Raw genomic sequence first — 144,179 nt, forward strand, 5'->3', positions numbered from 1 at the left:
GGAAAACTCTACTGCAACTGCCAATATTCTGAGCAAGTCTGGCATCTTGTATTTGCATGTTATTTGATTACATCTTTTTACATATGTGCAACTCTTTCTTATCCCAGGAGCTTTGTACAGTACAGCCTTTCCCACTCCGTCTGAGGTCCTCAGTGGAGTATTCTTGTCAGTTTACATTCTCCTCAAAACCATGTCTCTCAGAGTGATGGAACAGGGCTCCCTTCAAAACCCAATTAGCTGATACTGCTATAAGACTGGCCACTGGCGTTGATACAGAAATGTGACACAATCCTTTAACCCAGAAACTGAGTGTGTGACCTCCAAAAACATTCTCTATCTCAGCTAATCTGGGAAGTGAAAAACTCAACCAAGTTCTCTCCTGTAGGAGTGCAAACTCCAGCCACAGGGCCATCAGGTCAGTTTTAATATTTTATTCTTTCATTTGGTCAATAATAAAATAACAAATGAGGTATGGACAGGCATACACCATCTGCAATACAAATGCTAATTTCTTAGTGCCAATACTTTTTGTGATGATTGTCAGAGATTTCTTTGTTTTCTGGACTTATTAACATTTTCCTTAATCATGACATATAACTTCTCCTTTATATTAGTTAAGTTGTGCATAATGGCATGTCTTCCATTGGGGAGATTATAGGCATATTTCAGCCTGAGCAGTGGATGAACAGATCTGTCAGTGTGTATAGAAATTTAAAAGTGCTGGCTACTCACCCAATGAGCTGTGCAGGTAAATATGATAATACTGGATGATTATGAACTTCCTTTTCAGAGGGTAAGCCATAAACATTACAGATGTACTATACACTTAGTCTCTTTTTTCCTCTTTAGGTTTATAATGACATTTCCCTACATGTGAAATAAAGAGTATACAACATGCACTAACAACCAGAAAATAAAGTCGGTTGTCCTGTGGCTGAAACACACTAACACAAAATAATAAGATTTAAAGTTAGAAGATATGAGCATAAAGGAAGTCATTGCAAGAAGAAAGTCTGAACTCAGGTGTGAAATGTATGTGAGAGGTTAGGTGGGGAAAGGGTCAGATTGCCTGGGCAGAAGATAATTGATGGACCAAAGGGTGTGAGGCCACATTCTAAAATAAGCAACTGATAATTATTCAAACAGCAAGAGGATGATAGAGAACCGGATAGTGATATGGGTTTGGGAAGAAATAAGATTGTTAAACAAAATGAAAAAGAAAATAGAAAAATAACAGGATCTACTTATTCTACTTTAATTTCCTTATTAAATTATTGCTCATGAAGAATTTCATGATAAAGAAATTTAGGTCAGTATTAAAGGAGATTCACAGAGTTATTTGTTGAAAGACACAGTAATGTGCATAGTACACTCATGATAGACCTTAGGTGTCAAGACATCACTTTTCCGAATTGTTTTCCAATCTGCCATACTTCTGTTTCAAAATATATAAGTGATGACTGTCAATTCAGGAGGAAATGAAGAGTATTCCTAAACATGCATTAGAAGTTTCATAGAATCAGAGAAACGTAGGACTGGAAGGGACTTTGATTGTTCATCTAGTCCAGTCCTCTGCACAGAGGCAGGACCAAATATTATCTAGGGCAGTGTTTCTCAACCTTTTTGATACCAGGGACTGGCTTGCTGCCTTCCTTGTTTAAACTGTTCTTAAAAACCTCTACTGACAGAAATTCCACAATCTCCCTAGGTAACTTGTTCCAGTGCTTAACCACCCTGACAGGAAGTTTTCTTCCTACTGTCTAACCTAAATCTCCCTTGCCAAAACTTAAGCCCATTGCTTCTTGTCCTGTCTGCAGTAGTTAAGGACAACAATGTATCACCCTCCTCCTTATAATGATCTTTTATGTACTTGAAAATGGTTATCATGTCCCCTCTCAGTCTTCTCTTCTCCAGACTAAACAAACCCATTTTTTCAATCTTTCCTTGGAGGTCATGTTTTCTAGATCTTTAATCATTGTTGTTGCTCTCCTCTGGACTTTCTCTAATTTGTCCACATCTTTCCCAAAGTGTGGTACCCAAAACTTGATACAGTACTCTAACTGAGGCCTTATCATTGTGAGTAGAGTGGAAGAATTATTTCTCCTGTCTTGCTTACAGCACTCCAGCTAATACATCACAGAGTGATATTCACTTTTTTTGCAACACTATTTCAACTATTTCATTGTTGATGCATATTTAGTTTGTGATCCACTGTAACCCCCAGATCCTTTTCTGCAGTGCTTCTTCCTAGGCAGTCATTTCCCTTGTGTGTGTGTAACTGATTATTCCTTCTGAAGTGAAGTACTTTGCATTTGTCCTTATTGAATTTCATCCTGTTTATATCAGACCATTTTCTCCAGTTTCTCAAGAACATTTTGAATTCTAATCCTGTCCTCCAAAGGACCTGCAACACCTCCCAGCTTGATATCATCCACAGACTTCATAAGTGTACTCTCTATGTCCTTATACAAATCATTGATGAAGCTATTGAATAGAAGCAGATGAAGGACAGATCCCTGCGGGACCGCACTCGATATGTCCTTCCAGCTTGATCATGAACCATTGATAACTACCTGAGTACAATAAATTTGTTACAGCCTGAAAGGGAACGACAACGTCACTTCACATGACCATCTTCTGGGGAACTAGATATGTGGAGCTTCCCATTTTAGGGCTTAATGCAAGAGCCATTGATGTCAAAGGGCTTTAGCTCTGGCCTTTATAGAATTGTGCAAACATGCTTGCAAAATATCGCTCTCTTTTTACTGGCAGTGTCTCTTACTGGAGAATCCTCATGGGCTCATTTAAGATACTCTCCCATCCTTTGAACGAGACTAGTCCTGAATGGGGATGTTTCTAGGATTCCTCTAACAATGATCAGATGTGACTCCATATTGGGTCATTGTTAGACCCTGATCATTGTTAGAGGAATCCTAGAAACATCCCCATTCAGGGCTGATATAGCTATATATCAACTGATACAGATATTGGAAAAGGAAGTAAAGTATATTGCTGGGGCACTTTTCTCCCAGATCTGTCATGTATATGAATATCATTTCATCACTGTTTACTCAGACATCATTTAAGAGAAAGATATATTGAAATACTTAAAAAAAAACAGACTCAGATAATTTGGCATTTCATCAAAATGCTCCAATTTTAGAACTAGGATTCCACAGAAGAGGAGAGCCAAATTCTGACACCATTACTCGGGCTGAGCATCACCTAACTGCACCAAAAGCCTCACTGAAGTGAATGGAACTTTTGGGAAGTGAAATCCATGCAATATGACTAAGGGTATGCTGATTATTTGGCACTCGCAACTCAGGCCCACAGCTTTAAAGAACTTAAAGTGACCCTTACATCTGACGTTAAGATCATAGAGGAGTACTTCCAAAAGTGGTGGCTGAGACCAAATCCCAGCATATTGGTAGCCTTTACTTTCCACCTTGATAACAGAATCGCACAAAAACACTGGCGAGTTTTTCTGTGAAACTGCATTCTGACCCAAACCAGCATATCTCGGTGTCATTCTTGACTGCACACTGACCTTTCATGATCAGCTCAAGGAAGTAGCCTCTAAATCCAACACTCATATCAACATTATTCAAAAGTTAGTAGGAACAAGCTGGGGATTAACTGCCTCAGTGCTACTAACATTGGCCTTGGCCCTTATGTACTCAGTTGCGGAGTACTGTGCATCGGTGTAGACAAGAAGCTATCGTACCCAACCTGTGGATAGACAGCTGAATCAGACCATGACCAGGGACAGTGCCAGCCTCTTCCTGGTGGGGGGCTGAGGTGACCTAGACAGAAATTTGGGAGGCTGTGCCTCCCCATCCATGAGGTACCGCCCCCTCCATGTCCCCACCCCTGCTCCTCCTAAATTCTGGCCCCACCTTCTCCTCAACCCCTTCCCCCCCGAAGTCTTGCCCCCTGGCCGTGGCTGCTCTTCAACTCCCCACTGCCCTTTGTCTGCTTGCCGTTGGTAACACCCACCAGGGCGGGGGGACCTGACTCTGGGGCCAGCAGAGCCCTTGGGGAGCAGCGACCGCCAGGGGCGGGGCCCAGAAGCCCAGGCCAGAGTAGGTCAGTGGGGAGCCCTGCACTCTCCACTGTCCTGAGCAGTGTATTCTGGCAGGCAAGGACGTGGGCTGGGGTGCTCTCGGGCCCTCTGGCCCCTTGCCCAGGCTTACTCCTGCACTGCTGCTGATGGCAGTGCTCCCACCTTCAGAGCTGGGTGTCTGGCCAGCAGCTGCCGCTTTCTCCACTCTGCCTTCAGAACTGGACAGCTGGACAGCAGTGGCAGCTATGGGGCGGGGGGGGGGGAGGAGGGCTAAGGCAAATTTTGGGTTTATTATAGCCCCTGCAAGCTCCCACTAGCGCCACCTCTGCACATGACCACCTCATGTCTCTGGATCTGGCCAGGGAATGGAAAAGTGTCTGGACCTCATCTACCATTCCAAACAAGAACATTATTACTGAGTCAACAAGCCACCCTCCTGGTTTCAACCTGCCATGCAGACTTTGGACCCCATTGAACCACATCCAAACAAACCATGGAAGATGCAGCTACTTGATGCTGAAGAGGAAAATTTTCATGCAACTATGATGAAAACATCCAAACCATCGAACACTTCATAATGCAGTGCCCCAAATATGGCTTCAAGGGTGAATTGGATGATATCCACAATATCTCAGAGGAGGCCTTGAAATAGCTTATGGACCTACCACGACATCTATAGAATGTTGCTCTGCAGATGCCATATGCACATGTGAGAGAGAGTAAGGGTATCAGAATCTGGTCCCTAGAAATTAAAGAAAGAGGAAATGCAAGTCAGAAAGTCAGTCCCTTGCTAGAAGAATTGTTTCCTTCGTTATAAGCCAAATTCTGATAGGTACGACCAAAAATGAGTAAACATAACTAAACAAATAGTCCTACTGACTACTCAGCGTAAGGTACGTCTAGTGAGAGTAAAGGAATCAGAATCTAGCCCTTTATTTGCTTGTGTTCGATGCACTCTAACTTTAGAGTTCTCAAGCAATGGAGCTTCTATTACTTTGCTTCAGAGATTATTTTTTATACACTAATAGCTCTCTCCCTCTCTGTTTGAGGTAGATTTTCTTGATATATTTCTCTCTCTTAAATCTTCTCCTTTACTTCTAGATATATCACCTTCTCCCACTCTGTAAGTAATCCTTCTCATTCCTTGCTGTTTACCCCTTAAGGCAATTCTCATGCCACCTCCATGTACTTAGCTGGTACACAGCCAAACTATATGTATTTAGCTGTTTTAATTTTACCTCGTAAATCAATCACTGGTTCTAAATCAGTTTGATTTTTTTAAAGCATCATTCAACATAAAAGCTGCATTAATTATGTGGTTTTAATGTATAAAAAATGTTACATAATTAATTTTACTTTGAAAATTGTACAACTATGATTTTCTATAGTAGTAGATACAAGACGACAGCATTAATCAAAGCGCTGTTACTCTGAATTGCCACCAGTAAAGCAATGGCCTCTTAAATGTGCAATTATTATAGAAAGAAACTGTATTCCTTGAGCAGATTTATTCTTTTATCAAATACTTTTTCAAAAGTTTTCACTTTGTTTTGCATTGCTTCACATTAATGGTAAAAAGCAAACTAAATTCATTCACTAAAATAATTAATGTAAAGGGACACCATAAAGCATTTTTAAAAATAATTTTTAATTTTTTTTTGTTTTTCACTGTAATAATCTTTACAAAGTTTCAAAATTAGTCTCTTTACTGATTTAGCCCTTTTTCTGTTGGCAAGACACCCTTCTTTTCTTCCTGGGATTGGTGCAGAAATGGAATTAGTAGCAGAACCTAGAAGAAAATGGAATTTTCTTGTTCTGCATCAATCCCATTTTCTTCTAGGTTCTGCTACTAATTCTATCTCTGCACCAATCCCAATCCCACTTTACTGTAGGCATATCTACACTTATCTCCAGAGGGATCAATCCAGTGAGGGTTGATTTATCGTGTCTAGTGAAGACGCGATAAATCGACCACCAAGCACTCTCCTGTCGATTCTGGAACTCCACCAGAGCGAGAAGCGTTGGCAGAGCCGATGTTATTTGTAATTCAAGTAGCTGAAGTTGCGTAATTTAGATCAATCCCTGCCCCCCTCAGGGTTAGACCAGGCCTGAGTCTAGAGGCAAGACAGAAAAAAAGGGAGAAGAAAAGGCTGAGGAAAAGTTCTCCTGAGTTCTAGTCCAATGCCTTACCTGCAAAACAATGCTTTTTCCCTAATCTGTTTTTATCCTCTTATCCATTTAATCTATCCACTCATATCTGTTTTTGAGAAAATTCAGCACTGCAAATTTTCTATTGTAAACATATACTATGTTTAACTAGGAGCACTATGCGTAAGTCAGTGAGTGGGATTTACTGAAAGTTAAAATAGTGAACATTACTATTAGGAATGCAACTATCATTTTATACAGTGGTGTTTGTAGCTGTGTCAGCCCCAGGATATTAGAGTGAAGTAATATCTTTTACTGGACCAACTTCTGTTGGTGAAAGAGTCAAGCTTTTTCAAGCTTACACTGAGTTCTTCTTCAGGTCTTCAAAACTTACTCAGAGTGTCACAGCTAAATACAAGAATGAACAGATTGTTTAGCATAAGTCATTAACACATATTTCAAGGGACTATTCAAGGTGAAATGGTTCATTAACACTAAGATACCGCAGAATATGCTCATAGGAGAAAGTCCTGGATATATACCTTAATATACTCGAAACCGCCTTTGCTAAAGAAGGACACTTCACCAAAGAAGTTGATCATATCATGGTACAGGCCACCCAAATACCTTAAGTGAATCTGCTTCAATACAGAAATAAACCCCCCTCTGACTTCATACCTCTAGTTGTTACCTACCATCCCACACTGGAACACATATGGGCCATTATCCAACAACTAACCCTATACTCAATGGGGACCTCAACCTGAAAAAAATATTTTCTGAACCCCTCTTCTGGCCTTCAGACAACCCCTCCCACCCAACCTCTCCAAGCTCATCATCAGAAGCAAGCTCCCCACAGACCAGGACACACCATAGGCACCAACTTTCTAATGTGCCTGGGGTGCTCCCCCTAGCTCTGTCCCAGGTCCCGCTCCTACTGCACCCCTTCCCCCAAGGCCCCACCGCTGCCTCTTCCTACCTCGTTCCACCCCCTTTTCCCCCAGTGTCTTCTGCATGTCGCAGAACAGCTGATCCACAGCAAGTGGCAGGTGCTCGGGGGGGAGGGGGAGGCACTGATGGGGGGCTGTCAGTGGGTGCTAAGCATTTTTTTTCCATGGGTGCAGATGCAAAACTTGCTGGCATATTTCCACTGCTACAGTGATCAACACCCCCTATTACACAACTTTCAAGGTCCCTGGGTCCTACACATGCCTATCACAATACGTGAACTAATTGCCCCAATAGCAACTATGTGGTGAAACCAGACAATCATTACACCCTCAGATGAACTCAACACAGCTTCTGCTGCTAGCAGAGATGGTTTTATTATACTGGTGGGAGAGCTCTCTCCAAACGGCATAGAGTGTCTTCACTACGTGTGCTGCAATGGCACAGCTTCTTGGGTGCGGCTGTGCTGCTCTAAATGTAGCCATGCCCTTAGGTCTACTTAATTTTTTAGTGTAGACTTGCCCTAAAAGATATTACCTCACCCACCTTGTCTATCATTTTAAACAGAGAACAAGGATCAACTAGGCACTCACTACTGTCCTTTTATCATTCATCATGGGTGGCAGCCCTCATTGTTACATAATAGTGCATACGTAGAGCCAGATAACCCACTCCTGCTGAAAAACCCTGGGAGGGGAACTAAACGGGGAGGAAAACTCCCCAAATTCCCTCATGGAGTTTTCCCCACATCACTCTGTCAGGATGGGGAAGCTAATCCCCTGCGTGTGAAATAGGGCCCGTACTCTGTGTGTCTTGTCTGTGTGTAGGGAGACTGCTAGGGAAGAGGATCTGGTGACCTAGAGCCAATACAGTCTCTGGGCCACTAACACCCCTCCATAGCTTCCTGTCAGTGTAGCTCCTACTGAACCATATTACCAGCTCTTTCTCATCAGCCTGCTAAATGGGATGTTCCCCACTACAGAAAAGTATTTGGGCCAGTGGTTCTATTCCTTTTTTTCCCCTGTTAGACTAACTGCTAAGGACTGGTAGGAGGGATGGTGTGCATCTCCTTTCCTGAACCTGCCATCCCCTTTCCTGGCCTGTTCAATTCCTGTCCCTTCCATTCACCCCAATGTGGTTCGCTCTAAAGGGTCTAGGTGGAGGCAATGACACCTCTTTGGAGTGATTAATTTCCATCACCTTCTTTCTTCCACCTGAGGAGGTGGAGAATCACATGTAGACCAGGGAGTCAAGCTCATAACTCTACATCTTACCCCAGCCAGAAGTTTTACTATACAAAAGATTAAACCCATGGATTTTATTCAGTTGCTTTTGGTCACAGTATGCATATACATTAAAATTAAAACACTCACATAATTCACTGGTTTAGTAAAAGGTAATCCCCTTTAATGTAAAATACAACCACTAAATGTTCTAATATAGCATACCTGCTATTTCACTGTGTATTTGTTTTAACTGAGGCTTACAACACAGTTGAATTTTACAGTACATGAAATTCAAAATCTGCTGCAGTTCCAAATTTATAAAATAAAACTTTTTACAGAATGTAGGCCTATTAATTTTACAGCCTAATTTCTGATTAGGTTTAACAGCACCTCTGACGAACTGCATAGAATCTACTCATTAAAAATGATGACTATTCAATTTCATCATTTTAAGTGTAATTAAACCCAGTATTGCCAAGTATGATAATATCCTAGAAAAAAAATGAACCAACATTACAAAAACAACCCACTTACGTATTTCTGTGTGGGAATATTGCACTTGCCATTTGTGGCGCTGATCACAATATCTTAATGCATTAAAGATTCCGTGGGCCTGATCCAAAGCAATTGAAGTAAGTGGAAAGATCCCCTTTGACTTTGGATCAGGCTGACACAGGGATAACAGAAATCATTTTTATAGAACTATATAAAATCAATATTTTCACTGGCAACTATCAAATTTATAGAACTGGTTGGAAAAGTTTTGACAGAACCGTTTTCCATTGGAAAATACAGCTCTGTTGAAAGAGCTTTGCGAAATTGCGCTGATTTGTGCCAAAATTTTATTTTGGAGAAAAACTGGGGGCAGGGGGAGGGTTTGACATTCTGTTTTGATATTTTCAGAATAAAATGTTTCCATTTTTCATTTTGAAATGAGTTTTCATTTCAATGTTTTTCATTTTCTATTTTATATATTATAACATTTATAAAGTCATAATGGAAAAAAACATGCAGATTGATCTGAAATGAAATTCAGAATTTTCCATCCCAGAGATTTTTGAAATTTTCAAGTTTAATTCCAATTCGAGAGAAAGACACATTTTGAAATCTCAAAATCCTTCACATAAAATTACTGTCCTCCACACAGTTCTGTACATTTATGAGTGTGCATATATATATAAGGCCTGATTATGAAGCCGTTGCTTGCCTGAATATTCCAGTCAACTTAACTTTAATAAGAATGGCAGGATTGCCACAGACTTTAGAGACAGGATCAGACCTTTATGCAGTACCTTAGTTATTCTCGTGTCATGGCAGCAGCAAAATTTGTTGCCAGTGGACTGTCTCAAGGGAGAAAATTGCCAGTAACTTCTCCCTGAGAATTAATCTAAAAATGCATTTCTGGCTGTCCAGCCGTTGGGATAATAATCTGGTGTGTTTCTGAAGAAAGGGGTCTGACTGAACTGTGTTGGTGGCACCAGAAGTCCCTGATGCCTGGTTCACTAAACAGAACTGGCAACTGACTCTGAAGATAAAAGTTCTTGACCTCTTTCCACGCTGGAGGAATGGAACTGAATTCCACTTATAAAAATATAAGGGAGGGAATAGCGTGATCTTGAATAACAGAGAAGCTTCCATGAAAGGCTTGCATGGAGGACAGGTCAGATGTGATACACCAGGGCTGAGTCTGGGGAATTTGTTGCGATTGGATAACATGTACATTTTCTACCACTAGGATGAAACAAAGTTTATCTGAAACTCCAGAGAAAAAACACATTATTCCCACTTAAGTGGTTAAAAACAAAGAATACAGATGTTTATTTTCACTCTTATAATTGACCTCCAAATAATGGCTACTGTTATTGATTTTCAAAGAGATTGGCACTCTGTCCTTTCTGGGGAAATGTATTTCATACAAGACATTTGTCATTTCTCTGTTATTTTAATTCACGATCTTATCCTTCATTCTTTTCCTTGTGCAAGCAAATAGTAACTGTACTTTTAACCTGAGACTTCAAAGGTAAAAATGTTGTAAAAGGGTCCACATTTCTTTCTGCTCTCAGATCTCAGCCAAAGTCTTTGATCACCAAAGATGCTCAAAGATTGGGGCAACTTCTTAAGAATTGGGTTACTACACAGAAGTCTATTGAATATCCATGTTCATATTCAACATGGACCAGAATGAATCTTAACATTCATAAGTACTTTAATTTAATCACTAATAATATTTAAAGTGATAGTCACTGCTTAAACTTTTTGCTTAGTACAATAAGACTCCTTCTCTCCCTCCATACTGTAGTTAATATTGTGTCGCTAAGAAAAATTCTAGATTTTAGTGATTTTGAACTTTGCTGTAAAAAATTGTTCTTTTCAATCCAGAAATTAAAAGACAACAAAAGAAATATGCCATTTAAGTTACAGTATCAAAATACAACAAAATAGTTTTATATTTCAAAAATGAATTTTGTATGTTCTTATTACTTAAAAGTAGCTTTCATTTTTTTAAGTGAAATTTTGTAGGGCACGATGTAAATTAGATACTTTTGATCTCTATCAATCTCTCTATGTGTACTTATAGTGTGGAAATCACTGGAATCAAAATGTGTTAATTTTCAGCATAACCCTGTCACGGGGTCCACAGACTAGTGCACTAGGGGCACCTCCTCCTGGCTGCTCAGGGTTTTAGCTCCACTCACATCCAATGCCCCTTTCTGTCACTCATTCATGCAGCTTGGTGCCTCTCTCTCTCTGTAACTCTGGGTGCTCTCTCTTTGTGATTTGGCCCTCTGGCCAGGTCACTAAAGTCCTTTCCTTCTGGGGTAGGCAAGTCCTACTAGAATATCATCTTAGGCAGTCTGCTGCTCCACAGTCTGGTCTGTACAATTTTTCCAGTGGCTGGTAAGGGAACTCCAGGGCCACTCACTCTTCTGGGTTCAAGCCCAAGAACCCTACAACCACCAGCCAAGATCTGCACTGTCCCAAATCTTGCTACTGTTTCCCTGGGCTGCTCCTACTTTGCCTTTATCTGGATCTTTTCCCACCCTCCTCTGGATACACCCTTCCCTCAGGGCCAGAACCACAGGGCCTCTAATCTCCCCATAGTTTCTTCCTTTTCCATCTAAGCCTAGAAAGTGACTGCAGCCCCTTTCTATTGCCAGCTTTGATTTTATCATAGCCCTACCTGTTCCTTCTCAGCTGGGCTCTATTCCCAATCAGGAGTTGCTTATCCAGTCTAATTTCCCTCTGAGGTGGCCTATCAAGTTAATTGGCCCTCTTCTCAGCCTCATTAACCCTTTTGAGGCTGATGTAGGGTAAACACCCTATCATAGCCCCCGTAGGACCATATTCTAAACTTCAACTCCAGTGGGTTGTCGTTTCATAGTTTGTGTTTTTCTTCAGGAGTTTAAAGGAGCAGGAGGATTTGCTAGCCAGAGAAGTGCCATCTTTTAAAGAAAGGCCTACAGCAAACAGATTCTGAAAAGAGAGGAGTCTTGCAGAGTGTTCTGAATGAGACGAGACAGGAATTCATCTTGATTACCGGTGACTAAGGGTTCCCCAGCAGGGTGCCTCTCCATGAGAACCATCCTATGTATTGTCAGTTGTATCATATCTGTTGATTGCAATAGTGCCGCAGTTTTACAGAGAGAAAGATGGTCTTTTAGGTAGGTGGGGCCTATCCCATTAAAGCTTCTGAAGATGAAGACCAGGACCATGAACTGGACCATTACAAAATAGAGTCACAATTGTAAGCAGAGTACAGATGTGATGTGTTCTCATACACCTGTTCTGCATAGGAGATATGTGTAACTGTGTGGTAGACCATCTGGACCTTCTCTGTGGCTTCTTCCATCAGCCTCAGGGAGTGAGCATTGCAGTAGTCCACCCTTGAAGAGGCAAAGACCTAGCTCTCTCTGATCTGGTCTTGGTGCATGAGAAATGGGTTTAGTCTTTTAACCAGCTGGAGATGGAACTGTTGTTTCTAGCCACTGCTATAACCTGAGCATCTGTGTGCATCTGAGAATCAAGCTGACTGCATAAGCCTGACTCACCATCATGCAACTTTGTCATAAGACTGATGTAATAAAATGGTTAACCAGGGATAAGACCACACACCTTCCAAGCTATCAGTTGCCTTGGATTCTATAAGATATTAAAAATACTTCCCCCTAGCCACCAGCATCGTGTCTGTCTTACTTGGGCTAAGCTTGAGCCAGTGCTTATTTCTTTCAGAGACTGAGATAACTGGGTAATGTCATGATCTGCTTCAAATGAGAATTCTGTGTATGGATGTGTATAGCTGATATTTGAAAAAATAAACACTAATTGAGTGAATGTTTGAAAATAGAGTCTTAGTGGTGTCTCCCAGGAGTCTGTACTGGGACCAGTCCTATTCAACATATTCATAAATGATCTGGGAAAAGTGTAAGCAGTGAGGTGGCAAAATTTGCAGATGACACAAAACAACTCAAGACAGTTAAGTCGCAGGCAGACTGCAAAGAGGTACAAAAGGATCTCTCAAAACTGGGTAACTGGGCAACAAAATGGCAGATGAAATTAAATGTTGATAAATGCAAAGTAATGCACATTAGAAAACATAATCCATAATATAAAATGATGGGGTCTAAATTAGCTGTTACCACTCAAGAAAGAAATCTTGGAGTCTGTGGATAGTTCTCTGAAAACATCCACTCAATGTGCAGCGGCTGTCAAAACATCAAACAGAACGTTGGGAATCATTAAGGAAGTGATAGATAATAAGACAGAAAATATCATACTGCCTCTATAAAAATCCAAGGGCACCATTTCTTGAATATTGCTTGCAGATGTGGTCGCCCCATCTCAAAAAAGATATATTGGAATTGGAAAAGTTTCAGAAAAGGGCAACCAAAATTATTAGGGGTTTGGAACAGCTTCGGAATGAGGAGAGCTTAATAAGACTGGGACTTTCCAGCTTGGAAAAGAGATGACTAAGGGATGGATATGACTGGTGTGGAGAAAGTAAATAAGGAAGTGTTATTTACTCCTTCTCATAACACAAGACCTAGGGGTCACCAAATGAAATCAATAGGCAGTAGGTTTAAAACAAACAAAAGGAAGTATTTTTTCACACAAAGCACAGTCAGTCGGTGGAACTCTTTGCCAGAAGATGTTGTGAAGGCCAAGACCATAATAGGGTTAAAAAAAGAACTAGATACGTTCATGGAGCATCAGTCCATCAATGGCTATTAGCCAGGATGGCCAGGGATGGTGTCCCTAGCCTTTGTTTGCCAGAAGCTGGGAATAGGTGACAGGGGATGGATCACTTGATGATTACCTGTTCTGTTCATTCCCTCTGGGGCACCTGGCATTGGCCACTGTCTGAAGACAGGATACTAGGCCAGATGGACCTTTGTCCGCTGACCCAGTATGGCCGCAGTTATGTTCTTATTTATGTGGAGTACTTTTCTCCAGAGGTTTTGACACACAGACCAGTTAATTTTCCCATTTTCCACAGAGACTCCTGATTTTGGGTGCCCTCTGGTATAATCCTGGGCAATTGCCTGGATATCCAAAGAAAATGGTAAATTCAAAAGGAATTGGATGAGACACTCTAATCCCACCGTCTCCCCCAAAACAACTAACAAATAAACATTCCTGATCCCTAAGATCTCAGGTAGGTTGCTATTGTCTGTTTCTTTTCACATTTATTTAGGTACTTAAATACGAATTTGGGAGCCTTAAATTTTAATTTAAATTAATTAAATTAAATTAAAGCCTTTAGGCACTTAAATTTTGGTCTACTTTATTTTCATAGAAAAGAAATGTTAAATATATTATTTAAACCAACAAAATGAAGGAAAGTCAGTGCTGAGGGTGGAACACTCCTCAGCTCCATGCAACTGTAACTTAACACACCTTTTTGTAACTATATATTACAAACTTCATCAATCAATCAACAAGTCACGTGCCCTGTCTGGTGACACAACAAGGTGGACTGACAACTCTGTCACATATGGTAGTTTCTTTCATTCCATATGGTGTTAAATCACTTTGGCCCAGATTCTGATACCCTTACTCGCCTTGAATAGTACCTTACTTGGGAAGATTTCCCACTGATTTGAGTAGGACTATCTAAAAGGTAAGGTGATAGGCAAGAGGAATTAGGGTATTGGAGAAACTGCCTATTTAAATCATTTATTTATTAATTTATTTATTTAGATTTATAATAGAGAGGCATGTTTACCCAAGGCTCTAGGTGCCCCTGCCATAAATTAAAAGAATCAAAATAAAATTAAACAGCAGCTTACCCCTGTCAGCCAACAGAACCCAAACCCTGACAAAACATACAACTCCACGCAAAGACGCAGATCTAACCCCACTTTCTTCAACAGCTAGCACAAATGAGATGTATCTTGCAGTGCATCCTTAGGGTCAAAGTGTGAAAAATGTACACAAAATATAGACTGCAGCGGAGAAAAAAATTGCGTAAAATAACAACTAATTTACCATATACAGAGCAAGAACTTATTCTGCAGTCATAGGGCATAAGAGCAGAAAGGTGCCTCCCACTGTTCATATCATAGCTTTAAGAACTTAGAACAACGGTCATATAGGGCATAAGCCTGTTTTCATTGAAGTTAGTAGCAAAGTTCTCATTGACTTCAGTGGTGGCAGAATCTGACCCCTAATGAGTCTATCTTAATATAAAATCCAAGATACAACCGGCGCCCTCTCATGAAAGACTTTGTAGGTCAACAGCAATTATAGCTAACGTAGATCCCATGGGTAACAGATAACCAGTGTGTCGATGCCAAGATGTATAATGTATTTGTTTCTCTGCACAATATAGTGCCCTGGAAGCAGAATTGGGTATACAAGATGAAATATGATAAACAGTCTCATTGGCAGATCAGCAAGGCAGGCATTACAGTAATCTAGTCTAGGGAAGATAAAAGCGTGAATGAGCAATATACAAAGCAAAATACATTTATTTCAACTAATAAGAGGCCTTAATCTTCTGAATGCAACACTAAAGGAGAGCTTGCAATCAAAAACCAAAACAAGGTTTTAACCAATGAACCTAAGTTGAATTTCACAGATGGGTTAAAAGTTCAAATGCCAGTCATAAACAACTCTGCTTTGTTTGATTTTAACAAAAGAAAATTGATGCTCATATAGGCTTTTATAGTCACCAACTTGTCAATATGGTAATAGCATAGTTTGAAATTGCACACATAGTTGACACATAGATCTATGCCTTGTCGGCATAGAAATGAAAACCAGTATCATACCAATGAATAATCCTGCATAAAGGCAGTTTACGAATGCTGAATAAGAGCAGGGCCAAAGTGGAACCCCGCGGAGCACAAGAAATAAGTGCACCAGCAAAAGGCCACAAATTACCTTTGGAAATATACTGCAGATAACTGTTGGATAAATATGATTCAAGCCAATTTAGGACTGTGGCAAACAGAAAGTCCCTCAGGCATTCAAGAAGAACATTGAGATCTAGCAAAATGAGAATGGATGGAGAATGAAAATCTGCCTTTAGGAATAAATTATTTCATTTATATTTGATTACGAATTTTAAACATACAAAGACAGAGCATATGGGATTTGATGCTACGCCCACTAAAATCAATGGCTGCTGTGATATGAGATTAGGCCCATGCAGACTAAAATATCGTTCATTTAGGGACATCTATTTTTTCCACTATAATTATAGATAAAATTATGTGCATGATTCGTCTCTTACTTATTATGGCGCCAGCTCAGAGATAACACTTCTATTTACCACTGCTCCTCTACCTGCTGATATTCTGGTCTTTATCATGGGGCAAATTTGAAGAGTATTGTAGTGAGGGCACAGGAGGAAAGTAAAGAGAAAAATCAGTCCCAACCCAAATTCAATGTGTCAAGTTTTTGATCTAATAGATTGTACCTGAATCCATAGACAAGATTATTTTCTGATCACTGAAAGCATATGTCTTTGGCAGGATCCTTTTCTTCTACCCAGTGTAAAGCTATAGGATGGTGTTTCTGCCCCAAAACAAAAGCAGGTGTGTTTAGAGTATCATGGTCATTAACAGAAATCTCTGAGGCCCACCACAATCAACAGCAGAGATAGGCTGAATTTTTTTGCAATTAGAGTTTTCATAAAAATTTTGAATTTTGACAAAAAAAAAATCACAAAATATTTTCATGAAAATTTCCCCTTCAACCACCCATTTTTCAACCAGGAAAGGATCTAGTCGAAATTCTAAAGTTTTGATGATTTTTTGGTTCATATTTCAGTTAATTAAAAAAGAGGAAGGGGAATTTGCTATCTAGGAAGAACTCTTGTATGATCCAATGCGTAATTCTTCCCCTCCTTGCATCTGGGTGGTGCAAAATCTGGCCCTGGGGGAAGACAGGAGAATTTTCAGTGAGAGTGAGAATAGAAACAAAAAAGTATAAATTGTAGATAACAGAAGTCTTTGTGTTTCAGATAGTAATTTGTACAGTCTTTTAATCATGTGAATGTAAGAAGAATTCACTCGTTGAATCATGTTGGAGCCTCTGCTTCTGAAAAAAGAGTGTAGTCCAGTGTAATGAAGACCAATTAGCATGAAATTATAATTAATATTTACCTTGTCTCTTTCTTGTAAGAAATGAAGGAAACCTCCTAACAACTGGGGAGATTGTTCAGAAAACCATAAATATTTGTTGCAATAAAAACTGTGAATTTGCTTCAGTGGCATTTATGGACTCTTTCCCCAGCTTTCCTCAAACATTCATATGAGCAACTTTCTGTTTGTGGACCTAGAGACTGGTGGGAATACTCCTGCAGATTTTTTTGTACACCAAAAGTGTTCATTTGGTGATTTTGAAGTTTTTTGCAGGCCTGGAAATCATCCAGTCAGGGAGAAGAAATAATATCATGTGATTTAAGTGATCAGTCAAACAGAATCTATAATTAATTACAAATGGCAAATAAGTGAAAAAATAGTTTGGGTGAATAGGTCATGAGCCGTCCCTGAGCTGAAACATGTTAATTTAGGGACTGAAGCTAATTGTGGTGAAGTCAATCAGCTCACAAATCATTTGTCAAATAATTCTGAACAATGAACATATTAATAAGAGTTGGTCTTTTCATAAATAAATCACAAATAAAAAATAAATAATTATTTGTTGCAAAAATATCATTAAATTCTAAACTCTTCTATATCTCTTTGGCAACTAGACAGAGTCACCTGCCAAAGAAACAGAAGAAAGGTACTACTACTCTATGGGTATGTCTACACTATCTTTTTAAGTATGGAGGCATGGTTTGGGAGAATGATCCAAATCTTGCCGTCCTACAAAAGGAAGTTAGCTATAGCCCATACTGGAATAAAACCAAATTTTGAAATCTCAAAATCCTCTGTGAAATGGAATTACCATATTCTGCCCAACTCTACAGTTAAACAACGCTCACCCTGCCACTGAGGCTTCTGTGTAGTGGATGCCATTTGGGCAGCAATGTGTGTATTTAGGAGTATGTTTGAAGAACTTTGACAGGAGGACTGTGTGCTGTGAATCCAAAACCCTGACTGTCTACTGAAAATGTTCTCAAGTGTGTTTTGTTTTATTTCATTGTACATCAGACAGAAAAAAGCTGCAATCTTTACAAAATTAAAGCCTGCAACAGTTGAAGTTTATATTTGGAAATAAGTCACGTGCTTACTAAAGGATTTTTAAAGCAAGAGTAATCTTGTGAAAGCAGTTCTTTGATAAGACAAACAGTACGAAAAATAGCAAGAGAAATTTCCCCACTCCTGTCAGAGGGACACACCCTGTATGAACATAACTGTTGCCTTCTGGTGAGTCAGACTACTATCCTGGTCCTGCCAGATTTACGTGATGTGCAAAATCACAGTCTTATGATCAACAATATCAAAGTCTGATTTGTCATGTATCTAACATTTACTAAGGCTATCTTCTCCTAATATAACTTGAATATTGCATGTTAATAAACCCACTGAGGGGTATTCCATTGGATCTGCTATCTATACCATGAATGTGATTATAAAATAAAAATAAATAAAATAACAAACGGGCAAACAAAAAAGCCACACATGGCCTATGTTGTCAGAAGTGCCTAGTGATAGTGGGTGCTTCAGTTTTTGGGTGTCTAATTTAAGGCAACTTAAAGTGTTCTGTGCTTCTGATTTTCAAAATGTTGAGTGCCCGACAATCTAAGGTAGCCAAAATCACTAGTTTTATGTATGTAGGGCCAGGTTTTCTTAAGTATTCTGCACCCACAATTGGGACGATATTTCAGAAGAGCTCAGCTCTCATTTAGGTATCCAAACGCTATGTCCAGATTTTCAAAAGTACTCTGTGCAGTCAGTGCATACAGGGTTTATGGGAGGTGTCAGCATTATTCAGGTAATACTGCATCTTATCTTCACTTCTAGTCTGTTTTCCTGCATTTGTCAAAGTTATTAATTGTAGGCTTTTGGAAACAAAATTATCTGTCGTCATCCCCATTCATCACTGGACAGGAAAACCTTATAGGTCTTAGCTTCAGCGCTCAGCAGGCTCTGAGGTTTTGACTCCCACAAAATCCTTGGGAGAGAGGATCTCTTACTTTTCCACTCACTAGTTCTTTTTTTAAGGTCACAAGGCCTGGTCCTACAGACAGAGATATTTTACCACTAATTATTATGGCCCAGTATTCTGAGATTGCTAGTGCACTCATTCTCAGTTATTCAATGAAACTGGGAGTGTTCTGCACACACATGAACAGGCCCTACTTACTTTTTCTCAGGTATTCTTGGATCCTCACACTTAATAATTCTCAATTCTTTTTTTGAGGAAAAACAAGCAGGGATATTAAAACACCAAAACTTTAGTTACTTTAATCTTAAATTTACGAATATAAGTGTTCAAAGGTCAGTAGAGAGAAAATGATTGTCCATGCAGGGATCGGCAACCTTTGGCACATGGCCCGCTAGGGTAAGCACCCTGGCGGGCCAGGCCAGTTTGTTTACCCGGGAAGTGGCCCGGGCTGAGGGATGTGCTGGCCACCGCTTCCCGCAGCCCCCATTGGTCTGGAGTGGCGAACCGTGGCCAGTGGGAGCTGCGATCGGCTGAACCTGCGGATGCGGCAGGTAAGCAAACAGGCCCCGCCCACCAGGGAGCTTAGCCTGGCGGGCCGCGGGCCAAAGATTGCCGATCCCCGGTACATAGTAATAACTTGGCTGCATTGCACATATGTTACATTTTCTATTTCTGTTATTCCTTTAAAGGTGAACTGTCATATATATATATATATGTGTAGTTGAAGATATAACATAAAATATACAGGATATGCAGCACAGCTGAGTAAACAGTATCATAACATCCTCATTTCCTGAGTCAGAGCACTTAAATTAGGAACATTTATATTCATGTATTTTCTTGATTTAATATGTAATTAACATAGGTATATGTTATGAAATATTTACTTTCGGCATAGTTTATTTTCAAAGTTGAACACAGAGAACAACACTTAGTTTGTCCTTTCAATTAATTCCTAATGTTAATGTCTCAAACTTTATTCTTTTTATCGTTGGGCACTGGCTCCCAGCTTTCCTTATGTATAATTTGTACATAGTGTTCATTTTATTTTAGAACATACAGTTTCAACAACATGGTTTGTCTCACTTAAGGATCAATGCAAAGGGTTATCCAGATCAGATGATAGCCAGCCACCAAACTGATACTGTGAAACAATGGTGTTGTACTCTGATAACCACTAACTGTTTAGTCTGACAGAGGGCCAAATCCTTAGATTATTACTCAGTTTGTTCTCACTGATGTGAGTGACATCTTTGCCTGAGTAAACACTGAGGAAGACTAGGGTAAGGACAAAGTCCAACAAAGAATATGCATAGACTAAAGATGTTGCAGATGCAGTCATAAAAAACTGGAACATCTCCATATGTAGCAATACCATTAACCCGTGGATACCATGGTTTTTTTCACCCAGACTTTTATACCTGCTATACTAGTGCTCTCTGATGTCATCCCTGGAAGTAATAACTCCAGACTATTTTGCTTCTGGGCATCACTTCACACTATCAATAATGGTGATATGTCAGTGTATTATAACATCATTCTTGGAAATACAACATTTTTCAGGAATTTTTCGGAGAGTGACTGCAGTAGTTTTACAAGTACTGGATGTATTCCCATGGGTAAAGACAGAAAGCAAGTATTTACTACCCGGATATGTTGAAATTATTTAAGCTTATTCTAAGGGATAATTATTTAAGCTTAATCAAGTAATGTTTGTCCAGCTCTTTGTGATTCTTACATGAAAGGTGTTACAGGGGCACGAAGTGTTATTATTTATTAATAAGGCTATGATTTAGTCATGGGTATTTTTAGTAAAAGTTATGGACAGGTCACAGTCAATAAACAAAAATTTATGGCCTGTGACCTGTCCATGACTTATACTATAAACATCCCTGACTAAAATTTGGACGGGGGGCACCCTGGGAGATCTCTGCTTGTGAGGGAGCTGGGGCCTGCTGCTGGGGACGTCTGGAGGACCCACTGCTGGGGGGCTGCTAATGAGGGGGAGCAGCTGAGGGCCGCTGAGCAGTGGCTGCTCTGGCTGGGACCACTGCTGGGGTCCACCGAGAGCGGCTGCTCTGGCCGTCCCCGGGACAGCTGCTCTGGCAGTCCCCGGGGCCAGCTGCCCAGGGCTGTCCCAGCAGCAGCCGGTGTGGCTGGCCCTGGGGCTGCTCCAGTAGCAGCTGGTGCAGCTCGCTGCAGGGCTGCCGGGGCTGGCTGCGGAGCTGCTCCAGCAGCGGCCGCTGTGGCTGTCCCTGGGGCCACCTGAGCAGCTGGCCCTGGAGCCAGTTACTTGGGCGGCCCTGGGGTCAGCCACACTGGCTGCTGCAGAAGTACCTGGAGGTCATGGAAGTAACGGATTCCAAGACTTCCTTGACCTCTGTGACAAACACAGAGTCCTATTAATTATTTCGTGACACAAAATATAAGGACGAAATGGTAGTTCCTACTTAGGATGTAGGCATGCACACACATGCTCGTGCGCGTGCACACACGCACACACACACATACACAAACATGCAAATAAACACAAACAAGTCTTAGTGTGTGAATCAAAACAGATACAGGCCTGGACAAAACCAACCACATGTTGCAAGGCACATGATGCCTCCATGAGTTTATAGGGTACAGCTGGCTTCACATGTTTTTGTAATTGAAAAGGCTGTAACATTTAGGTCCTTGGGTTATTACTCTTAGATCAAAGAGTCATGATATGAAGTCTACTTTTTAATCATCCAGAGATTTCTGATAATGAAATAGTGAGAAATATTTTTTTAGAATAGCCCATCCAGCTGAAAGAGAAATTCCAGAAACATGGAAGACTATGAAAACAAAAGAAAGAAGAAAGAAGAGAGTAAATATTGGCAGGAACTTGAGGTGCTGAGGGTACCTCTTGTGGAATGACTTTTCTAGATAATGTTTGTAAAAAGGATTTGGTCTGAAAAGCAATGCCAATACAAATGTTAAAAGAATTCACAGAACTTCTGTAAATACACAAAGAGTTTTATAATTTTTCGGAAATATAACTTGGTTCACTTTTTGAAGACATTTTGAAGTTCATTTTTTGAAGTGGTCTATAATGGCACACACTTTTGATATTTTTTATTTAGGTTTGGTGACTCCCCTTTGCAAATACCCTTATATAAAGATCCAATTACTTTTCATTTACAATTATTATAGACTTACTACTCACATGTACAAGGCAGTGTATGAACAATGGTATGTCTACACAGAAATTATCTCTCTGAACCAAATTCAGCCCCCAATTACACCAGTGCAAATCCCACAGATTTAAGTTAATTATAGATATTACTACTGATTAGAAGATAGATTCTGATCTCCTTATTTGAGATATACGGATGACAAGCACTAGATAAGCGTCATGTGTTGTTATTATTATTATGTATTATTATTTAGGCAAAATATAAATATAAATCACTCATTATGTCAGTGATCCAATATATAAGATGTGTCAGGGTGATTTTCACCTGTGTACAGGCTGCAGTATTGGGTGATCTGATTTTCTAAGGGACCTTCCCAAAAGTGGATAATCTGACATATTGTATGAATTGAACTGGGCTGAATCAAGGATGGAATTTAATCATTTGTCCATGAACCTAACAAACTATTTTAGAATAAGAATTTTTGTGTAAATATATTTCTGTGAAGCCATCTAACTTCTCAAGCATGCCACAAGCACGGTTTAAAGCTAGGCTAGCCTAATCCTGCTCCAGTTGAAGCTCATGGGAGTTTGGAAGTTTTGTAAGATTGCTTTTACAAATATACGGTCCATGTGGGAAAAGATGTTATCCATTTATGTATTTTATTTCAACATCAGACAGACAATCTTTTTCTAGTTGGAATTGTATTGTAGATTTGTTAACCATTTATGAAAGTAATTTTCCTAAGCATAAAGGTGATCAAATAGAAAGTTATGTATAAGTCAACAATTTTTAAACTGTTTTCACATAGCTAAATAGAAAGATCAAATTTGTACTTCAAGAATGTAAAAAATGCAATTACATTTTGATTTTCAAGGGGTTAGTAATACAGAGGCATGTTTGCTTTTGATCTCTTTTGAAATTTCTGGTGAGAAATGTAATATGTAAGTAGAAATGGCTCACTGGCTTTGGCAAATATGAGTTTACACTTCACAAATGTTAAGCACAGTACCAACAACTTTCCAGTAAGTGCTTGTAATTCTGGGAAGCAATTCAATAGTAACTTCTGTAAATATATATTTCTTTCAAGAGCAATTCAAAAGTAGTCTGCTTTCTAGCTGTCATAAAAAGTCTTGGACTTGTAGATGATTTGACAATGAAGAAGCTCCCTAAAGCAAAAATTGAAAAAGTAGCCCTCTATCCTTCACATTGTCTGTAATGAAAAAAATTTACTTAGATTATCTACTGCATGTGTACATCACACATGCACACATGTACACTGTCTATGTTGGGGAAATGAACACGTATTTGACTTTAGTTGAAGACAAGCTATAGAAAGAACCAATAAATATATACCAATAGCTTGATAAAATCTGGCAGACTGATTCATTTTTTCATTATGGGCTAGATTCTTCCACCTTTATGCATATGGTGCAGTACCTTATTTGGCAGCGTCATTTGAACTGCCCAATGAGAACTCAGTGTGAGTAAGGGTGTCAGTATCTAGCCATGTATAAATATGATTTAAAATACTCAAATAAACTGGTTTGTAAATGACAACACTGCTTAATACAATCTCTGCTGATTGCGCCACATAAAAAGATGCTTTCCAAGCCCTGTTCATTTTATATTTTGCTAAAAGTCCTATTACAGAATATTTCAGATAAGCATTCTTACTATTGCTTGTTCACAATTCCTCATTTTGTAGGTTCCTTCTCTATGCAAGACATTCCCTAAGGTTAAGAATGAAAAGGTAGCTACTACAGACATACTTGATTGAAATAGCTGCTAAATTGCTGCAGTAATGAGAAAATTCCCTTTCCTCTGGATAGTCCAACTGCTTAGCACTGAAGCATTTTTCAGATAAAAAATTTTACAGAAATTAAAAATTAAAGAGAATTTCTTTAAAATCACAAAGGGTCTGCACCCATGGAAATTAGTGGCAAAACTCTCTTGCAATGTTAGGCAAGATCAAGCCATAACATTAGTTTATGCTTCATAATACAGAGACTGATTTTACAGGCATTCTGATGTGCAAATGCAATGATGCTTTAGAAAATACTGGTGCGTCTTAAAAAATGTGGTTAAAAACACAAGATGATGAAGTTCGCCAAATCTCTCATTGGCTTAAAAAAATAGGTCAATTAATACATTATTAGTTCTGCTAGTACACAATTCCTACATTCCAAAGTACAAGAGATTTTGCTTAATATTTCAACATCCTGTTTCATTCATTAGTCTGTAGATTGAAATATTTGGCTTTAGCCAGGTGCACCTCTCTTTTGTTTTTTAAACTGGAATCCAGACGCTATTGGTATAGTTATATTATTAGATATGTCTGTTTATTTAAAAAAAAAAGTTTGAATATAGTCATTTGTTAGTTTCTTTGTGGTTTTTTTTTAAATGTGTATTTTTGGGTCTGTTTTATCTCTAGAATGTTTGCCTGTGTTTTTGATGGTTATTTGCTTGTATGTAGTTGTGAATGTATTGTTTTCTTTCCTCCTTTAATACTTTGTTTTTAAAAAGGCAAACATTGTGTTGATTAGGAAAGGCAAGGATTACCATGTTTTTTGCTGTGTGCATAAAAATCTTAAAGTGTGCTGCAAAGTACTTATAAAACCATTTGTTATGTTTGCAGACTCTAAGCACAAGCACTCTGTTTGTATAGATAGGATGTGACCAAGGTCAGACATTTTGTGGTTTTGCACATATATAAAACAAATAAAGCAGCAGCATATCCCATATCTATCTTCAACTTTTTTCCAAGAACGGCACTAGAATACCTGCAGCAAGAGAAATTAGACATTAGATTGTAATTCCTTGAGGGGCAGGGAAAGTGTCTTCTTCACATAGGTTTGGACAGCACTTCGCAAAATATTTGGTAGCCCTGAATAAGTTAAACACAAAGCTTTGCTCAACCTTAGCGATGAGCGTTACTACCACAGTACCCCTTCACTGAAATATCTGAACTAAAGGCAAAGATTCAAGGCCAATAACAAGAGTTTCGTCTAGCAGTGAAAATGCTGGTTCAGTGGGCAGGACTTGGGAAAGGAAGGACGCAGTTCTAATCTCCTGCGCTCCCTTCATCACTATTGTCAACTCTGGAGAACTTATAGAGCAACTCACCATATTTGTTTTCTTTCCTTCAATCCCAGCTTCTGAAGCCATGTGACTGGGGAACCCCAAAGTCTCAAAACCAAGAAGGCAACGAGAAAGAACCCCAAGTTTATTATTTTCTAAAAACTCATTTGTTTTAACCAATCTGAGGGAGTTTGGGGGCCCTGGCTCCATGATTTTGGAGTGCTGGGGGTTGGCAGGACTGGCCCTTTCCAGTCTCACTTCCAGGGACGCCTTTCCTCTCTTTGGATGCTCGATTTCAGGCAAGATTTATTCCCTGGGAGCCATTTACCACCGTGTCCTATCATCTCCCTTACGCAAACGGAGCCAGCTTGCGTGGCAGCCCTGCTGAGCAGGAGGCAGGGGAAGTTCCCTTCCTCCGCCCCTCCCTCGCGGTGGCGGGAGGGGCCAGGAAAGGGTTAAGCAGAAACTTGGCAGAGGAGCTGAGCGGCATGGAGAGGGGAGGGACTGGGCTGCGCTCAGCTGGGTGGAGAGGGAGGGGAGGATGAAAGTCAGCCTCCCAGCCATTGCAGCAGAGCGAGCCAGGGCGGAGGGCGGGCAGCGAGCTGTGTGTGTGTGGATGCGCGCTGCCTGGCAGGGGAGGCTGCCCCGCTTGCCGTGCAGCCCAGGGAGGAGGCTCGCCCCCGGCCCCCACCCAGCAGCCCCCTGCCCTGGAAACGCTGCCCGGAGCCCGGCCCCAGCGAACGCGGCTCCGCGGGCGCCAGAGGGACGCGCAGGGCGCCTGCGGGCCGGAGCAGCGCCGGGCTGGCGGCAGGGTGAGTGTCGGCGCCGGCCCGCGGGGAGGGGGGCTGGCCCGGGGCTGGGGGTGGCCCCGCCGCGCGGGGAGGGAGGCGGCTGGGAACAATGCCGGGGTGGCCGCGGAGCGGGCGCTGCTGCTGGCTGGGCGGGGAGGGATTGTTTCCGGTGACACCTTCCTCCCCCTTCCCCCCCTTTCTAGCTGCCTGCCCAAGCCTCGGGCGGGCGAGGAAGGCGAAAAGTTTGGCCCCAAATTGCGGCTTTGGGGGCAGCTGGGAGTGTGGCAAAGTTTATGGCCGCCGCCCCGCTTTTTCCTGCAACCTCCCCCCCCCTTCCCCCCTCCGGCCTCTGCCAGGGTGCAGGGCTCCGGCAGCGCGAACTCCGTGCGCGGGGGCTGCACGTCCAGCACCTCCCCGGGGCTGCGTGTCTGGGGGGCGGGGAAACAAACCCTGGGACCTAGGAGCGTTAGACCAGGCTCCCCCAACCCCGCTGTCTCCCCCCCCCGCCCCCCCATCCATCGCCGCCTCTTGCTGCTTGCACGGCAGTAGGCAAGGCCATGCTTCCTTCTGCTTGCCCCTCTTGTTGTTCATTTCCCTCTCCCCGCCCCTTCCAAAGGCGCCCACAGTTTACTGTGGGTTAGGAGTTCCCGCCCCGCCGACCCCATCTGCTGTGTATGATACACAACTCTTCTCCCACCCCCGGCGCAAAAAGCTGCCTTCTCGCCATTTACCTTCCATAACGTGCAGCCCCTGGGGGCATCTCTTCTTTGCTTTTTAAGCTGAAGGTTTGTATTTCAGGACTTGCCACATATTTGGTGTCCCCAAAGCCCTTCAAGGTTGCCTTTTGTCCCCTACAAAATTATTTTGATTGAGGGTTTTCCTTACTTCTCTCAAATAGTAACAAAATGAAACGTACAGAAATGTACTTTTGGGTCATAGGATAATAAATTAGGATTACACAATCAAACTTTCCTGATGTGCACTGTACTGTGTTGCAAAAAGAAAAGGAGGACTTGTGGCACCTTAGAGACTGGTGAGCTACGAAAGCTTATGCTCAAATAAATGTGTTAGTCTCTAAGGTGCCACAAGTCCTCCTTTTCTTTTTGCGAATACAGACTAACAGGGATGCTACTCTGAAACCTGTACTATGTTGTGTGGCTGTGTGGGGTACTCTTTGTCTCCCTTGAGTGTGGTGGTGTGCATTATTATTATTTATTATTATTCTTTTTTAATTGAAAGCACCAGGGTGGTACTGGAAATCCTCAACACATGGAGATGATGTTCTAAGAACTGTGGAGTTTCTGACTTTGGGAATGATTCAGCGTTAGGGCAGCTGGTATGCAGTTGACTCATTCTACTTATTACTCCTTTCACTCTTCTTGTGGCAAGATACCTTTTTCAAAAGAAAGTTCTATTTGAATTGTTTGATTCTGGGAATATTTTGTGGGTATTTGGGTGCTGTAGTCAGTTGCTGACACACTGGCCAGTTAATTTATACTGCCATGACTCAGTTAAATTCTATCAGATATATACATTTATGGAGTTTGTTCACAAAGAATCGTAATACAGCACACAGAACTTGGTAAGGAAAAATGCAGTCACTTCCGAAAAGGGAGTGATCTGTCCTTGAATTTATGATACAAAGCCTACTTTTTTTTTAAAAATGTGCTCGAGTCAATTGCTGTCTTAAATGGTTGTTGAACTAGAGACTGGAATGTGACACATCAGTAAGCCATCTCACAAACAAAAGTTGTCAGAGGTGAGAATGTTTTGTGGTTAATCATCTGATTTAATGGCATTCAAGGGAAAACTTGCTGTAAAGTGAATTTTACAAACTTATTAAAACTACAAATTTGCCAGAACTAGAGTTGACATCTCATGCAGTGAGCTCTCATGCAGGACACCTAAATTCAAAGCAAATACAAGAGTTTGCTGCCTGGCCCATTGCTGTGCTCTCAAACTTCTTGTTAACTTCTCAGCGTTCTCTTGTACAGCCTGAGAGACAGAATTGAAATTGACATTTAACTGACAGGAGCGCTTGACTATAAGTTCAGTACACATACTTATGTGCAAGTTTTGGTTGTGCAAGAGATAAATAGTGAACAGGCATTCAATAGTGAATGGGAACTCCTGCCTTTCTCTTGGACTGGCCTGCAATCCTTTATTATTATCATTATCTAATGAGGTCGAGATCCCCTGGTACATGTTTTTTTAGAGCATGAGTGCACTAAATACAAAGTGAAGTCAAATGCACAATATAATTAAACTGGCAAACCCAGGTGAATTACTTTTCTAGTTGTCTGAAGGGTTACGTATAATTATGACACATACAATGTTTTCAGAGGGAAATTTCTGTGGGTTTTTTTTTTTTTGGTTGAAGGTGATTTTTTTTAAAAAAAAAATCAACATTTGGAGAGAAACAGATTTGATTTATTATGGTACTAAAAACAGTACTAGGTAAAGAAGTATTGGTGATGAGTGTCTTCATTTAGTTAGCTTGAATGACTTATTTAAATGTTGACTTTGTTGACTGTTTTATGTTGTATCTATCATTCTGCAAATGACACCAAGGCAAAAGTTGATGTAAAACGAGAGGTTTACTAAAGGTCATCAGAGTTCAAACCTGAGTGAACAGAAATACTGATCTTATTTCCCTTTAGTTTCTGCTTAATATGGGATCTGTTAAAACAAAGACACATGCCTGCTAGATAATGGCTTATCATATTGTCCTTGCAGAGAAAATTTGTTCTCTTTTTGCATAAGTAATGTAGTCTGACAAAAGAAGGCTTCTAGAAATCTTAATACCAGGCCAACATTGATACTGTCTTGCGTGACCTTCTCATAAACAACCTAAATGGAGCAACTGTAAGGTGGGTGCATAGCTTGGTTGGAAAGTCATCCCCAGAGAGTGGTTCACAGTCATGCTGGAAGGGCATACTGAGTGGGGTCCCGCAGGAATCCGTTCTGCATCTGGTTCTTTTTAATACCTTCATCAGTGATTTAGATAATGGCAGAGAGAGTACACATATAAAGTTTGTAGAGCATACGAAGCTAGGAGGGGTTGAAAATCTTTGGAGGATCGGATTAAACTTCAGAATGATCTGGACAAACTGGAGAAATGATCTGGTGTAAATAGGACGAAATTCAATAAGAACAAATGCAAAGTACTCCACTTAAGAAGGAACAGTCAGTTGCACGCATACAAAATGGGAAATGACTGTCTAGGAAGGAGCATTGCAGAAAGGGATCTGGGGGTTATAGTGGATCACAAGCTACCTGAGAGTCAATAGCGTAACACTGTTGCAAAAAAAGCAAACATAATTCTCAGATGTATTAGCAGGAATGTTGTAAGCAAGACACGGGAAGTAATTCTTCTGCTCTACTCTGCGCTGATGAGGCCTCAGCTGGAGTATTGTGTCCAGTTTTGGGTGCCACATTTTAGGAAGGATGTGGACAAACTGAAGAAAGTCCAGAGAATAGTAACACAAATGATTAAAGGTCTAGAAAACGTGTCCTATGAGGGAAGATTGGAAAAAAAATAGGTTTGTTTCTTCTGGACAAAAGAAGACCGAGAGGGGACATAACCTTTTATGTACTTGAAAACTGTTACAAGAAGGAGGGAGGAAAAATTGTTCTCCTTAACCTCTGAGGGTAGGAGAAGAAGCAAAGGTCTTCAATTGTGGCAAGGGTGGTTTACGTTGGACATTAGAAAAAGCTTTCTAACTGCCAGAGTGGTTATGTACTGGAATAAATTTCATAGGGAGGTTGTGGAATCTTCATAGTTTGAGCTCCATTTGTATTCATGTGTATATGAACATATGTCTAAATTTTCCCCAAGCAAGCCTATGGAACTGCATTTCACATAATAGCCCTGCCCAGGAAACGTGCAGTTGTGGTCACTCCAATCTCAAATAAAATATATTGGAAGTGGTGGTGGGGAAAGTATGGAGAAAGGCAACAAAAATGATTAGGGGGTATAGAACTGCTTCCATTTGAGGACAGATTAAAAAGACTGGGGCTTTTCAGCTCGGAAAAGAGACCGGTAAGGGGGAACATGATAGAGGTCTATAAAATCATGACTGGTGTAAAGACAGTAAATAAGGAAGGACTATCACTGGGAAGTCATCAGGATTACGCTCTGAGGCTGTTGACTTTGAACTACTGACCTACCCCTATGGAACAGTTATTTTTCTACAGCTGGCAGGGGAGGCTGAAGTATTCCAGTTGCACACATAAGGAGACAAGAGACTTTAAAAGCAGAGTACTGCTCTGTCCAGGTGGGCTGACCATTGCCATGTGTAATAGGGACATATTAGATAGAGAGCGAGAGATGCTGAAATGCTCATAGACCTCTGCCTCACAGAAGGGGCGAGACCAGACATGGGGAAAGTGCAACTCAGGACCTTTGATTGTTTTCAAAAATCTGTAAATCTCAAGTGCTTTAACAGTGAAGTTATGGTGGTTAAGATAGTCCTTTTGCTAAGCCTGTGTTACATGCTGTCCTCCCACATTTTTCCCAAATGAGTTAGAGTAGAAGCCCTGAAAGCTCTAGCCTGAGTGGAGCTCTGGGGGAGTGTGTGTAAGCAACTGGGGGGCTTGAGAGCTGTGAGACACTGGTTTTGGAGTCTAGGGTGGCTGGACTGTGGAGTTCCATGTTTCAAGGAAGGGCATCAGATCAGCTGTGAGCCTGGGGCTGTGCCTTACAGACCCAAAGCTGGGAATGTTGATCAGACTTTGGCCAGCTCCAGTTGGCCGAGAAGCATGCGAGAGGCCACTTGCAACTGACTGATGATAATACAGAGAGGTACTGGGCCAGGTTGTAACCCTATCAACCGCTAATATTTTACAATCCTGAGACCAAGTATCTAAATATAAATTAATCATTAATGACTGTGGGTTTAATAGGGAGTTATAGATGAGTAGGAAAAATTACCTCTACCAGTTTCTGAGGGAGCAGGTATAGTGTGAAGTTTGAACAGGAGGGATAGAATATAAACCAACCAGAATAACTAAACAGATAGGAAGACTTTAATCAAGAAGGAAAAAACAAACACAAAGTTTGAGGCTAGTGTATGAAATATTTAGGGTTATATGAAGCTTTTGGTTTTAAAAACAAAAATTTAAGGCCAAATTAAGACTTAGTTTCAGAAACTTTTTTTATTGTATGTAACACACATTTAATGATTACTTGATATTCCCTTAGTTTATTTGTTGTTGAAGGACATTTTGTTCTGTTTGAAAATACTGACTTTGAGAAAAACATCTTGAGATGGGGAGTCTGCGTTATGTGTGAGAAGGAAATAGTCCTTCCTTATATTCTCATATGTAGGAAGGTCCTTGCTACAAGAAGAAACTGAATGTAGCAACTGAAATTTCAAAGGAATGTCGTTGGTAGAGATGTATTTATTTATGGGAAGCCCCACAGAAATGTGGACAGAACTATGGTACTTGGATTCCAGGAAATTTGAGAGAATGATATGATTTGGTGTTTTGTTGCCCCTCTTTTGGGTACCAGGCATCTAGGCTTCCGGGTTAAGGAAGTAGGATGCAAGCTAAGGATTTGTAAACATGGCAAACTAGGAAGGAGAAAGAGGTCCTGTCTTGCAGTCTTGCCTCTGGCCAAAGAAAGAAACCTGTCTTCCGTTAGGTCCCAACAACAATTTACATTCCAACCTATTTCTTTTATAAGGAGGGTGTTATTTAATTAGTGTGACCTTGAGAAAGACGACATGTTCTCAATTTTTATATGTATATTTTATTTCTAAATGTGTCTGTGTCTACAACAGAGGAAAAAGGAAAGTTTTTGTTCTAGACATAATCAGAATAAAGCCAGAAGCTGCTGCCTGTTTGGAAGAATGCCTGTCTTCTGTCGGAGATCAGTTCTTTGAAGTTGATTTTCCTGAGCGCGCGCGCGCACACAATCTTTCCTTGTGTGAAGTACTGTAGCCTAGTTTTCCTTAAACGTATCTCAATTTCACTCCTGCTCAAACAAGTGAGATAAATGCATTTTATAAGCAAGTGTTTTGCTTTATATGTGGGTGTGTGTGTACATGAAACAAATAAGGGAAGATTTGGAAGGTTCCACAAAATATCTTATTGGATTTTTGTGTAAAAGTGTCTGGCCCATAGGAAGCACATAGTACTTCAGTTTCCTTTGACAACTGATTGGTACTAATGTTCTGTTTTTCATTGTCAATGTTAAGGTTTGTGGCTACTACCCTTTTTAATTTCAGAGCTGAAGAAGAAATTGGAATGAACTTCTTTTGTGGATGAAGTGGGCTCTGGTTCTCACAGAGATAGAAATGCATTTCTATCTGTGTTATCCCAAGTGGTTGCCATATTCAGATCTTTCATTTTTTCTTTTCAACCGCCCGTAATTTTAAAACAGTCAAATTTAGTATTCCTGCAGAAACTATACACAACCCATTTTCCAATTCAAGGAGTTGTTCTTCCTAAAGTTTTTAACAGAATTTTGGCAAGTGTAGGAATTTCTTCCGTCTTTCCAGAAGTATCAAAATTGGAATTGCTTGTGCTCTTCTCTCTAAACTTTTGTAAACTTGAAGCCTCTTGTACGTCCTTGAAAAAAATACAGCACAATCCTTAGCCACTGGCTTTTCTTGAAACCAGCAGTATGTTACGGCATCAAAACTGTTTGCAGTTACATAGAAAGCTTAGCTTCTTTTGCTAGTTTTGTTTTATTTTGGTATACAAGAAACTTTTGATGTGATGGTGATGGCAATACAGAAGACTGCTCAGATTTACAATAAAGAAAAAAAAACTATTCAAGAAAACACCTTGCTGAGTGCTAAGATGGTCTCAAAAGACAAACGTCCTCTAAAGAAGCATTGCTTCCGCCTCCTGTCTTACCCCCTTTCCTCAATTTGTGAGTCATAATAGTCTGTGAGAAATGTGGATGATGTTACTGTGACTACATTAATAAGACTTAGTATTTGATCAAATTTGTGCTCACTTGTCTGTCCTCCTTGCACTTTTAAGTTAAAATGAAGTGAAAAAGACTCAGACCCCCTGTTTTTAATGCTTTTTGGCAGCACAGGCTAAACCCACCATCTACTTATTAAATTATTTATTGTGACTCCAATGATAGCCTAATCTCTTCCTAATTAAAACAAAAAATGGAGACTCGCTTCTGTTTAGCGAGGCCAAATAACTTTTTGTTTGTTTGGAGAAGCATGGAAAAATATTACCTGCTTTTTGCCCAAAAGATTTACAGCATGCTGGTCCTAATAGATCCATCATTCCCTATGGATTTGGGTGGCAGCAGTGGTCCAGAGGGCATCCAGTTTATTTGTAGCTGGATGCTTTGACTGCTCTTCTCTTGGTCGACGACCCTTGTGGCATCGATCTGCAACTTTATTGCTCCTGGTTAGATAGCACTGTTACAGCCATCTTTAGAATTCCTTGGAAGTTCATCTGGAAGCGTGCTTCTGTTGGTGGACATTACAGCTGGGTCTCACTGCAATAGAAGGAACTACTGTGTACACACAGCACAAATGCTCTGGTCTCTACACTGGCTACTTGTTTGTTTCAGGGTGCATTGAAGGTGTAGGTGATAACCAGTTCCTATGGCTTTTAAAGGTAATCTCAGAGTAGTAGTTAAAATTGATTAAAACAGAAGATGCACACAGAGCCCTGTTGGTCTATTAAGGCATGTTGGTAGTGACAGTTGTGGTAGCAGCAGATTTAAAATTACCTATACTGTGTGTCACTTTTTAATCAAAATTCTTAGTTGCTCTAGTGACAAGCACTATAGAAGTTCTTTATTTAAAAAACCCCAAACCTAGTTTGGTCCACCTCTAAACTTGAGGGTTTTATCATGTGTCCATTTAAGGAATGGTAGTGAGGGAAGTAGTTACAAAAGTGCTTGAGGTGGATAGTGATCTCACTATCCACCAGCTTTTCATGCCCAAGGATTTGTTTTAAGTCAACAAATTTCTCCAAACAAAAAGTCTTTTGTGTGTGGTGGTTTTTTGCCTGGTCTTTAGAATTTTTTGGGTCATGCAATACGGTATATAAAGTAAAAGGTTCTGCTATGGACTGATATTTTCCTTGTTGCTATATTCATTTTAATAAGGGCCCTTTTAGAAAACATGACCTCTGGTTATTTGTACATATGAAATAAGTGTTAAGTCATAATCATAGTATAGCAAGTCCAAGTTTAAAAAAAAAAAAAAAATCAAAGAGCTATTGTCTCTGAATCCAAAGTTCACTGTTTTACATGAATATTATAGTTTTTTATGTTGAAGAAACACTGTTTGGGTAGTGGGGTAATACATTTTTTCTGTATTTAGTTCAAAAATGGTCCTGTCTGGGAGGTCTTACTTTCTGGAGTTCAAAGTTATGTTTATTGACATAAACCGTGCATTACTTGTAAATCTAACACACTCAGTGAAGCGTGTTAACTTTCCTAACAGTAAACCAATCCCTGGGTGCTGTGATAGAAGACTGTTATGCAGATACTCATGGCTCTTTGTTTTTTTTTTTTTTTTTTTTTTTTTTTTTTCTTCAGATCGAGCATGGAATTGTTCAGGAGAACTAATGTACCCCTGGGCTCCTGAAGGATAGGCTTTCCAGGTTGGAACATTCTGAAGGTAAATCTTTTCTTTGGGTTAACTATCTTTGACATCCGATGAAGTGAGCTGTAGCTCACGAAAGCTTATGCTCAAATAAATTTGTTAGTCTCTAAGGTGCCACAAGTCCTCCTTTTCTTTTTATCTTGACAGTATCATTATTTAATTAAAAAAAAAAAAAAGTGTCCGTTGGATGACTCTCTACCATAGAATTATACAGGATATTTTAAGATTAAAAGTATATCTATTTTTTGAAGTTAAAACTCGCCAAAGCAAGAAATGGAGAAGTTTTTATACAATGTATACCCAAGAGGCAGAAATCATACATTTTGGATAGTGTTGCATTTTTTTTGTGTGGAACTGGCTAGTGGGCCCTAAGATCTTCCAGACTTGTTTGGGAGGTCATTCTTGGATAGGGAGGGATCCTGTTTTCTCACATTATAAGACTGAGAGGGGAAATAAAATACAAATTTAAAAATGATTTTTTAACCTCCTATAAAATGAGCTCAACCCATAATATATGTAATACGAGACAGGTGAGCTTATATGGGAAGTGACTGGTATTTTAAAATGGTTAATGAATATTATCCTACTTATTGCAAATGGTTTGCAGACATTTAATACCACTATCAGTTTGTTGATATATGCTAACTTTGTCTCCATTTCTCAAATCCTGTTTCCCTTTGGTATACTGGAATCATCCCTTTGGGCTTGTCCAAAGATTGCCTGCTTTATGGCCCAATGCTGCAAACACTTAAGCATGTGAATAACTTTAACCACTTGAGTATTGAATTCAGTAGCACTATTTGCATGTGTATTTGCAGAATAAGGTCATTAATGAGCATGAAGAAAAATGAAATGATTGGGCAGGGAGTGGTTGCAGGGTAGTCTGTTTTATATTTAGTACTCTTAGGACTGGTTTACTTGGAAAGGACAATGTCAATGTCAAACCAACAAACAAAAAAGAAACGGTAACAGAGCTGTACTCAGATTTTAAGACCACACTGAAAACTCAAAAGTACCTGGCTTATCAACTTCATAATTGTAATCAGTGTGGTTATAATGGATTCTTATTCTGATAAACCAATCCATGTACCAGCTGACTGCAGCCCACATACTACCAGTAGTGGATGTACTACGGTTTGAGAACATCTGAACTAATACCGTATATTCAAGGATAATCACCAGAAAATCTGCATCATGTTGTTAAACTTGAGTTTCAGAATCCATCCAGTATCTTTGATTTTTGCAGTAGGTAGCACAAGTGAAATCAAAATGTGGCTATCAGTCAGGTTTTATCTTCGCTTAGAATACTGCTGCTGTAGCGCTTCAGTATAGACACTTGCTACAGCGACAGGAGGGGTTCTTCTGTTACTAGTTAATCCACCTGCCTGAGTGGTGATAGCTTGATTGAGAAGAATGCTTCCGTAGACCTAGCGCTGTCTATACTAGGGGTTAGTTTGGATTAACTGTCACCCAGGAGTGTGGATTTTTCACAACTCTAAGAGACATAGCTGGGTTGACCTGACTTCTTTGGTGTAGACCTGGTCTCAGTCCATGATTCTTTAGTTTGTTACATTTAACCACTCAGAAAAGGGTAGAGGATGATCTCTTGACTTCCTCTCGTATTTTTTGGTAATCTTGGCAACCCAAGGTTGTTGAAAAGTTAGTTATATGACTTTTGCTGATCTCAAAACCACCGAGTTATAAAATTTACTATTAAAATACATGGGTTTAAGTGGCCACTTTAAATTTATGAATTACTATGGTCAACAGCAGATGGTGGTTCTGTTCCTTATGCTGTATTGTGCTTAATAGAACTGTGGCTTTTGTGGAAATGAGTATTTGAATATATCACAAGTGGGTTGAAGGTTTTGTACAAAGAGCTGTGCTTATCTTTTCTTTTTTTTTAAGAAAGTGGTTGGTTGTGCAGCACAAAAATATATTTCCTTCATGGGTTCTAAAAGTCTGAATTGTAAATAAATGTTGTGCATTAAGTATATCAACTTGTCAAAAAAGGTAGCTATTTGATAAACTTGAGGGAATATTTATTACCTGTTTATGCACAGCAGATATCCTGATATATTTAAAATTGCTTTTTCTCTGCCCATCCAGACCAATACAAATCTTGAGTAGGTGACCACATTCTGTATTGTGGTACAAACAGTCTTGTTATGGATGTTTTTGTATTCAGCCTATTTCAATACACAAGCTTGCATTACAAGTTGTTACAAACAGTTGTGCTGTATTCTGCCCTGAAACTACCTCTTGCATTAGAACCAGACATTTGTTCTTGTCGTTGGAATTGGTTTTTTGGATATCAGAGTTCTAGATCATTAGGGCAATTCCCAGAAGATCTTCTGAGTTCTTAAGCAAAAGTAATTTGCGTGTGGTAGGGAAGTACCAATCATCCTGCATACCAGAACAGAATTATTCATTAAAGCAAGAGCTCTCAACCTGTAGGCCACAAGTTATGCTACTAAATGAGAAAGGAGTCTATTCCCCTATTGCTGAAAGAGGGGTAAGCCCCAGATACATCTCAACCCTCTTTCCCTTAACAGACCATCAAGGAACGTGACGTGGAAAAAGTTGAGAATCCCTACCTTAAAGATATTGCAAGTGAATCATTTAAGGCTAGAGTCTACCAGTTGGGGTGAGTAGTATCTTACTCTGCAAGTAGTACAACAGATATCACTGAGGCCATTGAAGGAGGAAAGTATTACCCAATGTGAGCAAGGACGGACAGAACATTTGCCGTCAGTGAGGAGAAATTGACATCTTAAAAATAAAATAGTGATTTGTTTTACAGGCTTCAGTGCTCAGTGATCATCCATACAATAATTTACCATCAGAGTGGATTATGCAATTTAAAAAAAAAAAAAAAAAAAAAGCATAGAATGGGCAGTTTGAGGAAGGTTGGAGGGCGAGAGCAAACATTGCAGTATTTTTTTTTTAAGTGATTTAGTGACACTTTTTTGTTCTAGGGAGCATACTGTACTTCATTACAGAAGAAAAAGAAACTGTATTTTTCTGTGAATGCGGGTTAGTGTTTTTATTAGTGATTATGCAGTACCTTCTAGGATTTAACCCTTACATCACTGCCATTTTCCATTTTGCCTGCTAAATGAATTTGATAATGTCTATAACCTTCGGGTTAAGAAAAATGACCCTTATGCTTTCAGTAGCTTGGCGTTTAATATTTTACAGCAAAGTTTTTAGTTTAACATATGTGAACTTGTACTGGATAGGGTTAATAGGCTAGAACAAAAGGTCAAAGCATAAGGCATTAGGCTTAATTAAGGGAGAGCAGGAGTGGCAGGAGTATGTGACAGTTAAATGGGTTTCCCACAGACTAATGTCGGTTACAGTGCAACCATGCCTCAATTTAAGTGGGTTATTTTGTGCAAAGGGCAACAGTGATTAGCAGTTTGACATGCCAGACATTTCTAGCCAATCCCATCTGTTTTAGAGGTTAAGAAAGCACACCTTTATGAGCTGATGGATTGAATTGTGTGCCTGTCTGGTAAAGATTAGAAGTCCAAGGCCAGTGCAGTAAATGTCAGTTGCTGAATATTGTACTTTCTTGGTGGTTCTTTGTTTTAACTGTAAAGTGTTTTGTAATAGGTATAACTGCTGTTATAGTGTTATAAACATTGACTATAGAACAAGAAAAAAACTGCAGAGATTCTGAAGCAGGTGTCTTGAATTGAAATAGGTCAGGGTGTGGGCACATTTGTTTTCAAGTTTTATTTTAAACCGTGAGCTGTAATGCTTGTTCATTGTGTAAAATCTTTTATATGAGTTACTTTGTTTCGACATGTGGTGCATGATTTTTCTTCACAACCGTCACTTTTTTTAAAATGTATTTGTCCAGTGGTTAATTGTCTCAGTAATAATCTTTCAGACACAAATTAAGCTGAATGTAAGGAGGTTCTCTATATTTAAAAATGTCTCTGACTTCACGCTTAACTTCATAATACTTCCCTAAACCTCTCCACTTTGTTACTTGACCAGAATATAGATAGATAGCATGTGTGTGTTGTCGGTTTTTTTTTTTGTTTTTTTTCTTTTTTTGCTATTACATTGCCTACTCCTGTGGATCGCTTTCCCAACTGTGTCATAAGTCTGCTTACGAGCCTAAAATAAAATGAATGGTACAATAAGTCTGACTGTTACTTGTCATCTTTATGACTTTCTGAAGTCAGGAAAGTAACATGACTATTGATATAAAACTATTAAATTGTTGAGGCAATAAAAGTATTTTTGATGTTCAGAGTTCATACATAGTGAAAAGTGGTTATTCTTCTTTAAAGTCATATCTTACAGCATAACCTGATCTCTGCGTGACATCAGCCCAAATGACATGTGGGTAGCTTCAAAACCAATGTAAAGCATGCTTTATACAAATAAGCACCCCACATTAAATCATTGACTATGAGAGTCACAGTAACTTGCTGGTAGCTTTAATAATTTCTTAAAGGCAAATAATACAATGAAATATCTTTCTCTGTTTGATTAAGACTACCCTGGCTTAAAGTAAATGAATACTTAAAGTTTTGAGTTTTTAACTGGTTCCGTTCCCTCAATTCCAGCTATGATAGTTACGGCTGAACAAGAAAGGGAAACTAAATCACAGTATACATCCATTAATGCTCTGACTCTATCTGTTACAAAATTAGTCCATTTCCTAAAATTTTAGTTTCTAGCATCCCACAAACTAGTATAATTTTCTTACGGTCGTTCAGGCGGGGGGAAAGGGGGTGAATAAAATATTACTGATACACACCAATCTCTATTAATCTTGTGGAACTGTGTTCAGAGTATCTTTGGGGCATTTATAACTGATATGTAAAATGAGTTTTGCTTTATCACATACAAGGTATCCTCATCTTAACTGAATTTGTGGTACCCCCTTCATTTTTTGAGAGAGAGAAATTTTCCTTTGACTTTTGGTTGAAAAACATGGAGCTTTTTTCACTGTCTTTTTTTAAGAGGGGTAAGACAGCATCATTATCTTGCAGTTAATTCAGTAACATGGAGCTGAAATGGGTGTATTCAGCATCTTGTTCTCCATGGAATATCTACTGAAATTATTTGGATCTCATACATATTTACATGGAAAAAGCATCTTGCCCTTCTCTGTGGGGAGAGAGAAGGTGAACAAGCATAAATTTTATAATACTCATTGCTTCACTTGCACTAAATCATTCTTAAATTGCAGAAGGTTGGCTTGAGAGTTGTGTAAAAGTGCTTGGCTAGTAAACTAAGGCTGCATGGAGACATCTAATTTACTACTAAAAACCATTGTCAGCTTCAGGGAATTGATGTGCGGTTGCTTGATCTCAAATGCAATACTTGAGATTTTTATATTCTCACATTTGTAAAATTTAAAATGCTTCTATAAAAGACAAAAATTATAATTGTGCTACATTTCAGGTAATTTTATTGCTATTGATCACACCTAACACATTATTCAGTGCAAATATGATTGATTGGGAATGGGATGGACTTGGTATCAGTCTTCTGCTGGTCCACAGAATAACATACTCTGTTCATACTACTTAGTGGTCACTGTTACAATCTTTACGATGCTGTTTGTATGTAATTTTGGTATTTCCTGTAGTAAGTGTAGCACAAATACTGTAGTAAATTGAATTAGGCAAAATAGTAAAGATTTTAATGACAACAGCTGTGCTGGATATTTTCTCTCCTTCTACCGCAGGGGTGACATATTGGGCCCCATTGAAGTCAATAGTAAAACTCCCTCTGATAAGATTTCACTCCTAAACCTAACATCACTTATGTGATCCATGAGCTACAATGGCATGAAGTTAATACAGTTCCTTTTCCTACTGCCTACATTACGAAATAAATCAGTGCAAAACATTCCCATTTCATATAACTGAAAATAGTGATGTGGTGTTGGTAACAATCACAGCACATTTGGCAACCAACATCACCTTGCTCTTAACATTCTCTGTGCTCTCAATTAGAACGTTATAAAATATTCATCTTGCTTACATTGGTCGTTACGCATTAAAAGCAATTTTAATTGTCCAGTGTCTTCCTTTTTGAATCCGATCCAAAAATTGGAAATACGGTGTTATACAGTTCAGCTTTTTAAAACATTGTTCCTTACATGTAATTGATGAAAAGGCAGGCACTTGTTGATATCATGGGCCCTTAATAATTGGTGAGAAGAGACTGCCACAGCCTGTTTGAGTAAACTGCCCCATGTGTGTATCTCTTCATTTTACTTTTTCCATACTCTGTGACCTTGCAGTAATTGACTTCAGTCTGGAACAATTTCAAAGTCATGTAAATGTAATTAAGGTATTGCTTATCATCTTGCAGAGTTCAGAGGGAAGCTTATTGGCTAGAAAGGTTTGTTTACTTAAAATGGAAGGTCAAGCTAAAGTTAAACTTTTTTTGCATAAAATGGTTTTGTAATATTTTTATTTAGCTGCTAGAGAACGTAATGTTTGGAAAAGCAAATAATAGTTTTATTTGACCTCAGGGTGTTTGCTGAAGCTTGCTTTATTGAAGAAATTTATTTCCATTCCACAGTGTTTGTGGTATGTTGTCTTCATCTCCCATCCTCCAAAGAACTCTCCATTAAAGCTAGTGTCTTATGTCTCCACCTATCAGTACTGAAGGAAGTTCAAAAACAGCCTGTCATAATTAGTATAAATAGTCTAGTTAGCCCACTCTCTTCATCTTTCTCTCCTCTCCTCCTGGTGCTTGGATGTCAGGTTTTGGTAATCAAATAACCTCTTTTTTTATGTCTTTTCCTCTGTCTAAGCAGAAAAGACAAAGAAAAATATAAAAACAGTTAAGTTACATAATTTAGTGACTATTAATTCCCTTTCTCTTTCAGTCAACCCTCTGTTTCTTGGTCAGAGTAAGAAAAATGGCAGCTTCTTAGGCTTATTTCCCTTTCTTTTCTAGTCTGTTTGGTTTAAATACACTCAGTTGTTTCATTTAGTCTTTTGGAATTGCTCATCAGTGCCACCCTAAGGATGAGTAGAGATTGCTTGAAGTCCTCTTGGCACTGGGGAAACTGATTTACTTTCCAGGAACCACTGCAGAGATGGATGCTGGCTTCCCCCTTAGCCATTCGTTCAGTTTGGACTCTGGGCCTAACTCTCCACTGCCTTGCACCCTGTGTAGTCATTTATACCCACACAGCATGAGTTCAAAAACATTACCAAATCAGGATGGCAGCATTTTACAGGCCCTTTGCATTCAGTAGGCACAGGTTAAAATGATAACGCAAGGTACGAGGCATTGGAGAATCAGGCCCGTTGTCTCTAGAACTCAAGTTATCCTTGGAGTATAATATCAAAAATGAAAGCTTGACATGACCTTTTTGGTAGAGCTCTTGAACACAGCTGCCATTATTTTCTTGCTCTCAAACCTTTCTATGAAGTAATTTCACAGGGTGTTATTTTGGAGAGCCCTGTTTCCATTTTTGAAGCCACCTTTCTAGGGACCCTTAGTGCCAAGAGATGTGATATGACCATTTCCCTCTTCTTCAAAGCAGCCTTATGAAGGCCTTGTCCTTGCATCTCCTTCTGTTCCATCCTCTAAATGTAGGACATGGCTTAACCGTTTCACAGAGGGGCATACTCTTGCTTTCTCAGACTTCAATGGATTAGTTTGTTTTGGCACTAAACTTGAGCCATAGAGCAGGAGCTAACATATATGATGACCCAAAAAGCTTAGTCTCAGGCTATAATAATGATAGGGGGCTGAACCAGATGTGTTACTCTGGTACTTGGCCCAAAAAACAGGGATGTCTTTTGATCCTGACTTCTGAATCATAAAATAATTGAATAACTTTATGGGGGGGGGGGGGGGAGGCTAGACTCTTATCTATTGCATTTATGCTTATGCTTTGTAAGTCTCAAAGTGCGTATCTGTATTTTCCCCATACGCCTGGGGCAAGGTCAATACCTATGATTAAGGTTAAGATTCTAGGTCATGGGCGATAACAAAAATTCACAGGAACCCGCAACCTGTCCCTGACTTTTACTAAAAATACCCTGGGGAGTGTGTGGATGAAAAACATAGCGCGGCCAGGGCTTGAAGCTGTTCTAGCCCCGCTGCTGCTCCTGGGGCTGACTGCTGCTGCTCCAGCCCCAGGGAGGCTGACCCAACCCCAGCTGTTGCTCCTGTGAGCTACAGGGCTGGCTGCCGGGCCGCTGCTCTAGGGCTGGCCGCTGCTCTAGGGCTGGCCGCTGCTCTGGCAGCCTCAGGACTGGCCCAGTAGATGTCATGGAGATCCTGGAAAGTTATGGAATGTGTGACAGAATCATGTCCTTAACTATGATTCACAATTCTGATAGTTTTCAGATCTGCCGGGTCTTCCCAAATCTCTAGCTTCAGGGCTCCATTTTTCACCACAACCCTTCTCTACTGAATCATCCTCATGTGATGAGGGACTGCTAATTGAGATGGAGTCACTCTTAATAGGAACGTGAGTGTTTCAGATAGTGGACAATTTCCTGACTGCTTAGGGCCATATTTTCAATGTGGTACGAAAGACAGAATTCCTAATCCTCTTCATGCTCCCTGTGGTATGTTTAGGATTTATAATTGAGACAATGTTTTGGGTTAGCAGACTGAAGTTTCACATGGGAAGAGTGCACTACTGCAGCCAACATATTCAGGGCCTTGACTATGCAAACACTGACTGTGTTTTGCCTTTATTGGAGTAAACTTCAGCATTAAAATAGCTGTGTGAGTCCAAGCTTCTTCAATCGCCCCTCATATGCCATTGGGAAAACTGTTGCTTTGGAGCTTAACTTTCCTGGAGAAATCGTCATGCACACATCACAATTAGATACCAAGAGCACTGAAACTCTTCGCATTTCAGCTACATGACTCTTTTTTTGGACATCAAAGGAAATTGTTGCTGTGCTTGTAAGAAGCGATAGAGAGACTTAAGGCTCTCTTACTTGTTGGATTAAGGATTGTGTGAATTTAACATACAAGCACCTTTGCCTGTCTGCTTCCTAAAGGTTATTTGTTGGCAAGGTGAAGTTGAGTCATAATATTGCCACTTCTAGGGCTGCTATTTTGAGCTAATCCTTGTTAGTTTATCAGTTATGCTAACTGGACCTGCTGTTGTCTGAGGTGTTTTGGCAGAAAAATGCTTCAAGAGGCTACAAGAAAGTAAGCCCATTTCTGTTACAGAGCCTGATCCAATTCCTATCAAAGTTTGTGGGAAACTTAAGTTAATTTTAGTGGGCTTTAGATCAAATCCTTAAAGAAGGACTCATCACAGCTACTTTTTCAAAATAAACTTCCTTTCTAGAAAAGCGGGGGGAGGGGAATATGGCAAGGAAGTATGACTTACCTGTAGTTTGTGTTGTCCCATTTTTCTCCTACCCCATTCTCCTGTGTATCTCCAAACATTAACCTCTCTTTTCAAATGTTAATCTGAATTTCTTTCAGTACTGAATGAGAAGGAAGTAGGTGGGGCTAATTCATATCCTCAGAGACCATTCTTGCTTCCTGGGAAGTGGAAAAACATCATAATAGCAGTGCTGCTTCCTTTAGAGGAGGAAGAACAGGACTCTCTGATCATTACAGTTACCACTAAGGAAATCTGTTTTAAGGTTGATACAGGTAAAACACTTCGGCGGAAATCAATGATCAAGCAAATAGAAGCATTTCTCTCTCTGCCTCTTGCTATTAAAGCAATGTTTCCAAACATGCGGGAGGAAGTGGATCTGCAGGACAGAGAAGAGGAATGTGGGGAAAAAACTGTGACTCTGGATTCACCTTTGTCCGACTTAAAAAGATGCTTGAAAGTCATCAATGTCCATTTTGCTGGCCTTTCTGTGACTGTTGTGAGAGTAGTTAGCACATGTGAGCTGCAAGCTCCTCTGTTTCTCCCACATGACTTAATTCAGCCATGAGATCCCGTCCTGCTATGGGTAGTGTGTCTAACTGTTCGAGACTGAGGAGAAACTAACAAGAAGAAAAAAAGCACCTCCCTCCCCCACCTCTCCTTAAAAGAGAACATGCTGTGGAGGAGTTAGTGAACTCTATTAAGCTGTGTTGAACTGTAGTAAGAGGCACCTTTGTTAGAGTGTTTCAGAAAAGAGACACACAATGCAGAAGTGCCACTGTATGGTAGTTGCTGTGTTCCAGTATGAATTTATAGAGTGGGGAGAAGCTAAGAGAAAGGAATGGGATAGTATATTTTACTGGTGATGGGACTGGTAATTTGAAATGCACTGACTATGTCTCCCTCAGCTTTAATGGATGAGGATTAATTTTTCAGTTCTTGGACAGCTATCCTGGTATCCCAGGGATGAAGATTCAAGCACATAACAATTTTTTCTCAAATCCTAATTTAGATTCTATATTTAAAACCTCTCTCAAATGACCACATGCATGCTCATTAGGGAGAATTAGGGCATACTGCCACCTCATCCCATATTTGAAACTGTAGAGATAGTAAAGCTGACTTTGTGGAAACTTCAGAAGAACTTAACCATGATGTTTGTCATTGCTCTTCATAGAGTATAAGGTATGATTATTTTTATGGCTTTCATATAGTTTTCTAACGAGTAAGAGTATAGACCTCTTCTGGATTACAGAGGTCATTTAGCATAGATAAACTACGTAGTGCTTGCCACTTTTGAAACAATTCTGCCAAAAGGAGTTTGTGTTTGAAGGCATTTCATGATTTGATGGATTAAATTAATTTTGTGTTCTTCAGAGATTCTTGAGGAACAAATACTTTACTTTCCAGGACAGTATTTTTTCAGAATGTACAGCTTGGTGTATCTGTTAAAATAAAGCTAGTTCCTCCCTCCCCACCTTTTTATCTAAAGATCTTGTCAGTTACTAATATATAGTTTCTATGAAACTATAATTTATGTAGCTAAGGGCCAGATTCTTGGTGGGTGTAAATTAGCATCGCTTCATTGACTTCAGTTGACCTATAAAGGCACTGTCTATGCCCTTATTAATGCAAGAGTATTCCTACATCATATTCTGGTGCGTGGTTTTTTTTGTTTGTTTGTTTGTTTGTTTGTTTGTTTTTAAATTTCCAAGTGAGGCATCTAAATGGGGAAGAACATTGTATTATCATGTCTGTCATTTTCAGGGTGTTTTTTTTTTTTTTTTCCCTGCTCACCTCATTTTTAAGAGGATTATGAGATTTTTTTTTTTTTTTTGGCATGTATGTATATGTATGTCAGCAGGTTTTTGAAAATCACTTGTATTTGCCAGATGTGCTGTTTACTCTTCAGAATTTGCTCATGTGTTTGGTTTGCATTAAGGAAAGGGTGGAGGGAAAATAAGTGAAAAATCAAGAACAATTTTAAATGCAGTTGTGTAATGGCTTTGTGGGGCTAGCATAGCAACCAGCAGGCAACTTGCCAGAAGGTAGCATGTGTTTTCATGCTGTTAGAACAGGGGTTTTCAAACTTCATTGCACTGTGACCCCCTTCTGACAACAAAAATTACTGAGTGACCCCAGGAGGGAGGACTGAAGCCTGAGCCTACCCAAGCCCTGCACGGGGGGAGGGGGCGGCTGATTCCAAAGCCTGGTGGGGCCAAAACTGAAGCCCAAGGGCTTCTGCCCCAGGTAGGGAGCCTGTAACTGAGCCCTGCCACGCATAGCTGAAGCCCTGGGGCTTGGGCTTTGGCCCCGGATGGTGGGGCTCGGGCTTTGGCCCCAGGCCACCGCAAGTCTAGTGCCAGCCCTGGTGTCCCACTTCGGGGTCCCAACCCACAGTTTGAGAACTGCTGTATTAGACTGATACTAAGGACTTTGACCATTCATGTGAGCTATGAGGTCCATTCCCTCAGTATAAGTCAGTATACTACACTATTTTCTAGAGCTGGATCTTCAAATGATGTAAATCTGCATAACACCCTTGAAGTCAGTGGAGCTTCATGATTTGCACCAGCTGATCATCTATCCCCTGTATTTAATTTGAAGTATTCTTTGTGTATTTTTTAATTTACTGAAACACATTGGTCTTGGTAGTGCTGACTTATAAAAAGGAATAACATAAACAACTGGTCTACTGAGGGGCACTTATTACTGCTGTCACAGGAACATAAATGTGGGAGAAAAGTAGTATTTTGGTTTTAGTATGTTCCTGTGAGAGCAAGTGTTTTATTAAGGCAAGAGATTATTTGTTTTGTTGAGCTGTTTCAGTGTATTATAAAATAGACAGGTGTTCCTGCCTAGTAGTGGAGTAATGAGGTTAGAAGTAATGCCTTGGGGTAAAATATGGCTCTCTCAAGTTGGGTGTACTTGGAGACAGAGTGGTTCAGTGTGTCCCTTCTGTCTCCTTTCCCACAAGCAGGAGTGAATCATAACACTGCTTTCTGTGCTGAGTGCTTGGGGAGCTGCTGCACTGAACACACACTACACATCCAGGATGTGAAAAGCTGGAATCGTCTGCCTGGGAATCTCTGTCTGAAATCAAAGGGACTCGACTTGCTCATGTTCTTACGCGCTTTATTGAATTGGGACAATCATGCTTCCTTGTATGCTGCAGATACTCCAATCTACACTCCAGTGGCAGTTCTAAGTTCTCCTGAGACATAATTTGCTCCTCTGCCATTTTTTGTGATTTGATTTTTTTTTTTTTTTTAAGGTGTAGATAAGTGTGTATATATGTTGTTCTGGTTCAGTAGTACCTTACAAGGTGGGACAATTTACAGATTATTCACTGTGAATAAGAGCGTCTGAATCTGTCACTTTTATATACATCTTAAGACACATTAGCAAAATTGAACATTCTAGCTACTTGTATGCCACTGTCATTATGGAGTGGATCAAATGGAGCTTGTTTGTGCCATCACTGAGTAGTCTCTTTTAATAAGATGTACAGTACTAACACAAATCTGCTTCTATAAATGCAGTGTAAAATGGATGTATGCAGCAACAATTTCTCTTCTGATTCATATGTACTCACCACAGGCTTTTAAGTACAGCACCTTTTTGTGATAAATTGAGGTGTGTGTTTAAAGATTATATACAGACAGGCTTTGATGTTTAAAACTGCCACCTTTTTGAGCTATATCAATTTTAAACATTTTTCAACACTGGTCAAAGCATCATAGGTTGAAGTATATTCACTAGGGAGAAAACTGGCACCAACTTTAGGTCCTTAATATCCTAAAGCCTACGGTATGTTTGTTCTGTTGCAAGGCTATTGTCAAGGCTGGTTAACCTAGCCTTAGACCTACTAGCTTATGGGTATAGACAGATATGTTCACAATTTCTCCTGTTTCTAAAATCTGCTTTAACAATACCTCTTTTTGTATGTGTGCGCAAGGTAGCTATATATACAGAATGGTGCCTTCTGTGACAGCAATCGTGTAGTGGCATGAATACGGTAGGAAGATATGGGTCTCAGCAAGCATGTACTGCTTGGGTCTTGTGCACATGGTTGACTTTCTTTCCTTGCTGGATTTGGCATCTATTTTAATGTAAAATAGTTGGATATGAACACTTTGGAAAAATTTGAGGCTGACTGACTTCATTTCTTCCTTGCTTTCATGAATGGTATCAACAGACACAATAGGAAAATCTGCAGCATGGGATTTGAGCTAGTTCCAGAAGACAATCTAAGGGAGAGACTTCAGAACATATCGGAGCACTTCTGTGTGTATACGTGTGTGTGTGTGTCGGGGGGGGGGGGGGGGGGGGGAGGAGATGAATCCTGGAAAGACTCACTTCATTTTGATCTCTGAAACAGAGAGGCAGGTATCCCTCTCAATTTGGGATGCAATATTGAATAAATGAGGGCCGGGGACACACTGTAATAATGAGGGATACACAGATTTATATATCTGAGGAAAATGGAGCACTCCTTTTTCTTTAAATTTAACAATACACTTCATATTTTAAATTATTATTTAGTATTATAGTAGTTTCAGGCCCGCCGACAACAATTCTGAGCCCCAGGGCCATCCCTTATGGGCTGCAGGTCCCGTGGCGGAAGTGACAAATTCATCACTTCTGGGACTGACCGCGTTGGCCAATCGCGCCAGCCCGTGGGGCCATGAGTGGTTGCTACCCCGCGTGTGCCTAGGAGCCCTGCAGCCTGCCTGGGCGGTTTAAAAGGGCCCAGGACTCCCAGTCACCACCACAGTGGCTGGGGGCTCTGGGCCCTTTTAAACTCCCCAGGCCCCTGGGCAATTTTTTCCCCCTTTGCCCCACCCTGTCAGCGGGTCTGAGTATGTGCTGTACAAACTCATAGTACAAAAGAGTCCCTGCTCTAAAGAGTGTATAGTCCAAACAAACAAGAAAGACAAAAGAGGAGGGAGTGTGTAGTAGTGGTATTCCTATTATACAGATGTGGAACTGAGGCGCAGAGAGCTATTAAGTGATTTGCCCATGGTCCAGTGGCAACACTGTGAATTGAACCCAGATCTCCAGAGTCCCAGTCAAGTATCTTGACCACAGGAACATATTTCCTCTTTATGTAGATTTCATGATTTGACAGCTTCACATGCTAACAACATGAAGGGTCAGAAGTTACTTAGTAGAGTACAGGGGAATAGAACCAGAGGAACTGGGTTGAAATTAGCAAAAAAGAATATTTAAGCATAAATATCAGTGTCTTCCTAACAGTGCACTCGATGATACTCTGGATTAGATGCCAAGGAAAAGTGGCTGAAGCCTTTCCCAAGGGGTAGTTAAGACTAGATGAGACCATATGTTAGTACACTCCAGGAATTTTCTTCATTAGAAAAGCAAAATACCCTTTATTCTATTTTGCATCTAATTTCCAAGAATATGAAGTGAACCAGGTAACCCTGGGTTTACATTAAGGAAACAAAGACATTTTCTCTAGTTGGTTTCTAAATATAGGGTTGTGTGCTACTTTAATTTACACTTGTCTATACCTTAGACTCCTTTACATGTAGGCAGAGCGGGCGTAAATAGGAGTCTAAAGTGGCATAAGCGGGGAGAGGTCTGATTTGTGCCAGTGTACTCGTCATTTCTGACTGACTCAAAATGTCACGCAAATTGAATAATGTGAAATTAAAACTTTTGCCTGTTTTGGCAGACTCTCTACATTTGCAGAGGAAAGTTTGAAAGCTATGACTGAGTCATTTTCTGAATTAGGAATGACCTCCCAGGAGGCACGAGAGGAGTGACTCCTTGGCTATAATCAGCTGGCTTTTTTTTTTTTTTTTTTTTTTTTTTTTTGGACCTTTGAAGGGTGAGCCTGCAGACCAGGTCACCGAGAGCAGCAGCAGGAGAAGAAAAGGCAGGTTCTTATAAATGAAGGAATACTGTTTTCTTACAAGAGAGCTGGCTACCTCAATGTTATAAACAGCTGTGTTTTTTCTTGCCCCTCGTTTGCTGCTGGGTTTTATTTCAGCTGCTTGCAGGGGACTAATCCATCCCAAAGGAGGGGGAGAGGGGAAATCCTCAAGAATTTAGGTGAAATGGGACCAGAGCCACCCGGAGAATATTTGCAGTTCATGCTCTTGTAAAAACCCTAATCTAGCCTATGGTTGTTCCTGTTGGAAGTTTAGTTCAGGAGCCAGGCGTGTAGAACTTGGGAAGCAGGACAAAATTTTATTTGTGGAAATTAAATCTGTATAGAAGTAGTCACTACAGTTAACACGTAGACCCAACTTTTAATTTAATTATTGTTGTATTAAAATGGAAATCTAAAACGCGTTGTAGCACTTAACGAAGGATTATTTTGAATTACATAAATTCTTAAAAAAAAAAAATAAATAAACATATACAGTAATATATACTAAGTTCCAAAACACTGGAAAAATGTTCTGAAATTAATAGCTATTTAAAAAAAGTAACTATCACAGCCATTTCATAACCTCTCCTCCCCTCCCCCCAGTATTAGAAGGCACCAATCCACGTTATAGACGGTAAGACCCGTTTTTTTTTAAAGCTCTCCTTGTTAGAATTTCTTTCTAGTATATTGAGTTTTTTTATAAACAAGCCTTGGCAAAAGCAAGCTTGTCCGCTGTTTGTTTTTTTTGTTTTTTGAGTAATTATTAAAATGCTCTGGACATAACTTAAAACTCTTCAGTCAATATAGTTTAATTTGCCTAGAAATACCAACATCAAGCTCTTTGACAAGTGGTTTGAAAGGTTGTCTAACTGTACTATAAGTACTGGAAATACTTTCATATTTTCTGCTGAAATGCCGCTTTGTAAATTGTTGCTGCAATACTCAGTGAATCTGAACAAAAATCCTTATTCCTCTTACAACAGTACAACATAAGAAATACTATTCCCCCCCCCCCCCCCCCCCCCACCCCTTCCTTTTGTGGTACAAGAACACCCATGACACACAAATTGGTGCTAAACAAGGGAACTGGCCATTTCATCAGAACCTTGGACTAAAGACCATTGCAGATTATTGTATTGTGTAAGTATATGAACAAATACACAACAAAACAGCAAAAAAAAAAAAAAAAAAAAAGACCACAGAATGTATATCGTAAACTTTATTTTGCAGATAGTTTTAACTAAAAACTTCAAAGTAAATTGTAAGGTAAATTTTATTTTTAAAAAAGGGAAATTATAGTTAAGAGGATCCATTACAGCATCTCCTATTGAAACTGCTCAGAGGTGGTAAAATTTACCCTACACTAGCTGTGAAAAGATTTAATATGGGCCTGAAGGCCCACACTCCAGGTGCAAGATGGCAAGTTAATTGGCCCAAGAATAATTAAAGATAAAGCCCCGCTGGGCGAGAGCAGGGTTTGTTTCCATAAAGAGCTGGGTGAGCTTTGTTGTGGGGAGGAAAACCTGAGGAGTGGAGGTTGGGAGTTCCTGCTCCCTGAAAAGCAGCCTAAAAGAAAGTTGAGAAGGAGAAAGGGGCAATGATGGGACAGGCTTCTCCAGGAAACTGCCTGAACCCCTCAGTGGGGGAGGAATGGGCCAGCCCCTGCATTGTGGGGTGGATTGAGGCATGGGACCGTCTGAAGGTGCGCCTCTGCTGCTTTGACGAGATGGCTGCCAACTGAGCCCAGCTGGACTAGAGGTTTGGTTTTTGTGTATTTTTGTTGGACTCTGATAAAAGACTGGCCCTGGAGGGGGAGTACTCTCTGAAGTTGTCTGGGTGGAGTAGGCCAGAGGACAGTGGTGGGGAACTGAGGCACAGCTGCCCCAATGCCACATCTGGCCACAAGGGTTCATATTAGGACATCAGCCTAGCACAAGTGGGTGGGTGGGGGGGGGAAGCCACCAGGGTTTTTTTATGCTAATTAGAAACTGTGAATTAGTAAGGTTATGCTATAGTTTACACAGCTTTCTTGTTAGAGAGAGAGAGACTGAGACTCACCTCCTTACTTACAATAATATCCTGAGAGCATATGAGTGAAAAGTGTGCATGTTTAAATTGAGGAATATGATGGAGTGTATTGCAGGTATGGTATTTTTGTGACCAGTTGTGGGTGACATACTATTTCTGTTTGAATACTTTATCTTGCATTACTTGGAAGCCAAGACAGTCTAAATGACAGTAGGGTTTTTGTTTTGTTTTGTTTTTTTCTTTTATGGAAACTGATGTTTTAGTTGCCTTCTGGTGTCTGTTAGCTTATTTAAAAAAGCAACATTTGACACCAGCAGGTATGGATTAAGTGTCAGATTGTAAATTAGTGTCTGTCTCTCCTATTTTTAATACTTGTTTAGTAGCTCAACCTTTTTTGATTATTTATATCAGATGCTAGACCTTAGGATCTCTGTATTGCATAAACAAATAATATTAAAACATGACAGATGTCTTTGGAATGAACATTGTACAGTGCTGCTGGTTTCACAGATGACCAAAATGGACATATCAACAGGCACCTTTATATCTGTTGAATTACTGCTCTTAAATATGATTCACTTTTCAAATTGACAAAAATAATCTGAATATTTTTGCTTAGTAGTTTTTCCAACTTTAAACGTGTTGACAAATGTACTTTTATTGAAATGTCCATTTCATGATTAAAATTGGTTTTAAAACTGTTATATTCAAAATTATATATCAACTGATTTTCAATAATGTTGTTTTGAGGCAAGTATAGCAATCAGTTTGTGTACTAGATATTAGTTCAGTGTTAGTTGCTCAGGCTAATATATAGAACCACTGCAAGAAAAAAAATTTGTTTTATAGTAATACAAATGGACCCTCAACAATAGTGGTGTTGCAAGGAACTTCTGATATTACATTTACACCATAATATAGCTATATGTAATATTGAAACTGATTTTCTGGCATTTGGACATGGGAAAAGCAGTAGGCTGCAACCATACTTAAATGTAAGGAAAAATACTGATTGTTTTGGAAACCTTCCTTTTGTTATTGAGTAATCTTTTACTCTTTAATTATTAATCCAATCAATCAATCTCTCTCTCTCTCTTTCTCTCTCTCTCACACACATTTAAAATGCTCTTTCATGCTGCGAAGTCTCAAGAGTTTGAAGCTTCCCAATATTTGTTCTGATATCATTGGGCAATTGATTGATAAGCAAGTATTCTTGGAATTCTGGCTGTATTTTCTTCACAAGAACACATTCCGTGGCTTGCCATTCTGCCGTGACTATTGGCAGGAGTTGCAGGGGAAGATGTAATTGTATGAATAAACTAGCTCTCAGGATTTTTCGAGGAGCTCTCTTGAGAGTGAATTTTGAGGCTTTCTTACAATTCTCTGTACTTAATTTGACCCAGATTCTGCCTGACTTATTCAGTGAGTGACCCCTTTTGGAATCACTGGGAATCATGGGAAAATAATCCAGTACAAACAGTGATATCGGAATCTGGCCCTCTGTCACTTATCAGCCTAAGTCTAGGAATGGGGTTTATTAACTTGAATTCTTTCATTTTTGCATTCGAAGAATGCTATTGTTTGTCTTACATAACCAATTTTCAATTTTTTTTATCTACGCTTTCCTTTCTGCACAAGATTAAGTTGTTCTGAGGTATCTCTGGTATTGTCTGGATATTTTGGGCTTCCTTCAACCCCTTTCATGCTGGTATTTGCTCAAACAATGATGACAGCCTTAAAATACCCATTTGTTGGTTTCTCCCTCAAGATCTTTGCACTTCCTTGTGTGCTGCCCAGCTCTTAAATAATCCATCAAGCCACTTCCTTCTCCTCTCAGATCCTCCTGCAAGACTTTTTGGTGTGGTGACACTAACAAAACAGCCTTGCAACAATGGTTAGCCTGTACAGCAGTCGGGGAGCGCTGATTTTATTTATTGAAAAATGAAATTAACTTGCAGGCTCAGGGTTTCAAATGATCTCATCCTTCTCTGGAGAGAAGGAATTGCCCCAAACCATTCTCTGTCAGACGGAGCTCCAGTGAGTGGGATTCTGAAACACTTTTAGTGATCTGTCTGGTGGAAGATTGAGGCAGTTTGGCTTGTTCTTCTGTCAATATGAAGGCAACCTGCAGCTCTAGGTCTCATTTGCTTCAGAGCCAGATACTGGGAAGGGTGAGTCCATGCACTATGTAGACAAAATTGGTATGTGGGTGAGAGCAAACTGGTGAAACTGAAGATGCAGGTACTACTAGGAGGTTGGAGGAAAGGCTGTTTGGAGTGTAGTAGGGTGGTTTCTGCACCTGTAACTGAGGGTGTTTCATTTCACCTTTTTGCCTTAAGACTTCTGCACTCTGGGATTTCTCTTGGACACCTTTCTGCTTCTGTAATTCCAGGAGTGTCCATGTCTAAGAATTTGCCTTATTCAATTTTCATCGGGCCAACTATTTTCTTTAGGATACGGACTTTACTACAGCCCTTTGTAACTTCCACATTGGACTACAGAAATGTGGTATTCTGAGAAGTCTTCAAGCTTAGCCTCGAAGTTTGACTAAGGGCTTGTCTATGCTTACTGTGCTGCAGCTGCAGGTCTTAGTGAAGATGCTACCTATGCCAGTTGGAGAGTTTCTCCCATTGTTGTAGGTACGTTGACAGGAGAAGCCCTCCTGTTGATGTTGCACTGTCTACTCAGGGTTAGATCTGTATAACTGTGTCTCAGGGTATGGATTTTCTACACCTCAGAGTGACATAGTTATACCGACATAAGTTTGTAGCATAGATCAGGGTTCATGAAGAATGCAGCTGCCTGCCTCTTAAGGGGAGTTGTGTGATGTAAACATACAACTGCGGTTCTTCAACTGCTGCACTGGCTTCCTATCTGGTTCTGGGTGCTATTGGCCTTGGTCACCGCAGCCCGACATGGCTTTGGCTCAGGCTGAAAGACTGGGCTGCCTTTTTGATCCAGCGTGAAAATTAATGTCGTTTGGGATGTTCGACCTGAATTGCCCTAGATTTTAATGTCAAGTAGCCTTTGGCAGGAAGTTCTCTGAAGGACTTTTGAATCTGGAAAGAGCTCCACAACTTGGCCTGACAGTCAGTTTGCTGACAGGGTGCAATGCCGGGCCCATCTCATTTCTTTGCCTAAAGAGATGAGGAATTGTTCTAGGGCTTGTTCATTTTGTCTTTTTGCCTCTGCGAAGAGGCAGGTTTGCATGGGTTTTTAGTTACTAAATTTTGGACCTGAGCCGTTTGGGACAACACATGGTGTGGTATTTTTCTTTAATGTACGTTTGTTAAAACGAAAGCGACTTTTCTTTGGATAGAAGGGTGAATTTTATTACTAGATGTATTTGGCTCATAGAGTTCAAAGTAAGAAGGGACCATCATGATCCTCTAGTCTGACCTCCTGCACATTGCAGCCCACAGAACGTCACCCACCCGCTGCTGTAGTGACCCTTTACACTCTGGCTGAGTTACTGAAGTCCTCACATCATGTTTCAGAAAATCCACCATTTACCCTAGTTTAAACCTGCAAGTGACCTGTGCTGCAGAGGAAGGCAACCCCCCTACCCCCCAGGGTTTCTGTCAATCTGACCCAGGGAATATTCCTTCCCAACCTCAAATATGGCAATCAGTTAGACCCTGCGCATATGGGCAAGATCCACCAGCCAGACACCTGGGAAAGAATTCTCTGTAGTAACTCAGAGCCGACCTCATCGAGTGTCCCATCTCTGGCTGTTAGAGATATTTGGTGCTGGCAGTCACAGATGGACTACATGCCACTGTAGCCACTTTCATTAGACCAGCAGTTCTCAAACTGTGGGTTGCGACCCTGTTTTAATGGGGTTGCCAGGGCTGGCTTAAACTTGCTGGGGTCTGGGGCCTAGCCCAAGCCCAAGGACTTGAGCCCTGGGTGGCGTGGCTTAGGTTGCAGGCCCCCTATCTGGGGTTGAAGCCCTTGGGCTTCAGCTTTGAGCCCCCCGCCAAGGGCGGTGGAATTTGGCTTTGGCCCCCCACCCAGGGCGGTGGGTCTTGGTTGAGGCTCAGGCTTCGGTCCCCCCTCCTGGGGTCATGTTGTAATTTTTGTCAGACGGAGATCACGGTGCAATGAAGTCTGAGAACCCCTGCATTATACCATTTTCTCAGTCTTGAAGCCAGTTCGTTTTTTTGCCTCCACTGCTCCTCTTGGAAAGCTGTTCCAGAACTTGACTCCTCTGATGGTTAGAAACCTTCATCTAATTTCAAGCCTAAACTTGTTGATGGCCAGTTTATATCCATTTGTTCTTATGTCCACGTTGGCATGTAGCTTAAATAACTCCTTTCCTTTCCTGGTATTTATCCCTCTGATGTATTTATAGAGAGCAAACGTATCTCTCCTCAGCCTTCTTTGGTTAGGCTAAACAAGCCAAGCTGTTTGTCTCTTCTCATAAGGTAGGTTTTCCATTCCTCTGATCATCCTCCTAGTCCTTCTCTGCACCTGTTCCAGTTTGAATTCATCTTTCTTAAACATGGGAGAGCAGAATTGCACACAGTATTCCAGATGAGGTCTCACCGTGCCTTGTATAATGGTACTAACACTACTTTTTCGAGTGATTGCTCATGTGTATTCCACAATAGGTCTGCGTGCTTGCCACGTGCATCGGTGTCGGAAGTTTTTCCTCTAGCAGTACCAATGGGGGGGAGCAGCCCCCACGACCCCTGGAGTGGCGCCTACCTGGTGCAGTATAAGGGAGAGCTGCATGCTTCCCCCCACCCTCAGTTCCTTCTTGCCGACAGTGAAGGTGCATTGGAACTGCTCTGCTCCAGCTTTGCTGTAGCTCATCCCCAGAATTGTTCGTTCGTTCGTTCGTTCGTTCAGCGTTAGTACCTGTAGTTAGTTAGCTTTTTAGTTAGTTCGTGAGCCCAGGCCAGGGCATGCCCTGCGCCCCGGCATTTGTCGTGCGGCTCTTGTAGACGTTCTATGCCAAGAAGTGACCCGCACGCAGACTGTTTGCGCTGCTTGGGAGAAACCCGTATCAGTGAAAGGTGCAAGATTTGCAAGTTGTTTAAGCCTCGGACCAAAAGAGAAAGGGACATTTAAGCTCTGGGCCATCCTGATGGAGTCGGCACTAACCCCGACCCCGGCACGCTGCTCCAAACTGGCACCGCAGCGTCAATACACGGTGACCCTCCCGTGCCATCGACTAGTTGGCACTGCTCCCCATCCAAGTCTGGGACGGAGGCTAGGTCCATGTTGGGCAGTCCTCGATCCCCATTGGGCCCCAGGCTTCTGACTCACGTTGAGCGGAGTAGCCCGGTCCCTTCGAAACAGGCCTCTCCGGATGTCCAGATGCCGTCCATGCCTGAAGCCCTCCAGGCAGCCCGGGACATTATGTCCATTCCGGTGCCTGGAGTGCCACTGATGTCGGCCCTGTGCTCCAGAGGTAAGCCGCCGCTGGGATCTCTGCAATCGCCTGTGGCCCAGTACTGGTCTCGGTCGAGGGAACGTTCCCGACGCCGATCACCGCCCAGCGATTGCTCGGGGCAGAGTCCAGGTGGATTGCTCTCAACGCCGACCAGAGTGTCTGGCTGGGTTCTGTCCGGCCGGGACTCGCGGCACCGCTTGTCCTCAAGGAGCAAATATTGGTGGGGCCACGGCAGGCGTCACCATCGGTCCTAGTCTCGGAGAGAGTACCACAGTCGGTCACAGCACGGTCATCGACGCCGTTCCTGCTCCAAGTCTCCGCCAAGACATCGCAGCCCCCGGGCGTCGATCGCCGGCGTCTTGCCCTCCAGTTTACTTCCTCCCCACCCAACCATCCCCCCCCATCCTTCTTGGGGGGACCCCTCTCATGAAGCTCTGCTCGAGCAGGAGGTGGAGCAGCTCCTAGGACTAGCAGCGATAGAGGTGGTGCCTGAGGAGTTCATGGGCAAGGGGTATTACTCCTGTTATTTCCTTATCCCGAAGGCCAAAGGGGGGCTCAGGCCCATCCTGGACCTCCGAAGTCTGAACCAGTATATGGTGAAGCTCAAGTTCCTCATGGTCTCCCTGGATCCCGGGGACTGGTATGCTGCCCTCGATCTACAGGATGTGTACTTCCACATCCACATAGTTGAGGGGCACAGGCGCTTCCTCCCATTTCATGGTGGTACAGAATCATTACCAATTCAGTGTCCTCCCATTTGGTCTGTCAACTGCCCCCAGGGTGTTTACAAAATGCATGTTGGTGGTAGCAGCCTACCTCAGACGGCGGGGGGTCGAGATATTTCCATATCTGGACGATTGTCTGATCAAAGGCACCTCCCTGTTGCAGGTGGTAAACAACACCAAGTCCACATTAGTCCCAGTCCAATGCATAGAGTTTATCGGGGCTCTCCTGGACGCAGTGTCGGCCAGGGCGCCTCTTCTGCCAGACAGATTCGAGACCCTGAAAGGTCTCATCGACTTGATCACAAGGTTTCAGGTGACGACAGCCAGGGTTTGCCTGCAACTCTTGGGTCACATGTTGGCGTGCACATACGTGGTCCATCACGCCAGGCTCAGGGTGAGGCCCCTCCAGCTCTGGTTGGCCTCGAAGTTCTCTCAGGCCACAGACAAGATGGACAAGGTCCTCACTGTGCTGGACTCTGTGATCACCTCCCTGTGATGGTGGTCCGCCCCAAACAACATGCTCCAACGGGTCCCGTTCAGGGACAGGGCCCCATTGTTGGAGCTGGTGTCCGATGCATTGGACCTCGGTTGGGGGTCCCATGTGGGGAACTTTCAGACCCAAGGCCTGTGCTTGCCTCAAGACCTGACCCTACATATAAATGTCAAGGAGCTCAGGGAGGTGTGGCTGGCGTTCAGGGTCCTCATGGACGACACGGCCTCTATGTTCAAAATCAACAGGCAAGGCAGGGCCCGATCCTCTGCCACGAAGCCCTCAGGCGGTGGGACTTCTGTATGACCCACAACATCCACCTGAAGGCCTTCCACCTACCGGGCGCCCGGAACAGGAGGGTGGATCGCTTGAGCAGGGACTTTTCCTCACAACACGAGTGGTCCCTCCACCTGGAAGTGGCCCACCGGCTCTTCCGAAGGTGGGGAACTCCCCAGGTGGACCTATTTGCGACTCAGCAGAACTGGCGATGTCCCCGGTTCTGCTCCAGGGAGGGCTTGGGGAGGGGCGCTGTCTCGGATGCCTTTCTCCTGTCCTTGTCAGGCCGGCTTCTCTATGCCTTTTCCCCCGTTCCCTCTAATCAGCAGGGTCCTAGAGAAGATAAAGATGGACAAGGCCCGGGTCCTCCTGATTGCCCCGGCGTGGCCCAGGTAGCATTGGTATGGGACCCTCCCGGGCGTGGTGGTAGCTCCTCCATGGCGTTTGCCGCTCCACTGGGACGCACTCTCTCAGGACCAGGGCCACTTCCTCCATCCCAGTCTCACGGCGCTTCACCTCACGGCGTAGCTGCTCAGTGGTTAGGCGAAGAGGAAAGAATATGCTTAGAACAGGTTCAACATGTCCTCCTCAAAAGTAGACGACCCTCCACTCGCCGCGGTTATTTGGCGAAGTGGGCCCGGTTCTCTAGGTGGGTGGCAGACCAGGGTGTCTCCCCAGTGGCCATCCTGATCCAGCTTATCCTTGATTATCCCCTCCATCTGAGGGCCCAGGGCCTGGCACCCTCGTCAGTCAAGGTGCACCTGGCGGCCATATCGGCCTTCCATCCACCAGTGCAAGGGCACGCGGTATTTTCCCATGCTATGACTGTCCGGTTCCTTAAGGGTTTGGACCATCTTTTTCCATATTCTAGACCCCCTAGTCCTGCAGACCTAAACCTGCTGGGGTCTGGGGCTCCCGTTTGAACCACTGGCCACATGCTCCTGGTCTCACCTCTTGTGGAAGGTGGCCTTCCTGGTTGCAATCACGTTGGCCCGGCGGGTCTTGGAGCTCAGGCCCTGACTTCTGAGCTGCCGTACACGGTCTTTCATACAGATAAGCTCCAGCTCCGCCCACACCCCGCGTTCCTCTGAAAGGTGGTCTCCGCCTACCACATGGGTCAGGACATTTTTCTACTGGTCCTCTGCCCCAAGCCTTTACGCATCCAGTGAGGAGCGCCGTCTCCACACGCTCAATGTGCGGCGGGCTCTGGCTTTCTACCTCAAGTGGACCAAGCCATTCAGAAAGTCCTTGCAACTGTTCATCGCCTCAACTGAGTGCGCGAGGGGCCAGCTGATTTCCACTTAGTGGCTTTCTAATTGGATTACTTCGTGCATCCGCTCCTGCTATGAGCTGGCGGGTGTCCCTCCGCCATCCATTGTCAGGGCACACTCGACTTGGGCGCAGGCCTCGTCGGCTGCCTTAGTGGCCCATGTCCCCTTCCAGGACATTTGTAGGGCCGCCACGTGGTCTTCAGTTCACCCTTTCACCTCACGGTATGTGATCGTCCCTCAAATCAGGGATGACACCAGATTTGACAGGGCTGTCCTCCGTCCTGGGAATTTGTGAACTCCTACCCACCTCCAAAAGAAATAGCTTGGAATCACCTATTGTGGAATACACCATGAGCAATCACTCAAAGAAGAAAAGACAGTTACCTTTTCTGTAACTGGTGTTCTTCGAGATGTTGCTCATGTCTATTCCACATCCCATCCTCCTTCCCCTCTGTTGGAGTTGTCTGGCAAGAAGGAACTGAGGGTGGGGGGAGCGTGGAGCTCCCCCTATACCGAGCCAGGCAGGCGCCTCTCCAGGGATTGCGGGGGGGCACTGCCCTCCTCTTCTTCCCCCTCCCCCCCCCCACGGGTACAGCTAGGGGAAAAACTTCCGGCACCGGTGCACGTAGCGAGCACGCACACCTATTATGGAATAGACATAAGCAACACATCTCGAAGAACACCAGTTACGGAAAAGGTAACTGTCTTTTCCCTGCCTCTACTGGAAATACATTGCCTGATGCACCATAGGACTTCATTAACCTTTTCCATTGCCTCATCACTTTAGTGACTCATAGTCATCCTGTGATCAATCCATACATCTAAGTCTTTCTCCTTCTCTGTCTCCTCTAATGGATATGTGCCCGGTTTATAGAAAAAATTCTTGTTGTTAGTCCCTAAATACATGACTTTGCACTATTAAATTTTATCCCATTTCTTATTACTCCAGTTTACAAGTTTGTCCTGATCATCTTGTATGATATTCTGGTCCTCCTCCGTCTTGGCAAAACCTCCCAACTTTGTGTCATCTGAAAAAGTTATTAGCATGCTCCTGCTTCTTGTGCCAAAGTCAGTAATAAAAACGTTAAATAAGATTGGTCCCAAGACTGATCCCTGAGGAACTCCACTCGTAACCTCTCTCCATCCTGAGAGTTCACCTTTCAGTTTGACCCATTTGTAGTTGCCCCTTTAACCAGTTCTTTATCCACCTTTCAATTCTCCTATTAATCCCAATGTTCTCCAATCAATTAATAGTTTCCCATATGGAACTGTATCAAATGCCTTACTGAAATCCGGGTAGATTAGATCTACTGCATTTCCTTTGTCTAAAAAATCAGTTATCTTCTCAAAGAAAGAGATCAGATTGGTCTGACATGATCTACCTTTTGTAAAATCATGTTGTATTTTATCCCAACGACCATTCACCTTTATCTTCTTAACTATTTTCTCTTTCAAAATTTGTTCCAAGATATTGCATTACAATTGAGGTCAAACTAACAGGCCTGTAGCTTCCTGGGTCACTTCTCCTCCTCCTCCTCCTCCTCCTCCTCCTCCCCCCCCCCACCCCCCTTTTTCTTAAAAATAGGAGCTATATTAGCAATTCTTAGAACATCCGAGTTTACAGATTCATAGAAACCATTGCTATTGGGCTGCAACTTCGTGTGCCAGTTCCTTTAATATTCTTGAATGGAGATTATCCGGGCCCCCCCAGTTTAGTCCCATTAAATTGATTGAGTCTGACTTCCACCTCGGGTGTGGTAATTTCTACTTCCATATCCCCATTAGCCACTCCGCCACTAACTTTAAGCTCTTAATTGCCTCAGTTTTGAATAAGTCTAAAGTATTTGTTTAGGTGTTGGGTCATGCCTAGATTAGCTTTAATCTCCACCCCATCCTCAGTGCTTAACAAGGAAAGAAGAGGGGCCACTTTCTTTTTATTTGTATGGCTATAGAACCTTTTTTACTATCTGTTTTAATTCCCTTTGCAAGGGTCCAGCTCTGCCTGGCTATTGGCCGTTCTCACTTTATGCCTGCACTTTCTGACCTCCAAGAAGTAACTTGCCTTTCTGATCCATCTCATCATCCATTCCTTGTAGGCTTTCTTTTAATCACCTGTTGGAGATGCTTGCTCATCTAGGTTGGTCTGCAACGCTTCCCTACAAATTTTTTTCCCCTTGCTTGGGACGCAGGCAAGTAATTTCAAAAAAGTAATTTCAAGCTGCCGCCACCTCATTCAGATCCTTGAGTTTTTTTTCAATCCAGTCCACTTCCCTAACTAATGCCCTTAATTTTTTCAAGTTAGCCCTTTTGAAAGCAAGGACCCTAGTTCTAGGTATATTTTTCTTTATCCTTCCATTTAGTTTGAACTGAATTAGCTCATGATGACTCAAACCAAGGTTATTCCCTACAACCAGTTCTTCTGAGGTCCTCAATACTACTCACCAATACCAGATCTCAAATGCCACCACCTCTTGTTGGTTCAGCGACTGATTTGTTTGGTCAAGAAATCTGTCGGCGATCACAGCCAGGAAAATCTGAGCCCAACTATTATTAGTAGCTCTTGTCCTGTAATCTATATCAAAGTTTCCCATAATCACACAACTCCCAGTAGTTTTTATTTCACTAAAAACGTTAGAGGTGGCTATCCATATCCATATCCAAATCCAGATCTGGGTGTCAGTAGCATACCCTAAGCACTAGCCTGAGGAACCTCTATTAGCTTTCTCCCCCAAAGTGATTTTGACCCAAGCAGACTGTTGTCCATTCCATCACTTCTAATTTCCTTAGTCTACCTCATCCTTCATATACAATGCTACTCCATCACCTTACCTCCCAGAGAGCAATTTTAAGGTATGATCAGTTTAAATTTACATCCCCACAGTATTTTCTTTTTCAGCTTTGTGAGAGAGACTGAGGTTGCGTGTGAGTCCTTGAGAGACACCTTCCTACTGGGAAAGGAGGACTTTCAAACCATTAAAATATCTCCAGCTTCCTGAAAATTTAAGTAGCCTCCCCCGTTGGCTGAAAAGAATGTGATAGGCCTAAGTTGGCACTGAGGCCTGGTCTACACCTAAAATTTAGATCAACCTAGCTACATCACTCAGATGTGAACAACTAACACGTTAACATAGTTAAGCTACTGTAAGCCCTGGTATATACTCTGCTGGGTCAATGGAAGAATTAGTCAGAGAATAAAATGCTGCTTCATTTAAGTCCCAGGAGCTTGTATCATCTTTAGAAAAATCAGTAAAGTCTGGGGAATGTTAGTCGTAATAAAAATGTTACATTTGAGTCGTAGCTGACACAATCTACAATCATATGTTGTGTCCTTGTGGGAACCTCCTCAATGTTACTGAAAACATACATAGACAATTTTTTTCTTTTAATTATTTCACTTATGTTTTGCTCATTTCCTTTGTACTAGCTCATGTAATACTATATAGAACTACACCTCTACCCCGATATAACGCGACCTGATATAACGCGGGTTTGCATACAACGCAGTAAAGCTCCGACACGCTGCTCAGAGCAGCATGTTAAGGGTGCTGGGCCGGGACCGAGGGGTTGGATAAGGGGCAGAGGGTCTTGGGAGCGGTCATGGGCTCCCCCGACCAGGGTCTGGGAGGCAGGAGCAGTGGGGGGGCACTTTTGGGGGTCCCGCAGTCCCAGAGTGGCCCGGGAGATTAGTGGGAGGCTGGGAGCAGCCCACTCCGCTTCCCTAGCCCCAGCCCCAGCCCTGTCGCTCAAGGGAGGGGGCTTAGGGGAAGAGATTCCCCTCACACCCCTCCCCCCCCCCACTCACAAACAGCGGTGGAAGCGCAGCAGCCCGGCCCCAGCCCGCTCCACTCCACCAGCTCCCAGCCGCGGCACTCCACTTCCCACCGCAGGTGAGTGCGGGACCTTTTCCCCAGCACTGACGATTCCCCCCCCCCCCCCCCCCCCGGCAACACAGCTGGGGCCGGGGCAAGGAAAGCGGTGTGGACTGGGGCCGCGTTGCTCCGCTGCTGCTGGTGAGTGCCGGGCAGAGGGTGTAGATAGGGGTCGGAGCAGGGGGGGTGGGGTCCTGGGGGTGATTAGGGACGGGGGTCTCTGGAGGGGGAGGTCAGGGAACAAGGAACAGGGAGGGCCAAAGCAAATTCGATATAATGCAGTCTCACCTATTATGTGGTGAGATTTTTTTGTTGTTGTTGTCTCCCGAGGACCGCGTTATATTGGGGTAGAGGTGTAGTTGGAATGGTAGTGAAAGTATGTAATTAAACCCTCTCATAATTAAACTAAGCCACAACAAAGTTCAAGTAACATTAGCAGCCAGATTTTTATCTGGTAAAACAAGGCAATTCAGAGTTGAGGTTAACTCTATGCTTTTGGCATTTTAAGACCTAATGGTATACTAAATCATTAGTTCTCAAGCAAGGAGCTCTTTATCAAATTATTTGCCAAAATTCAGGACACACCCATATTTAATATAAATGTTCTACTCGGCTTCTTCTGATCTTCAGCCTTACTGGTGTTGCAATAGGAGCTTGGGCTATGGCTGCTATAGCACTGGAGTTGCAAGTGCCAAGTGACCTGGGGCAAATAAATTTAGACCAGCTTACAAAATGTTTAGCACAGGGTTTACGCCTGGTGCCACTGAGAAGAGTGAATGACTTGAGGGGAAAAGGTGGGTAGGTTGCTTCAACAAATGATCAGGCAAAGTGCTGTGTGCTCTGGCCTGCCCTGACATGCATTTGATATACTCCATTCCCTGATGGGGGAGTGGAGAAGCTAGCCTACCAAAAGTGGGTGGAGCTAGGGTTGCGGATCTTGGCCCTCAGAGTGTGTGTGTGTGGTCGGGGGGAATGGCATATTAGGTGTATTCTTACAGCATGGCTGCATTCTCTATTATATAACAGTATTTCAATTTGCTGTCTCTTAATTGCTCCTGCCTTTTTACCTTATCTCTCCCTGCAGTTCGCTTTCTTTCTTCATTTATTTTCTGTGTCTCTTTTTCACTTAATCTCTTTGGTCTGTCTTCCCTCATGTTCTTTCAGTCCCTCACTGTTTCCTTTCTGTCTTTTCCTTCCTTCTCCTCCTCCTCTGGTTTAATTTACCCACCAATCCCCATCCTCCATCTCTCCATCCTTTCCAGTACTTCACTTTTCTGATCAATCTATCATACCTCTGTTCCCCTGCATCTCCTCCAAAATCCATTCAGATCCAGCCTCTGCTCAGGACCAGCCCTCTTGGAAATTACTGGGAACATGATGGCACCCTTTGAGAGCACAGGCCACCCTCCTGAGGCTGTCTGAGGTTAGCACAAAAATGGAGGGTATAAACATGGCTGCTTGATGTGTGTTGTCAAAAAGACCGATAGAATGGCCTCCTAGCCTTGACTCCTTTTATGCAGCTCATTGCAAGGACAAAGGGGAGGAAGCTAGCTAGGGAACTTGCCTCTTTCTCCCAGCACAGAACAGGCAGAGGTGAGGATTTAAACTGAGATCAGCTAAGAAGCACAGAGGGAGCTATAGGACTGGGGCAGAAGACCCCAGTTTAGGAACCCTTGGTTTAAATCCTTCAGTTTGGCGATAACTAAACACTTGTCTGACGGGTTTGCTGTAAGGATAGAGGCTAGACGTGCTTCTGCAGATCCTTGCTTTTGGGAATTAAAATTAGATCAATGTGTGTGTTTTGTGAGATTAATCTTTTTAACAATTGCAGTATAATACACTGTGTACATAACCGCTCCGCTCAATGCAAAAGTTTTGGTAGTTTTTCTTTAAGTTAATATTAAATATCTGACTTGCACTGACAAAAGCAAAGCAATTATTAAAGTCCATCGTTAACTCCAAAAAGTAATCTAAATGTCTCTTGAACTCATGTAAACTCTGCTTCAGGCACCTTCCATGGTAGCTGATACCACGTTTATTACCCTTAGCATGAAAAAGTTTTGCCTAATTTACACATTTACATGGAGTTTGTCATCAGTTTGTTTTTTTTCTCTCACCAGGAAAGAGAAGACTTTGAATAATTTTGAAAAGCTACTAGATTACCTTTAATGTCTCCTCCTTTCTTCCCCTCCCCCCGTCCCCATTACATTTTCCTGAGATCAGGTATCCTCCTTGTTCTATGTCAAAGGGCTTGTCTACTCTGGGGACACGTAGGAAACTGAATCCAAAACAACTAGAGATGTGAATTTAAAGTAGATCGAACTGCATTAAACCCCGGTGTGGGGACACACATTCAGAATTAAAGTGGCCTTAGTAATGTTTCACTTAATTCACAGAAGTGAATTAATTAAATTTAAATGGAATTCATCTTTTGGTTGGTTTACCCCCGACCTGCAGCTTTGTGTGTGTACACCCACACCCAGAATTGGCTAAATTATGGTTTTGCCTATGTGTTGTTCTATGTCGGGGTTCTCAACCTTTTCCTTTGAGGCCCCGCAACCATGCTATAACAACTCCATGGCCCAGAAGAGCCACGGTAACTGATTTTCTGTATATAGCAGCCAGGGCCAGCATTAAGGGTAGCAAGCAGGGCAATTGCCCAGGGTCCCATGCCATAGGAGGCATCGTGAAGCTAAGTTGCTCAGGCTTCTGCTTCAGCCCCAGGTGATGGGGATCAGGGCTCCACGCTTCAGCCCCATGCAGTGGGACTTCAACTTTCTGCTCTGGGCCTCAGCAAGTCTAACACTGGTCCTGCTTGGTGGACCCCCGTAGGGTGATCAGATGTCCCAATTTTATAGGGACAGCCCTGATATTTGGGGCTTTTTCTTATATAGGTGCCTATTACCCCTCACCCTGTCCCAATTTTTCACATTTGCTGTCTGGTCATCCTAACCCCCTGAAACGTGCTTGCGGCCCCCCAGGGGGCCCCGGACCCCTGGTTGAGAAGCACTGTCCTATGTATTTTTTCATGCTTGCTTTTACATAAACTAGGAGCCTGATCCTGAACATAATTCCCTATAGAACTCCCCTTGAACTCCGGGGGAGGATAAATACTCCTTAAACCAATCACTTTTCAACTGATTGAGTCTTGTAAATTCCAACATTAACACAGTCCTCCTTGGAATTGCTGAACTTTCTTATAAGAAGGCTAATTGTCTCCAAATATGCAACCAGGGATTATATTGCTTTATAACATGTTATTCAAGAGGCAAAAACATTTATGGGGATACTATCAAGGATGCTAGGTCCCAGATTTGACTAACTGTAACTTTTCTTATCACTGTCTTGCAAAGTTCAGGTAAATGGTCAAGTTTGTCCTAGATAGCGTTTGTTTTTCAACATTTATTTTTGTGGAGGTGGGGGAAAGGTAAGTTATGAGCAGCCATGAACAACCCTTGACGTCAACAAATGGTAAAGCAAAACGGGCTGCTGCAACGGCTGTGTCTGGTATGCTGTCTGTGGCATCTTTCTTCTTGAAACACTACACGGGGTGCTCTGAGGGGTCCAGGATTGAAGCCTGAGTAGGGGGTAACAGCTGGTGAGATGGGATCAGTGAGGACACACATTGCCTGTGCGGTTGGGAGCAATCTTCAGGAAAGTTTAATACACTTCTTAACAACTCCACTGTCCCCTGTTACATGAGTCTCATGGACAAGTGTAGAATGGAAAGACCAGGCTAGCCTAGCATGAGTCTAATAAAGCCACACCGCTGCAGGCCCTGAAACCAGACTGAAGACACATTGCCTGGGTTGTCATGTGCCTCCAGGGGACCACTGAGACCTGTGATGCTTGGGAGCTGAACTCCCTGCTTCTTTGGTAGAAGGGGCAAATCACCTACTGAAAGTAGGAAACTTGGTCAGGATATGGTGTACATGACAATATAGCCACTCCTGCTGCTGTTCTCATGGGGCTAGGTGATGTGAGCCGCCATATAAGTAAGTGTGTGTGTGTGTGTGTATGTATGTGTGTATATATATATATACACACACACATTATATATATATATATAAATAAAAAGTATAGCTTAATAGTATTCCTTTAACATGCGCAACATTGCTTTATGTATTAAGAAAACAAGAAACGTTTAGTAATAGAGAGACTAGCAGGATTAGAAAAATTAGGGTGAATAATTTTTTGATGTGTAAGTAAGTGTTTTCACTGTAGCTATGGCAAAATTCTGGTCAACACAATTTGTATCGGGGTGGTAAACTTTTATGCCAATTTTGCAACGTTGATATAAGCATATTTTGTAAGTGTTCCATGTTGTCATAGTCTTCCAGTTTTTAGCATGAGTTTTGGCACATCTGGTAGCTCATCTTCAAAGAAATCTTCTGGGCTAGCATTACTTTATATTGCAGTTTCTAAAAAAATACTCTCCAGTTGCTTATCTATTAGAGCCTTCCTGTTCTTTGAAATGGTTCTTGTTCTTATGTTCTTCTTTGCATTACTTCACTTCACGTTCTCCACTTAAGAAATGGGAGAATACCAGTATTTCATACGCTTAATAGTATTGTTTTTGTTGGCATTAAGTAGTTATTTGCTTTTTAAGTGTTTTTGGGCTCAATCCTGTAAGCCCTTTCTCATGTAAAATTGAACCCAATGGTATTGATTTGAGTAGTGTTATTCATGATCAAGCCCTATCCCTGTTCTGTATTATGGTTGCTTGGAATTTTTATTGAAATGGTTAGGTCTTAGCTTATCATTGGTAGGCGTATTTGGAAATATAGAGAAGATAGGAATTCTGACTTTGGGACAATCCATTTTATTAACATGAAGACTTCCTGACCTCAATTGAATTAATGTAACTAGAAAAATTTGTTGTGAAGAAAATCTACTCACTGCATTTGTAAAGAGTTTACTACTAAAACAAAATATAATTTTTATATTTTTGATCAGACAAATAACAATAAAAGGAGTAAATCTACCAAAAGAGCTTAAGATGACCCATGTTAAGTTGTCTGTACTAAATATTACTAGTCCTAGGGTATCCAATCTTCTGCCTTTTTTTGTTCTAATTTTGAAAGAATCAAAGGTATATGTTTTACACGTTAAGATGAGCTATAATAAAACATACATGGAAAATGTGGCAGCAATCGAAGGACATTAGTATGCATGCCTCCATCTAACTGGATGGCAGCTAGCATTCATTCTCAACTTTCTGGTGAGTTCTACGCAGTCAGCTTGGCTGGCATACGATCTCAGTGAACTGTACCTAATTTGAAGGATAAAAATTTGAATTTAAGGCCTTCAGTATACCAACTGAGAAAATTGGTTTATGAATATAAAACATGCAGTATAAGGTTTTTGTAGAAATAGTTTCTGGACACTACTTCCTCAAAGTTAGTGATATTTTGAATTTTATATTTGTCATGTTCAGGCACAAGGTCCACAGTTTTGCAATAGATGTATTATAGAAATTAAGAATGGGAAAGACTTGCTAGATTTTTATCTAGTCACTGTTCCTGCCAATGCTGGGTTATTCCCCACAGCATTTTTTTTTTTTGGGGGGGGTGGGGGGGTGTATGTCTTTGAAAATACTTGGTTCAAAATGCTCTGAGTGATAGGCTGTTGTCCTCGTGCCACACCTCTTCCTTCCCCCTCCAGCACTGTTTCATGGCCAAATGTATCTTGCTGTCAGGAAGGCTTTTTGGTGTTTAGCATCATTTTTCTCTGGCAAATGGCTCTTCTGTTGGAAAGCTCAAAGGAAGGGCTTCAAGCTGAGGATATTTTCTTCTCTTGTTGTATATTTCTCCCCAGTAGTTCAGTTGTCCTGAGGTGGATATTTCAGAACAGACAATGGGCTTGGCCGTCTCTCGTTCCCTGGATTCCACGCACGATGGCCAGGATCATCTCTGCAGATGCACAGCAAAAAAAACAAAAAACCCCCCAAAACCAAGCTCTCCTTGCTTTTAAGGACTTGAGTTTTGAAAATGATGAGGTTGGACATGGTCTTGTTTTCACTAAGCAGTTGTAACTGACTTTTTGGTTAAGTTTTTAGTTTTGGAATATCTATTAGTGCTTTTCCTTCATTTTTGCTTTTCCATCATTAGAGGCTTCAGATTTGTTTACTAATATGAGTAATTCTTTATAAATCTGTTAGGCTTTTATGCCTGGTTTCTTTATCCTTCTTACTCTCACCCCCCCCCCCACCCCCACCCCCAACCCCCTTCCCATTTTAATGGGCATGATCCTGGGAGACCCATTATTTAACCAAGAGTTGAAGCCTTTCAGGGTCAGGCTTAACATTGGTCCAACTATTTTGTGGTATACAAGTTAAATGTACAGAATGGCAATTGCCAGGATCCATTTTCTATCTTTTTGAAGATAATACTACATTTACTCTCTCTCAGTACTGTACCTCCTGATCAGCCATGACTCCTCAAAACTCATTCAGAGGGGCAATAAGATAGCGAAACAACAGAGTGATATTTTACCGCTTCTCTTGATGTGACTAGTGGTTTCTACAAACCATTTCTTCCATTATTAATTATGTAATGCAAAACATTGAATATTTTTGAGTGAAATTTTTTTAATATTAGAATGGGTTTAATGCATACTTGGGAGTAGCAGGGGAAGGACTGATGTATCTGTCATGACTTTAATTTAGCCAGCTTTTCTGCAGTCGTATTCCTGTAGTTTTTTTATGCCTGTATTAATTATTGAATATTAGTCAACCATAAATGAAAGTAATTTGAAAGTGACAAACTCCTGTAAATATTGTTAAATCAGTATGTACCAAAAGCACATTCAGCTGTTGTTCTTCACCTGCTGAGTCAGTAGTTGAATCTTTCCCTGGTTCTATGGAGGTGGCTGGTGTACAGCTTCGTGAGCCAGGGGAGTAAGGGGTAAGCTATGCCCCCCCCAGAGTGGTGGTTGGCATTTCATCATTGCCAATGGTAATCCGCCAGTCAGGAAAGAAGGTTCCTGCTTGTAGCTTTCTGAACAGTCCTGTATTCTTATAAATGCATACATGATGCATCTTCTCTGACCAGCCAACATTGATGTCAGTGAAGCGTCCCTGGTGGTTCACCAGCTCTTGCTTAACCATAGAAAAACAGTCCTTCCTTTTGATGCACTATGTGACAAGGTGGTCTGGTGCTAAGAAGAGATGTGTGTGCCATGTATTGTTCCACCACAATTTGGGAACCCTCTTGTTGCAAATCCATCCATTATGTCCTATATTTTGCTGAGAATCATAGTCCTCTGTAGCAGGAAACAATTAATGGCCCTACACACTTGCATTACATTGGCCCCCCCAGGTGGATTTTCCAACTCCAAAATGATTTTCCATTGACCAGTAGCAATCTAGCAAGTTTCCACAGTGTGATCTCAGTAGTTGATTTCACTTGCTTCTCCACTGTCAGTGCAGCTCTCATTGTGGTGTCCCTGTGCTGGAGGATTGGGGCAAGCTCAGCACCAGAACCAGGAATGTGGCCTTGCATATCTGAAGCTTTTCAGTCACCACTCATCCTATGCCTGCATTACGATGCAATCCCACCTGTCAGTGCTCGTTTCTTCGGCTCTGAAGTGGCTTTCCACCATCTGCAGCTGCCCGGTGAGCAGCACCATCAATTATGAATTGATTCTTGCTATGTTCCACAGCAATCTGCCCTCTCGGAAATTGTTACATTCACCACGTTTCTTCTTCTGGCTCTTCAAGTACCAGAGAATCGTGTGTTCTGTGCTTGCAACACTCCTGACAACAGTGCAGAACCATGCAGGCTCCATGCTTCTGTCAGAGATGGCAGACAGTGACAAGTCTCATACGGGTTTGTTAGTTTTTGCTCCTGTGAAAATCTCATGTGCTAGAGATTGCATTATGTGGTGGAGAAAATTACAGTCCCAGTCACCCCTGCACGACTTAGTTCTGCCCACCATGCGTTGCCAATACTTCCCAAAAGACAATGCACTGGACAGTGGCGAGTTGCACACTGGGATGCCTATCCATGGTGTGCCGCACTGTACATTTAAACAAGCACTTCTTGTGAGCATGTGCACCGCGATATAGAAGGAACCAAGTATGCATGTGCAGAAGTGACATACGAACTGTGGTGGCTTTATGCTGACATAACTTGCATTGGGAAAAGTTGTAGTGTGGATATGCTATAACACCCCATGTAGACAAGCCCTAAAGTGTTTCCTACAGGTGGCTACGCTTCTATTACTAATCAGCGTGATGCAAGACAGCATTAGTGCATTCGAAGAGCTGGGCATTGCAATCCTCGAAGGAAAAACTACCGTATATACTCGTTCATAAGCCGAATATTTTTGGTTTTAAAAAAAAAAAATGTGACGTATCAAAGAGTGGGCGTCGGCTTATAAATGGGTCTACACCAAAATTTGATTTTAAACTCTATGAAATCATTGAATTGAACACCTAATACGTTGTCATTTTGTTTACCTGGAGCGTCTGATGGCATGGAGCCCTTCAGTTCCCTGTGGCCGCGGTTTGCCATTCCCAGCCAATGGGAGCTGAGGGGCTCCATGCCTGCGGACACTCCAGGTAAACAAAACGTCCCGACCCGTCAGCAGCTTACCCTGATGGGCTGGGAGCCAAAGTTTGCCAACCCCTGAAATATAGGATCAGCTTATGAAAGGGTCATGCAGTTTTTACTATTTTTACCTATCCATCTTTGGCGGGGGGGGGTTGGCTTATTAACAAATGGGCTAATAAACGTGTATATATGGTATACTAAATTTAATCTTGCTGGCAATACTAATGACCTCCTAATAGGTTTTCTCCTTCTGTAATATATATGCTTTGATGATCTTCAGGACATGCTGCAAGGCCCACTGTAAAATTGTAACCATCTAAAGCAGTGGTTCCCAACCTTTCTTGTGGGAATAGCATATTGCTATTCCCAGAAGACTGTGGCGCACACTGGACACCCCGCCGCCGAAATGGCGCCGCTGAGAAGCGGCAGCGGCAAGAAGCGTCGCCGCCAAAATGCTGCCGGGGAATGGCAATGGCAATGTTTCTCGGCAGCATTTTGGTGGCGGGGTGTCCTGCAGGCACACACACATGCCCCATGGTGGCCCCCGGGCACAGTGTTGGGGACCCCTGATCTAAAAGGAGTGAACTCTTCCTTATGTTTGCCCTAACAAAAGGGGAAAAGATTTGTTTGATGTTGAAGGATGTTTTTGCTGTGGCTGACATATCGGAGGAACATGAAAACAGTTAGTCCTTGCAAAAATATCTACCTAATAGCGTCATCTTCACTGCTTACATGGATTATTTGCTGCTTGCTGATCTACTGTAAAATTAAAGTCAGCTCACACATCTTAAAATGTTTTTCTCATTCTTGAACTTGATTGGCAATAGAGCAGTGAAGTTCTTCACAACTTCATGAATTTTCTCACTGACCCAGACTATCCCTTGAACGGTAGATGTCTGTCCTATCACTGTAGTCTGTTACTGAATACAAAATTGTGTAAGTTTCTTGAAGGTTTTAGTTACAGCACTTGAAAAAATGTCCTGAGCTTTAAGGAAGTTGTGCCAATTGCTATTTGAAGTGGGTTGTTTAGTCCAGAACAATGTCTGCATGTATGGTGGGGTGTGGTGTGGGTGGTTGTTGTGTAGTGGTTGTTTGTTTGTTTTTTGTTTTTAAATCCTAACAGTTCCAGAAAATAATTTGTAATCACAAGTGCGCAACCCTTCTAGTAATACTTCTTCATACACACAGCTTTAGTGAAAGGTTAAAGAAAATATGACTTAAGAATGTTATTATTTTGAGATTATTCTTTATAAACCTTTTTTTGGGGTTGAGGATCTACTTAACGGGGTGGGCAAATTACAGGTCGCGTCTAGCCCATCAGGCCTTTTTAATTCGGTCCTCGAGCTCCCATCGGGCAGAGCGGGGTCAGGGTTGGTGGCTTGCTGCCTGTCTCCCGGAAGCAGCGGCATGTCCCACTCCAGCTCCAACATGTAGTGGCAGCCAGGGGGCTCTCCACACGCTGCACCCACCCCAAGTGCCACCCCCGCAGCTCCCATTGGCTACTGCTCAGGCAGTCCCAGGGACAGCCCTGAGGAGCACCCGAGCAATGGTCTCGGAGGCTGCCCCGGGGCCAGCTGCACCAGCTGCTGCTCAGGCGGCTGGCTCGGGAGAAGCACCTGATGCTGGGCCTTCACATAGGAACTGTTGGGGGGGCATGCCACTGCTTCTAGGAGCTGCAGGGGTGGCGCCTCTGGACGGGACAGCGCACAGAGCCGCCTGGCTGCACCTCCGCATAGGAGCGACATGATGCTGCTTCCAGGAGCTGCTTGAGGTAAGCACTGCCCTGAGTTGAGTGCATGCCCCCCTCCCCCTCGCACATGCTCCAGCCCTGAACCCCCTTCCGAACTCCTCAGTTCCAGTCTGAAGCACCCTCCTGCACCCCAAACCCCTCATCTGCAGCCCCATACTAGAGCCCACACCACCAGCCAGAGTTCTCACACCCCGTCCCCGGCACCTCAGCCCCCTCCCATGCCTTGAATTCCTCACTTCTGGCCCTACCCCAAAGCCTGCACCCCAACCCCCAATTTCGTGAGCATTCATGGCCTGCCATACAATTTTTATACCCAGATGTGGTCCTCAGGTGAAGAAGTTTGCCCACCCCTATACTATAACAATGGTTGAACATCTTTGAGCAACTGTACCAGCTTGATAGAGAAGACCTCAGATCTAGTAGGCAGCGCCTAGTATATCCCATTTAGTTTTGTGTTCCCTAATTTATATGTAGCTTGGGCTGCTATAAATCTTTGTAAGACAAATACTTGAAGTAGCCCAATGTGTATTGTAAGCTAGAATATATGTCACTGATAAGGAGGTGGACAGCAGCAATGCAAGAAAGCCTAGAGTGGGGCTAATCATCAATGCCGTGACCCCTCTTCCATTGTAATCAGTTCTAACCTTTCAACTAACTGACTGCAGTGAGAGTTGGATTGAATCCTAACTACCAGCTCCTGCTCCCACTAAGATTCTCAATTTTGTGAATGGGAGGAGGATTGGATTGGATATGGTATGGAGTGGAGGCTACATTTCCAGAACTAAGGTGAATATTAGATAAGTAACCACTTGTGGTTTTTTTTTTTTTTAAGGTTGAATGAAGATGCCTAATAAAATTCTTAGCTGTAGTTAGCTATGTGTAAGGCTGTGATTCTGTCATGGATTCCATGACTTTCCATGACCCCTGAGACTTTCACAGCTGCAATGGCCGGTTCGGCTGGTCCCAGGGCTGCCAGAGCAACTGGCCCCAGGGCCAGCTACTTGGGCACCCCGCGGCCAGCCACGCCAGACACTGCTCAGGCAGTCCTGGGGTGGCTGGCCCTGGGGAGTGCCTGAGTAGCGGGAGCTCCCCGGGGCCAGTAGTCCCGGGACGGAAGCAGGGGTCCCCAGGGCCTTGGAGCAGGTGTGGCTGGAGGCAGTCAGCCCCCGCAGCCAGTGCAGGGGCTAGCAGTCAGCCCCAGGAGCTGCTAAGTTTTAGTCAGGGATATTTATATAGTAAAAGTCATGGCCAGGTCACTGGCTGTGAATTTTTGTTTATTGCGTATGACCTGTCCATGACTTTTACTAAAAATACCTGTGACTAAATCTTAGCCTTAGCTGTGTGCAGTTTAAATAATTTGGGCGTGAGATCCACTAAGTATCGAGCTAACTAAGGACAAAGTTGCATGGCGGAATCAAGCCAAAAGCCCTTGAAACTTGCTTCAAACGGTTCAAAGTGCAAAATCAATAAAATAATAAGGGCAAGACCTTTTGCCTTTTAGATGCACTTTGGCACTCTCTGCAAGAAAGAAGTTCATAATTTTGTTGAGTAAAAGCCATCAGCTGTCTAGAGATGAGCACTGGCACTACAAGCTTAAATTATTATATAATACAGGAATAGGAATGGCTAAAGATGACCTGAAACGCATTTGAGGGAAAAATGACACCTGAATTCCCTAATGAATGTTGTCACCAGGAATCACAGTGAACTCTTCAGTTGCCATTTGGCACCTGTGTTACTCCCATGCTTACCATACGCTGGACCTGTGGCATCGGTATTGCTGCTGATCATTGTTGGAGCTGTGCACTCATGATTTATTGATTGACTATGCCTATCCGGTTCTCAAGACTTTTACTTCTTATCCTAAAGGACACAGAATACCAAATTTAAAAAAATACATAAAACGGTCACCCACCAAACATTTCCAGTCTTTGCATTTCATGACTAAATAATTTTATCTCCATTCTGTATTCACTGGGCTTCTCTGTATTTTGCACAGGGACTATCTAGGGGGAATACATTACAGAAAGAAATCAAGTTACTTGGTTTTCAAAGGCAATTGCAAAGTATTGTAAAGACAACCATAGTAGACATAGTGAATGTTCAGGATTTAATGTTCCAGTTTGATAGATTCCCCGTTATAGTGATTATAGTGACACTAGTATCCCACTGTATGGTGGGTATATGAGTAGTAACAGCATGTCAGGTGTCCTCAGGGTAGCAGTTTATTTCGGTCTTTTTAAAATGTAAGCTTGGGTAATGCAATTTAAGAAATTACTTTTCTTCAGGTTTCTGACATTCATTTGGGCAGTCAGGTACTGCTAAAACTATTTTTGATAGTTAATATTTAACAATCAGATGTTGGATTTTTCTTTCCCAAAACCAGATCTTCTCTGTTACAAGGAGTGTGAGTGTGTGGGGGAGTGACAGAATTTTTTATTTTTTTTTTTTAAGTGGGAGAGACATCTATCATAGAGACTTGCAAGGTTTTATATTGCGAGATTTGCTGAGCAAGGCCTCATACAAGGGGCTGCAGGGGAGAGCAGAGCAAGCACAATTTTAAAAGATGTTTTTCAATATTTCTTTAAAAAAAGTTTAAAACATCTCTTTATTAGAATTTTTTTTAAAAAAAAGTGCATCTCTGCTGTGCACACAGCCAGAAAGCTATGCTTGTGAATATTTACAATGACCATGAGGAGAAACCCTTGACAGGTGGTGGTGCTTTTGTATTTTACTAACGTAAACCAGTGAAGCTATGTGAAGAATCTGCATTAAGGGTTAAGGCCCTGGTTTAGCAAAACACTCAAGCACTTGCTTAACTGTAAGCTAGTAAGTCCTCATTGACACTTGTGGGAGTGCTCACATACATACAGGTAAGCAAATGCTTAAGTCCTTGTATGAACTGGAAACACATTCATTAATGTGTGCAAAGCCGCTATGATCATGAGGCCCGTGTAAGTAATTGTGAGGTCCATGTGTCTGTCTAATCAGCCAGTAAAGCCCTAAAAATGGTGATGCTAACTGTGGAGATGTAGCAACATGTGTAAGAAATGATTCAATTGAATATATCTCACCAGGAGGACACCATGAAAGCCCCAAGTACAAATTTAAATCTGCCCTCTTCTGGCAAAACACCTTTTGACGGTGGTTGGTGCAGTGGTTCTCAACCTATTTACCATTGTGGGCTGCATCCAATACTACCTGTATGGCGCTGAGGATGTCACATGGGCCGCAGCACTGTGCTGATTGGGCTGCAAGCAGCTCATGGGCTGCAGGTTGAGACCTGCTGGTGCAGACCCATGGGGCTCAGTAGGGGCCATGATTCAAACCGTCTGTAAATTTCTACTAACACTCTACCACCACCACCACCCCTCCACAAAAAAGCGTGGAGGGATGAGGGGCTACAAAAGCACATGGATGTTATCCAAAGACTTTAGCCCAGATAAGTTGCTGGTTTTAAATTGTTACGCTAAAGTCCAAATTCTGCTGTTTCTGTTAAAAATGCTTTTTCTTTTTCTATCTATTTCAAATGGTTCACAACTATCTTTACAACTTTTAATCAATAATGCTCTGTTTACTAAAAACAAATTCAAGCTTTAAGCAGCAACAATAACTGACATTACCTCTATTACTAAGGATTATGTGCATCCTCATAGTAGCTATTAAGTGTTTGTTAGAAGTTTACTGTAAAAGCTTTCTGTGCTCATGCAGCTAAATAAGCTTGGTCTCTTATCCTTCAGTCATTTTTGGAGGTGTTTTGTTTCTATTGTCTGTAAGGCACATAATTAGAAAAGCTGATTTTTCTTTTTCGTAAAGCAAACCCCACCCCACCAAATTTATCACTGTTGTCTGCATTATGACTTTTAAAACCTGTGAAAGGATGTTTGATAGTGAGCAGCATGATTTGTGGCTGTTGTCTTTGTGGAAGACTAATATGCAGTGCTGAACTATGATAGTAAGAACAGTGTTTGAGACTGCACAGTGCAACAGGATCCATGTCATGGTCATAGTACAGTTTTTAAATTGTTCATTTTTTGATAAGGCGGGTCTCAAATGAGCGTGTGCAGTGGCTTACAAAGGGGAACTTTAGCTTTTGTAGGTTTAATTCTGTAGTTGGTAGAGTTCCAATTGCAAGGAGGATAAATTGTGGTTTATTTGAGAGTTCCACAATCCCTATCTCCTTTTTGGTTGATTAACTGGGGTGGGGGGAGAGAGGGGAGGGTGTCCATGTGTGTATTATAGACAGCACACACAATCATCAATGTTTAAAGAATGTTAAATGGCTGCAAAATCAAGAACTCAGCAATTAGAAAAAGCCAGAATTAAGGATGATACATGGATACACAATGATAGTCTTGCCTAACATCACAAAGCGGATCGAGGTGGGGGGAAGAACCAAGTGGATCAACAGAATCATACTTTCTGGAACAAGGTGTTCCTCTGCAAAGACAAAGCATGACAGATTTTAGGCCCAGTGACCGATTGCCTGACTTGGTACAGTTGTGATGGATAAATGTATCTGTATGGTTGAATTCCATGCATATGGGTGTAGAGAGTGCCACACCGTAACTCTTGGTATGTGCATGTAGGTGCTGTATGTGTATGCAGGCATTCCACCTCTTGTTTGATGTTCTAAAGACATTCCGATTTTGGACGTTCTCACTGGAGTGCTAAAACTCCAGAATGAAGCTATTAACTTGCATTTTGTTTTCTGGCTCCTGGGTTTGGCATGACTACATTCTCCCTCAAACTTGGCAGCATCTGTTGCCTGACTTAAAAGCTTTCATTGCGTCTTTAACGCACCCTGTTCAGCCAGGTCATTGCAACACATTTTTGTTTTCGTTTTGAGGAGCTTCACAACACTTGGTGGTGTTACTAGTTCCCTGACTAACATTTCTGCCTCCACTGTGTAGTTCAATTACATGAAGGAAAAATTTGGGAGGCCGCTTATGCTGCACTACATTTCACTGCATACTTACGGTATAAAAGGCATCACAGTACTTTCTTCTAGAGGGACTTATAATACATAGACTTAAGGGATTCTCTCCTAGTCCCTGCCTAATGAATGTTAAAATAGAAAGATTACTAAAAAATGAAGTGTAGAAAACAGTCTTGCAATGGCAGTAAGATAGACTTAGACTTGATGACCCAGTAGTTCTTTTTCACCTGTGTTTGCTGCCTGTGTGTTCTTCTAATGCACAAAGGACACAGAAGGAGTTAATGCAGAAATTCAGTGGGCCTAATCCTTGGCTCTGGCCAAGCTGTGCTTTCTGCAGGGCCCTAAATGGGGAAGGGTTGCAAAGGCAATCTTACGCCACCATTTATTCCCCAGTCTGGCCACGGTCACATGTCTGGGAAGTGCTCATGCCCAACTGCCAGTGATCCTTAGGGGCTCCTCTGACAGCAATGAATATAGTGGCACTTCACCCAAACAAAATAAGTACGTTTGAAACTTGGGAGATCTATAAGGTGTTTCACACTGTGTAGCTTCCCTCTGTGGTGATAAATGTTGACAGTTCCTTCATATTTATCTGAAAACAGACAGTTGAAGAAGGCTGTTTTGTGAGAAGAGTTGTCATTCACAGGAGTGACCAGTTGAGCCCATTTTAGCAGTAACAGTTGTGATATAATTGCCAAAGCAATATTATCTTTTCAGTAAACTTAAATATCTTTTTTGTCTATAGTAGAGCCAAGTACTTTAAAAGACAATGTACAATAGCAGATTAAATTAAACTGTAAGTGCATAGCCAGTGAAGAACTGGAACACCCTCTGCTGGTGTTAGTGGGCTCCTTTTCCAGTTCTCCTTCCCCCAAGGACTTGTCTGGCCTATACATTGTAAATGTTAAAAGGCATTTCTAAAGTGTCATGGTGATTTCTCACAACTACGATGAGTCTGTTTTTGACCCAGCTTTACTTGTAATTTCCTACAACATTTGTATTGTTACTGTTGACCAAATCAGCCACTGTAATGTGAGGTAGGGTATGTGGTTAAGCCATTTTTTTTCCATTTTTTTTTTCCATTTACATACACCAAAGCCCAGGTAGTTTTCTATCTGCTGGTACAGAAAGCTGCCCTTTTTTGGGGGGGGGGGATACCTAGAACATTTTTATTTCTTCAAATAAAAAATGAAGTAGAGAGTTCTGTGCAGAAACACATCTCTGAATAATATGCTTCTTTTTAGTAAGAGTGTTGATAGTTCTTAAATGACACTGACAAATTCACTTGGTGAATACAACTCCTATTTGTCAACCAATTGAAGGGAGCCATCAGCCAGATAGCCTGGTGAAACTGAGGCAGGCTGACAGTTCTTGTCTACTCCAGGTACACTTCCCAGCTCTACCAGGCTTGTCACATGTAGACATCCCCTACTTGAGTGATTCCTTACTACCTTGTAAGTCCTTAAGTCTTAATCAGCCTTTCCCTGTATGTACTCAAATGCACAAGGTGGCTGAGAAGAAAAACATTTTTGTTGCATGCAGTTCACCTACTGCCCACCTCCATCGTCCTTGTGGCAGGTGTCCTCTTTTCCCACTGTAAGAGAATCAGGCCCTTCATGACTATATAGGATTGCCAGATTCTGAGGTGCTGAGCGCCCTCTGCTCCCATTGAATTCTTAGGACTGGGCCCAGAGAGAATAAGATTGTTACTGCAGTGTCCTGTAATAAATATAAGAGCAGCAGGAAAATAACATAGTTCAGGTTTAAGGAGGGGGGAGGGGAATGCTGTGTAGTGGGGTTGCTGAATATTCACTGTTAATAACCGTACCATCCTTAGTGCATGCTTGCTTACATAATTTTGAAGGAATGCAGCTTGTTAAACTGTGTGCATCTGTTGCTTATTAAACTGTCTTTAGAATGCCTACACTATGTTGTCTTCTGCATGAGAAGGGTTAAGAGGAGACAATATTCTGTCAAAGACCTTGGTTTTAATTTTGCCTCTCACACTGGCACAGATCCGGCTAAGAGCAGCCCAGATTAGTACGGAAAACCTTTGAAGAGATTTAAGATGTCCTTCAGACAGTTTGAAGGTTTTGTCTTGCAAATCCAGTACAAGGGCGCCTGCAGGCATCTCGACCCTTGCTGTGCTGCTGATGCAGCTCAAGGTCACACTAACCCGCCCTGTGACATTCAACAACAAAATTATGCGGTGAAACTGCTTCAGCATTCAGCCAGCCAACCAACAACTTCCTCAGTTCCTCACTAAAGGAAGAAGTGTTCCTTTCTGTTTTTTGGCTTCGTGGATTTTTGCTGTAGGAAATAATCCAGGATTTCTGGTGTGTGTGATGACAAGGTCATTTCTTAATTAGAACACATGTAAAGAACAAAGCTAAATGGCTTCAAAACAGCTTTGTAGTTGAGGGAGAGGATTTAAATTATTTAAAGAGAGAGTCACCCAAGTATGATGGAAACTGAATTATAAAGACATTAACTCTTTCACTGCGCTGCGATTTCCATGTGTTACTCAAAAGGAAATGTCAAACTTCATGAGAAATATTCTAATTGCTATTAAATGAACGTTATCCATCTATTTACAAATAAGACAATAATGTGCATATAATGATGATCTGTATCTGAACTATAAAAGTCAGGGAACTTATTTTCTTTTTACCCTGAAATGCTACTCATGGCTATAGAACAAGAGTATAAAACTTTTTCTGAAAGATCAGTGAATTCATTCCTGCTGCTGTATTATTCTTTTAAGTGGTTCTCAGTGTATGTATATAAATGTTTGACTTTTTGTGTTCAAAACTGTTAACTTAAGAAATTTGGACTAGTTCCCCTACCACTGAAAAATATTATGAAGGAGAAGTCCTGTGGAAGATATATTTGAGAGGAGGGAGAGAGTGCTCATTTGTAATATAAAAAAGAGCTAACTGCAGTTAAACTTAAAACTCAATTTTTTTGCACAATACATAACATAAGATGTCTTGGAATAGGAATTTTTTATTGGATTTTGTGTTTGGTCCAAAATATGTGTGCAAAATACTGATTCAGTACTGTTAACAGTGTGCTGGGGTGCTTTATATTGGTCATCAATATTTTTTCTGCCCTTTTTTCTTCCTCCCTTCCTTAACCCCCTACTTTTTTTTCCTTTTGACCGTAGGGTAGCAAATAGCCCAAAAATTTACTATAATGCTGTTGCAATAGACTTGAGAGGAGAAGGAAAGGATGAGTATTTAGTGTCCTGTAGAGCCTGGCTTTCATGCACAGCTGCAAATTGCTGTCCTCTTAAACCACGAACTTAAGTTAGTTAGGCGGTTTACCAACTTTTTAAAAATATTATACATGAGGCAAATTTTTTGCCAACAAACATGGAGTAACGTGACTGATAGCATTCTTTGTGCTTATACGCAGTTGCTGCCTCAAGGAGAACTGAAATAAGGAGAAATATTTCCCCCTTAATCTGAAGTGTAACACAGTTGTTGACACTTCAAATAGAGATTTAAGGGCTTTCAAATGTAAATGAAATAACACATGGAGGATTTATAATTTGGATGGTTGTTCTGGTCTTTCTGGACAAACCTCCTCAATGTAGAATGTCAGATGCTGTGAACATTAAATGTCAGGGTGAAATTAACTCTTAGTATAGATAAATTGTGCTTGCTCTTGGTGGGGACCTCCCTATGAGAAGGGAAACTCAGCCTTTGCCCAGATGAAAGGGCAAGAGTAGGAAATGCAACTTCTTTTCTTCTTGGGTTCCCTCCCATCCCCCACCACATTCTGCACTTGCTCTATGGCAGCAGGCATGTAAGAATAAAATGATGGAGGAAAACAGACTTCATGCAAGAAAAACGGATAGAATAAAACTGATACTGTGTAAAATCTGTACATTCTTGCCCTTGCCTGGGGTGTAGTATGCCCTTAACATTATGTGAGACCTAAGCTCACCTGCTAGTAACTTCTAATTTACTGTCCTAATTCATCGATTTGTTATCACTAATTGTACTTCATTTACTTCTGTGTAGTTTCCAGTACCTAAAGGGTTGAAAGGTTGCTGTAATTGGCACCCGCAGCTGCTCTTTCTTTTGACAGGGGATAATTTTGCAGCCTATGCTTTGTGTGACAGCTGCCTAATTGGGCATTCTCCCCTTGTAGCAAGCCTGCCTCCTCCAGCCTCCCTGCTGACAAATGGTGGTGGATTATAGATGAGGACATGCTGACCCATTCGACCTTGCTGAGACTGCGGGGAGGGGCCTCCTGCTACTTGAGGGAAGCTTTGGGTCATTTAAAGGACAAGGTCATGAGCCAGGTGGGGAAATGACATGATATCACATGACAATAGCCTGATGACACGGTCAGTATGTCAAGGACAAACTCATCTGTATTGATTATGCTTCTCTTTTTTTTTATATCTCATTGAAGCCACTGATGTTTCAAAAGTATTTTGCTAATTTTAAAGGTGGTAAAGTACCAAATGGTAACATCAGAGTTGTGTTTGAGTATTTTTACATTTATTTCTTCTTAATACAGATTCCACAGGAGAAGCAATATTCGTTAAGCCGTGTTAATAATGATTTATAGTGGTGGCCTTGATGTATTTTATAAATGTGCGTACATACTCGGTCTGTCTTACTGCTAAAGAAATACCAAAAAGCAAATGCAACTGGGCAAAATTAAAGGAGAAATAAACTGCTGTTAAATTTTAACATTTCTCTTCCCAGACTTTGTATGGTGATGATTCAGTAATTTACAATGTGCGGATGTGCACACCCACGTATTTATAATAAAAATATTTGTTTATATATGTGTGTTCATATCATGTAGTGGTAAAATACTATAATAGTTTAAAAGAAAGGAAGGAAAGTAAAATAAACGAATGTTTAAAGGAGAACTTTTAAAGTAGCTTTAGGGCTATGTGACTAAGGTAATGCCATGCCCATTTTAAAGGAGTAATGCAATATCCAACTATGCCAGCCAATAAAAACCTATTAAATGATTTTGAAAATATGTTATGAGTACTGCTGACAATATTTGAGAGCATCTGGATGTTACTTTGCTATGCTAATAAACTTCAAGGTAAATGAACAGCTTGATTGACTTTTGCAATGTTAGACAAAAGTGAAATTCTTATTCTTACATAAATTGATTATGCTAAAAATTAAAGATAAATAATTTAGAAAGAAAATTCCCCCAAAGTACATTAAATGTGTGTTAAACCTAATGGCATAATTCCATTTTATCTTCTTCAGAACAGTTTGCCATATACATTTTGTTTCTGAAACAGTCAGCCTTTCACTACAGAGAGCAGGGTTCACTAGTTCTCATTTCAAGGAAAACAAAATTGTTGTTGGATGCTCTTATGTCTAAATCTCATCAGTTCACCAGGATGTAATTTTACTCCCCTGAAGTAAAAAGCCGTCAGTGGTAAAGTGTGATGAATTAGTTCACTCAAGTAGACGCGTCCGTGTGCATGTTTAATTCTGACCTTGCTATGCATGTGTTTAGCGCCTCTCAGTGCCTGAGTCAAGCCTGGTGGAGGTTTAATCCTGTGCCCTTGTACACGTATACTTGATTAGTAGTTGTGGTTATCTCAGCAGAAGACATTCCGCCCTCTTCCTTGTATTGGTCGGGACCCAGGCACTGGGGAGTCAAGTCGAAGGAGAAAGAAAAGAGATTTTTACATTAGCATTCTATGAAAGCCTTACTGTCTGCAGAACAAATTGATTGCTACAGTGTACCTGTGCTTGGCACTACTGCTGTGAAAGAAAGGTATGGTTGTAATCTGTTTTATTGTATTACATATTGTGACACTCCAGGAATATTTAACATTCAGCTCTTTCTGTGGCACATGCTGTAAGTTTAAGTAAAGAACAAGAAATGAATGAATGAAAGTTTGTGAGAGCATTGAGTCTGCAGCTTTATTTACTACAATCAACTAAGCCCATTCTAATAAGACAAATTTGCTGTATACTTCACTGGTAACATAACCAGATTGATAACAAAAACTCACATATAGCGCTGAGTGACACAAATCTGTGTCACTGGTTGCAACATGCCTGCACAGATGCAATTCCAGGTTGAGGTTTTTTTAATATCCAAATGAATGGGGAAAAATCTAAGATGTGACTGATTTGTTGTTCTAGTTAACTGCTGAATATGGGTTCTCTTCTCTCCCCCTCCCCCCCCGCCCCTTATTGAAATGGCCCAATGTATTGGTGCTGCAGAGAGGAAAAGCAAGAGGAACATATTATAGGGTATATGATACTGTTTAATATTATACTAGAACGAGGCTTAGAAAAAAGTCTTGTGTAGTATTTGTGCTCTGTAGTTTATTTTCATTTGCATAGACATTTGTACTTTACATTTAAAAAAAAAAAAAAAAAAAAAAAGATTAGTGCTGTTGATTTGCTATGTCAGTTACAGACTTTACCTAGTTGATTCTCTGGGTGTAGGGTTTTTTTTGTTAGATGCTGTGCTGATGTCAATTGTATGTTTGATGGGAAGTGTAGAACAATCTGTTAATAAAATTCAGGCTGCTTCATATTGAGCTGTACTCAGTGCTCCATTCTTAACATTGCTGAAGTTATATTAGTGATTGTTTGGATGTTTGCTTGTGGTCACATTTGAAGTATTTCTGCCCTTGTAATGCAAACAGTCTCAACCAATTAAGTTTAGGACAGGTGGAAGACTTGTCCAGGACATTTAAATCTTGATGCAAACCCAATCTAATAACTTGATGGGGAAATGAAAATCTATCTTTGCTGATTTTTTTTTTGTCACTAGATACAAGTTGTCAGAGAGAGGCTTTTAAAACTGTCCCTCTACACATTGTTCCAATAGATGACAAGTAAACAATCTGCTTTAAGGAAACCAGGGACCTAAAAGATGCCAAATGCTGAAGTATTGACATGCATTACAATAGTTACTTTCATCATATGGCCTTGTAGATTTAAGATTAACACTTTATAGATGTGCAATATGTTTATACAAGAGTACCCTTGAGTTTATATTTTACAGCTTGCAAAGAGTGTGAACATAGCCTTATGGATGTAAGTTATTTATCACATAGACCCTTTGAAAACTAAAAATTTCTTCAAGAGGCATGGACCTAGTGGCAATATGATGTGATGGTTTGTATTTAAGTAACTCATAATGAAATTAGAACTATTTAGTCTAAACTAATTTATACAAGGAAAGTACTCTGTGAATGGGATGTTCTTTCCCACCTTTTGTAGTCAATTTAAAGCAATAAAAAACATGTTTTGTAATAAAATAAAAAAACAATTACACAGGTTCTTTACATTCAAACCATAAGTTAAAAGAAACTGACCAAATTTAACAAGAGTTTTTAAAAATCAATATTTAATTACTACAACACCTTAGAATTGGTTAATTCTTACTTAAAACTTATTCCATTCTGCAATGACTTTTAGCAATTTTTAACCAGTTATTGAAAAGCTGTTTTTGCTTTGAATTTGGAGGAATACATTTGTTAGACAAATACAGGGCAATAATACAGTATTTCAATGCAAATAACTTTCCTTCATAAATAAATCAACCTATGACTTTAAATAAATGATTAGAGGAAAAGAAAATTTCAGATTAAAACCATGTCAGATCTTGAAAACTCTACCAGCAAAGATTTTTCTGACTATTCCAAATATATATATATTTATTTTATTTTATTTTTGGATAAGCACTGCTTTTGGTATAGTGTATATTCTGTGTTCAAGAGGAAGGAAGATGTTTTTGTTTTTTAAAGGCAAAAGCTTCCTTAGTGTTCATCACTTTTTATGCTAAATGACCTGTCGAGGGATCCAGAACAATCTGTATGCTTAGGATGGGGTGTGGATTTGTTTTTTAATTGGAATGTAGGACTACACCTATAGAATTTAAACTTTTGATGTACAATATAATATGTTAATATGTTTGAAAACTATTTCCTTTTGCTGTTAATGTGGTGGGAAAACTTGGCCTGGAATGGATTTTGTGACTGTAATGCATCTGGGTTTTTTAAATCAAAGTGCTGATTTTACTGACTTTACAGATTGCCAAGATCAGTAGTCAGTCCAGTGTGGACCTATCTAGTATAGCCTGCCCTTCAGATACATAAAAATATGCAGAGTTGCCTGTAAAGGCAGTATTAAATCATGGAAATGGAAGGGAGAGGTTTACAGTTCATGCATCTTCCAACGGGTGTTATGCATGCCCAAGTCAAGATTGTGAAACTTCTGTTCCCCATTTCCATCCCTTTCCCTTCTGTTACTATGTTTCAGCACAAGGAACAGAGGAAGTTGACCTGTTGCGTAACTTTCCTAAGCAAAGGGAAATGTGTGTAAACAATTAATATAATCTTGTCATTGTGTCTGTAGCTGCTGAATTCACATTAATGCTAGAGGCAGTTGTGTAATTAACGTCCCCATGTATTGAACTGAGACTATTGCTAAAACTCTTTGGGGGAATTGTTGCATCTATCATGCTGGGTAATTCTTCCCTGAAAAATACAGGTGTTACTAATATTCTCTATTTTGAAACGTAGGGCCAGATTTTTAAGGCATGTAGGTGCCTAACTCCCACTGCAATTAATTCTGATATTGTTTGCCTTATTTCAAATTGTTGTTGGATGCTGTGTCCATTCTGAATTAACAAACTTGAGTTTAAACATAAAATTTATCATATATGATCATGCAGTATGATCTGGATGGTGGGCAGCAAGCCTGGGGTCCTCTCTTATTTTATGGACTTAATCTACACTAAGAAATTTTGTGTGTTTATGTGCAGGCTTTAGAGTTGCCAATTTTTGGTAGAACATATTCCTGGAGGTTTCATCACATGACATAATGTTTAATTCCTGAGACTCCAGGACAATCCTGGAGAGTTGGCAACCGTAGCAGGCTTTTATGACATAGTGGTAAAAACAACTGAGCTTTGTCTATACTTGTACTTCCTATGTTGCCCCACTGCTAAAAAATGATAAATTTTCTAGTCTAGACAAGGCCACATTGTGTAAATGGCCACAGACACCTATGTTTGTATTTGTCTTTGTTTATGTATTCTTATGAAAGCATTTGCAAATCTAGAGATTGCTTATTCTCTAAGTAGTAATTTTGGTGCTTAAAGGATGCAAAAGTTTCAAACTATTATTTTTTTCTTCACTCTCAATGTGCTTTTCTTCCATCTGAGCCATAATAAGTAATGACCGATAGCAGAACCAGTCCGATAGCAGAACTGGGGCTTCCCCTTCTCCCCTCCCATTCTGAAGTTTCTTCTGGTATTTGCTTTTTTTAAACCAGTGGTGTGCACTTGGTGCATTCCTTTCTAAATGTTTTCTTTCATTAAAGCGATAAAAGCCATGTAAGGGGCCTACAAATTCTACTTGTAAAGGGGTCCAGCAACAGAGACATTAAAACACTCTTCAGAAAATGCCACACTTTTTTTTTTTTTCCAAGACCAAACAAGAATGTTTGTGTCTTTGAAGCCTGTTTTACCAATTTCTTTATCCATAGGTGAAGTTTTGCTAGAGTTTAATAAAACACACATTAAAAAAAGTTAATATTGTTTGATTAAAAAATACAAATTCTTTCTATGCTTTGGCTTCCGCGATACCCATGGGATGATGAATTTCTGAAGGTTAGATTCTGCTGCCCGGTCACCGAGTAGTATCTTTTTCCTCCCTGATATCAGCCCCAGTGAAATCAATGGGCTCCTTACAGAGTGAGATACAACTTTGTGTGAGGAAGTGTTCCAGAACCTGGATCTGAATTAGCAAAGCTGTTAAATGTGAAGGAAAAAAATCAGGTAGTCTTATCATCTGGCTTCTTCAGATCAGGTCCCTTTCCACTATGGCCCATCAAGGCCTCCCTCTTCCTCCTGCACCCTCCCCCATCTGCTTCTCCTCTGCCTAATCAACCCACTCCCAGAAGCACTCCAGGTGATCCAGATCAAGTGGCGAGTAGAAGCCGTATGACCAATTTTAAAAAAAAATGGATTTTTGTGGGAGGGAGCAACAAGTAACGTGTGTGTGTGTGAGAGAGAGAGATTTATTCCAAAACTACAGGGATTCATTGTGTTTAGAAATTAGTCGGTATTGATACGTAGTTCAGTAGGACTATGTGGAGCAAGACAGTGGACCAATGACTAGTTTCAAAATTCTGTCTTCTGAAGCTGTACTGCCATCCCATCAGCTCTCACAAGCCAGGAAGGCTTGGGCCAGGTCCTTGCTTGGCCCCGCTGAGCCACGGTGGGAGAATCTCTGAGGGAAAATTAGGGTGCTGCAGGAAGTAGTGTCCCTGCCCCAGGATGTGGCCAATTCAGTATTGGACCAGTTGCCCCGCTTAGAGTTGTGCAGTATGCTACTGCTGCATATGCTGTCTGATGTGTAAAACCTAGATCTGGACTATATTTGGTCATTAAAGACCCCCCATTGTTTATTGTCAGATCGGGATATTTACTATAATATCCTGGGTCTATTCCAAGTCATGTAACTGCAGTCTCCCCCTGCAATCCTGGATAGATGAGGAGATAAACTGTTATACACTATTTTCTGGTACTAAACAGATGTGACGTTTTCACCCCGTATGCACCTATCAGTGGGGAGGAAGGATAGTCGTGTAATTAAAGTGCTTGACTGAAACTCAGTAGATCTGTGTCCCGTTCCCAAGTCTGCAACAGAGGTCATGGGTGACCTTGGGCCGGTCATTTTAATCTTCCTCTATCTCAGTTCCCCACCTGTAAAGTGGAGATAATAGCACTGCCCGACCTCAAAGGGTAGTTGTGGTGATATGTTCAGTGATGTTGGTGAAGCACTCTGATACTGCTATGATGAGGACCATGTGTGTAGCTATTACTGTTTTTTGGTTTATTGGTAGTATCTGGAGACCCCAATCAGGGATCAAGCCCAGACTGTCAGACTCTGTACAAATAAATTACAAAAAGACATTTCCTTGCTCACAGAGCCTACAATTTAAATAGATGATGCAAGATAACCAGCTAATACAACACACATAAGATAAGTGCATAAGATAAGAGTAAAACAATTGTGATCCGTGTCATAAGCAACAATCACAGCAGGGTTGTTTTGTTTTTGGCTTTCTTTTGCAGAGAAAGAGACATACTGTATCATTGTCAAAATCTTTTTCTCATAGTTAAGGCTTTCGGGCATCACTTCACCTAAGTGGAGGAAAGTAGCATCTTTTTTCATGCCTCTTGTGCCTTCAGTTGAAGAGAAGTAGACTGCTAAGAATGTTCGAATTAATCTAGAGAATTTTTCTCAGTGTGTATGTTTACTAATGTGGCTATCATTTGGCAAAGAAAATAATTTCATGGAAGAGTTGTGGGGAACTGCACTGGATGAACATTTTTTATAAATAGCAAGTAGAGGCTATCATATGAAGTTGAAGTTCCTTCTGTGTCCCACCACGGGATAACTTGAGAATAATGGAATCTGTTGTTTGCAGTTTTGTATTTACATGTGCAGTTTCTCTGGTTGTGTCATCTGAGATGTATCACTGAGATTAAAGGTGGCTGAACCAACTTCACATGAAAAAAACTAACTAGATAAAATTTGATCAAAATGGGTAGCAACTAATCACACAGTAGAGGAGAGAAGGAAAGGATTTACTGAAGAAGGGATTTATTGGCGTCACTAGATTTGTACAGTGCTTATTTGCATATCCCAGTGCATCAGTTTTATCATTCTTAGGGTTTGTTCTGGGAAGATTAACTTCAGTACAGCTTCCTTTCTTTTAATCATTCCATGCTATTAATGGCCACTACATATTACTGCACCCGGCAAGTGGCTCATTGTCCAGATGAGTTGGAACATTTTATCTATCCTCCCCATCAATGAAGTCCTCTTTACAATAGTGGAGAAGGGAATCCTATATTATGAAGAGAGAGCCCAAAAACCATGCTGGTATTTCCTTATAACATGGACAAATCCTCCTTGAATATCTCCAGGGGCTTCATATCGTAGTGCATCAGTTTCAGGTTTCTTATCCTAATTTACGGTATAAGCTCTACATAATTTTGCTTCCACTTACATCTTTGCCCTCACATTACACATGCTTCTTGCTGCTCCATCTTCTTCTCCTTCCTCCACTCATGACTTCATGCTCTTTATCACACTTTCCCATACACGTGGAAGAGTATCTCTTCTCTCATCTTCTAGTACCTTCTTTCTTCCTTCCTTCAAATGCCTCTTTGAAACCTATCACGTAAGGAAAACCCTCCTCCCATCTTCCCTACTGCCAGACTGTTTATTTCCTGAACTGTTGTCCCCATGACTTGTCTTAGTTTGTAAGCTCTTTGGAGCTGGAGACATATCTGTGTTCTGTAATGTGCTGTGTAAATTTATGGTGCTACAAAAAATTATTATAGTAATAATTAATGCCATTCTCTAGGGCTAGAGATCATTTGCAACACAGTTGTTCAAGGCAAATGTCAAAGGCAGAGAGACTTCTTCACATAAATCTGCCAGCATAAAAGCCCAGGAGTACTTGCAGCAACTCTTGGTACACCAAATTGTTCAGCTTCAGAGAGGCTGTGACTGAAACACTGCCTATGTGAGCTAGGAGAGGAATACCAAGTCAGCTTTTGGGGGAAAAAAGCCAGGCTTCCCCTCTTTTCTCGCTTCCCCCCCCCCCCTCCCTACCCCCCCACTACAGGTAGAGAAGAACAAAGTTTTTTTTATTTTAAAGCTTCTTTTGCTCCCATAGCAAAAAGAGGGTCATTATAGCACATCCGGTTGAGTGATCACCTAGGGTCCTGCTTCCTGCATTATAGTGGGCCAGGTTCTGATCCCAGTTTTATATTGCAGTCAGTTCAGAGAAATAGAATTTATTTTAGTGGTGTTACGCTGGGGTAAATCTGTAGTAAACGAGATCAGAATTGGAGCCAATGGCGGCTGCCTTCTCTCACTTAGAGTGGTGGAGTGGGGACTCCATTGAGTTAGAAGCCTTTTGTTTTGAGCCAGAAAGGTTAGTTCTGTTTATAGGATGATTAAGAGACATATTGCAAAGCCTTCTCTATTACATTGAACCAGGGCCTAGTTTATATTTAACTCGATCTCTAGGGTGATTTCCTTTCTCTTCCTTTAAATCTCTCCTCAAAATTCATTTCTTTTTTTCATCTATAATTTCCACTTTGGCACCATTTGCTCTCATGATTGTTTTAAAAATTATATCAAACAACCCACTCTCAAAATAAAGTTCCTCTATAAGCAGTGTTTCCTTTCTTCCTCTAGCCTCTCCTCTGTTTGTAATCTCAGGAGTGAAAGTAAATTGGAATAGGAGGGGGAAATCTCAGAGGGAGAAATTTCACTATATTTTTAATAGCACTAACCAAAGAGGAGGGGAGAGATCTACTCCCCTTTATGTTAACCCCCCAGGGCATTTTCCTCTCCTCATCAACACCCACCATGTTCTGTTGCCCTTTTCATTGCGTTATCAGTCTTAGTTTGTTGGGTTTGGGGAGGAAGGAACCATATGTGGCTTTTTATGTGTCTATGAAGCACTTTCTATCACTATGCTGTTTTTTAAACAATAAATAACATGTTCTCTCCAGATCCTTTCTTTGCAATAGGAAGGGACAAAAATCAGTCTATTCTAGGGGCTAGTCTTGTTCATGGACTTCATTTAATTATCAGAGGTCAGTCTGACGATATAGGTATGTGAGGTGCCTCACAGACGCAAATTTGTTCTGAAATGTTAACAGTCTAAATGTATACATGACATGATGAGGGAGGGCAGCAAACAGTAAGGAAGGACAGGCAAGGAAGGACAAGCAATGTGTTAACACGTAGACTCATTTTCATCATTTTGGTTCAGTTGTGTGTTTCATTTGACTCATTTCTCTTGGGTATTGTGGGAAGGATATGAATGGGGAGAACACAGTGGCTTGGCAGGCTAGTCTTGGGAGGCCATCCTTGTGCAAGGAGGGAGCATGTCATGGAAATTCTTGTAGGAGAGGTTTCTGTTGCAATGAAGTTGGCATTGGTGAAGCAAAGTGGGTGTAGGGAGAGGGCCGCGATAAGAGATGAAGTCATATATGTCAGTGGGCCAGAGTTACCCAGGCCAGAGAAGAGCAGGTTGCAGTAACTTAGGCCATGCCTATGCTAGTGAGCTTGCAGCGGCACGCTGTACAGATGCAGCTGCGCCGCTGTAAGATCTCTCATGTAGCCACTCTGTGCTGATGGGAGAGAGCGCTCCATCGACATAATAGCTACCACTGCTCGTGGAGGTGGTTTTATGTTGGCAGAAGAGGCTCTCCAGCAGACATAGCGCTCTGCATACGATCACTTATGCCAGCGAAACTTACGTCAGTCGGGGGGGGGGGGATTTGTGTGGTTTTTTTTTTTTTTTTTTCACACCCTGAGCAACATGAGTTTTGCTGACATAAGTGGTGGTGTAGACATGGCCTCAATCGGTAGGTGATAAAGGCATGCATGAAAGTCTTAACTATGGGGAAAAAACAGGATTCCATCTTGGAGATGGAGGAAAAAAATGTCAAGTTAAGGAACAGCCTGAACATGTGGCAGGGGATGGAGGAGTTGAAGATGACCCTCTGGTGATGAGTAGGTGACACTGGGTAGTAGTGATAATAAACAGTGACAGAGAAAGAAGTAGGGACAAACAGGTAGGGTTTATCTTCCCTGCCTCTCGTACTGAGCGTTCTGACTTTGATCTCATGAATGGACCACTTGTACATCCAAATTAACCGAGCAGTGGCGGGGTGGGGAATTCTCTTCTAGTTAGTTATTGACACCTCAGTAAGGGCTAGGAAAGGTTCCCTTTCATTGAGCTAATACAAAATTAACAGAATTTCTTTCTCACTACTATAGAAATAATGGATGTTTCCTATCCTGTCTTCACTTTCTACTTTTCTGATTTAATTTGTTTTTTGTTCTAAAATGGATTTGACAAAGGTCCAGGGCTGTCTCCTTTAACATAGGAGTTTCTGCCATCAGGGTTCTGAAGAAAAAGTACATTTCCTACTCCTTCTTCTTCCTTGTTTTCTCAAGCAATGAGTGGTAACTTGATCCACTTCACAGGTTTGGTCTTTGTCACTTTTGTACAAGGAGGGATCAGATGATAGTTCAAAGACTGAAATGGGATGAGAAGTGACCTTCGTTTCCTTAAACAGAAAACTAGAGTGCCAATGAGTACTAATAATTGTATTGTTGTGTTTTGGGGGCATGGACAGCTGCTCGTTAGGAACTGAGGATTTTTTTTGTAATACACAATTTTTTTTCTACTGACTGTAGGTGTAACTAGCCGCCTTTGGCACCCGTTTGATTGGACTGTACTTTGCCTGTCCAATATGAAGTGTATTTGTAATGACTCTGTTCTGTGAGCTTGGCTCTGGTTCTATAAGGCATGTTCTGTAACTGCATTAGCCTGAAAAGGGTTCTGCCTCCATTTGCATAGTAGTGAAACCATTCTCTTTTGAAAGGCATTGAAGGCAATCAACACAATAGTGAAACCTTATGTGAAACCTCATAATATCATCCACTAGTCACCTGTAGTCAGCGGAAGCGGGGTCGAAATCCATTTATTAGCTTCATGTTCATATTTTTGTAAGGAAAGTGAGACAAAAAGAAACAACAATTATCATAATTCAGTAAGAGAACACCTGTATGTATGAAAGTTATCCATGTATCAGCACCATTGCATTACAGTGTATTGACTTAAAAACCTGAAGTCTCTCCACAATGGCGTGTTGACTTGGAAAACACACATCATATGCACATTAAAAGAAAGGTGACTATATCAAAAAGGACCTGGAGCATGACCTTTGAGCCACGCTGGATCTCGGCACTGACAGATTAAGCTGGAAGTAAGATGCAGTCAGTTAGGCTGAGTGAGAGAGATGTGATTATGCTATACTGTAGGTAGTAATTTTATGCTTCATAATGCAAAGAAGTTGTGTGGTTTTTTTTAATTAAGTAAATTGCATTTATTTTTGTATCTTGGACCCTCTTATTTGTACTCTGCCTACTAATATCTGCTGGGATGACTCCTAACATTCCAAATCACTGCACAGCTTTCAGTCAGCCTTTTACAAAGAAAATAACTTTTGGGTATGTGTACACAGCGCCAAAAAAAAAAAAACACAAAAAAAAACCATGGCAGCTGAGTAGGGCTTGCTTTACAGGACTAAAAATAGCAGTGTAGATGTTCAGGCTCAGGTCTGAAACCTGGGGAGGGGGCAGGGTCTCACCGTCTGGACTCTAGCCCAAGACTGAACATCTACACTGCTGTTTTTAGCACCTTTGCATGAGCCCTACTCAGCTGAACGGGACTCTGATACTCATTGTCATGGTGGGTTGTTTTTGTTTTTGTTTTGGTTGGGGCGGGGGGTGTGTGTGTTTTGAATTTATGTGCAAATGTCCCTTCGCCCACCCCCGCCCCCATTCACTCCAGATGGGGTAAGGAAGTGTGAATTATTGTCCTGAGGTCCAGAACTGACACATTTTGGTCTTAAACTCAATGACCATTTAAGATTTTAGGAGTAATAGTATGTGGTAACCGCCTACACCATTACATTCAGGAGCTCACATTCCAGGATTTGAAGTGTTATATACATTTTGTTTCTTGGTCCCAATGGTTCATGAGATACCATAGCTTAAAAATATGACATGATTCACGTGAAAGATTTTTTGTTTTGTTTTGTTTGTTTGTAAACCCTCATGGTATTAAAAACAAAAACCCTCACTGCAAGGCCTGAATATCATAAACTAAGGCAATGTGGTCAGATAGGTGGAGTGCTACAAATGTAGTACCCATAAAACATTTTAAAACTTTATTTAAAAAAAAAAGAGGGAGGGGACTAAAGCAGTTTAAAATGTGGCATAAACAAAATAATTGAGAGCATATTATGGAATAAAGGTTTTATTGGCAATGTTTGAGATGCCTGAATTACAAGTGAGTTATGCAGGTCACCCCAAATGAGTGCCAGTAAAAGCTTTATACTAACACACATCATCCTATTTATAGAGCTAGATGTCTGTCTATATATAAACTGCTCCCAGTCATGTCTAGGTTGCCATCAAGTGAGCTGTATATGTGTTAGGTCGAAAGAAAAGCACAAGCTATACTCTTCCTCAAGCAGTTAGGCATTATGAAAGCGTCTGCACCCATCTCTCTCTCTCTCTCTCTCTCTCTTTCTCTCTCTCTCAATTTAAAAAAGTAAATGTCTCATGACTTTGTTGCACAAGGCAATGTGTCTTTTATTTTTGTCTTTAAGTGTCAAAAGGTATGTCTATGAATGTGACCTATAAGCTAAATATTCTTTTGTTTGTTTTTTTTAAGCATTGAGAATGTAGAGGTTGGTGGATGGATGAATCGGTAGATGACTTTCATTGCTAACTATTTTCAGCAGTTTTAATAAGTTGCTACTGTGTTTAATCTGCTTATTGGCTCAACACTCAGCATTAAGGAGGCTGTCACAGTACAGCAGTATTGACATTGTTATGAAGAAGGTTATTGTGATTGTGTTCTACATAGACCTTGTGTTTAGTTGCTCACTTTTTTCATAGTGAGATATGTGGTGAATGCAGTTGATGATGAAGATGGATGTGCAAGTGGTGGGACTTCAGTGTGTGCAACTAAGCAGACTATCATTTTAATTTAGGTTTAGATTGTGGCATGGAAAAAAGTCCTGTCTCACAAGCAAAGACCCTTGCACCCATGTGGAGTCCCATAGAAGTCAGTGGAATTCCAGACTGAAACAGGATCTTAGATCTTTTTGAATCTTGACTGTTGGATTTTTTTTTCCCCCAATGTTGGGCTTTAATGTATGTTGATTGACAGTTGTAGTTAGTGGAAAATGGTGGTAGAAGGCACTCTCCCCCTTTTTTTGTTCAACATAAATTTGTTCTTCCTCAGTTTTGTTGTTAATTTTCCTCATAACAGTCCATATCAGATAAAACAGGCATACAGTATTGGTTTACAAAGATGGGGAACATTTTGAAAATACAGTATACGGAATGAATAAAATGTAGTGTTTCACTTGTAAGTTGACTTAAAAAACAAAACAAAACCAGGAGCTTTGAACAAATGCCAGCTGTTACATCAGTCCTGTTTGTAATCTTTCTTGCTGATCTGTGACCTTGACCTTGTACTTGTACTTGTTTGTATGTCAAATCTATTTTAGGGATGGACAAACCATAGTTCAGTTTAATAGACTTTATATTCCAACCTCACAGGATGTCCCACTGCAATATAAAAATTAAAGGAAGTTATTCCATTTCAGTTTTTTTCCTGACCGCTTATAGTCTTAAAATCATGCCTTTGAAACTTGGTATGATTGACACGATGATAGGGTTTTTTTTGTTTGTTTTTTGTTTTTTATTTGTGTAATCTGGAAGATATTTTCTAGACAGTGCATGCTTTTTGTTAGTCTTAAGAATGCTAAAACACTTTAAAAAAAATTTTTTTTTGTCTGTTTGATGATTGGATTCCCCTCTTTCCAGTAGAAGATGGTCTTTGTTGCATACAAAACCTCTACAGCTCCCGAACATATTGGTTTGTTTTTGTTACTTAAGTTTTGTATACGGCTAAGTTTTATGATGGTTTTCAGATAGATGATACTTGTTCAATGTCCATTTAGACCCCCCAGTTCGGAAGTCCATCTCTATTCAGCAAAGTACTTGAGCACATGCTTAACTTTAGTATGTGCTTAAATGGGACTTAAGCACATGCTTAAGTGCTTTGCAGGATTGAGGAACAAATGACTTTTGGAATGGAACAAATGACTTTTGTTGTATGTACAGTGAAATTGTTGGAATGGTGGTGATCACTCTCTAATCCTATTAACAAACAGTGGTAGCCAAAAATTGTTGTTTGTGGGACTCTAATTAGCAAAATGTTGCCTTGACTTTTTTTTTTACTTTGGGGGGAATGTTTTATGTAAGCACAACCATAAACTTTTTTCAGAGATCAGTAAGTGCCTATGTACTTTTTTGTTGTTTTGTATAGTTTTTAAATGAGTCCGAATACCTGTCTGAACTTTCTTGACATTTAATGGAACAAGCAGTGAAGATAAATAGCCTTTTCTTGCTGCTTTGCAATTATTTTCTTGCTTTAGCATTCATGAAAGACAGATATAAAACATACTGGTAAGAGCTATTTCCACAACTTTGTGACAGCATATCATCTTTTTGCTTAAAATGCTTGTCATTTTTATCAACATAAAATTTGAGGAATTACTTCAGAGTATGTCCTTGTGTTGAGCATTTACGGTAGTTAAGCCCCAGCATCTTTCCCCACCCCTTCAATCATAGCTTTGTGGCAGTGAATATAGAATAACATTCTCTATTCATGTTAAAGTAGTGATTCAACTACTCGAAAAACATTCTGATCCTATAGCTGGCTTATGTTCATAAGTGAGGAGGTTGCAGCCTAGTTTTTGATGTTTTGAATATTATTATTATTATTATTATTTATTATTTATTTGATGTATTCATGTACAATATGTTACTTTTAAACTGTGCAAATAATATTTAGGATTCATGTTGTGAGCACTTCTCACAGTCATTCTTGCACAGTTATGGTGGAGTTGCCATAACGTTCCTTACTGTATGTTGTTAGTCTCTGAAATATTTCCTGCTTAGTTTTATATGGCGTTGGCTTTCAGGTTGCATCTTTATTTCCAGTAAATAGTATGACTTCTCTGGAGAAAAATCAATTTTACTTTGTAGTAGAGATTTTCTGCTAATGCAAATAGTTCCTGTCCCACTGTACAGAAATTGTACAAGGTCTTCTCCATGCTAAGCCATTTGTGGTTTGAGAAACTAATAGTACCAGTTAACATGGGGGCCATTGTTTAAAGATGGTGGTACGATATTACAATGGATTTTTCATTTTATCATGGTGGTAAAAGACAGGATCACTGAATTCTGCCCTATCTTGTTCCCATTAGTATGAAACGATGGCTTGTTTGTTTTTATTGTTCTAATCTGTTTTGAGGAAAACATTCAAGAAAATGACCCACATCAGAACATTAGTCTCAAAGTGGATGAACTGGTGTCACACTACCTTGGTTACTAAGCATTGTGTGCCTTGGTGCACATGCATTTGATGATGATAATTTAAAAAAAAAAAAAAGAAAAACCTACAACAGGAGGTTACTTTTCAATGTGAATGTCACCAACCATTTAAAGCTATTCCAGCAATTCCAATAGTACTACTGAGAATTGTAAAACTTCCTGCAATAGAGAAATTGGCCACTATCTTTCTACAGCAGGTATGAGGTCAGAGTTCTGTGGAAACACATCATCTGTGAGTATTGATCAAACCTCAGTGGCATGACTGTCCTGAGGAGAATATTGATTTCTTCACTGTATATGAATGAAGTTTCATTCTTTGGGAGTTGGCAAGTAGAATGCTGAATTGGTAATTAGTTGTCACAAGTTTAAGGACAATAAGTATCTGGTGAGATTTTTTTTTTTTTTTTCATTTTAAATTTAGAATTAAATAAGTATCGAATAGGATTGGAAAGAAACAACCTCTCCATCCCTTTTTCGCCATCAGTCTTGTATTCAAGTGTGAATTAGACAGTTCCACTTTCAGCTGTCAATCAAAATGATCAGTTGCATATTTCACTGTCGAGATTTGGTTTTCTATTTCCCTGCCGCCTCCGTGACCTCTTCTGTATTTTTCGGTATTCTTCAGTATGTTCTTCCTTACTTTTTCTTTTTTCTCCAATAGAAGCAGGTTACTGACAGGGACAGTTCTAGGTGTCAAACACTCAATCCGACTTTGTGACATACATTATAGGTAGGGCTATTTCCCTTGACTGCCAGAATAATGGACAAGAGACTTTGCAAACGTATCAATTTCTAGGTTAGAACATTACAGGTTAGAAGATCCTAGATTACTCGTGTGGGCTTACTTTTCTTTAAATATCCAGGCATAGGGTGACAATTGTGTTTAAATAATATGCATTTTATTATATTTTATAAACTACATATTCTTTTCTTTATTTACACCTGTGGCTAAGGGGTTTTAAGAGGTCCTGTGGTACTTGTGTGTTGTTAAAGATGCTATATTTAAACATATAGAAGAAGAGTACCTGATTCCACCAGTAGTATTTCCAAGGGGAAAGAATTGACTTTCTGAATGTGGAAGGCTTGTGACAGAAACTTTCTCTGATTTAATTTGTCTGTAATTAGATGTGAGCGTTATACTAGTCAGCAACTCTGTAGGTTTATTCAAACGTTATAATAAATTCCTACTGCTTATCCTTCCAACTGAATTTCAGTCAAATCCTCCCCCATCCCATAGAAAGCCTTGGGAAAACAAATGAATGTAGGGCAATTTCCTAATGTCACTAACTCCAGGCTCTGAATGATCCATTGTGGGAAGTGAGTGCCAAAACTGAGAATCCGTCCCTTCCTAACAAACCACTCCCATTTAAGCCAGGCCGTTGTTAGGTAGGACACCTGAGCTTATCACAGCTATCATGATATCAGAAGGAGAAAGCCAGGACCCAGACCGTCTGGGACTTGGTAGGTCAAAACCAATGCCTCAGACTTTGCTCAGAGAGTTGTTGTTGCCAGCATGGATTGCAGGCAACAACTAAATGATTCTAAGGTGTAGCCCCACATAGGGTGCCTTTCAGTAATATGTTGTAAAGAGGGTAAAAATTTGGATAACTGCTGATGAGGTCAGCAGCAGCGTAATTCACAGGTTCTAGTATGTGCCATCCCTCAGCATTTCCAGAACCTTAACTGGCTCAAGTTCACGCAGAGAAGACACTCTCTTTTTATTGCCCCAGAGTGACAACTGTGCTGCAGCAGAGAGAGACAGGTTGGTCTAGTTATTATCTGCAAAATAATTTGAAATTGTCTCCATAAGAAAACGCTCCATTCTGTTGCAAGATGCAAGATGCAACAGAATAGAAGTTCTGACATCCACAGATTTCTGGATGTTGTGTTGGAAGTGAAGAGATAGGTAGAACCTAGAAAGGTTCAGAAATAGTCTGATTTAGTTTAGTGTTAGTATGACTTTGTTCTAAAAGTGCGTGTGTGTGTGAGAGAGAGAGAGAGACTGTGTATGTGCACTAAAAATTGGCTTAAATGTATGAACTGTACGTTTATATATGTGTAACTTGGTGAATAAGGTGGATTTGCCTCACCCAAGGATGACACCTATGCATTCTCTAAGTTTGTGGATAGATGAACTATCCATTTAAACAGGTTTGAGATGGGTCAGTATTTTAATGGTGCAGGAGACACTTGAAGTGTGTTTCTTTCAGTAGATACAATTCAGCTCAGAAAAGTGCTATGTACCAGCAGTATATTTTGTGATGCAGGCAGGGCTTGGAATCAGCTGGTTTGTGGTAGTACCAGGTATTGACACGTCTCTCAGGCTGCTACCAAGGTTTCCAGAAACTCCATTTTCAACTTAAAAAAAAAAAAAAAATCTTATAGCTTTTATGATTGTGAAGAAAACTTCAAAAATGCTGACCATGTAATTAATGCAAATATGTCTACCTGAGTCTGCAGAGAGTCTAAAACAATAGAGGTGTGAACTGTGCCAGTCATCTCAGTGAGGTGTCCATGGATGATAATTGATTTAAATGTTAACTGTTTCATTCCTCATCTCGGAAGAGAAGGACCATCACAGATCTGCACAATTAGTCTACTGTGAATGAAGTCTCACTTTGGTACCAGAAGTAAATGACATTTATCTTTTCACTGGTCATAAAGAAGCCAAGCCTAAAGAGCCCAGTGTTGCTCAGAGAGCTGTATGTTCATTTTTGAACCTCTCCACAAACTGTTGCTAGTAAGGTCTTTCCTTTTGATGGTTCACACAGGTGGAGATAAAATTTGTGGACAGTGTTTGGGAGAGTACTCCTCTTCCCCCCCCCCCCCCCCCCCCCACACACACACACACACAATTTGACCCCTGGGTGCAGAAGATATATTCATTCGGATGAAACGTAAAATCAGGGTCTTGACAGCTGTGGCTATTAAAGATCACAATGCTAGTCAAAAGGTATCTAATATACATGTGTATCCTGTTGAGCTCTATAACTTGAGAAATACCATAAGGTATTGTAATATATACACACACTAATTTTCCTCATTTAATGTATACAGACCTGATGTTGCATTAACCTGTGGTCTGACCACAGTTCTCCCTTTTGTCTTTATGCTGACTGGTTTCTGGTTCTTTTTCCTTTCTATCCTGATCCTTCTTCCTGCCCCCACAGCACCCTCCCTGTACATGCCTGCCCAGTTCTCACTCATTATGCAGAAGCACTAATATAGCTTTCCACCCTCTCTACCACCACCCCAGAGACAGGTAGGCTGTGGAAATGTAGGCCTGCCCCTTTCTGTATTACATGTCCTCCCAGAGCTCCTTATTGCCAGGGAAGTGACCCACTTGTGGATCCCTGGACTCGTGTAGAATTTCCCTGTGAAACTTGGGGGAAGGAGAGAGAGACATTGTCTCCTGGGAATCTGATCAACCTTGCCGCACGGGAAGAGGGGAAATTTTGTGCACAGCTTCCACCTCCTTGTTTGAATGTAGGGGGCAGAGCTGTAACCAAAGTTTGTTGCATTTAATGTAATATCTGTCTTATAAAATAAAATAAAAATCAAGTGAGGAGGCCTGTGTTCTGCTTCATCCGCCAGAGCAGTCATCCTTGTGCTGTTTCTCAGGTGTTGGGTTACTGCTACTGAATTTGATTGAACAGTCTGTCACTTTTGTTCTCACTGGCAAGAACATTTGTTGTGTTAGCCAGGAGTTTTGTGTTCATGTCAATTTTGTGTGACTGAAATATTGAACTGTTCACATGCTGTGAGGAAATGGTACATTTTGACGACTCCTTGAGCAAGGATGTCCTCCAATCTGGAATTAGTTTTCTTGAGGATTATTTTAATTGATTATAAAGAACTAATGTGAGTATCTGGCCTGGTGTGTTCTAGTGTTTGAATACAGAAATATTCATGTGAGGGTACAGGGTTGGAGGGGGGAAGAGAAAGAGAAACCTATTCTACCCCCTTTTATGTTCAATAGCTTTTTTTGTTATCAATATCAAGAATGTTTATGGGTTGATTTTAAATTAAAATGTGTTATGGTCCAAATTAATTTCAAGAACTGTGTGCAGCTTAATTTCATGTACCAGCCAGTTGTCAAACCTTCTCTTATACAGTATGATCTTAGCATTATGAATTAATTCAACAAAACAATGAGGAGAAGGTTTTATTCCTCTTCCACCATTTTGTCACCAGAGGGATCTCCCAGTGATACATATATAACACATAATGGCTTATCCCTTTTCTAGACTATGGATAATGATGATGTCTTATCGTTCTAGAATTCAAAGAGGCAAGTCTGAGCATGTCTATAAAGTCTTCCTACAAGCTGTCTAATATTTGCATGTTGCTATGATATGTTAAAGCAACCCACCTTCATTAAGCGGTTTCTGTGTTCTTGATGATCAGTTCCTAATCCCCTTCTTTACTTCCTCATCCTTATTTAAATTCACCTCTGTTGCTTCACATCTTTATTTCATTGTTACTTCATATTGAAAAGAAAAACAAAAACATTTGAAGGTGGTGAGCCTGGTTCTTCACTTGCATCCTTATGCAGTCATTTACATTTGAACTCACGCAAAGTGAGTTCAAAATACTACCATTTTGGTTTGGAAACATTTTGCACAAGTGTAAATTACTGCATCATGCATAAAGTCACAGAGAATCAGGCCATGTATTGCCAGTAATGGTGGGGCACCCATCCAGTCCTGTGCAAAACGTACTGTTCAGGAAAGACTAATGGGTACAGCATTGGACTAGGACTCCTCAATTCTTTTCCCAGTCCTGCCACTTTCCTGTTGTGTGATCTTGGGTAAGTCTATTCACCTTTCTGCAACTCTCCTTTTAGATAGGTAGGAATGTTGGTCTGGTGGCTAAAACACTGGACTGGGATTTAAGAGACCTGGGTTCATATCTGGCTCAGCCAAGCTTCCTGTATGGCCTTTAGCAAGTCAAGTTAATTCACCTGTGCCTCAGCTAATTCATCCATACTTCACAGAGTTGTTGTGAAGACAAAATCCATTAATGATTGTGAGGTGCTCAAATGCTAAGGTGATATGGCCATATAAGTAGGCAGATAGATGAGAAATTGTGTTGTTTTTTTTTTTTGCAAATGGGAGTCTAGCACAGCAGGACACTGAGGAACTAGAAGTTTTCGGTTTTGGGGTGGGGTGGGGCGCTAAGAAAGGTATGTCATAGATCCAGCTGATTGCTGCCCAAACTGACCCTTATAACCAGCAAGATTTTGAGGTTTAGTTGCACCTTACATAGTTTTCCTTCCGACGGTCCTGTCTGTTACTTTTTGCTAAATTGGTCTATTTGTGTGTTCCAAGGAATTGCATTTGAGTCCCAGAATTGGAAAGTGCAGTGGCCTGTGACCGCATTAACTTGCTCTTTTCCCATCCATAGTTTGGATACCCACCCTCTTTATGAGAATTCCTGTAAAGGATACTTCCAGCCATTGTAGATTTCTCAAGACTTATACTCCTCTGAGACATAGTAGAGGTGGAGAGGAGAGATCTCCATGTTACCCAGCCAAAGAATTCCAAGGAAGCACTATGAGAACAAATTTGACTACCCCTGAGCAGGAGTAGCCCTTCAACTGGGATGATCTAGTCCAATATAATTTACTTTCATTATCTACCCCTTAGAAATTGTTAGTTTAAAATGCAATTCTGAGATAGACATTTTAGCAACTACTGTAGTATCATCACTGAGAATAGAAAAATGGCACAGGAATTAATTCTGGATTTGATTCATTGGACTGGAGATGCAATGTGCACATAGTGAACTAAATAGGAGAATGGCAATTCTTTATGGTCTCAGATTAGGTTTTAAACTGCTGTTTAGAAATAGATTCATTCTTATAACTTTTTTCATTGTTTTAATGGGGTCTTGAAAGTTCCTTTGTCTCTAAAGTAGTGGTTTAACTTTTGAAAAGATGTTCTCAGAAGATTAATTACCTTTGGCTTCAGTGGTATCTTGTTATCAAAAGAGCCTAAAAGTATGTTTTAGTCACTTGATTTTATTTTCCCATCTTTTGAAATCACCAAAAGTATAGTCTCTGGTAGCAAATCTGTTGACACCTGAAAGTTATTGCTATGGTTCAGGGTAGGTGTACCTTTGTCCCCACCAACCTGTCTCCCCTGGGCACACCTTTCAAGTGACAGTCCCAGCACCTACTCTTCTCAGAGTGGAATCCTACAATTCACCCCTCTTGTATACTGCTGCTTCAAGTTACAGCACCTCTGTTTACCGACAGTTTTTCCTTAGCAGATCCAAGTAGGTTTGCCCACTGCTTTTAAACTTTAGTCCTTTCTAAAGCTTACCATTCCCTTCAAGATTTAGCCAGGCTTAGCTACTCCCATGGACCTTCCTCCCTGCTTCTGGGGACTGGGATTCCCTCTGCTTTTCTGCAGCCTCTCCCTTTTCAGCTTCAGGGCTAAGACTTTTAACACCCCTCTCCTCTCTCCCCCCCCCCCCTTTTTTTTCCATTTTTCCCACTTGAATTTCTCTTTCCACCCCACCCCTCTCCTTGGGTTACTAGCCAACCTGTTGACCAGAGCATAGTGGGGTTAAGAGGTCAAAGTAATTGACACCTGTACTATCTACAGCCCTTGATTTGGTTTCTGCAGATATGCAAAAACTACTCAGAACTGAGTTAACCCTTTTCACCCCTGTAGCCGATAGCGTGATAGTAATCAAATAGAGGTGCACATCATATTCATAAAAAATGTGGATAATCGCACTATACCCAAGAGATGGTGAATTAATCTTTTGGATCTTGTTGCAATGGAAAGTATTATATTTTTAGTTCAGAGACAATACAATTGGTCTGCTTATCTGAATATTTGCTTAATTTATCCATTAGTTTGTCATAATATTTAACTACAGTATCTAACTCTAGAGGTGCATATATGTTAAGGATCCATTTCAGTAAGGTTACTGGTTTGTTCAAGGATAAACACATTCCTGAAGGTTTCTTTGTTTTCTACATTTACCTCTTTCTTCCAGTTTCTCATACAATCGTGCCTCTTTCTCTTTGCTGCTGTACGAAGCTTCTGTAATACTGTGTATTAATAACTTTCTATATAATTATGAACTTTAAAAGAACTTTGTAAATCTCTCAGCCTCGTATCTCCGATGTGTGTATCAATGCTGCTGATCTACCTTTGTGTATTAAATCTAAACCTGATCTCAATTTCCACATAGCCATAGTATTGAGCAAAGAGTGGAACAAAAATACGTGAGACAAAGAGGCCTTTGAAATCTGCAGTTTTGAGACAAATACCTTTTAGATCCAGACCCAAAAAAGGCAACTAGCTACTCTGCTTCCCATCAGAAGTATGAAAAGTGTATTTCATCCTCTGCACCTGACTTCGAGACCCAGCTTAACTCTCTTGACAGATTAGCTCAGCACATTTTATCTGTTATAAAAACATACACAATGATGTACAATATTACATAATAACTGTTTCTTCACTTGCCCCAATTAATTGCCTTATTAAAAGAGCTGGTGAAGTCCTCATTCCTCCTCAATGTATCAGTTTCTCTAAATTATCAATTTCTCCTGCTGTGAGTAATTTAAAAAAAAATCACTTCTTGTGCAGTTTCTATGAGTAAACTAAACTGTCTATGGATACCATCTACTATCACAGAGCTCTTATGCACCTGAGGGATTTGCATAAATACAATGTCTTTGTTTAATTACTCAGAGCTGGAGAGATTTAATTTAAATCAAGAATTGGCATAAAACATTAGCTAAAGTATTTAATTTAAAAGTTACCTGCAAAGGATTTCTTCAATGTTGCACTTTATTAGTTTGTATGATATCTGAAGAAGGTTTGAAAATATTTGGGTTTCCTCCCCCCACCCCCCATTTGTGTGTGGAGTTTTTGTTTTTTCATCTCAAAAATATCAAGAACGTGTAGTCTTGTTTTCTCTGGTTTTGCTTAAGGTCCTCTTAAAAAGATTAGAATATGCTTATTGTAAATTCTGATACCTTTAATTGGGGGGTGGGGGGAATGCAGAAATTTTAACAAAGGCCTTTCTCCAAAATGTTAACAATTAACAAAAACATCCTCAACTTTCACTCGCTTGATTTTGGCAATGACATTTCAGTCAGTCACCATAGAACCTTTCCAAGGCAAACAAAATCTGGATTTCTCCTTTTCCAATAATACCTTGAGTTTTACACTGTTCAGGTGATTTGTCCTGAAATACCAAAGCAGAGCTAACTTGGATTATCATAAGTCTTTAGGAATAGTTGGACTTGTGTGTTTAAACCATTCAAGGATGAATACAATTTTTCTAGTTGTAAAAGAAGTAAAATTATTTCTAAAAAGAATCCTCTTAGGCCAAATGCTGCCTTCAGAGTCTTCTGTGGACTCCTGATTCTCCTCTGAAATGTGCAAACACAGCAGGAGTAAACCATTTTTTCCTCCCTGAATACACAGCATACCCAAATATTTGAAGAAATTAGCTTCCCACAGGGTGATCCACTGAGTCCTTTCTTGCCTTAAGTGCAAACCACACCCCCTCTAGGTAGTCTTCACCACTACCATGCTTTATTATACTGTTCCAGCAGGCCACCGCCTGTAGTGCTATTTGCATATTTACAAGTCCTAGCCAGCTCCTCCACTTGCTTCTGGGAAAGGGAACAGTGGTAGCTGCAGCCAGCTCTACCTTCCTTCAGGCTCTCAGCTCCTCCTCCTTTCAGGGCTTCCTTCCTCCTTGTTTATCATGCTGGGGTTGCTTCCCCCTCTAATTAGCCCTTCAGCTGTATCTTCGCTTTTAACTGATCCTCTAATTAGGTCCCAGTTAGTTTTATATTGATGGGAATTTGAGTGACAGGGTTCTGAGTCAGCTCCTGACTCAGCACATCTATTACACAGCCTTAGTTTATTAGCATTGCATTTGCCAACTACTTGATGTTCCCATTAGGAACCCTGATTTTCAGGGACTGCTGATTTTAATTCACATTGAGGTGATATTTGGCAAGAGTCTGCCCCGGGGCTCATTGTTTGGGAGAAGCTGTAGCTTATTAAACAGCATTTAGTTAGATGAATACAAACGTAGCATACTTCTTTAGTACTCCTTTTCTTTTTGCGAATATAGACTAACACAGCTGCTACTCTGAAACCTTCTTTAGGTCTTGTTCATATCCTTGACTAAACGTAGAAACAACTTTAGTTAGTTCTGTTATAAAGTATGGGTAGTGTGTGTCTGTATCTCTGAGAGCAAAGCTGAGACTTCAGTAATCTTTAGATGACTTTAGACTTGATATTATTCTAAAAATGCTGGTGTGTAATTTTTTTATGACTGATTTGTAGGGATTCATTATACTGCTTGAAATATGAAAACTGAGGATTTGCACAGCCTGAGTATATAGGTTACAAAAAGTATGCATTTTTAACTGTTCTACTGACATTTCTAGAACTGTGGTGTCCCTTTAACCTATGTCTGTATCTCTGGGGTGTAATTCTGGTCACAGTATAATCAACAGCAAACCTCGTTCTTTAAACTTGAATTCACACTGCATTTATAGGAAGTCATAGAGCCTGATCAGTCTTCTGCTTACAGCAGTTGACTTGCATTTGTTGAGCATTTGAGTTGTACGCTGGTATAATTTGAGAGAATAATCAGGCCTGTGCAGTGATCCCAACTGTTGCATTGTCCTTATAGTAGCCATTCCCTTGGTGACCAGAGTAATACAGTTAGGAACTGTAGACCTAAGAGGTTACTGAAAATGTCTCCCCTGATTCCAGTGCAAGTGCCGTTGCTGGGATTTCCAGAAAAGAATTTTATGATCTTCTACTTTCACTGATGAAAGAATCAAATAGGCTTCTCTACATATTCAAATCAAGCTGAGAAATCAAGGGACACTTCCCTGGAAATTAATATAAAAGTAAAATGCCTCCAAATATCCATGCATTCAGAATTTGACCCCAGCCGCTTTTCTATTCCACCTCCAGTGTGACTGCTGCTAGTTGGGAGCAGTGAGGGAGGAACTGAGAAGTGTAGTTGTCAGTATTCAGTGCAATGCAGGGATCTGTTGTGTTGTGCCCATTGATAATGGGAGGGGTGATATGCACCTCATGATCAGGCTTCTCAAACTGTGGTACGTGTACCACTGGTGGTATGTGAGCTTGATGTTTCGCCTCTTTATTTAACAATATTTTTTTTAAGAAGATGGTACTTGAACCAGTAAAGTTTGAGAGCCACAGCTCAGATTTCTGCTAGTTAGAGGGAGGCAGAGAATTGGCCACATGGATATTTAAGTATATGATGGGTGTTAATGAAAGACTGAGGCAGACTATTTAGCATCAGGGAAAGGAGGGTAATGATATTTAATTCGCACCTGGTCTGGGATGACAGCGATTATTTTTTTTTTACTTTTAAATCTCCAGTGTGTCATCTGTCTGCCAGGCAAACGTGTAAAAAATGAAGCTACCTATTTAAAAACAAACAAACAAAAAAATCCAATGTAGATTCAAAATGAAGGCTGTTAAGGTTAAGGCTTCCCTCTTCTGCCACTGATCCTCATTAAGAGTTAGTTTATGTCCTAATTTATTGACAGTGTGCAGGATATTCTGTGTAAGCTTTATTTACTAAAGATAATAGAACTATGAAATATATGCCAACTTAATTTTTTTAAACTGTGAAATTTTGAAATACACTGGGATTTTCCTTTCTGCTACTTTTTTGTTTTGTGCCATAGAGTACATACTTAGAGGTGTATTCATGACCCCCTCTAATACCTAGGCACATGAGGGTTTGTGTTTCCTCTACATTTTCATTCTCTAGGGTAATTTCAGGGATTTGCTTTATTTTAGGTGTAGGCTTTATATACTTTTTAGTTTTTTCTTTAATTTGGCTATTTATTACATATGTTGCTAGTTACCTGCAATGATCTAGGAAATGGGACCTTACTTTTTTTTTTTAAATGTCCTGTGCCATTTGAGTGTGTCTTATGTTCTAGATCTCTCCCTTGTATCTTTCCTGATCATTTTTATTTATCTTTGCTCTAGGAATTTGACATGCATGATGGAGGTGAAAAAGGATGAAAAACAAGCTGCTGTCCTGGACAAAGGTGAAGAAGATGAATGTTTAGTAGAACTTTATTACATTGGAACCATGTTCTAAGTAATTCTTCTAGACATCTTTCATAAATATTTTATATATCTACAGAGACTGATATGACTGAAAATTTTGGCTCGTAAGCAATATATGCTGGAAGAAGCCTGCATGGAACATAACATTTGTTTTAGTTCAGATTATGTGAAAAAATTATAGACTTCTACCTATTATTATTTATTAACCTTGCATCTCAATTCAGCCACACCAAACTAGTCTTTAAAGTGAATAGAAGCAGAGCCTTTGTGGATATTTTTATTGAACATGACTCATGGAGAAGAGCCTGGCTCTGAGATGCACCAGGATTCTGTTGTTCTAACTTACCTAGAGGGATTACTAATGCATCAGGCAGCGGGAGGCTCAGGTACTGCAGTTGACAAAAAGCCTACTGGGCATAGTGGAGAGGATCAAAACTTTAAGATTTCTGGAAATATATTTCCCAACTGTCAAAGTAATGGTCCAGTTCTTAACACACATACATATCAGGGATCTGGCATGTTGCATCTCAAAAAAGCAAGACTATTACAGTCTTCTGAAGACTGGAATGCAGCAAAGAGAAGGCGGTTGTCTGATTCCATTGTGGATTTGAATGGAAAAAAAGAAGCTTTGTTAGCTGGCATGGTTGAAAATGTGCCTAAAGGCAAACAGGATAGCACACTACTTGCCTCTTTGCTTCAGTCATTCAGCTCTAGGCTGCAGAGTGTTGCTCTGTCACAACAGATTAGGCAGAGCCTCAAGGAGCAAGGGTATTCCCTCAGCCATGATTCTTTACAAGTGGAGAAAGATGTAAGGTGCTATGGTGTTGCAACTAGTCGCTTGAAGACTCTGCTGAAGAAAAGAAAAGCAAAAGATCAAAAGCTGGACACCACTCTGCCTGATGTAACAACGAACCTGCCTAAAGAGAGATTTATAGAATCTCCACATACAGGGCAGAATGGACCCAAGGTGATGAATGAGCCTCTGTCATGTGCTGCAAGATTACAAGCAGTTGCAAGCATGGTAGAGAAAAGATCTAGTCCTACTGCTTCTCCTAAACCCAGCGTAGCTTGTAGTCAGCTAGCTTTACTTCTTTCAAGTGAAGCTCATTTGCAGCAGTATTCCAGGGAACATGCTTTAAAAGCACAAAATGCAAATCAGGTAGCAAGCGAGAGACTTGCTGCTATGGCCAGATTACAAGAAAGTGCCCAGAAAGACCTTGGCCATTTCAGTGTGTCAAAAGGAATGCCAAGCCATTTTAATGGTCAAATGAGATCATCAGCAAAAACAATAACTAGCAAGAGCAATATGGCACCATTTCAGAGCCCCATTGGAATCGTTCATTCTCCTCCCAAAAATGTAGGATACAAAAATACATTGGAAAGAAACCATTTAAAACCATCTCCCAGCAACAGTTTGCTGTTACATCTTCTTAAAAGTCAGAATGCAACTAAACAAACAAAAGGGCATGAGCAGAATGAGAGGTCGGGTATTTTTGAGGACAGTAGCACACCAACTACTGTGGATGAGTATTCAGACAACAATCCTAGTTTTACAGAAGATGACAGCAGTGATGATGAAAGTTCCCATTCTAACTGTCTTCCTATAGATTTATCTTTCAAACAGAGGACAGACAAACAAGATTCTGGACAGCCTGCTTCTCTAGATAATCTGAGTCTGCCATTGTTTCATAATTGGGATCCAAAAATTCCATGTCTAGATAACAGTATGGAGAATAAAGAAGATAAAGACACTCCTAAAGGTTCTAAACTGAATCCACATCAGAAAGTAACACTGCTTCAGTTATTACTTGGGCATAAGAGTGAAGATAAAGAGAAAAATACAGACTCTCAGGGACCACACAGTACAGCTGATGTGGCAACATTTACTGTACAAACTGGTAAGAGGACTCCTGTGACAGAAAGTTCCAGTGCAAATCGAAGAACTCCGTTAAGCACTCCACCTTTGCTTATTTCTACAAAAGCAGACTCTCCTATAAATCTCTCCCACCAATCTTCTCTAGCAGTCAAACATAATTCACCACCATATGCTTGCAGTGTCCAGCCAGAGAGGTTAATGAATCCAGCATCTAAACATTTGATAGATCTTACAAAAAATAAAGAACTTCAAGGAACTAAAATGAACAGAAATGAAAGTGCACAAAATTCTGCAGCTTTCAGTGCCAGCAAGCTGTTGCAGAACTTAGCTCAATGTGGAATGCAGACTTCCATGTCAGGTGAAGAGCAAAGAACGAGCAAACAGCTGCTAACAGTAAATACAGATAAACCTATAGGGTTGATTGATAGATTGAATAGTCCTTTACTCACAAATGTATCAGGTAAATTTGAAGAAAACAACAAAATATTCAATTGTCATCCTACACCCACTGAACAAGGACTTCCTAGTTCAGAAATAGAAAATCTCCTTGAAAGACGCACTGTCCTTCAGTTGCTTCTGGGAACCCCCAATAAAGGTAAAAGTGAAAAGAAAGAGAAGATGCTTTTAAAAGATGAAAGCTCACAAGAACAGGTGGATAAGGCTTTGAGTGAGCAAATATTGACTGTGAAAATAAAAACTGAACCTTGTGAAGAATCAGATGTTCCTCATAATCCAAATGCACAGCCAATAAGAGAGAGTAAGGGTAACACATTTCAAGGAATAGCTCGTTCAGTGCAGAGAAACACAGGTGCCTCTCCGGCATCTGAGGACTTGAAACCTGAGCCTCTTTCACATGAAGATTTTTCTTTTTCAAAAAATGGCTTGTTAAGTCGATTGCTGAGACAGAATCAAGATAGTTACCCCGTTGATGATCTGGACAGAAGTCACAGAAATAGTGAACTGACACTTCTAGACTCAAAGAGCCTTTGCACCATTCCTAAGAAGAGGAAATTTCATACTGAGCCTTCAGAAAGTCCATTAAAAAAGGTAAAAAGTAATGTGACTGATGCTTCAAACAATCACATGTCTCCTGCAGAGACATTGTATCGGCCTTTGCTTAACCAGCAAGAGCTGAAATTCAACAGAGGCGATCTTGAATTTAAATATACTGCAGGTCATGGTTCGAATAATGAAAGTGAAAATAGGAGTTGGTCTAGAGATAGTAAAGGCTTTAATGTGTTGAAACAACTGCTTCTCTCAGAAAACTCTGAGAGAGAGTTTTCACAGCATAGGAATAATGCAGTAACAGAGGGCAAGAAGAAAGGAAACAAAAATAATGTAGCAAATAATAAACCCGAATGTAGCGTTTCCTCAATAAATGCATTAATGGGAAATCCTGTGCAACCAAACAGTTGTGTAGATCACAGGACATTTCAGTACCCAGTAGCAGTGAAGAGTCCTGCTAGTTCCCCCTTCTCTGAACATTTGGGATGTACAGTATCTAGACCTGAATCTGACCAATTTAGTGTTTGCCCCATACCCAGTGAAAAAGGCCCCATCAGATGGGTTATCACAGGAATGGACAAGGGTGAATATGAAAAAGACTCCCCAAGACTAACCAAAACCAATCCAATATTGTATTACATGTTACAGAAAGGAGGCAATTCTGTTAGTAGCCAAGAAGCACATGATAAGGACATTTGGAGTGAACCTTCATTTACGGAAAATTCAACTCCCGTTACAATAAAGGAGGAGTTATTACCTGACACAGAACCTAAAATTCCTTTTCATAATTTAAGAAGCCCTTACAATAGCCATATGGGGAATAAGAGCTCCCATCAACACAATGTGAATGGAGAAGTGTATGGACTCTTGGAAAAGGTGCTAACAATCAAAAAAGAACCTGAGTGAAATATACAGCCAACAAATGAGTTTACAGTCAGTGGATTTGAATCTGTGTTAATAAAATTTAAAAAAAAAAAAAAATGAACTGGAATACTGTATAAATTGAGCATGATTTGAGAAAAGCATGGTCTTATTGAATCATATTTTCATTTGAGAAACTTTGTATTTCTGGTGATATTTAAAAACATGTAGATATGTTTGCTTTACCGTAGATAGTCACAAGGAAACTGTGAGAGTTATAAGCTGTACAAGACACAATTCTGTATGCATCAAAGTAAGGTATGAATAGTCTGTGACTGAAGTCTTATTTGGAACAACAGGTATTTAGGTATAAAATAAAGTAAGCATACAGCCAAGGTGGTGGTAATGCATTCTGCTGCATTTCATTCTTTCCACATAGTGTATTCCCTTTTTTTGGCGGTTTAAGCATAGAGACAGTGTAACCTTTGATATGTGTTTAATACGTTTTGTGAAACTTTAAGAATTTTTTTTAAGAAATGGAACAGTCCATCCAGGGTAGTAGTAGAGTAGATTTAGTAATCTGTCAGTGTTTAATTAATCAAATGCACTGAAATGTAATTTTTAGTGCTTCCAAATTTTGTGTTTTTATTATTTAATTATTTTTGTGATTATCCCCGAATCATGGTGTGGTGGGGGTTTTTTCCCCCCACCTTCCACTTGCTTTTGACTAGAACATTCTGCAGAACCCGGAGTAGTAGTCATATAAAATAGGGGTTATGATTTAAAGATTGTTTGTTTTCTAGGTTTTCCTAGCGTTTTATATAAAAAGCAGATTTTCATCTACACTGTTTAAAAAAAAAAAAAAAAAAAGTCTTTTTTTGGTCCACTTTTACCTGTTGCTTTCCCCTGTCTTAAGCCAAGTCAACAGTCAATATTAAGTTGACCCAACTATGTGTCTCAGGGGTGTGACAATTCCACACCCTTTGAGCAACACAGTTAAGATGACCTAACCTCCAGTGTAGACAGGGCTAAGTCAGAGGAAGAATTCTTCCATCAATTTAGCTACCGCCTCTCACTGATAGGAGAACCCCTCCCATCAGTGTAGGAAGTGTCTACAATGCAGTTGTGCCACTAGGAGTTTAAATGCAGACGTATAAAGGGAAGGTAAAAAAGGCATCTTATAATTTTGGAATAAACAGACCCGTCTTCTGTGGCCAGAAAACTGCCATTGATACCAGTTTGTGAAACACATAAGCAAAATGTTTTTTCAGCTCCATGTTGCTTCCTGTTAAAAGAACAGTTACGGTATTTATATAATACATATTCCATATTTCAGTGGAAATTGTGAGATATTGGTGGAAAACATGGTGGGTCTTCCTGTAACTGCATATTCTGCAAACATTTATTACTCTGAGCAGCTGATCTGTGGTTAATACACTGGCCTTTCATCCCTGAAAACCTAGATTCAGAACAATTTGTTAGGTGTCACTGTGTGTGAAAATAAGATTGGTGGTTTTGTTCTATTCCATAGTGGATATCATCTCAGAAATGGCCTGTCTCCTCTGTTCCCCTGCCTCCACCCAACGTTTTGTAATGTTGGCAGCATTTTTTCAAAATTGGCCTTGGACTGGAGTAGTGGAGAGTTGTAGGTCAAAGCTGAGATTCATTGAAAGCGTTAAAAGAAAAGGAGGACTTATTGAAAGCGTTGTTGTCGTGGGAAAAGCTGAGCAGCACGCTTTTCTGGTGGCACACATGAATGCCAAGAAGCACCAAACGTTCATGGAAAAATGCAAAGAATTACCTCCCCCCACTCCTCCAAAACAAAAGTAACTGTATTAATAACCATAAGTACTGCTGAACCTAATTTATCCAATACTGGATCATGTTCTAAATAGCTGCTTATTTCATTGAAAATTCCCTGTGTTATGAACAAAATCCTGATAATATCTAGATAATGAAAGTTGTAGTGTGTTAGGGAACACAAATATTTAACAGTGCCCTATACAAAACATCCCACAAGGTATAGAGATTTATAGAGGGAATAAAAAATACATTTTTATGTTGTCTGGGCAAAGCTTAATATATGCTTGAGCTGTTTGAAGGAGATATGTATTTTAAAACTTTCACATGAGTCTAATATTATTTTAAATTTCATTATCCCTAGCCTGACTTCAGCTATGCAGTAAATTACAAAAAAAAAAAGGTTTTTTTGTTTCTTTCATAGTTAGCATTTATAATAAGTGGCCTGCTGACAAATAAAATGTCATAGAAATTAACAAGGTAAACTATATTTTAGATTATTGCCATTGGAGTTGAATCTTTTTATATGAATCAGCCTGACATAAATATTAGAAAAAGATGGCATTTTGTTCCATCCATGAAACATGTCTCTTAAAGTCTTAAGTGATTATTTTTCTTGAAATTACATGTATATAGCTGTGAAATATAGAATAATAGATGGTCCCTAGAATAAATACAACGATGTAGTTTACTTGGGGAGCACTGCGTACTTCATACACAGTAGGAGGCAGCTTGAATGTGAGTGAAGTAGATGTGATTGGAAAACTTCTATCATAACAAAATTCTGATGAAAAATGGGGGAACATCAGACTTCGCTGTCTTCTAACCAACCCTAGCAAGAAGTGAGACAGAATCCCCTAGGAGGTGCTTACCTTGTATTTATTCTATGGTAGTTTATTGTTATTTATAATATATACTTTTTAAACTTGTTTTCTAAAGCTTATGTGACATTTAAGTTAAAATGTTAACTGTTTTAACAGTTAACAATTTAGCTTTCCTTTTAGATGAGGTTAATGAAAGAGAATTAAAACTCTCAGACGTCAGTAAATTACAATATAGCATAATATAATTTTAGAACATGTTGATAGAAAAATCTCACCCATGGCAGAATTTGCAATGATCAGTAAGACCCTAGAAAAGAGGTGAGGGCACTCTTCTGGCACACAGTTCCTGCTAAACTGGTTACTTAATACTGTTTGGTTAGCCACTGGTGGATGGGGCAAAACTATTGTCTACTTTAGCTTCCCAAATACCAATGTGATTCTTGCCTAGCAACGAAAATTTTAAAGCCTGGTTTGCCCCTATCCATATTGGCAAGCTGAAGCCAATTGGAAAGGGTTTAGCTGAACCTAAAAGGCCTGATAGCCCTCTCTGTTAGCTCTCACCCAGGAGTTACAGGGGAGGAGATCACTAAAATTCTTCTTATGGGTTTCTCTTCCTAATTGTTCCATCAATCAGCATGCAGGGGCAGGGTTTGCTTCACCAGCAATGGATTCTGAAGGATCAGTGATAGACTAAGATCATCCATATAGAGGCCTTGTGTTTCTGTGTTTCTGCACTTTCTCACAGCTCTATCCTTAGTAATCCTCAGCCCCATGACTAGTAGACCCTTTCTTCCAGGACGTACGCAGTTGGTGGCTTTCTCCACTACCACTCCTCAAATAGGGGGTTCCCAGTTGTGGGAGTGGGGGACAAAAGTGGGAGAGGAAGTGGTTGGGGTTGCAACTTGACCCTATTCTTCAGACCTGCATGGAAGGAGCTTAAATTATCATACTATGGATGAGAATAGTAGTCTAGGAGGGGGGTGCAGGTTTGGTGAATACTGCTGTGGGACCTGACTAACAAACTCCAGGTTTGCAGCACCATGGAGGAAGAGGGGCTTGCACTGCAGCTACATAGGAGTTTAGAATATTCCTGATAGCTGGGGTGGAGAGAGCCGAGAATTGCACTAAATCTCAATGGGAAATGAGGTATGGAGGACTGAGGGCAGAATTGCTGTTTCTGGTTTCTCTTCTGCCTCAGTTTTAGAAGCATAAACTGCTAAGGTGCATGTGACCATGGAAAGAATAAAGGTTAGGGAGGCTTCCACTGATATGACTAAACCGTCATTTCAGATGAAGCAGTTTATGAATATCAGAAGATTGAAATGGAATTCAGCCATATTTTTCACTTGTTTTAGCCATCTACTGTTTATAACACTTTAAAATGTTTAATTTACAATTAAAAAGAAAAATATGAATGATTTAAAATTTCCCTGCTAAATGTTGTCAGTAAAAGAGTATTACAGCTCTCATTGACGTCTGTGAAATATTACCAGTTTGTTCTCTGCAGCATTTTACAGAGGAGTAAACTGGTAAGTATATATTATATATATTTATATATGTAAATAAATTGACTTGTTAAACATATAATATGTTGAAATTGGTTTTTAAAAGGTGATGTAAATAGTGGTTTCCTTAATGAAAAATACATATTTTGTATTCTAATGGAAAGGAAAAAACCTTCTAATCTTGTTTTTGGTTATGTATATTCCATGTATAAGTGTAAATATGATCACATAGATTTAAAAACTTTTGCATGTAAGTATACAGTTGCAAGTCTGGAAGAATGTATAGAAAATACCTTTTATTTAAAGTTGTGATTACCTTCTGCATGAAAAGTGCATGGGGGACCCTGTGCATTGGCAAAAATGTCTTAAAGTCAGGTCAGTTCATCAAAACACACAACAGTATTCCATTTCTGGACATGACTTCTGTTGTGGTATTTTAGCTTTGTGAAAGAATGTGCTTCAAATCAAAAGGGTCTTGAAAAAAACCTCAAAACTACTTTTAAAGCATAAAGAACTCACACAATTCTAATCGGTCATATACGTTTTGAACTCCATTTTAAATAATTGAAATATTGTAACAGGAGTATTTCACCATTTTAAAACAATGGAATGACAGTTCTCATTGCCATACATAAGAATTCTGGGGTTTACTGCAACCAAGTTTGTTGTGATGTGTTTTCAGTAATATAACTGGTCTCATTTTTTATTAGAAATTAATTTCTTCATGTGATGTCACAAACCTGTACATACTGCAGAGTGAAGTTTTTTTAAAATCTTTCAGTGTTTACTTCCTGCAGAAAATTTGAATAAATGAGAAAAATGCATTGTGTTGATGGTTTTTAAATCTACTTTACTGTGTGTCCTTTCTGTTTTGAGCCTTCGTGGTCCAGAAGCACCACACTAGTAATGTAAACTTTCATCAGCCAAAAGTAACTGCAGGATTTCAAGGACCCCACATTTTCTTCAACAAAATATGCAGTAAGAAACCAATGAAAATTGGTGGAAATGAGTTAGTAAAACAGATAAGATTCTCAGCCTAAGATTCAACATAATTTTTAATTCTGATATTTGTAAATGTCCTCCGTAATTGTTACTGTGAACAGCAATAACTGAGGGGTGCAGAATATTGTGTTCCACCACAGAATTTTAAGCAAGTACTAGAAGAACTTGTTCTTAGACGTACTGTTTGTGGAGTTGCACAACTGCAGGAAAGTAATTCAGATTCAGTTTAATTGATTATACATTTTCCTTGTCTGCACTGCCAGACAGGATGATAAATATCTGTTCATAAGACTGTCAGGAAACTTCATCTGGAAAGTATGACGTGATGGGGCGGGACAGATCCTTCTTCCATTGAAGTTGATACAAAACTCCATAGATTACAGTGCGGTCAGGCCCTTATTGCATGTAACGCCTTCTTGTTCTGAAGGATCCCAAAGCACTTCGGTACCCTCACAGAGCTTCACTGGAGTCAGTAGTGTTACCATGACATTAATTGAGCAGGTAGATAATTTTGCTGGCAAATTATGTGACCCTAATTGCTAATTTTTTTTTCAATTTTTGGAGTCTCTCTACAAGAAAATCTTAATTTCTTCGTACAATAACTTCTCTGGGGCTAAACACACGAAAGAAAAGGTGTTTGATGTTGAAGTAGGAAGAAACTAGAGATCAATAGGATTCTGAATGGGCATCGGTAGTCTATGCAGAGCTCTGTTGCTGGTTTGAACAAACATTTGGACTTACTGAACAAAATGCTGCTAGCGCTCGGTGATCAAAGAGAATATCTTTGATAATATCTACACCCATACAAGTTTTCTCTTCCCTCCAAACACTTTTATCACACTGAACACTCCACAGGGCTGTTTGTTTCTGGTAAAATATGCTCACCTTAAACCAGGCAGCAAGACCAAGGTTTTTCCATGTGAAACTGTGATTCATTCAAGCTAAATGGTGCGGGAAAGCAAGTAGGGGCAGGATGTGGCCCTTCTTGTTGGTCTGACACTGACTGAGGCATCGGGGGGGGGGGAGTCTGTAGGGGTAATATCCATCACTAACCTGTTTGTTTTTGACCATTATAAAAGTGTATCCCTTTGAAACAGTATTTAGAAGGTACAGTGTCAGGGCACAGAAGGTTTCCATGCTTGTTAATTCTCATACCACCAGCGAGAAAGCACAGTATGGACAGCGCCTGCTGCATCCAGCACCTGGTCGGCCATTGAGACTTTACGTACCTTCAATTCATAGCTATTATTTCCAAATTTCTGAGTGGTTCCATGAGAAAAATAACTTTTCTAAATGCGAAACTAAAACTTCCCTTCAATTGTGCCCATTAGATAAGCTTTACGCTACAATTTGTGATCAAAGTTAGTATTCTTGGAGTATATGCTTCCAGTGTGAGTCACAGAATGAAGGGTGGTGATGGGAGGCCTTGGGATTGGGGGTACATCAGTCACCGTTCACTCTGAGATGTTAGTTAATTTTTCGTCTGCTCTGATCTAATTATTTTGAACAGTTCCACAGAAAACCCCACAGGTGGTGATCACACCTAGTACTACTACTCAGGGAATTTTATGCCAGAAAAAAAGTGCGCAAAATATTTTAAATTTCTGCAAATTCTATTTGTCAATAAATAAATCTCATCCCCCTTCACCCAGACCTGGGAGGGGTGGGGGGGAAGCTGAAGGGTGATCTCCCGCCTCTGTGCAGCCAGTGGTCTGTGCTCCCAACAGCCATGCTGGAGCCCCCCGGCTCCGCCTGGACATGGGCTTAGTGGTGGGGCTTCACCCAACCCTGATACAGTGCAAGATCCAGGCCTGCCCCGGAAACGCCTTTGGAGCCCTGCCCTTCCGCACCAGGTGTGGATAGGCAGGCCAAGCCTGCCAGATCCAAGTGTGTGGAAGGGATCCAGGTGTGGGGTGAGAGGGTTCCATGTGGGGCAATCTGGGTGTGGGTGGCTCAGTGTGGGGTTTGGGTGCGGGATGAGGGTATCTGGATGCATTGGGGCTCGTTGGGGGATTCCAGGTTCAGGGGCAAGGGGACTCGGGGACGGGTGGGGGGGTGTCCAGGTGAAGGTGTTTGGGGCTCAGCAGGAGGGTCTGGGTGTGGGGGATTAGTGGGGGCAGATAGGGGTACTGGGGGAGTGGGGCATGGTGAATGGGGGTCCAGATGCTGCTGGTTGGGGGTCTGGGTGCAAAGGGCTCGTCAGGGTGGGGGTTGGAGTGCGGGTCTGGTTGAAGGGGGATGGGGTTTAGTGGGGGTGGGGGGTTTCCACAGCAGGAAGTGAGACTCAATGGGGTGGGGGTTCAAGTGTGGGGACCTCAGTGGGGGGGGATTTGGGTGTGGTAGGGTCCGGATACATAGGGGAGCAGCTCCCCATATTATGATTCTTTCCCTCATGGCTGAGGAGTGTTGGGGGTGGGAGGTGTGTGTGCAGAACTCTCTGGTGAAACCAGGGAGGTTTCTGGGGGTGGGTCTGACCTGGGCCTGGCCGCTCCTTTTAGGGGAAGAGCAAGTCCTGTCCGCCCCAGCCAGGACTAGCAGCTGAGCCTGGCACAGGGTGGGAGCCACCAGACAGGGCATCCTCAGCCCTGCCTTTTCCCCCTGCAGTGATTTACCTCTCCAACAGCTGCTCCAGGTGCCCAAAATGACACATCTGCATTGCTGGGGAGGGGCACATGACCGCTTTTGCGGCTTACCTTTGTTTTCCCTTCAGAAAGTCATTTTTCTTCAGGGAAGCAAAGAAATCTGGGGGGGACATGAATTCTGCACATGCGTAGTTGTGCAAAATTTCCCCAAGAGTATAGTACTCATGTATGGCCTCTGGGACATTCAGGTATCTGTCCTATTTATGTGGTTTCCTGATATTTACCTGCCTGGGTCTCTGTGCCCACAGGAAGGTGACAGTCTCCAAGTTGTCAGCTTTTACAAATCATACTAGGACAGAGAGAGTGAGATGCGAACTTAGCATCGTGGCTGGAATGGTTTGTCCCGACACAAGCAGTCTTTGAAGTGTCATGACACACAAAGGTATTGCTTAGGATCTTGTGTATTTAGGAAACTTCCTGTTTTCATATTCCCTTTTTGCAACGTCAGCACAGAAAGCTGCTGTAAGTATAAGATATATATTTATTTTTTTTAAAGGAGTGGGCTTTTTCTGTCTCTTCACGGACAGGTGTGCTTTTTGTAATGCCTTACTATATCACAGGTGACACAGGAGAGAAGCAGTGAAGTGTCCTTCCATTGGGGGTAGGGAGTGGCAATTCTGAAGTTGGCAGCCTGGTAATGCACAGAAACTACAGCACTAGACTATGCTTTTTGAAAATCGCAGTGACCTGAGAACTCAGGATTAGACTGCGTGCCTACCCAGTTTGGAGGGAGAAGAGTGAAAATATTTTAAAAGTACAGGTACCACCCATATTCTGCTCTTAAAAGTCCCTTTGTTTTCTGAGAATCCCCTAATAGCCTTTCCCATCTTCTGCAAATAGCCCAGCATGTGATTTCCCCAGATCACACAGGAAATCTGTTGCAAAGCCGAGAAGAGAAGACCGATTTCCTGAGTACTTGTGCAGTGCCTTTAACTACATGACCATCCTTCATCTTTGTGCATGGATGCAAAGTGAGTAGTTGGTGGTGCAACCACTCAGATCTAGGCCCACCTTTAATTTTGCAGGTACCATTTGTGCCCCAGATTACACAAATTAGCAGTAACTGAACTGAGATTTCATACCATCTCACCATAATTTGGTGCTGACCTAGCATTACCCCCCCTCCAGATTCACAGCCATGACTTTGACTTTCTCATACAGAGGGGCTCTGGAGCCACAGGACAACATGCTGCAGTGTCATTGCTTCGCCATGTCGGCTACATTTCAAGGGGCTTTTTTGTCCCCCTTTGCTCTTCTATTCAGTGTAGCAACTTGGGAGTATCTGGCCCTTAGTGTTTGAATTAATACTTCATAATATTAAAGAACTAGCAACAGCCAGGAAGCCCGGGTAAAACTAAAACTCAGCGGGTCAGCTCCTCTGCTCGTGCGAAGTCAATGGAATTTACCCTGGTTTACACCAGCTGAAGAACCACCACAGGTAAAAAATCCCTCCGTACTAAAAACTGGTTTATTTGTAAATAAGTTTGGAAACCTAAAAGGATTTGGGTCAGGTAATCCCTGCAGGTGGTGGTGTCTGTTTTATCCCAGTCAAAGCCAACTCAGACGTTACTTTTTCTTCCACTCCTCTTGCTTTGAGTCCTCTCATCTAATTTTATAACTGTATGGAAACCTGACCATACCACCTGAAGGGTAAAGAAAAAACATATCGTAATATAGTTTTTGTTGGACAAAAAAATGGTAGGGGAATGTTTCTTCGGAAAGGTACTGCATTATGCATGACTGCATGCCATACCTAGCATTCTCCAGCTGTAAGTATTAACCGAAGGCTCTGTGATATGGCTGCACACTGAGAAGAGAGGAGGTGACCTATAGCTGGGTCTGACCCCAGTATCTGTTTATATTTCAGGAAGCTGCATAGCAGGGCAGAAAGAAAGGAGTGTGGAGTGCAAATCCACACTTTTCTTAAACCAATGTTACTTTTTTTTTTACCAAAGGCCACTGGATAGAAAGTATTAGTTCAAGGAGAGAACATCAGAAAGGACATAAGACAAATAAGAGAGAGATGTGGTATTTCCTTTTTGAAGTCTACATCATTGATCAGAGATGAACTTAGAAGTTAGGGGAAACATGGAAAAAGATACAGGAAAAAAGCGCTCCTCAGTCAGTGGAGAGGACAACGGAAAGTGCTTAGTTTGGTGCCTTGTGCTAAAAGGGAAGAAATCAGAAGCAATGTTGGCAAACATAAATTAGAGTAGGTTCAGACTTTTCCTGTGCTGCTCATAGTGTCCCATCTGGAAATCTAGCAATTGCAGGGCTTGCTGAAACTCGAATGTTTTCTTAATATTGTTTACTAGTTGTATTACCATAGTGCCTAGGATTCCCAGTCATGGAACAGGACCCTAGGGTGCTAGGCACTGTAATATTATTCAGTTGTGTTTTTAGTACATATTGAACACACGAACAAGAAGCTTTAGGGTAAAATCCTGACCCCTGAAGAAATAATTATCCGTGAAGAGGCAGCAGTACCGCACTGAATACACTCTCTTTAAAGGGTTGCCTGAAGTATAGGTAATTCACAACAGAGCTTTCATTATTGTGTTTTCTCTTTATCTGCTTGGCATTTGGAAACTTTGTTCATTGTGGTAGAATTGCACTACTTTATTTTTTCTTCATCTCCCTCTGTCAGTGTACTGCAGAGGCATTGCTGTCTCTCCCTCTTCCTTCTGGTATACCAGATCTCCTGCTGTTTGTTTTATTTTTACAGTTTATGAAGTGTGCTTAGCCAAAAATGTATAGGCTAAGCACACTTACGCAAAATAGAACAGACAACTAATTAGTACTTTAGGTAGAGTGACTCCTTGCTCAGAACTGCTCCATACCTCTCATTGCATTTCCTCCCCTTGCATCATCCGACAAATGCATGTGTAAGTAGAGGCGCCTGTCTACTGTGCTCTAAAGGTCAACAAACACTCTGAGCCTACACAAATAAAATTTGGCTTGTGAGCCATCACATGGTTCCCTAGCACACCTGTAACACACCACCTATTTACACACAAAATGGCTGCTGAAGTAGACCGGCATTTGCACCATTATTTAGAAGAGTTATTCTGAGCAAAGCTAACCATCCTGGGGTCCTCCCTGGTGCCTGTCTTCACTGATACATTGCTATGATTGATGGTAAGAGTTGGTATAATCCTAATGGCATTGGAGTCTGATCACTGTCTAGTTAGATGCTACTAGAAGAGCTTTACCTGTACAAATAGCTTTTTACAGACCTATCATTGCATATCATTTTACAAGCATCAACAACTCCATTGTTCAACTCCTTTAACAGCAAGGGTATTGCAGAAGGAGACTTCCTATGAGCGTGCCATCTGCTGGCCAAAAGCAGATGTCTGTGCACTGGTGCCTAGGAGGTACGGTTGCAGCCAAACTCTGATCGGGAACACCCTGGTGTATGACCTGGTGTCCAACAAACCTTGGCAGAAAGAAAAAGGTTGGGGCCTAAAGGTGCAATAGAATACGGCCCAGGAACAGCAATGGGCAAGGGATGAATGAAGACTTCTTAAAGCTCACTGTTCAGCACAGTCGGCTATGCTGTTGCCCACAGTTAAGGATGATGAAGGGAGAAGACAAACAATGACTCCAATCCACTACATGGAATGAGGAACCAGATCAGGAGCTTGGCAAAGACCATGCTGGGAGTGTGGGACCTCCTGAGCAGTCCCAAGATTAAGAGACAGTGACTCTGCTGGTTTGAGATGAGGAAGAATCGGGTGATGAGGTTATCTACATGCTCTCTAGGCTGAGTATGTAGCTTTTTATTGCTATACAAACAGACGAGCTGGTTAAGCAGGCTCTGGTGCTGCAAAAAGAGTTTTCAGGGATCACATGAAAGTGGGTAGTATTGTCTTGAAACTGGCAGATGCAACCTCACATGAGGGCAGTGGTCCCTGTTCACACCTGCCTCCACCGTTATTGCACAAGTGGCAGCTGTTGATCCCCTCCCTACCCACATGTATCATTTCTCTCTGCAACTCCCTCCTCGTAAGCAGCATGGGGTTCTGTTGCCAGGGAAGGTGGAAGTGCCTGGTACACAGTACAATGACTGGCTGAGCCCTTCTTGGAATGGGGGACCGGTAAGGGAAATAATATAAAGTCAAACAGAAACCACAATATAAATATGTACACGGAGTTTTTTAGTGCCAAAAACTCTGAGTGCTATGGCCTAGGTATTACTATGAGACACATCCTGACTCCTGCTAAAGCTGTTTTTACCATTCTGGCACAAAGCCACATTACAACCAATTTACCCATAGGAGGAAGAATGGTCCAGTTGTGAGGGCACTCGTTTGGGACCTGGGAGACCCTGGTTCAGTTGAAGTCTCTGCCACAGACTTCCTGTGTTATCATGCGCAAGTCACAGCCTCCCTGTGCCTTACTTCCCCACCTGTAAAAGGGGGATAATAGCACTTCTCTGGTTCACAGGGGTGTCAGGGAGGTTAAATCAATTGCAGATTATGAGGTGCTCAGATTCTATATTCATGGGGGCCATAAGTAACTCAGCTAGATAACAAAACAACTTGCTCTTCTACATCTGAATGAGGCCTGCTATACCAAAGCCAGCAAATTTGACCTTTTAAAATATTTAGACTAGATAAACCAACAACCTGTAGGGTGGGGGAATCCCAGGGTCACGTTGCTGCTATGCGCTGGCAATCCCCAGATGACTCAACTGACTTCAGCAAGTAAGGAACCACAGAGCAAAAGGGAAACTCCAGAATTCTGGCCTCTTCTGCTTGCTGTCTCTGCATCTGTTACCTGATCATCTCTCTGCAATGCTGGCCCTACCTTGGTCAGCTTGCCTGCGGTCAGACAGTGTGACTGGATTTTAAAAAAAAAAAAAATACCGTTGAGAGGAAATATTTTTAAAACATAAAACAATTAAATAAAATGAATTAAACAAGCTGGTTAAAAAAACAAACTGGGGATGGCTATAAGGAAGAAGGTGAAAAAGTGTGAGAGGAAAGGGTTTCCCTCATTGGGGAATAAATTAAAATGGGGTCAAAGTGCTATTTTAAATTTTGACCTGGACCCTGTACAAACTGACTGCAGCCCTGATGATCACACAGCAGGTCTAATCCCTAGTTGGTTTGGGAATCCTCATGCCCCCGTATAGTGGAAATGCTCTATTTCTACTGTGCTAGTGGGAACCTGGTGAGGATTTCTTTCTTTTCTCAGCATGTTTTCCTCAGCCCTTTTACTTAGGCTTTGTTCCAGTTTTCAGGATTACAGTATATTTTTAGTCCTCTGTTTATCATCTGTGATATACTTATCATAGATAAAACAGGGCAAGCTAAACATGGGGCTTCCCATCTAATACAGCCTCTTTTTACTTTTGTTGGATTAAGGCAGGACATTAAAACAATGTTTTTATTTTCTGAGATTATTTTTAGGGTTTAAAAAAGAAAGCTTGCTATGAAGAAAGTGAAAGTGCAGAACCTTTAAGAGACTGATTGTGTCCCAGCTAACCTAGAACGATCTGAAGTGTGTGAATGTACGTGGAAGGAATTTTTGTACACTGCAATATAATTTGTCTTTAAAGTCCATCATAAAAAGTTCAACACATTACAAAGAGAAAAATGTGTGTACATGCACATCAGAGATCAGAACAATGACTCTTATCAAAAAGGAAAAATTCAGTAAGAAAATGGACAGCAGAAAAGCAGACGTTTAAACCAGCAGTTGTGTAGAGTAAGTACTCTTGCAGGCTAGCAGTTTTTTATTAAGTACCATCTGGGTGATTGGTGCCATACAAAAATATAAGGAGACATGCTTCAAGGAATTTGCAGCCTATTACAAACACAGAACAGTTCAGGCACATACAGTACATTAAGTGCTGGTACAACTTAGAGGTGGTGGTAGACCTAGTAGAGGTCATTGTCAAAAGTTATTGTGAAAGAAACAAGTTAAAGGGGGAAAGTCACTGGAGGTGAAATTCTTTTGAAGGCTTAAATGGAACTTAGATGGTGGACAGAGGCCTGGGACTGATCCCTCTGCAGGGGATGAATTTCATTCTTGGTGAATGAGAAGAGAGATGTCCCATCTGTAGAGCAGGCTTGATGAAGGGAGACTGGAAAGAGAGAGGGGTTTAGAATCAATTGCCCATTAAAGTGATGAGGGGGGTTTTACGATGGAATCTGAAAAGAAATGCCTTAGAGAGAGAGATCTGAGTAATAGAGCATTCATCATATAAAGAAATGTACGAGCAAGAAACTGAATTAATGGAACCTGAGAAGAATAAACTGAGTGGGTGAAAGAGCAAGAGGAGGTGAGAGAAATAGGGTGGAATAAGTTCAGAGGCAGTTTTGTAAAGTTAGTGAGCGATTATGAATGTGATTTGAAGTTAAGTTGGAAACAAAGGAAGATGATGGTGGTCTGATCCTTTGGATTAGTCTGACCAGAACATTTGGTACCCTATGCAATTCAGAAAACGGGGATTTATAAAATCATAAAAGGTAGAGTACACACAGTGAAACCAGCAGAAAAGAGATTTTTCTATTAAAAAGAAGTTCAGTATATATTCCCAGACAAGGGCATTTGCTAGTGTCAGCATACCACAGCTTTCTGGGTATACGTGTATATATACATAGCATATATACAAAACTTTCTTGGGGGAAGAGGGGAAGAGAAGTTATTGATTGAATTGCCCTTGAGATTTAAAAAAAAAAAAAGAAAAGAAAAAATAAATTCCAGCTAGGTTTGTAAAACACAAACACCTCAGAGTATAGTTTGGGATCTCTAGTAAAAAGTTGTGTTGCTAGAAGCTGACATTTGAGACAAATGGGAGAGAGAAACCACAGAGATTCAAAGGAAATGTAGAGCTGTGTCCTAGATATTGTGGTCTAGGGTATCATGTAATGTCTGGATACAAGCAGCTTGTTAGTCCCGAGTACTCTCTCCCTCAACCTCTACCACTCCTTTCAAGACCTGCAGCAACACTGCTCAGCTGTTAGGTTTTTGTTTGAGGCTGAACCCTGAATATCGGCCAGAAAGGTAGAGTGCATCTGGATCTCCAAATGAGGAAGAGCTATGTAAAAATGAGCAGGCCTCTGTGGAGGAGATGATGCAGAGGCGTCGGGCACCATCTTGCCTGCCTTCTTTAACTGTCAGAGGAGCACAACCTTGTATGTGCAGCAGCAATGCATGCAATTCAATCCTGGCCCTTACTTTGTCAAAAAAGACAGCTGGCAATGTAGTCTTCTCTGAGCAAGTCAAAAAAAAAAAAAAATAGCACTGGACTTTGCCGTAAGACAAACGTCTTTTGCGGAATTTACCATGAAAACTACCTGTAGGAGAGGAAAAAGAGACTGAAATTATGGGTGATATGGTTATTGTGAAGAAAGAAGCTTTGGACCACGAAGTTTTTAGGCTGACTTTGAATTACACAGTAGATGATCTTGAAATGTATCCCTGAAAGTCTACTATAGATGTTGTATGAATACCTGAAGGCATCAGTCTTGTTTTGATGCAGTTCAGCATAGGAACTCCTTAGTTTCCTAGTATTGCTATGTGCTCTTCAGGGCTTCAGACCTTCAGTGGGGCTCAAAAAGCTATAGATGGGAGGCTGATTAATCCTTTAAACAAACTACCAAGGGAAATGGTGAAGTCCCCATCTCTTAAAGTCTTCAAATCAAGACTGCATGCCTTTGTGGAAGATGTGCTTTAGTCAGGGTTAAATTCTATGGCCTGTGTTATTCAGGTCAGACTAGATGATCTAGTGATCCTTTCTGGCCTCAAAGCCCATGAAACTATGAACCCTCAGGCCTTTTCATTTCCCTGCTGAAAGGAAATGCTCTCACTCGGCTATGATTTTTGTTTTTACTGGGTGAGACAGTCAGGGTCCAGAAACACAAGGCAAGAACAGGGGAGCTTGAACCCCAAAGAATAGGATTGCCAATTTTGGTTGGAGGTATTCCTGGAGGTTTCATCATATGACATAATCTATAATTAAAGATTAATCTGCAATTCCTGGAGACTCCAGGGCAATCCTGGAGGGTTGGCAACCCTACCAAAGAATGAGTCATCAAATCAACCGATTGCATACAATGTTGTTGTACTATAGAATGTACCCAGTAAGATCATCTATGAAAACTTATGTTCAAACCTGATAATCAGTGTGTACACACACACACAGATGATTTTATGTATTTATGTATATAGAGAACTGTGCTCATAAACTTCTGTTCCACCTCATAGCAGGGAGACCTCCCAAGCCAGGTGTTTACACAAAACCGGACTCAAGTAATGATCCATTGCGCAACCCGGGGGGGAGGGGGGGAAGACGGGCCATTAGAGTTAATGGAAAGATATTGAGGCAACTGGGAATTTCCCCCACTCTCTGAATAACCACGAGTCACCATGACAGAAAGCATGGGGGAAACGCTTTGAAAAGGAGCTTTGAGACTGAAGCTATCATCCAGAAACTGAGCGGGAAGCTTTGTGAATGCTGGATCCCCCCTACTGTTAGTAGGTATGCTGGGGAACAGTTTAAAGGCAATAGGTAACTTACATTAGAAGAGGGAATTTATCTAATACTTAAGTGTAAAGCCTGAGATTGCATATTTGTTTGTATTCTCTGTAACATATATTTGCTCTCCCTATTTCATCTTTCAATCTTTGGGATTTCTCTTAAATACATTTTGTTTATTTTTACCCATGTAGGTCTCTAGTGTGCAAACTGTGTGGAATGTGTGTGCCAAAGTGAGCTGATAACTGAGGGGCTGGTTTCACACCTTCAGGTGTAATGAACCATGGGGGGAAAGTCCAAGTGTCTGATAATTAGGAACTTGGGCAGGACAGATTTGGTGAGATGTGGAAAGGTGGTTAGGGAGGAAGGGAGTAACTAGGCTGCTGGAAGCAAGTTGAGACATTGTGCTTGTGGGCAGGCTTCTGGTGTTAGGGATCTGAACAAAAGCTGCACAGCATAAAGACTCTCAAGGTGCAGGGCAGGCGGTGACAAACTCCTTAATGGTCTGGGTGGCTCCCAGAAGGTCACACGTTGTGTAACTAACTAAAAACTGGCCTTACACAATAGCAGTAGCTCTTATACTTTGCAGACAAACTTCGCTGCTTTTCTGAGAGACTGCTCACAGACTCCTTTATTTATAGTCACTCATAGTGGAAAAACAGTGCAGCTGGCGGTATAACTTGGTCAGATCATGCACTGGTCTTTCGAGGCCTGCTCTTGCACACTGACATCAATAGGAGTTTACCATTGGCTTCAGTGCAGGATGAGGCCCTATATCTCTTAATCTGCAGAGGCTGTGAGCTGCTGAGCTATATATGTATCTTTACTAAAATATACAGTATTTTTTGTCAAAATTAAAGGAGACAGGTTAAAACATTTTAGATTGAATTATATGCGAGATATATTCACACCTCCTTTGAGAAATGCTCAAAGCGACCTTTGAAGTGAATGTCTCCTTTGCATCAACTTGGCAAAAGCTGTTTTGGGCAATGTTCACAGATCTGAAACACAAATTTGCACTTTGGAAAAAAGTGCCAAAGTGAACTGCTGCCCTGCCGTGTTACAAGAGTTTATTACTCTTAGGGGAAAGCTTAATAGTCTGTTAACTGAGAGAAGGCAGAAGATCTTCTACACGTGACTGTGCCGAATTATTAGGCAAATGGTAATAAAGTGAGTAAACGTCAGCTTGCATTTTAGAGTAAAATCTTGCAAAATACGATCGTTGCTTATTTGTGTGGCACCTACAGTGTTTTCGGGGCTGTACAGAACTCAGAAATATAGTTTCTGCTGCTAAGAGCTTATGGTGATAAAAACAGTTTACTACAGATGAGGGGATATCTGATGTTTCAGTGCGTTTTACAAGCAGTTCTACATTTCAGTGTACGCTCGCCCAAGAAAACAGTAAAACTTTTTTTTAACAAATATAGTTCAACTGCCACCACTGAAGGGAGAGGAGAGTTCCAGTACGTCAGCTCCAATCCTGCAAGCTTCCCTGCACAGACAGGCCACTGAGCCCAGGTGGGGAAGCTTGCAATGTTGGGGCCTCAAAGTCAGATCTCCCCATCAGAGATATGACAAGCTACCCAAAATCTCCCTGCTGGTAGATGTTCGGTCCAGATGGCTAGATCTGACTGAACACTAGCAGACTTTTAAAGATACAGCACACCTTTTGCCAACCTAGGTGTCTCACGTTAGGCTTTTAAGTTTTATTTACTGATTATTATTGGCACTTTTATTAACAATGGTGTAATTTTTCAAAGGTGCCGCGTAATATTGGCTCCAGCTGAATTCAGTGGGAGTTGTAGTGGAAAGTGCAGTTAGGGTATGATCCAAAGCCCATTGAAGCCATCTTCAGTTGGTTCTGTATCAGATCCTAAATTCCCAGGTACATTCATCTCTATCAAATACTGCTATCAAAACTCCAAAGAGCGGCTTCTCCAGTCCACGAGTTGCTTAAACCAGCAGAGAATTCTTGAGACAATTCACTTCCTTTAGGAGTAACGTGCCCTGGCGTAGAACTGGCAAAGGCAGCAGAACTCTCGCCCCTAGCAAAATGCCGATTTGCGAAAACCAGAACTTTTCATGGAAACATATTGCTTGAAATTTTTGGCTAGAAGGTTTCTCTGATCCAGAAGAGGATTCAGAGAGGAGCAAAAGAGACCCTAGAATAGCATAGTGGCTATCGTACTAACCTGGGATGTGAGAGATCCATGGGCAAGATCTGAGTCAGGCAGAGCAGGGTTTCTAACGCTCTAGCTGAGTGCCTTAATCTCTGGGGGGGTGCAGGTGAGAGAGAGAGAGAGAGGGTGTGTGCAAAAGGGCTCTGTTTGGTCCCAGTTTGGACTGAAAACAAATTTCAAAGCCTCAATTTGTTTTCTGCCCAACTCTAGTGAGAATTAATTAATGCAGCCCGATAGAAATTTGCAAAGACAACATGAACTCTTCTTGAGCTATCACTGTGTGGTGGTACATTGCTGGGCTCTGTTTGGCCTCTTCTTCTTTAGCTGTTCGTTTGTCATTTGGTACAAATATAAAGGAAAATGTGTGCATAACTTCCTTACTTTGCTCTCAATTGTGCCTTTAAAGTTACTGACTTGCTTGCGGGGAAAGGGGTGTGATTGTCAGCTGTAGAGGGGCCAGGGCCCTGCCTCCCTCTATCTCCTCCCCCACTCGCTTTGGCAGCATAATCGAAGAGCAGACCTGGTATGCAGAGGGCTCAAAGGTGCAAATACTTGGGGTCCCTTCCCCTCTCTCGTGAACATGCCAAGGCCCTGACTGCAATCTGGCTCTTCCCAAATGAGCTCATTCTACTTGCCTTACTTTGGTTGTTAGTTTTCTGCCCCTATTATTCTTAATGGAAATATGTATATATAATTTCTGCTTCAGTCTTCCCCTGTGTAATTAAGTGTGATGCTTAAAATACGAACTGACCTTGTGATGTGTGTTTATACAACTTCCGCTTGCTTTGCTATGCTCTTGAAATACAATTAGAGCCTTGAAACACTGTCATTTCTCTGGAAATAGATTCTGTCCCTACCACTCAGACTACCCACTGTCCATCAAAGAGTCAGTGGGCAGTACTAAAATCTTACGTCCGATACTGTGGTGACATCAAAGCCTGGATGGATAGGAAAAGCTAAGAAATTGCCCTGGTTGCATCTCCGAGCATTTAAAAGATTAAATTTGGCATCCAGGCTGCATATTTTTAATTCCATGTAAAAGTGAACCCTCTTTCCTCTCTGCCTCCTACTTTCTCCCACAGGTGTGTGAGGGGAAAGTCACCAGTGTCCTGTAATGCGAGTACTGTATAGTGCAACAGTATAGAAGAATGTGCAGTTGCCCCTTTGGGGCCTGACTGAATACATTTGGGGCCCTGGATACATTCCAGTTGGAAGCAGACATTGGAGTTCAGTATTTTCTTTGCAGTTTCGTTTTATTTACAAAAACTGTACAATGTCACGTGCAGAAGGAATCCTTGCAGGAAACCGCTTCTTTGGCTTACAGCACCCAGGGCACTCTGTCATCCTGCTCCCCCATCCCCAGAATGTCTCTGCAGCTTTCTTCCAGTGTCAGCCACTGTGCTTTCAGCTACTCCCCCTTTTTTTTTTCTGGTGTCTCTTGCTGCTTGTGTGTCTCTTCCTGTATGTTCTCTTCTCTCTCCCCCCTCTTCCTCACGCCCCAAACACTAGGTCACAGTATCTCCACCACTGCATATTAGTCTTTTGGGGGCAGACTCCATGAGGGTTTCTTTAGGGTGTGGTCCCTTTAACCGTCTCTTACAACAGACTTGAATAAGGGACTCATTCACACATCAGCTCAAAGAGATTTTACCTTATCCCAGAACAAGATTCCTCCCAGCATGTACCAGTGTTGTTGCACAGGGTAGTCAGTTCAATTGGTGGCACATTTGTTTTATTTCTCACTCTAGATGGCATGCTAACTAAAGATAAAACAGACTGAGCAGGCAAGCCCAGCTGGGCTTCCTCTAGTGGTGGGCTGCAGCATGACAGATGTGCCTGCCTCAGTTTCCACTTTCTTGCAGAGTCCCCAGTGACTGCACCCAAACTCTCCACACACATACATAGTCCTTACAGGGGCAACTGAAAACCAAAGTCCAATGCATGAAAATCATAATAAAAGTCCTACCCCCATAATCCGGAATTCCCCAGCACAGTCCAAACAATATGTTGTCTTCCAAGTCCCAACAGTCCCTCAAAGCACCAGGTACAGCTCCAGCATCTCTCACCATGCCTCATTCCAGTCTCTTCAGCTGGGGGGTACTTCATCCTGTTTCCTGCCTAGGTATGGTTCCAGCTCTTGCCCGGAGATACTCAACAGGCTCACCCCATCATCATTCCTCAGTCATCTGACAGGTAGGGGATTCCCAGTGTCAGGGGAGAGGTGTCAGCCACACACCTCTGCACAAACACCCACCCTTCCTCCTGTGGGGGAAGGGGGCCCAGCATTAATCCCCAAACTAAGCACCACCCTTAACAATAGAATACCTCTTTTATCTAACCTGGGCAAAGTCAGGAGTAGGCCTAGGTCAGGATCCGTAGCAGGAGTTACACAGACTCCCTGATACAGCGCACACACCCCTGGCCTGGCTAGATGTACCCAGACTCTCTGTCCAGTACCAATGCAATCCCCACCCTAGCTTTAGGTCCGTTCAGTTAGTCTAGTCTGGGCACTCTGATGCTGCCATGCGGTGTGAGCTCGGAGTGGGGGTCTTGTTGTGTGGTCTCGGCTGTCGTCTCTGCTCCAGACTGTGTGTTTATAAGTCCCCTTTTGCAAGCAGCTGGCTCTGCTCCAAGCACAGTGTCTCTCTCTCTCTTTCTGTGCCCCAGCACAGGGCTACTGCTTGCTGTGCCTGTTGCTTTGTTCCCTCTCCAAAATCTTCCTGGGCTGGTGCCCTATCCCCCTGTCTGCCACAAGCTTTCCCACAGGTCCCCCATACAATCAGATTTGTGCAGAGTGGGAGAGGGAGAGGAGAGTTTTCTGCTCAGCCCCAAACCTCAACTTTCTTTTCCTCCAGCTTCAGCCCTCCAGGTCAGAGAGCCAACAGGCATCTCCCTCTTCTATTGTCAACCTCCAGCCCTCTCTGGCCTGAGGAAGTTTATAGGTGACTTCTCCTCAACTGTCTTTCTGCTTTCATTTAGCCTGATCTGGCTCCACCACTTGCTAGGGATCTCTCACAGCTCCACTCCCTCCTTCAGGGGCATCTCCTCCCTGAAGGCTCAGCCCATATCTGTTCTCCTGAGCTCGCGCTCTCCTTGAGATATGGGTTCTACTCTCGCTGTTGCTTTTGGGATGGCTCTCCCAGGCAGCCCCACTCTCCTCTTTATGCCAAAGTAGGGGACACCTGCATGGGAGCGGGAGCGCTGGGCCTGATTTCGTTTAATGTTAATAGGTTCAGCTCCAAAATAGGGAAAATAACTCCTTACAAAGGGAGCAAATGACGGCCTGAATTCTGCAAGGGTCAGCTGACATGGGACTCATTGCAGGACCAGGGCCAAGGCATGCTTGATTTCTGTTTCACAAGAATGTGTAGTGATCTGTGGGAGCTATGCTTTGAAAGATCAAACCTATTGTCTAATATCCCATTTTTCTCTAATTTGCGGTGCTGAGAGGCCCGTGGGAAGTTCCTCTGGTGGCTTCTTCAATGCCTGCAAATTCTCATAATTTTTAAAGCAAAAGAGCTGAAGCCTAAAGGGGCAACATGACATTAGTGTGGAAGGTTGTGTGTTCTAATAATGCTTTTTCTCCACTTATAATTCCCTAGTACACTTTTATTATACAGTGCAGCTTCGCAACATTTCCATAGAAGACATGGAGTGTATCAAATGAAATTATTTTAGAGGGTGAACTTAAACTGTTAAGACAAAAAAATTGAGCATTACACTTGCGATTGCTTTCAGGTCCCACATTTTTATACCTAGGTAAAACATGCCTCACTAAGCAATGAGTGATTTTTATGAACCATATGAGGCCTGATTCTAAACTGACTACACTAGTATAAATTAGGTGTCCCTCTACAGAACCAGTGTAAATTAGATTATGCCCATGCACAAGTCCCATGGCACTGATGCTGCAATCAGAGCCCCATGGACATACCCTTGCACTTCTCTGAAGTCCTACTGAAGACAATTGAGCTCCATTCAGATGTTATTGTGAGCAGGCCAATTGTAGGATCAGAGCCTTTTCCATTGTATAGGTTTAAATTCAATACATTCCCATTTTTCTATCTAATAGGTCCAGAGAAAGTGATTTTTTAAGAATTTGTGTGGATTTCTGCATTGTAGAGTCTAGAAAGAGTTTAAGCTTTTTGACCATCTGCTGTATTTCATTTTGTTTATACAGCACCTAACACAATGGGGCTCCTGACTGGAGATGCTACTGAAATAATAATAATAATCCCCATCCAATGAATTAATATTGCTTCTCTTTTCCACTCTCCTGGGTTTTTCTGTGAAGTGTGGGAAATTCCCTCTCTAAAGAGTACTTAGCCGAATGTAAGGGTCATGCATCCAAGTTTGGCTGCATCTATGTTTCAATCAGGCTCTCATCTGTTTTTAAGACAAGCAAATGCTTACAATGCAGACTACCACCTTCACTTTTTTTGCTTTCTTTGTCAGACACGACCCATGGATGGTACAAAGTTATTTACCTGGTATTTCAACATTTCCCAAGAATGGATCCCCCAGATCTCTCCACCATTTTTATGCCTCCCTGAAGCTCACTGCTTGGGCTTAGCTGACCGCAGGCTTGCAGCTGACACTTGCAAATGGAAAATAGATATGCCAAACAGCTGCTTAACAGAAAAGCAAACAAAGGGTCTAGGAAGAGGCACAGAGGCCATAACTATAAATCTCCTCGGAGGAAAAATAGAAAATAAAAAAGAAAAGGAAAATAGATATGCCTAAGAAGGAATGGTGATGTGGCAACTGCCCTGAGTATAGTGAATGTCGAGTATTCAGGTAAAGGCGTAGAAAGCCCATCCGCTTGGCAGAAGTGTTCCAGCAAAGCAATGGGCTTTGGATCAGAGTGGATAAATATCACAATGTAAGAAAAAATGATAAATCCATTTTTAAAATTTGAATCAGATTTTTCTCTTACTTGTTGCTAATTCTTTACTTTCTTTCCATTTTATAGTCTCAAGTTCGGAAAGATGTTTTGTGCCTATTTCTTTAAATAGTTTCCTAAGTGTGAGTAGAATTTCAGATTTTACAAATCTTATTTTCTACTAAAACATTTGCAATTAAAATTCTCATCTATGCTGAAAAAGACAAGTCCTGAGCCTTGACAACACAAACTCAAACACAAAATTGATGTTTGTTTATTAGATTTAAAATAAGACAGACACCTCTCCAAAGCACTAGGAGCGCTAACATCATTAATTATACAATCAATGCAATTAAGGGTTGTAGGCCTGGTTTAACATGAGTAATTGGACAGGGGCGAGGCCTCATTTCTTGGAAGACAGGATTAGGGAGGAAAATGAATCAGCTGTCTGGAAAAAGGGTATGTCTACACAGCAGCTGAATGCATCTCCCATGAGAGTATGGACCCAGAGCATCAGGTAGGTTTGTACTTGTGGAGCTAGGCTAGGTCCCACCACTCATCCCGCAGCGCCCATACTGTTACTTTTTGCTCACTAGCTCGAACAGAGCTAGCACATATCTGACTACCCGAGTTGGAAGGCACACTCCTGCTGCAGTAGAGACATAATCCTAAATTAAACCACAGCAGCATTAAACAAATCAGTTCCACAGTACTTCAGCCAGCCACCTAGCCCTTTCATCATCTAGGAAGCACAACCTCCGCCCTTTCCCAAAACCTTATCAAACAGCTGTCTTTTGCAACAGGCCCAGAAAGTCATCAAATTCAGGCTGTATCACACCCAGGTAGGGAGCAAATTCCAGTGTCCTAGAGCTCACACACTCTGCCAGCCACTCCCTATCTTTTATAGTGAGGGGGATACAGTTTAAGCACCCCAGCTCACCACAGCTGTGGCAGGATGGCAGGGGGTGAGGGCTCTGGGTCCCTCAGGATTTGATAACCAAATATTCTGTGCTATATTGGCAACCAAAACCACTCTCCAATATATTGAGCATCCACAAGTCAAGAAAATTGAAATGCTTCAACCAGGCTATTCACCTGCATAAGGGTTTACAGTTTGAAGTCAACAGGATTTGTGATTAGAAATCACTTAGGTGAAGGGGAAAAAATCTCATTTTCTGAATCAAAAATCTTTTTTTGAAAATGCCCTCCTCAGATATCATATAACTTTAGCCTATTTTTCAAAATGTCAGCTTGTGTGTATAAAGAGTTCACAATGTCTTTGTAAATGTATTGAAAGGCTAAATAACTTTTCGCTGTTGACATGGGACCCATTTTATTCTGATGTTAAAAAATATTTTTACACCACTCAGAAGTTTTTAATAAACCTACAATTTTAGCCTTCTTAGGCTATAACCATGCTTATTTTAGCTGGACTATTAATGTCAGTAATGCTAGCTACCTGCTTAAGGGTTTTCTGGGACTGGGCAAGTCAAGTTCAAGCTACTTTACTGGTAGTGGCATTAAAATATATAATTTACTTATCTATTATAATTTAAAGTTGCCATAGCACAAATTTTCAAATTAGTTCGACAAAGCCTCAACCTGATTTCTGTCCAAGATATTTTTAAAATATCAAGGGATTTAAATGAATGATACAAAATGTCTTGGTTTTAAGTTGCTCCACCCTGTTCTATATCAGGCCTACAGTGAGAAAAAATTCCAGTCCTGGGCACATGTGAACAACTAGTGAAGTACAGGTGCAAAATATCCACAAACTTAGGGTTTACTGTAGATTGAGGAAAGAGACTCGTCTTGGGCTTTCCTGTGAGGTGCTGGTGCTAGGCAAGAGGGAGATGCCACAGAGAGTCAGAATACTAATTCTGATAGCCTATCTGCCTCTGCCACATTTTGTTAACTGCACTATATGACGATGCATGCCAAGGAAAGGGTGTCTCCTGGAAGCATGCAAAACATGGTTATGGGAGGATGTAGGACATGCCACCTGATTTTATTAAAATTATTCATTATAGTTCTAGGTACCATCCTGTGGTCTGGACAACTAGGCCACACAAAATACCAACTAATAGGAAAGGACTGCATATAAATATAACCACCCCAGCCCTCAGCGTGCTCCCTCCTCAACAGCCTGAGAAAAGAGAGAGACGGCTTTGTAAAACTCCTGAAAGGTTGAGAAATACAGTTCTGACAGACGAAGGGAGGTATGATTTTCAAAATGGAGAACTCCTCGCAGAAAATGCCCTGCCAGTGGAGTCTTCCCATTTATCTAAGTTAGAGCATCTCAGATGAGTTCAGCAGCGGCGGTATCTCATGGAGAGTGGAGGTGAAGGCTTTATAGGTTAAAACCCAGCACCTTGAATTCCACCCAGAAGATTACTGGACGCCAAGGCAGATCTTTTAGTCCTGCTCTAGTGTGCTCCCATTGTGTAACTCCACTTAATAAGCTGGCCACAGCATTCAGCATTAGTTCTGAATGGTCTCAAGGTACCATGTAGAGCGCTTGACAGCAAGGGTTCTCAATGTTTTTTTTTCTGAGGCCCCCCAGACATGCTGTGAAAACTTCACAGCCCACCTGTGCCACCACAACTGGTTTTCTGCAGAGAAAAGCCAGGGCCGGCATTAAGGGGTAGCAAGCAGGATAGTTGCCTGGGGCCCCATGCCACAGGGAGCACTGTGTAGCTAAGTTGCACAGGTTTCTGTTTCAGCTCCAGTTGGTGGAACTCAGGGCCCCGGGCTTCAGCCCCATACGATGGGGCTTTGGCTTTCCGCCCTGGGCTCCAGCAGGTCTAATTCTGGTCCTGCTTGGAAGGCCTCCTGAAACCTGCTTGCAGTCCTCCAGGGGTGACTAAGGAATGAATAATTGTGGCAAGGTGAGAAAAGGCTTGTCTTGCCAGGCGGAGATGAAAAAAAAGTGCTCTGATCACAAGCTGTTCCTGGGGCATTCAGGACCAGCCCAGCATCTACCAGCATTCCAGAGTTGCTCACTTCTTTTACAAATAGTGGTTTCGCTCCCTCAATGCGGGGGATCAGAAACAAGTTCTGTCAACTAATCCGTGTACTCCCCCCTCACCCCCCAGCACACAGAGATTATCTCAGTCTTATTTAGATTAAGTGACAACCAGCTAACTCTGACCTTAGCCCCAGATTCATTTAGGCACTAAAGGCTGTCTACATGGAGCAGTGATGCGCGCTATGGGGTTTGTGTGTGATTTCTAAAGTTCATTGACCTGTCGTGCATTCACTGGTCCATGCAGACCTTGGTGGTGTGCACTAAAAGTTCCCTAGTGCACTTTAACATATTACTGTTTCAAACAGCACTACGTTAAGGTGCACTAAGGAACTTTTAGTATGCATCACTAGGGTCTACATGGTACACAACACGTTAGTGAACTTTAGAAATCGACCCCCTCCAGCGCATTGCCACACCAGATAGACAAGTCCTGCGTAATTTATTCTCCTGCTCTGGCTGGGTCAGACATGATGGAGTCGTAGAATTGCCACCTGTATAAATGCACTGCAGCCAATGTTACCTCATTAATCCTCCCATGCCTTGAACAAGAAGAAATCACCAACTAATACTACCAGTGTAGTTTCTACACCATACCAGGTTGGCCAGGATCAAGGTAATTTGAAGAATCAAGAATCTGCCAAAATTGCCTGACATCAAACTTCTCCACAACAGTCCCTGAAATGGGACACAAATTGATAGCCAGTTTGTCAAGGTCAAGAGTTGGCTTCTTGAGCATGGGCCACAACATCTTATTTAAGAATTGTAGAGAAATGCTGATAATCTCAATGAACAATGGAGTCAGTACTTGGCCAGTAAGTAAGGACAAGGCTCCCACTCACAGACTAGCACAAAGCAGTCTAAGCACCTCCATAAACTCAGTGAATGATATAGGCTGAAACTCAACATAGTATGTCCTCTTAAGACATTGATCTTTTTCCATAACAGTCTGTAGCAAAGCCCAAATCTAAACAACTTTGTCTGCAAAGTAACATGAAAATTCCTTGTAAGAAAACTCGTGATAGCAGCTGGCATAATTCATAGAATGGAAGAGTCAAGAGACTGGGTTCACTCAGATTCTGCTTTGCCCCTGAGAAACTGAACAAGTACGTTAAAACAGAACATTTCTATTTCCTCACCAGGACTGAAATGTTTGCTGGGCTGAAAGAAGCCATATTTTTTAGCAAATTAAATGTGTTGGCAGGATTTTGGCAGATTCCCCTGGATGCAGAAAGCTCCTAGGTTTGCATTTTGAATGTGCTATTTGGCAGATATTCTTGAGGTTTCCTGTTGGAATATGTCTGGCAGTGGCAATAGCTGCGGATGCTAGACGGCCTCTCGGCATGAAAGTGTACATTGGTGACCCCCTAATCTGAGGCAGCAGAGCACAATCAGGAACGCTGGTGCAGAGCAGTGGAGAGCGTAAGAAAGAATCTTACATTTGAACAAAGCCCAGGGTCAATTTCCAACAATGGAAACCATCTGCTTAGGAGAGAAATCGACAACAAAGCCAATTATGCATGATACTCCTAAGATTGGGACAATATTGAACATGCAGGTTGTGATGTCTCAGGTCTAGAGCCATCCTGGCTTCTACCCAATGTCTTTTGAAATGTAGTGGGTTGAGAAGCTTTTAAGACTGTTGCTCCTCTAAGGCACCACCCAAGGGAGACCTGGTTGGAGGATCGCCTGGCTACACTGTTGGTCCAGCCACACTATTTAAGCCAGAAGGTGGCACAGGAAGTTTGTCTGAGTGACAAGGTGATTTCCTGTTGTGGCTGTATGGGAATCTGCTTGTGCCTGCCTCCTGCATCCACCCTTGTTCCTGATTCTTGCTCGGCTGCTGCCCCACCCTACCTTTGCTCTTGTTCCTACTGTGCTCCTGCTCTGTGCTTGAGCCTTGCCTTTTCTCCAGCTCCTGCCCTTTTACCTTGCCTCCAGTCATCAGTTACCAGTCCTGGCTCTGACCTCAGCCATCATGTCTCCTCAGCTGACTCTGGCAATTAGTATTTGACCTTGGCTGTGACCCTCAGCTTCAATTCCTGGTTCTCACTCTGGCTTGACCCCTGGTGCTGGTAATTGGCAGTTGATTCTGGTGCTGACTGTTGGCTTTGTCCCCCAAGCTGGACTCCTGCTCTGACTACTACATCCCAGCCCCTAACACAGATAAAAAGGAAAATAAGAGATAAATTCAGACCCAGAAAGGTCACAGAGTTCATACCCAACTTTGCAGCAGGAACAAGATGCTGAAGAAGTCTTCACATTTATAAAAACATGGGCATTACCTAAGGCCACTACTTTCCAGTACATCCAGAAGGCTGTTGAAACAGCTAAAAGTCTGAGACCTGTTGCTGCTGTAATAACATAGAAAGATGAGGTTAAATCACTGTATTTGTTAGAATTTGTTCAGTCAGGGAAAAAAATAAATTAAAAAAAGGGTTAAGCTGCAACAGGAACTTTTAAACATCCAATATGTAATAATAGCCACTGGAGTCAGTGGGAAATGACCCATTTTGTGATGGAAGTATTTGCTTTTTGAGACTGTGAACTATGTCTCAGACTGGGGCCAGGAAATAAAAGTTAGGTTTTGCCAGCACTCCAATGTGTCAGATCCTTATTATACCACACATCCTGTGGGATGCTGTGCAGTGCCACACTTCCTGTTGGCTCTCTTATGCCCGCTGACAGGTACCAATTGCAGAGACAGAGAATACAGCCTGCCTGGTTTGCGGTAGAACCAGTGGTATGTTCATTAAAATGCCTCAGGGCTTGTCTACCTGTTGTGGTAATGCACTCTACAGGAGTGTGATTTCTAAAGCACAGTAATGTGTTGCACTTGAATTGGTCCATTTAGACCCAGCTGATGGTCTAAAGGATTCCTCAGTTCCTTAATGTAGTACCGTTTCAAACAGCACCATGTTAAAGCGTACCAGCAGGGTCTATCTAAAGAGACCAATTAATGTGCAACCCATTAGTGTGCTTTAGAATTCCCACCCACCATAGAATGCATTACCCTACCACGTAGGCAAAGTCTCAGTCATCTTTAAAATGACAAAGGTGGGGAGCTGAAGGATAAATAGGTGTCTGAGAGCCCTGGTTTGGACTGTGCCTTCCAGAGTTGTTCCTGAGACAGTGCAAAAATGTGGCAGAATGCAGGGCTTTGGAGCGGAGCCCAGAGCTGGAGCGCGGAGCAGCTCCGGAGCAGTGGAGCTGCAGGTTTTTGCCTGGAGCTGGAGCAGAGCCGGAGCACAGCTCCAAAGCCCTGGCAGAATGGTCCAGTGTCTATCAGTTACAATCTATCCTGGTAACAATCAGAAAACCATGCAGCAGGATCACTACTTCCTGACATGGATCTAATGCTATTAATAAAAATAGATTTGTTAATATTAACCATTACTACGCAAAAGCAGCAACATTGACTGATTACTGATGCTGTCAAGGGTGACTTTATTCATTTGTTTTTAAAAAGGAGCTGTATTTTGTTTCATAAAGAAAGTAAAGCTAGGTTTCTGGCATGACAGAGAGATTTTCAGCTCCAAACAAGGAGATCAATTAAGAAAAGCAGGACAAAGTGGCACTATGTAGCCAGCTAGAGGCCTTAATCATTCCTGATAGCGCAGGGAATCATATACAGACTTTCACAGTGAATGACTCAGGTTGGTATTTAAATTTATTTGAAAAGAAATCAACCTCAAAATATAACAAGACTGATGCAGTTTTCTAGGTTAGCTCTGCCATATTTAGTGAGCTTCATTACATGTTCAATGACATAAAACCAGGTGGCAGTTGACA

General features: G+C 41.3%; 1 protein-coding gene across 7 annotated transcripts; it reads left to right on the plus strand.

The window, feature by feature from the left end:
* The first annotated feature begins 25,705 nt into the window (after positions 1-25,705).
* Positions 25,706-118,989, plus strand: NRIP1 (nuclear receptor interacting protein 1). Of its 7 annotated transcripts, none has more exons than XM_043538350.1 (5): positions 25,706-26,005; positions 34,512-34,593; positions 83,292-83,445; positions 110,211-113,217; positions 113,824-118,989. In XM_043538350.1, exons 4-5 carry the CDS (start codon positions 110,581-110,583, stop codon positions 114,079-114,081), a joined length of 2,895 nt encoding a protein of 964 aa, XP_043394285.1. In that variant the 5' UTR covers positions 25,706-26,005; positions 34,512-34,593; positions 83,292-83,445; positions 110,211-110,580; the 3' UTR covers positions 114,082-118,989. The 7 variants fall into 7 exon arrangements, with proteins under 7 accessions (XP_043394285.1, XP_043394284.1, XP_043394283.1 ...); XM_043538348.1 differs by adding an exon at positions 37,134-37,225 and having other exon boundaries at positions 25,709-26,005; positions 110,211-118,989; XM_043538349.1 differs by lacking the exon at positions 83,292-83,445.
* The last annotated feature ends 25,190 nt before the right edge of the window (positions 118,990-144,179 follow it).

Source organism: Chelonia mydas, chromosome 1 (genome assembly GCF_015237465.2).
Source record: "Chelonia mydas isolate rCheMyd1 chromosome 1, rCheMyd1.pri.v2, whole genome shotgun sequence".
NCBI classification, from domain to species: Eukaryota; Metazoa; Chordata; order Testudines; family Cheloniidae; genus Chelonia; species Chelonia mydas.

What these genes read in the sequence shown, in the direction of transcription:
- NRIP1 (XM_043538348.1), top strand. Translation starts at nt 110,581, where the DNA reads ATGACTCATGGAGAAGAGCCTGGCTCTGAGATGCACCAGGATTCTGTT.